Genomic DNA, 144,179 nt, shown 5'->3' with positions numbered 1-144,179 from the left:
GAGAGTCCCCAAAGAGTTTCTAATAGGCACACATATGTTGCTAGCTCCCGGCTCACTGACAAAAAGGTAATTGCTGGTCCTCAGCATCAGATAGCTTAGAAGGCATGACAATCCTATAATTCATAGGATCCAGTATCCTTGCATAGCAAATGGCCAAACTAGGTCCTGAATGAGCTTATACGTACTCAGAGTATTCCAGGATTTATGCTCCAGATCTACATGGACAGCTAATGGGTTATCTGGGCAAAGCCAATGGAGGGTGGACTCATAGAATCATAGAATCAAAGAGTTGGAAGAGACCTCATGGGCCATCCAGTCCAACCTCCCGCCAAGAAGCAGGAAAATTGCATTCAAATCACCGCTGACAGATGGCCATCCAGCCTCTGTTTAAAAGCTTCCAAAGAAGGAGCCTCCACCACACTCAAGGGCAGAGAGTTCCACTGCTGAACGGCTCTCACAGTCAGGAAGTTCTTCCTCATGTTCAGATGGAATCTCCTTTCTTGTAGTTTGAAGCCATTGTTTCACGTCCTAGTCTCCAGGGAAGCAGAAAACAAGCTTGCTCCCTCCTCCCTGTGGCTTCCTCTCACATATTTATACATGGCTATCATCTCTCCTCTCAGCCTTCTCTTCTTCAGGCTAAACATGCCCAGCTCCTTAAGCCGCTCCTCATAGGGCTTGTTCTCCAGACCCTTGATCATTTTAGTCGCCCTCCTCTGGACACATTCCAGCTTGTCAATATCTCTCTTGAATTGTGGTGCCCAGAATTGGACACAATATTCCAGGTGTGGTCTAACCGAAGCGGAATAGAGGGGTAGCATGACTTCCCTAGATCTAGACACTAGGCTCCTATTGATATAGGCCAAAATCCCATTGGCTTTTTTTGCCGCCACATCACATTGTTGACTCACGTTTAACTTGTTGTCCACGAGGACTCCAAGATCTTTTTCACACGTACTGCTCTCGAGCCAGGCATTGTCCCCCATTCTGTATCTTTGCATTTCATTTTTCCTGCCAAAGTGGAGAATCCTGAATATTATAGAGTGCAAAAGCAAATAAATGTATTGGGTGGCTGTGAGCTTTCCGGGCTATATTAACAGAACCCATCAACTATTCTAATAGCTATAATAATAATATGGAAAAAGAAAATTTTGTTCCACAGCCTAAGCTGGAACATTGGAAGTTAGATGAATTGTCTATTAAAACCAAATTAATAATATATGCCACTGGACATGTAATAATACTTGAACATGGTGGTGACATCTGTCTGAAGGAGATGCCATCTGAACACGAGGAAGAACTTCCTGACTGTAAGAGCCATTCAGCAGTGGAACTCTCTGCCCCGGAGTGTGGTGGAGGCTCCTTCTTTGGAAGCTTTTAAACAGAGGTTGGATGGCCATCTGTCAGGGGTGGTTTGAATGTGATATTCCTGTTTCTTGGCAGGGGGTTGGACTGGATGGCCCATGAGGTCTCTTCCAACTCTTTGATTCTATGATTCTAAGGCAGGGCCACATTCGCTAGACTTCTTGTGTCTTCTATGGCTTTCCTTTGGCTTGTCAACTCCCTTCTTGCCTTGGTTTTCAAACTGTTGTATCTTCCCTTGCTTCATGATGACTCATTAGACCTATTGATCATGTTTCTATGAAATTAGAATGTAAGGATGTGTTGGACTCACATTACCTTTCTTTTTATGAGATGGCATTTTCCTCTCCCCGACTTCCACACCTGTGCTCTTAAGTATTCACAGAAAGTATTACAGAGGTCCAGATTGCTATGGTCTTTGACGCAAGTCATGCATATGTCAGGAAGTTGTTTGCTTACTTGTTTGTTTTGGTGTGGATGTGCATACACATTGCAATATTCAGGAAAATGTGTAAATGTTTCTGTAAATGTATTTGTTCATTTCTGTAAAATGTGCAATATTGCAAAATCTATAATAACAGTTGTCTTGTAGCAAATCAGGACTATTCGATGAAGAGTTTGTTCTTGGTGGTTGATCAGCCTGATGTGCTTGCTATTGGATTTGTGTGTGTGTCTTTGTGTTCTGAACTCCACTGAGAGACAAAGTCACTAGTGCTGCACTAGAAGTCAGAGATATAAATGTATATACACTACAAAAAACCACAACAGTGGAGAAGTGTCACAATCTCACACTGGTGACAATAATTCTAGAGGGGTTTGGTATGACTGTATTTCTCTGACTCTAAGATGCACTTTTTCCTCCATATAATCTATATATATATAAAAGCTCTATGCGTAATGAGTACCTTAAAAACAAAAGAACCAATGAACGAAATCACACCAAATTTGGCAACAAAACATCTCACAACACAAGGGGTGACCATCACTCAAAAATTATGATTTTGTCATTTGGGAGTTGTAGTTGCTGGGATTTATAGTTCACCTACAATCAAAGAGCTCTCTGAACTCCACCAATGATGGAACTGAACCAATCTTGGGACACAGAACTCCCATGAACAGAAAACACTAGAAGGGTTTTATGGGCATTGACATTGGGTTTGGAAATTATAGTTCACCAACATCCAGAGAGCACTTTGGACTCAAACAATGATGGATCTGGACCACACTTGGCACAAATATTCCATATGACCAAATATGCACACAAGTGGAGTTTGGGGGAAATAGACCTTGACATTTGGGAGTTGTAGACACTGGGATTCACAGTTCACCTACAATCAAATAGCATTCTGAACCCCACGGACGAGAGAATTGGGAAAAACTTCTACACAGAACCCCCATGGCCAACAGAAATTACTTAAGGCCATCGAGTCCAACTCCCTTCACCAAGGCAAGGAAACGTAATCAGAGCCCTCCTGACAAAGAGCCATCCAGTCATAGATATAGATAGAGTCATAGATATATGATTCACACACACAGAGATCATAGATTTGAAAAGGACCCCTTAAGAAGGACAATTATATGTTGCATGTTCCAGAGTAGGCAAACCAGACACTCTCCACATCAACACTGACAAAGAAACAGCAAGAAATACTGTTTACCTGCAAGCATCAAGACATTACATATATTAGAAACCAACCTTTTCTAATTACTTTATTTTCCTGATCACTAGACTGGGCCACGGCAACGCGTGGCAGGGGACAGCTAGTGATATCTAAAAACAGAATTACAGGTGCCTTTTTATAAATACAGTAGAGTCTCACTTATCCAACCTTCACTCTTCCAGAGTTCTGCATTATCCAATGCAGTCTGCTTCCCGCCTGGATCCACAGCTGTTTCATTCTGATGTTATGGTGCTAAATTGGTAAATAGAGTAATTACTACATAACATTGCCGTGTATTGAACTGCCTTTTCTGTCGATTTGTTGTAAAACATGAGGTTTTGGTGCTTAATTTGTAAAATCATAATGTAATTTGGCACTTAATAGGTTTTTCCTTAATCCCTCCTTATTATCCAATATTTTCACTTATCCAATGTTCTCCCAGCCCATTTATGTTGGATAAACAAGACTCTACTGTATATATAAAAATTAAACATAAGGAAGAAAAGGAAAAATGCATAATTCTCCACTGGTAGCACACATATTCTTTTCCCTTTACCTTCTGGATGCTGAAAGAGTTAAAGCCTTTTGAGCAGCATATGTGGAAAAGAAAGTTTAGGCTAAGCTGAAAACAAGGCCAGTTGGACTGAGATTCACACTTGCCTGAACCACAAAGCAACTGCTTTATCAACGACGCACAGGTGTACAGCACTGAGGCAGATAAAAACATATAAGACCCGAGATGACAGTTCAGTGCCCAAAATACATTCATCACCCATGATACTCTTGTGCATCTGCTATAAGCCATAGGCATTTTCCTTGTTTTGCTTGAGAGATACTGAACTAGGTGGTCATAATTTTCTCTTTTCTCATTACACAGCGTGGTTGGCCGGGAAGAGTTGACTCCATAAGGCCATCCGCCTGCTGAGATGAATGGGGGTCCTGTCCAGACATTATCAGCTTGTGTATGAAATAGACAGACAGGGCTTCTAGCAGGAGAAATAAATTCAGTCCCAGCTTGGTGGGCATAATTGTATATATATATATTGAATTATAACTTTAAAGCTGCAATTTTAATGGATTGGTCAATGGAGACCATTGTGTTGTTGGTTTTCCTTTCTGTTTGTGGATGGGCTTGCTTGTTTTTCTCTGTAATACAGACTGGAAAATAAGGCCTAGCATTCTATTATGAGTCAGGAAGAACCACAGAATCCTTATGTTAGAAGACACCGCAAGGACCATCCAGTCCAACCCCATTTTGCCATGCAGGAGCACACATTCAAAGCACTCCTGGCTCTGCTTAAAAGCCTCCAAAGAAGGAGACTCCACCACACTCCAAGAGAGCATATTCTTATTTACCTATCAAACAGGTCTTACCATCAGGAAGTTCTTCCCAATATTCAGGTGGAATTTCCTTTTCTGCAGTTTGAATCCATTGTCATGTACCAGTCTCTAGAGCAGGGGTTCTCAACGTTCCTCATGCTGCGACCCCTTAATACAATTCCTCATGTTGTGGTGACCCCCAACTATAAAATTATTTTCCTTCCTACTTCATAACTGTCATTTTGCTACTGTTATCAATCATAATGTAAATATCTGTTACGCAGGATGTATTTTCATTCACTAGACCAAATTTGGCATAAATACCTGATATGCCCAAATTTGAATACTGGTGGGATTGGAGGGGGGGTGTTGTTAATTTTGTCATTTGGGAGTTGTGGTTGCTGGGATTTGTAGTTCACCTACAGTGAAAGAGCATTCTGAACTCTACCAACAATGGAATTGAACCAAACTTGGCACACAGAACTCCCATGGCAAACGGAAAATATTGGAAGGGTTTGGTGAGCATTGACCTTGAATTTTGGAGTTGTAGTTCACCTACATCCAGAGAGCACTGTGGACTCAAACAATGATGGATCTGGACCAAACTTGGCGCGAATATTCAACATGCCCAAATGTGAACACTGGTGGAGTTTGGGGAAAATAGTCCTTGACATTTTAGGAGTTGTAGTTGCTGGGATTTGTAGTTCACCTACAATCAAAGAGCATTCTGAACCCCACCAATGACAGAATTGGGCCAAACTTCCCACATAGAACCCCCATGACTAACAGAAAATGCTGTGTTTTCTGGTGATCTTTAGTGGCCCCTCTGACATTCCCTCATGACCCCTCCAGGGGTCCCGATCCCCAGGTTGGGAACCACTGCTCTAGAGCAACAAAAAACAAACCTTTTCCATCTTCAATAGAGCATCTTTTCAAATATTGGAACATTGCCTATCATGTTTCCTTTCAGCTTTCTCTTCTCTAGCTAAACATACCCTGCTCCCTCAGTTGCTCTTCATAGGGCTTGGCTCCCAAACTTTTGCTCATGTTGGTCGCTCTTCGCTGGAAGCATTGCATCAAGTCAATATCATTCGTGAATTGTGGTGAACAGACCTGGACACAAGAGAGCACTCCTACTACCGTCTCAGCCTTGTTTGTTGGAGAAAAGAGTCTTCTTGGTGGCTACTCCTGGGATTCCCACCATAGAAAAGCCAGGGTGGCTCTTCTTCCATGAGAAGGTGAAGACTTTTTCTATTCCATCCGAATTTTGGTGTGGTTGTGTTCTATTTCTAAGAATTCCAAGCATGTAAGTGCTTAAAGCACTGAGCTGCTGAGCTTGTTGACCAAAAGGTCGCAGGTTCGATTCCAGGGAGCGGCGTGAGCTTCCGCTGTCAGCCCTAGCTTCTGCCAACCTAGCAGTTCAAAAACATGCAAATGTGAGTAGATCAATAACTTCCAGCAGGAAGTTAACGGCGCTCCATGTGGTCATGCTGGCCACATGACCTTGGAGGTGTATATGGACAACGCTGGCTCTTCGGCTTAGAAATGGAGATGAGCACCACACCCCAGAGTCAGACATGACTGGACTTAATGTCAGGGGACTACCTTTACCTTTACCTTAAGTGCACACAAAAGAGCATAACTGACAAATAGTGGTTTCTATTCAATGTATCTCTGTTCTGGAATTTAATCTAAATTCTAAAGACACAATCCAAGGTGCTTGACCGCTGTGGGTGGTTAGGATTCAGCAACCTGGGATATCTCCTTTAAAGTCTGGACTAAAACCCAGAGAGGATTTAAGGAATTGAAATAACACCACTCCCTTTTCCTTATCTCCTAACTGCTCTCTCTTATGGGCTTCCTGTTATGGATTAGAAACCTGACACATGTGCAAAGCCCTTCCAAACGGTTGCATAAATCCCAAACATAATTATTAGTCTTGCATTCTGCCATACACAAGCAACCCCTGGGTGTCTTTTGATTTCTTTTCAGCAGTGCCAGTCTTTATCAGTACTGTACAAAGACACACAGCAGTACATTCTGATTCTTGGAAGACATCTCAGAAGGGTGTCAGAGCCCCGAAATGCTTCAGCTGACATGAAAGATTCATTTGCTCTCACACATCAGTACAGTCTGGAAATACAGTTCATAAGCTCTGAGTCTGATTGTAGTGAGTATGTGTGAGAGAGGATATCCAGCAGTAGCAGCAGCAATGAGATCTCATAGTTTCACCCCCTTTTCCTTTGTATTTCTCCAACTTCTATCTCATTTGCTTTCTCATTCTGCTCATACAATTGCCTCTCTATTGATATAGAATTGGACATATTTCTAACTGTATTCAAAATCAAAGCTAATCAAGTCCACTGCAATTTCAGGTAACATCTCAGTACAGAGCAAGAACAACAAAATCTCCATGCAAGCATTTCTTTTAAAAACCTGAAAAGTTCACTGACTACAGCTCTTTGCATTATAATATGAACTTTTAGTTATTTGTGTATTGTTCTTTTAGTTACAAAGTTATGGCCTCACTAGGAAAGTAAAGGATCCTCACAACATCTTTCCTGTATTCAACACATCAAAACATTTTTTTTAAATGAATGGTCAGCTGTCATGAGATTTTCTCCATTGGGAGTCTTATTTGATAAAACAGCTTCACTGACTATCAGTTTGTGTCAAAATGTTTGTCATGATTCATAAAGCGCTACATGGCTTAGGTCCAATACATCGGAAAGACTATATCTCCACATATGTATCTGTCAGAGTTTAAATATCTACAGGGGAAGACTTTCTTTTTGTCCTGGCACCATTATAAGCTTGCTTGGTGAGAACATGGGTACTTCTCAAGCCACTGCAGTTCACTAGCGATAGGAGAAAAGGAACACCATTTATCTTCTTCTCTATCCAGAGAAGGTAATTTTCAATGGTAAGCAAACAGTATTTTGCTCCCCCCCCCAAAAAAAAAAAACAAACAAACAAACAAACAAACAACCAATCACTGATATATATTTTCTGTTCGTCGTGGGAGTTCTGTGTGCCATATTTGGTTCAATTCCATCATTGGTGGAGTTCAGAAAGCTCTTTGATTGCAAGTGAACTATACATCCCAGTAACTACAACTCGCATATGTCAAGGTCTATTTTCCCCCAAGAGAGCCTCAAGAGCGCCTCTGGGCAAAATCAACTATACTGCAACTGCTTACTTTGTGTAATGGGTTGAGCCGCCCCTATCTCTATCCCGTGAACCATAGTGAGTTAGGAAGCTATCTGCCCTGCTATGTTACTTCCCTTCCTCCCCCTCCACATTCCTTTTACCAAAGCAGAAGTTACATGTGACTTGGATCCTTGGGTGGGGGAGAATTGAGGGGGTTGAAGGGGCTATAGCAGACATGGGCAAACATTTTTGCCCTGGGGTCACCTTCTGGACCCAGTTGCAAGAGTTAGGCTAGGAGGGAGCACAGATGGGGGTGGAAGGGATGAGACTGGAGCCAGAATGGGGTCAGTCTGGAGCCAGAAGGGGTGGGCTGGAGCCAGAATGGGGTCAGTCTGGAGCCAGAAGGGGTGGGCTGGAGCCAGAATGGGGTCAGTCTGGAGCCAGAAGGGGTGGGCTGGAGCCAGAATGGGGTCAGTCTGGAGCCAGAAGGGGTGGGCTGGAGCCAGAATGGGGTCAGTCTGGAGCCAGAAGGGGTGGGCTGGAGCCAGAATGGGGTCAGTCTAGAACCCAGATGTGGGTGGGGCTGGGGTCAGAAGGGGCTGTGCTGGAATGGCTGTGGGTGGGAAAGGGTGGGGTTCGGACAGGAGGGGGTGGGGTTGGAAGAGGAGAAGGAAACACACAGCAATTGGAAGAGTGTTCTCTCCAGCACTGGGTTTCTCTCCACTTCCCCTCTAAGTCTGGGAAAGGTGTGTTTCCTTCCCAAGCCTCAAAGGGGAAGGAGAAACACAGAGATGGACAGAATCCTTTCTCCAGTGCCCTGTTTCTTCCCCGCTTCTACTCTAAGCCTGGGAAAGGAACACGACCTTTCCAAATCTAAAGGAGAAGGAGAAACACGGAGCTAGAAAGAACCCTTTCTCCAGTACTCTGTTTCTCCCCCGCTTTTCCTCTGAGTCTGGGGAAGGTCCACCTTCCCCAGACTCATAGGGCAAGGAATAACATGTCACTGACAATAGCTGTCTCGCTAGTGTTGTGTTTCTCCCCCCACTTCTCCTCTGAGTACAGGGAAGGCGGGCCACCTCCCAAGACTCTGGGGAGGAGAAACACAGCACTAGTGAGAACTCTTGCCAGTGCCATGTTTTTTCCCCTGCTTCCCCTCTGGGAACAGGGAATGTGACCCAGCTTTCCAAGGATAAGAGGTGAAGGTGAATCATGGCGCTGGTGAGGGCACGCACCAGTGCTGTGTCTATGCCTCAGCCCTCCTCTTGGCTGGGGATCCAATGGGCTGCTCCGTCTGCATGCTCAGAGCAGGGCTGAGGCAGATTAGGGCCTAATAGAAGAATCCAAAGGACCCCATCCAGCCCATGGGCCTGGGTTTGCACATGCCTGGTGTATTGGGGACTCAGTACTATAGTGTAATGGGGACTCTGTTAAGAATAGCCAATCACATAGGTCTCATGTTTCATTTGTCTCATTGTACACCTGGCACTAATTCACATCTGTCACTTTTCCAGCTCTGCGGCATAATGTTATAGTAGCCTTCTACTGAATACAGATGCACACAACTTGGGAATTGTAAATCCTGCAGTTGCAGGAATTAAGAATATGCAATACCTCACCATTTATTTATTTATCATGTCAGGGGCAGACCAGACAGTTGCACTGCATTTTTTAACAAACAAACAAACAAACAAACAGAGAAACAAAACACAAAGTTTGCAAGCTTGGTAGCTAATTAAATGTCCTTTGACTAGTAACTGGCCACTTGGAGTGTCTCTGGTGTTGCTGCAAGAAGGTCCTCCATTGTGCATGTGGCAGGGCTCAGGGTGCATTGCAGTAGGTGGTCTGTGGTTTCCTCTTCTCCACATTCACATGTCGTGGAGTCCACCTTGTAGCCCCATATCTTAAGGTTGACTCTGCATCTCGTGGTGCCAGAGCGCAGTCTGTTCAGTGCCTTCCAAGTCTCCCAGTTTTCTGTGTGCCCAGGAAGGAGTCTCTCATTTGGTATCAACCATTGATTGAGGTTCTGGGTTTGAGCCTGACACTTTTGGACTCTCGCTTGCTGAGGTGTTCCACCTCACCACTTAAGAAGGTGCAATGCTTCATCAGGATTCCTGCTGTTGTTTTCTATTGAAAACATCCACATCTGAATTTTGTGCAGAATAAATCCCCAACTGCAGAATTTTCTGTGCAATTTTGTTAAAAATCATGTTTCTGAGAAGGAAGTATTATTTTCCTTCATAATAGAATATTGTTTAAATTAGTTTATTTGCAGATGATACGCTCTTGACAGTTAGAAATCCAGATAGGGCACTAGACCGGATAAACCTACATTTAAAACAGTTTGGCAAAATAACAGGCCTAATAATTAATTGGAAGAAAACGGAGGTAATGGCAATAAACCTGGAGAGAAAAGACAAAGAGAAAATAATTGATCAATTTAAGGTTAAGATTAGAAACAAAATTAAGTATTTGGGAGTTACAATACCAGTCAATTATTCAGAGTTAAAAATATTAAATTTTGACAGATTATTTAGGGAAATTCAAGAAAGACTACTAGAATACAAAAAACTTAATCTCTCATGGTTTGGTAGAATCACAATCTTTAAAATGAAAATATTATCCAAATTTAACTTCCTATGTAATATGTTACCTATTAAACTGCCAGAGGTTGATCTTAAAAAATGGCAGAAAATAGTAAATGAATTTTGTAATGGATCTAGAAGATCTAGGCTACCGAAAGGCCTATGGTATACTTCTCAGAAATTAGGGGGATTAGGAATACCAGACCTAAAAACCTACCATCAGACACATATAATAAAAGGAGTGTTTAGGCTGCTTTCGGAACCTAAATTAATTTGGCGGGAAGTGGAAGGAAAATGCTGGCACAGAGATTATGAGGAAATGTTTTTTAGGTCAAAAATAGGCAAGGAAATTAAGGGGTGTAAAAATAACCTGGCTAAAGATGTCATGGAGACATGGGTTAAATTAAAAAATAAGATATTCCCAGGAGTTTTCCTCCTAACTCCAATAGTTTTACTGGAAAATTTTCCAGAAGACCTGAGAATTAAACTTAAACATAAAAAATTAGTGGAGGGGGAAACTGCTCTCTCCTGGAAGGAGTGGACACAAAACTCGAAGGGCAAGTTTAGTAAGTTAGAAGAACAAGGTGCCCTGAATTGGTTTGAGAGACAACAGCTGTATAATTGGAGAAAGGATTGGTTAAGCAAAAATCCCAGATGTAGAGCACTGAATAAATATGAGGAATGGTTAAGTAAGCTCAAAAACCAAGAAATAATGGGGAAAGGATTAATTGGGAAAATATATAATGGACTAATTGGTGAAGAAATAGGGCTGAAGCTGTTAGAAAACGTATGGGAGGGAGACCTAGGGCCTCTAATAGATTTTGATTGGAAAAGGGTCCTGAAGTGGAGAGTGGCTAAGAACCTATCAATAAGATTAAAAGAAAATGTATACAAAGTTATATGGAGATGGTATACTACGCCAGTCAAACAACATCAGATGGATAGCAAGCAAAGTAACCTCTGCTGGAGATGTGGCAAACACAAAGGGACATATTTTCATTTATGGTGGGAATGCCCCCAAGTGAAGAATTTTTGGAAGGATATATTTACCGAAATAAACAACATTATGGGATCAAATATTACTCCGGATGCTAGGTTAGCATTATTAATGGACACCACAAAGTTGAATGTAGAAATAACTAAGAAAGAATTGGTGACTATTTTGCTCACAGTGGGAAGAATTATAATAGCAAAGAACTGGAAAATAATAACCAATCTAACACTGGATGCATGGTACAGGGAAGTTTGGAATGTAGCTTTAAACGATAAACTAACAATGGAAATGAGGGTATTCAGGGGGGAAATTAACAGGTCAGATTTTGAGACATACTGGTCGGTCTTTATTAAATATGTCTTAGAGAGCGAAAATGGAAAACAACAGAATTTGGTTGGTCAGGAATTTTGGAGATGACATTTGATTAATGGCTGATTTATAAATACTTGGTGAAGGAAATTATACTTGTTCAGGCCTTGGTGGTGGGGTTATGTGTTTGTAAAATGTTCACTGTTTTGGGTTTTGTCTATTTTGTAAGTTGTTATTGTATTTAAATAAAATCTTAAAAAAAAATGAAAAAAAAAAAACAAAAACAAAAAAAAAGAATATTGATTCCTATGCAGAAAATGTTCCTTTCTGTATAAAACAGCCACCTTAAAATATTGCACAACAGTCATCCCAACCTATATAGATTCCCACCAGTCTAGAATTCTTCTCATAAACTCCAAAACAGGTTTCCAACCATTTTAATTGTAAATTATATTGAAAAAATATTATTTTAATCTATAATATGTGATGCATGCACATTAGGTTATACATTCAGTTGCAAATATGGTGTCTCTATTCATTCAACACAAGCTGCCTGGAGTCCCTAAATCACATTTAAGGTAGGATACAAATAAAGTAAATTATAAATAATAATCACACAAGGGTTGAATTGTACAATCAGTGCATAATTCCACACGCAGCTGTTTCTGCTATATAATTTCTAGGGAAGTAATGCTACCCCTCTATTCTGCTTTGGTTAGACCACACCTGGAATATTGTGTCTAATTCTGGGAACCACAATTGAAGAGAGATATTGACAAGCTGGAATATGTCCAGAGGAGGGAGACTAAAATGATCTAGGGTCTGGAGAACAAGCCCTATGAGGAGTGGCTTAAGGAGCTGGGCATGTTTAGCCTGAAGAAGAGAAGGCTGAGAGGAGATATGATAGCCATGTATAAATATGTGAGAGGAAGCCACAGGGAGGAGGGAGCAAGCTTGTTTTCTGCTGCCCTGGAGACTAGGGCACGGAACAATGGATTCAAATTACAAGGAAGGAGATTCCATCTGAACATGAGGAAGAACTTCCTGACTGTGAGAGCCATTCAGCAGTGGAACTCTCTGCCCCGGAGTGAGGTGGAGGCTCCTTCTTTGGAAGCTTTTAAACAGAGGCTAGATGGCCATCTGTCAGGGGTGATTTGAATGCAATATTCCTGCTTCTTGGCAGAATGGGGTTGGACTGGATGGCCCATGAGGTCTCTTCCAACTCTTTGATTCTATGATTCTATGATTTCAATGTCATTTCAACCAACGTGTGCCACCAGTATAGGAGATTTTGGTATGTTCACCACATTGGACTAGGGCAGGCCTGCACAACCTCCATGTTTTTGAAACTCCAATTCCTATAAACTCTAGCTAGCTTGTCCAATGATCAGGAATTCTGGGAGCTAAAGTCCAAAACACCTGGAGGGCTACAGGTTGCACAGGCCTAGACTAGAAGATAGATATTAAGAAGATGCAATTTGATGAAGATAATTGGAAGGTATGTCTCATTAAGTGGGCAAGGTTCCTTCTATCACCAACATCTGCTAGTATATTGGTATAGTAGGAATATATCGTAGTGTGTAGTATATGCAGTAGTATAGTATATTGGCCACTACTTTGAGTCTATAAATAAGATCGCTTAACATTCACAAGGGCATAGAGAGAATGCCAAATGCAATGGTTCATTCATGACATCTAATATTCTTAAAGTTGCTTTCCTATATGGCTTTGGAAAGGATTTTAAATCTTACTGATCTCTTCCATTTTATCTTCTATAACCATATATTACTTTCCCAGTGGTGAGAAATGTTATGAATTCTTTTATGAGGAATTCATTCCTTTCTGTTCAGTGTATCTCTCTGTCTATTTCCCTCGCTCTCTATTTCCCTCTGCTTCTGCTCTCTCTCTTTCTATTTCCATTTCTCTCTTCATAGCCACACAACAATTTGGCTTGCAGACGCTTCATGTGTGGTACATGTTCAGAAAATCCTGCACTGTGCTTGTTTAGCCTAAATCTACAGTCATGCAATTATACAGTTGTTGCTTCATTCCTATCTATTGAATGCTGACACTGTGCAACCAATTTTGTTTCTTCCAGTGGACTTGCTTATGGTCCTATTGTTCAATGGGGAACACACAAATTGTTATTTCTGCAACCCCACTAAGAGTGCATTGACTCTGTAGCATTTAATGTGGTTTGACACCATATTAACTTACATGGCACAATGCTATGGAAGAACTGGAGATGTGGTTTTAAAAAATCTTTAGCCTCCTCTGCCAAAGAGTGCTGGTATCTCACCTAATTTCAACTCCCCTGATTCAATAGCATTGGGTATCAGCCAGCACGTCAATGACTTAAATCTAGAAATAGTTTTCTAAGATCCACAGAGACACTCGCTGGAACACCTCAGCAAGCGAGAGTCCAAAAGTGGCAGGCTCAAACCCAGAACCTCAACCAATGGCTGATACCAAATGAGAGACTCCCCTCTGGGCACACAGAGGACTGGGCGACTTGGAAGGTGCTGAACAGACTGCGCTCTGGCACCATGAGATGCAGAGCCAACCTTCAGAAATGGAGCTACAAAGTGGAATCCACGACATGCGAGTGTGGAGAGGAGCAAACCACTGACCACCTGCTGCAATGCACCCTGAGCCCTGCCACATGCACAATGGAGGACCTTCTTGCAGCAACACCAGAAGCACTCCAAGTGGCCAGAACCTGATCAAAGGACATTTAATCAACTACCAAACTCACAAATTTTGTATTTTGTCTGTTTGTTTGCTTTGTTCCGTTAGAAATGCAATATAATTGACTGGTTGCCCTGACAGGACAAATAAATCCTGTGATATGTCTCAGCCTGATGGGTTGCATGCTTGCTTACCTCCTTCTGCAGGCTCGCTGTGTTTGACAGAAAGCCCTATGTAAACTTTGCCCTGCTTGTTGTGGGTCTTGCCTTGAGGAATCAGCCAGGATGGAGTTCAGCTATTTCTTGGCAAGCCTTGGATTGGATATAAAACCCCACGTGCCCATGTATGGGGTGGGGTGGGAGGTGAGTACATGGGCATATCAGTATGCATGCACTTAAGTGAGTATTGCTGTTTACTTACATAGAAGCAAATTTGAAGGGCATCTTCCACCTTCTGCCAAGGTGTGCTTTTGTTTGCCTCTCTCCATCTCTTTAACGAGAAGGATTCTGTAATGATTTAATGATGGGTGTTGATGGTTAGAGGCTGCCTCTGCTTCCCTTAACAGTATAAATAAAGCAATAGGGCATCTGTGAAATACGGATGCGTAAATCTCGGAACAACTAGGGTAGTTTGTGTGTTTCCTATTGCCCAGAAACCATCATTTGTGTTGTCCGCATGTTTTATTTATTCATTGGAGTGTATTGCTTCAGAGTCTTCGGGAGATTTCTTAGGCTTTGCTGGTGCTTCTCTTGGTTTCGGAATACTGATGGCCAGATAAGACTCACATAAAGTGGAAACCTTCTCCAAAAACAAGTTCTCCTCTTAAAACACAGAGGGGCCTCTTGCAGTTTAAGCAGAAAGAATTGCATTACTTTCCTTATAATGCCTCTCTTCCACCATCTTGTCCATTATTGTATATATACTTCTTTTCTTAATACAACCTCCAAATCCCTGCATTTTTAATATGAAAGGAGTGACAGAATCTATGCTTCCTATTCTGCTGAGACAATCACATCCTGCAGGTATTTCCAATCTTGTGAGTTGTTTTGTTTTGTTATTTTTGCAGGCCCGAAAGGTTCAGAAAGCTCTCAGCAACATTCCAAATAAACATATTTTGTGTGTTTACTGCCTCCGTCCTCAAAGAAGCAAACACTCGCACAAAATGAATCTGAACTGGAAACCTACTGAGGTTCTCTCATCACTTGACTTATCACCTTGGCATATTAAATTAGCATTTCTTCAAAGATCGCAGTGGGATGTGAAATGTAATAGTTGTGTTTGCTTTATTTAATTTTACCATTGCAGACATATGAAATGAGATGTGTAAAAAAAGTGCAGAATGGGAGAGAACAAGGAAAGAGCGGATGTCAACAGACATAGAAAACCCTTGGGTGGGCATGGGGGAGGGGGCAGTAAATACATCATGCTGGTCTGTTTTCTGATGAATTTTAACCCAAAGCCTTTGGGTGAATTTGGAGAGTTGGAGACTGTACAAAACTGGCATGCATTTAGGGACATTTATGCCTGGATATTTTGAAGCAGGAACCTGCAACAGTGGTCCTTCAGACTGCAATGCCCATCATCCCTTACCACTAGGTATTAGAGCAGTGGTTCTCAACCTTCCTAATGGTGTGACCCCTTAATACAGTCCCCCATGTTGTGGTGACCCCCAACCATAATATTGTTTTCATTGCTACTTCATAACAGTCATTTTACTACTGTTATAAATCATAATGTAAATATCTGATATGCAGGATGCATTTTCATTCACTGGACCAAACTGGGCACAAATACCCAATACACCCAAATGTGAATGCTAGTGGGGTTGGGCGAGGATTGATTTTGTAATTTGGGAGTTGTAGTTGCTAGGATTTATAGTTCACTTATAATCAAAGAGCATTCTGAACTCCACCAGCGATGGATTTGAACCAAACTTGGCTCCCATGACCAATGGAAAACATTAGAAGGGTTTGATGGGCATTGACCTTGAGTTTGGGAGTTGTAGTTCACCTATATCCAGAGAGCACTGTGGACTCATGCAATGGTGGATCTGGACCAAACTTGGCATGAATACTCAATATGCCCAAATGTGAACACTGGTGGAGTCCAGGGAAAATAGATCTTGACATTTGGGAGTTGTAGTTGCTGGGATTTATAGTTCATTATAATCAAAGAACATTCTGAACTCTACCAACCATAGAATTGGCTCAAACTTCCCACATGGAATCCCCATGACCATCAGAAAATACTGTGTTTTCTTATGGTCTTTGGCGACCCCTCTGACACCTCCTCGCGACCCCCTCAGGGGTCCCAACCCCCAGGTTGAGAAACACTTTATTAGAGTCTCATGGGCCTAATATCTTTTTTCTAGTCCTCCAGAAAAGTGGTGAAATCTCAAAGTGAGGCCATTACTTGAAAATCATGTTGTTGTGTGCCTTTTCTGAGTTATGAAGACCATGCCATGCTGGTTTCTTGGCAAGGTTTGTTCAGAGGGTGTTTGGCTTTGCCTTCCTGTCCAGAGGAGGGTGACTAAAATGATCAAGGGTCTGGAGAACAAGCCCTATGAGGAGCGGCTTAAGGAGCTGGGCATGTTTAGCCTGAAGAAGAGAAGGCTGAGAGGCGATATGATTGTTGTTGTTGTTCATTCGTTCAGTCATCTCTAACTCTTTGTGACCTCATGGACCAGCCCACGCCAGAGCTCCCTGTTGGCTGTCACCACCCCCAGCTCCTTCAAGGTCAAGCCAGTCACCTCAAGGATGCCATCCATCCATCTTGCCCTTGGTTGGCCCCTCTTCCTTTTACCTTCCACCTTCCCCAGCATAATTGTCTTCTCTAGGCTTTGCTGTCTCATGATGTGGCCAAAGTACTTCAACTTTGTCTCTATTATCCTTCCCTCCAATGAGCAGTCGGGCTTTCTTTCCTGGAGGATGGACTGGTTGAATCTTCTCGCAGTCCAAGGCACTCTCAGAACTTTCCTCCAAAACCACAGCTCAAAAGCATCGATCTTCCTTTGCTCAGCCTTCCCTAAGGTCCAGCTCTCACATCCGTAGGTTACTACACGGAATACCATGGCTTTGACTAGGCGGATCTTTGTTGCCAGTGTGATGTCTCTGCTCTTTACTATTTTATGGAGACTGGACATTGCTCTCCTTCCAAGAAGTAAGCGTCTTCTGATTATGATAACCATGTATAAATATGTGAGAGGAAGCCACAGGGAGGAGGGAGCAAGCTTGTTTTCTGCTTCCCTGGAGACTAGGCCGCAAAACAATGGCTTCAAACTACAAGAAAGGAGATTCTATCTGAACATGAGGAAGAACTTCCTGACTGTGAGAGCTGTTCAGCAGTGGAACTCTCTGCCCCGGAGGGAGTGTGGAGGAGGCTCCTTCTTTAGAAGCTTTTAAACAGAGGCTGGATGGCCATCTGTCAGGGGTGATTTGAATGCAATATTCCTGCTTTTTGGCAGAATGGGGTTGGACTGGATGGCCCATGAGGTCTCTTCCAACTCTTTGATTCTATGATTCTATGATTCCTCTGAAGAAGAGAAAATGTCACCTGGTTGGTTTTCATGGAGATTTGAACCCTGGTCTCTGGAGTCATGGCCCATGTTCAAAGCAATAACTACATTTTTTAAAAGTACAGTGCTCAAATTGCATACCTCAGTGTTGTTTTGTTCCTAATTGCTTCTTTAAAATGCTTGCCTTATACTGATTTCTATAGGAAACAAAGCTACATAACATTATTTTGACTGGACTACGGCTTCTGTGTGTTCTTCAAAACAATGTTTACAATAGCAAGAAAAGGTTGTGTGTAATCCTACTCAGTGTAGAACTTGGAATACATTGTTGGCAACCAGGAAAATAGTTTATTATCTGAGGCCAACTCTAGAGACCTTGATATCTGAAACCTGAACTGGTTTATTTAATTATTTGTTTATTTATTTATTTATTTACAATATTTATAGCCCACCTTTCTCAGCTATACGGCGTCTCAAGGTGGGTTACAGATAGGCATAATTCAATGCCAGGCATTCATAAAAGTGCAATTAAAAATGATAAATATGACAATATAAAACAGATATAAAAACCATTAAAACATAATCATTGGTGTCATCCTGTTAAAAATCCAGTAACATCGTCTGGCCATTCCATGTTCATCATTCATAGTTCCGTGTTATCTATTCTGTTGCATTCTTAACAGCTTGCTCAAAGAGCCAGGTCTTTACTTTTTTCTGAAAAGTCAGGAGGGAGGGGGCCGATCTAATACCCCTGGAGAGGGAGTTCCATAGTCGGGGAGCCACTACTGAGAAAGCCCTGTCCTTCGTCTCCGCCAATTGCGCTTGTAAGGCAGGCGGCTTCGAGAGCAGGGCTCCCCCAGATGACCTTGAGCTCCTAGATGGTTCATAGGAGGAGATACGTTTGGATAGGTAAGCTGGGCTGGAATCATTTAGGGCTTTACAGGCTGAAGCCAGCACTTTGAATTATGGTCAGTTGAAGCCTCCACAAAACATTTGAGTTGGTGTCCTAAACCATCCAAAATGGAGGCACTGTACATTTTCTGTAAAATTGATATTACAACTATCCAACCACATACTACTGTCCTTAGGTAAAGTGCTACCTGGTACAGGAGGAAGTGGAGAATTTATGTATGAGGATCCTGTATTAGGCAGTAAGGTACCAAGGGCTCCTTTAAAACCATTCAAGCATTTGGTTCAAACTAAACCCTGAAAACTCCCAAAGCTCCCAAATTCAAAATATTTTGGTGTTTAGGACTGATTGGCACAGTGGGTTAAACCGCTAAGCTGCTGAACTTGCTGATTAAAAGGTCACTGATTTGAATCCAGGGAGCTGGGTGTGCTCCCGCTGATAGCCCCAGCTTCTGCCAACCTAGCAGTTCAAAAATATGAAAATGTGAGTAGATCAATAGGTACCACTCCAGTTGGGAGGTAGTGGCACCCCATGCAATCATCCTGGCTTGGAGGTGTCTATGGACAATGCTGGTTCTTTGCCTTAGAAATGGAGATGAGCACCAACCCCCAGAGTCAGACACAACTGGGGGAAAACCTTTACTTTTACCTTACTAGGACTGATTTTGAAGTGTTTTTTTCACCAAACACCTACAAAAAACTTCCCAATTCACATATAAATGTGGCAGTTTTCCTTTGCAAAAATATCCCCTGAACAACAGAAGAAAGCCAAACGATGGCTAAAATGGTGGTCAGATTTTTTTTTACTGAAATGTGCCTGTGTGAGTTTGTGGTTAAAATCTCCTCCCCTCTTTCCACAGTTGCCTACCTTTCCCAAATGTTACATTATTTTCCCAAACAGGCTCAGCAGTTTGGACACCTCTTTCAAAATTTGGACTAAAGCCTAAAATGAATTCACAACCCCTCCTGATATGGAAGTCATCAACGGTTACTGCTGAACCATAATATCACTCCTGAGTGCTTCTACATATCTGCTTCCATAGCAGTGACGCAACTGGAAAGCACAGACACGGCTCACAAATTGTCCAATGATTTTTGCATCCCAAGGTCCTCATCACTAGATCTCAGAGAGTTTGTGCCTCCTTGACACTTCTGAATGGAGTAGTCTTTTTCACGTTCAGCCTGGGTCATGTCTTTGTTTTTGCACAATACAAGCTGATGGCCAGCTTCAATATGATGGCAAATTAGAAACCACATCAGGTTTTCTTTTCATATAATAACAAGTGCAAAGGGGCCAGTTTTCATCAGAACTGCAGCATGCAGGGAAGAAAGTGCAATGCTTCTCTGGCAAAATATTGTTCCATTCTTGCTTGGATATTAGCCTCAGGAGACAGGAGGAAAGGCTACATATACACACACAACTAATTGGTGCCAAGTTACCCCATATTTTCTCCAGCATAATTGCTTTTGGGTTTCCTTGTGTTTCTGATTCTTCATTGCTGGTAACTAGTACTGTTCTGCCAGCTGGTAAGGTTGAAAGTTTCAAATGTTCCTCTTGCAAAAGTCGAACAGCCTGTCCTGCTTCCATTCCCCAGTGGCCCTTGGTAGCTGCTGTTGGCCATGTGGTAGCCCTCCCTGGGCTCCTGTCAGGAAACATTTCTCCATGTACAAGGTGTATGGGAAGACAGGTGCCCAAAGTTGCAGATGGTTTCAGAAGGGAAATATGGTGATGGAAGGTACAACAGACAACTGAGGTCAACTGAGCTGAGACCTTGACATGCAGACTGCCCAGACTGATGGGATGTTGGTTCAAGTCAAAATGATTACTCATGAGAACTAGAGAAAATGCTCGGCATCATTTGCAATGGCTGTATTTGCAGAAAACAGCCACTTTCTGGTAGAACAAGGCAGAATAGGAAAACACCAGTCAGGGAAACAGAACTTATGGAGATTCGTAATAGTTGAGTAGCACCATCTAATTAGTGAATTGTGATGTGGTGTAACAAAATGCTTATTGTCCACAAAGGCACAACTGTGCATGATGTGAGTCCACACCCATGTGTGCCATATGCAGACCTGTGCTTACGCAACATTGAACCGAATGCTGGCATCCCACATTGGACAAAAGTGTCCACTTGCTTCAGTCTATTCTGCAACTGTGGAATGTCTAACTATCAAAGAAATTCCTGCCCTTCTTGTAAATGCTTTGCAGGATATTCCATGTGCTCAGAACTGGAATAGTTGTTTGTGTGTGTGTGTGTGTGTGGGGGGGGGGGGGGGGTTGGTAACAAAACACATCCAGACCATCACCTAGGGAATACAGCAATGCCAGGTGTTGACTTCCATGTCAGAAATCTTTCCAAATTTTAGTCTGAACTTTAAAACAGTTAATCAAGATCCTGAATCAATTTGGGAAATAGGTTTCAGCATCTCATTTACAGTCTGGACTGAAGCAGACTCACTATCCCACTGTAATGGAAACTATTGCAGCAACACATAAAATCAACTTAGGATCATTTTAGAACTGGGGTAAGAAAAGTGTTCTCTATGTAGTTCGTGTGATCCCCAGAGCTATTTTGTGCTCCTAGGATCCCCGTTTTTTAAGTATTTTCAACTCCAAATGCTCCGTTAGTGGATTGGCTTAAATTGTTTCCTTTCTTCCTGCTATTTTAGGGCCAGAAGAAGCCATTTATTTTCACATAAGAAGAGATTTAGATGTTGACTTTTGAATAACTTCTTCTTTAAAAATTCCTATCCTCGCCCTAAAATTACCCAAGGAAAACAGAATTTGCCACCACCACCTCTGTGGGAAAGTTTGAGGCCTTTAGGCAACAGAAATAAAATCAAATATTTTTAGAGCTGTGGTAACGGGTGGCACAACCAGCCTAACTGGCAAGAATTGCCTAGTTTTCTGACTTGTGAACAAACAATGTGGATGTTCTATATTCTTTGATTTCAACCCACTCATTCCCAATATGTGACCACTGATAAACTGTTCCACTAACAAAGCAAAGTACAACCTGTGGGCCATGTGAGACTCCCAGAACAGTGTACTTTCTTTTCCCTAGAGAATGTGAGTAGAAGAGAGAAATGGGGTAACCTATTCCTGATGTAGAATATTATATCCATGGCAAGGAGGTAAACATTTCTGGGGTGCTGTCAGTCAGTGAACCCCTTCTAGGACCTGTTTTTTTTATCATCAGTGCTCTTTTTTGCTCATTCACTGAACCTATTGGTGGAAACCACAAGAGCTGTGAGGACTGGTACTGTGATTTGCAGGTCAATTGAGCAATAAATTCACTCTGGGATTTTGTCTGAAAATGTAAGTCACTAGCCACCACTGGTAGTAACATGGAGGAGAAGGAACCTTCATATGACTTGTCAAAGACATTTGTCTCTCCCAGTTTTGCCTTACCTCTTTGAGGAAGAAAGAAGAACAATTATAAGGAGGTGAACACACTGTCTTCTATAGCCCCAAGTGTTGTGAAACATTAATTGTTGTTAAGATTTCTGTAAGTTGATTGTGCAATGTCTCGATATTACTGTTACTGAAAAAAATGTGCAAGCAAATCTATGTTTCCAGACAGAACTGAGGCTACAGGACCAAAAAAACAAAACAAAACCTGAGGTAGGAAGGAAAGATCACACTCAACCCCAAATAATTACTTTCCATCCTCGTGTCATGTTTTAATTAAAGATAGCAGCACCACAAACTACGATATATCTAGAAATTATTAGAAACCTTTTCCAGAGGCGAAAAAGATCAATAGCTTTTTGTCTCAGTGGCATAAAACATTGTGGCATTCTTTATTTCCTGCTGGCCACTCTGAATGCCAAAAAAACCAAAGAAAGGAATAATAGCACCATGGAAGGCCAAAGCCACATGCTGGGTCAGATGGGCACATTATCTTTGTTCCCTTGACAAAAGCTGCCTACCTCGGATGCCACTTTTCCTGAAATAAGCACTGCACTTTGCTTTTTGCCCTGCTAGATCTCACTTTCTGGCAATGATGAAGTGTTTTAGCTAGGACCATGGATAAGAGGATCTGTGACCGGTGAGTATATGCTAAAACCAGAAGCGTCAGGACAGAGAAACAGCTCACCAAATTGAAGGCAAGCCAAAGATGTTTATTATGACTCGGCCAAAAAGTATGCAAGGATAAGCAATTTGCTTCAAAAAGTACAGGCATAAGGATACAGATAAACACAAGACATCTTATACAGTTCTGACAGTCATTCAAACCTCCCACACCCTCCCCTGATTGGCCAGAAACGTATTGACAAGTATCCGTGCCACTGACATCACAAAGGTTCCATTGACATCACAACTACCAGATGGGGATTCCCTTGGCAGGCAGAATGATGGCTGAGGATTGGTCTGTCAAGGGGCCAACCAGCTATTGATACCCTGTGTGAATCAGAACAAGACAATCCCCAAAAAAGTTGATGATCTTTTGATTAGCTCCAGTTCTGTGCTAGACAAATATATGGAGCTTGGAAATAAAGGTGTGAGGCTCAAGGGGCAAAGGTGCTGATCCTAATCTTTATATTCTAGATTATCTAGCAGAGTCATGGAGGGTATGCTTTTATAAAGCAGTTCATATACAGTGTATGTAGGAAATAGATACATTGCACAGTTAAAGATACAAGTTACACAATATCATAACTTCTGAGGATGCTTGCCATAGATACAGGTGAAACATCAGGAGAGAATGCCTCTAGAATTTGGCCATATAGCCTGAAACAACCTATAATAATCCAAAATCATAAAGCTGATATAGTTTACTGAAGGAATAGATACAATAGAGTTTAGGGGTTTACAGCTGCTGCTGGTTCAGTCTCAGTCTCAGACTTCTGATGCTTTGAACTTGAAGTCCAGAAAAGGTCAGAAGAAGAAGAAGAAGAAGAAGAAGAAGAAGAAGAAGAAGAAGAAGAAGAAGAAGAAGAAGAAGAAGAAGAAGAATTTTTTTATTTTGAAGCCCTTGATGAACTAAAAATCTTCCAAGGGAGATAACAAGGTCTGACAATAATAAGACAGCAAGTAGGATAGCCAGTCTGTTAACAATTAAGACCATAGGAAAGGGTGTGCTGGTACAGTTGTACCAGGACCTCCAACTTCTTTTCCTTTCTATTGAGTGTTTGCATGTATTCCAAAGTTCCATGCATTTTGCAATAATGTGGCTTCCCTTGGTTTGCAATCATAAGGCCAATGATCCACCAATAATCATTATGTTCTTTAGTTCCGCCCCTTTTTCTGGGTTAAAGAGGGAAAAAGGAGAGCTCTAGTTCACTTCACACAGAGAAGCCTTTTGTACAGGATGTGAATCAGTTCCACCTGTAGAAAGCTTCGTCTTTTATAGCCTTGCTGGGGGGATCCAGTCCCACAGCTCTACAGAGAACTACAGCATAGCCTTTGTTGGGGAATTTAGTTCCACAACTCTACAGTCAGCTCTTTGCTGGAGAAATACAGCTCCATGGTTTTTCAACCAGCCTTCGCTGGGAAATGAAGGACTTCTTTCCTCTTGGAAATCTGCACAGAAACTTTGGTCTGGTAAGGACCTCTCACGGCAGCCATAACACAAATTGGAACCGGGTGTAGGGGTCCCACACCAGCAAAGCCTAAATATAGATTGCCCAAGGAGGGATCAAGGATTTCCCTTATAGAAGGAAGAAACAGTTTATGAAGAACGTTGCCTATCTCTTGTGGACAAGATTTAAGCAATCCACCAGTTGATTCAAAGTTTTGAAGTATTTGTTTGATTTATTAAAGATTTAAGCAACAATAATAACTTTGTTGAACTTTCTAAGTCTTTAAAAGAACTTTGTGTGGGGAAATCCGAAAGGCCTCTCAGCCGAGGCACCCCCGGCGTCCTGTTCAGAAAACACATCCTGTCTACAGACTCTTTCACAGGCCCAGCGCGTGACAGCACAAAGGGACATCTGTATTTCAACCTGTACATGACCCAAATGCCCTCTATGCTGTATAGATGACATTTCCCTTACATATTGTTTAAATCCAGTAAAGGCCAAATTCCAAACAAAACAATAACTTAGAAATCATATTCTGTTGGGAAAATGCCTCTAGTGGGTCTAAAAGGGTCAAAAATGTGGCAAGTTCTCTCCACAACTCTGACTTGAAGAACGTTGCAGTGGGATGTGGTGAAAGGTAAATCCACAAGGCCCACTGTTGGATAATTGCAGCCCTGTAACAATCAAAAGTTGTTCATCTCAACTAAACCAAACTTCTTTAATGCCATACCTACCACACATTTAAGATTACAATTTCTTCTAGTCCTTGTTTACATGGGGATGCTGGGGGTGGGGGGTGTTATCCATAATATGCTATACATACAAGAGCATTCCACTCACCATTCAATATTTCTTCATTAGTAAAGGGCAGTTTTTACATCCCCATTGTCTGAGGAGATGGAGATGGCAATTCTGGAGAAAGTGACATGAAACGACCATTTTCAGTTTCCCACAATTCTCTGATATAACACTGTACCAATGATAGGGTTTTAAAAATACAATGACTATTCCAACCTGCCCAGGGCAACATCTGAAGATGAACCTTTCTTCAAGTATATGTGTTCTCATCCTCAGTTTTGCCTAATACACACAGTATTTGCAAGCAATTTCCCCGGTTTAATGTTTTTAAAATGTTATTTTCAACAATAGACATATTTTATTCACTGAAAAATACAGAAATGGTCTCATATTGGAATATAACTGTGTTTTTGTTTGCATATTGATTTAAGAAGTGTGGATGAGGGAAATTTGCAATGACATGAGAAGCAAACAGTTTTGTTCCTCATCCATCAATGTGTTTAGCCTAGAGATGAAAACACGAAAGCTGATATGATAGTCATGTTCATATAGTCTAACGGTTGGTACTCTGCTAATGTAGTATTTTTTTCTTGTTGCTTCATAGAGTTGTTCCTGAATGTAGTGCTGAAGCAAAAAAGAAAGGATTTAGACTGGGTTGAGAACTGTTTGTTGAATTTTTAATCCTAATAGCTCTAGTTAACACAACCAGTGATGGGAGTGAAAATCCAACACCTGCAATCTAACATGGCACTCATTCAGATTAAACATTTGTAAGAATGTGGTGCTCAATGATGGAATGCATGTCCTTGGAAAGTGATTCTTCATTAGCGGTATTTAAGCAAAGGGTGGACATTCATCAAGCATCATGGAATCATTGAGTTGGAAGAGACCTTGTGTGCCATTCAGTTCAACTCCCCTGACAAAAAGCAGGAAAAACATATTCAAAGCACCCCCAACAGATGGCCATCCAGCCTCTGTTTAAAAACCTCCAAAGAAGGAGCCTCCACCACTCTCAGGAAGTGAGAGTAGTTATAGTAGGGTCATAACGCTGTACATGGAGATGGGGCACATAGAATCACAGAGTTGGAAGAGGCCACATGGGCCATCTATTCTAAATCCCTGCCATGCAGGAAAAACACAATCAAAGTACACCCAACAAATGGCCATCCAGCCTCTGTTTAAAAACCTCCAGAGAAATAGGTTCCACCACACTCCAAGGCAATGAGTTCTACTTTTGAGCAGCTCTTGCAGTCAGAAAGTTCTTCCTAATGTTCAAGTGAAATCTCCTATCCAGTAATTTGAACCCAATGATCTAAGTCCTAGTTTCCATGGCAGCGTAAAACAAGCCTGCTCCCTCTTCCTTGACTGCCCCTCTTTGGATCTTCATTGCAGCCACCTTAATGCATCCAATGCAGTGTGAGCATTTTTGGTCACCTCAGGGTTGTGCCGGAATTTTCCCCCTTTAAATTATTTTATTTTATTGTTCTTACCCCATGCTGTGTTTGGGGGACTTTTACAGTTGAGTATGGTTAGTGCCTGAAAATAGGTTGGTAATGGGTCACAGAATTATAGAATCATAGACCTCAAAGTTCAACCAGTCCAACTCTCATCATGCAGAAACACTCTGAGTAATAATAAAGAAAAAGGTTTCTGGTTTCATTATTCCATGGCTCCCACTGGAGCATTGCAGCGCACCCAAATACCTGGGAGTCACTCTAGACCGTGCTCTTACCTACAAGAAGCACTGCCTGAACATCAAGCAAAAAGTGGGTGCTAGAAACAATATCATACAAACCTGGGGATCACAACCAGATACAGTGAAGACATCTGCCCTTGCGCTGTGCTACTCTGCTGCTGAGTATGCATGCCCAGTGTGGAACACATCTCACCACGCTAAAACAGTGGATGTGGCTCTTAATGAGACATGCCGCATTATCACAGGGTGTCTGCACCCTACACCACTGGAGAAATTACACTGCTTAGCCGGTATTGCACCACCTGACATCCGCCGGGAAGTAGCAGCCAATAGTGAAAGGACCAAGGCAGAGACATCTCCAGCTCATCCCCTGTTTGGGTATCAGCCAGCACGTCAACTACTTAAATCTAGACATAGTTTTCTAAGATCTACAGAGACACTTGCTGGAACACCTCAGCAAGTGAGAGTCCAAAAGTGGCAGGCTCAAACCCAGAACCTCAACCAATGGCTGATACCAAATGAGAGACTCCCCCTTGGGCACACAGAAGACTGGGCGACTTGGAAGGCCCTGAACAGACTGCACTCTGGCACCACAAGATGCAGAGCCAACCTTCAGAAACGGGCTACAAAGTGGAATCCTCGACATGCGAATGTGGAGAGGAGCAAACCACTGACCACCTGCTGCAATGCAACCTGAGCCCTGCCACATGCACAATGGAGGACCTTCTTGCAGCAACATCAGAAGCACTCCAAGTGACCAGATACTGGACAAAGGACATTTAATCAACTACCAAACTCACAAATTTTGTATTTGTCTGTTTGTTTGCTTTGTTCTGTTAGAAATGTAATATAATTGACTGGTTGCCCTGACACGACAAAAAAATAAATTCCATGGTTGGTCATCCATAGGATTTCAGCACCTTGTTTGGCTGGCCAAAGTTCTACATCATCTACTAAGTCCAGTATACTAAACTAAATATTATATCCTGACCCAGAATCTATTTAACTGGACAGTAACTGCTTCAATAGATGGTGTTCTGTTCTGCTGGTGATTGGATTGAAGATGAATGATGTCTCCAACACTCTCCTGTTGGAAAGTAAGCTTCCAACAAGTATGCTCACTTGCTGATGGTGAAGAAGGTAGAAATTTCACCCACACATTTTTCAGCCACCAACAGAATTGACTCCATGTCTTGGAGTAGCTGGTGTTCTAAAATGTAAGCTCTGGGCAGGAGGTATTTGCACTGTGGCAATAGTACACAAACATAAATGTGAGTGCTAAATAGTTTAAAATGTTCAAGTTTATCCTATGCATTCATATCTTTCTTGGTAGGAGCCAGATGGAAATCACTAGCCACCAACCACTAGGAGACAATGGTCACCCCTGGATTTGAGTGGGAGAGGAGTCCAAGCATTTCGTAAAAGCAGATGAAATTGCACGGTGCTTTGTTGTTGTTTTGCTTTATCAGACCTTGGGAAATAAATAATGCTGAGGTGAGAAGACCATCCCTGAAAGTCACCTTCACGGATTGTTCACTCAGATTATTCTTGTACCCTAGAGTGGTTGTGTTCCCCCTCCCCCACATTATCTCCCCCTGCCCCCATTGCTCTCTTATGAGCATTTTCCTCCTTTTCCTACTTGTCGAGATCCTTGGATGAATGCAGCCGTGTAAGTGCAAATGGTTATTATTATTGGGAGGAAATAATAATGGCCATAAAAATAAAACGAATCTGAGCTTTTGTCTTCAGATGGCTGTTTTTAGCAATCCAAAAAGCTAAAGCCCATGAAATAGACAATAAGAAGGGTGAGGTGCTTAATATCAGTCAGCATGTTTGGGTGGATTTTTTTTAAAACCACGCAGCTGCTATCATCATAATAAGGATTTTTATTATTCCACATAGAAAGAAAGGAGAGAAAAAAACACATTTTGGGAGGAGATGCCTCCAAGTCTCAGTGAAGACTGTTTGTCTGCAAGAAGAGAAAGGGAAAAGAAGAGCACTATGGTCTCTTTCTTCTTTTGCAACAGCTCCATCTTTAGGAAAAGGAAAGCATTTGTTCCACTAACCAGTTTTTAAAAATCAGAGTTTTTGAACAGCATAACGTTCTCCTGAACCTGCTTCAATGGAAAGGTCAGGGAGACACTCAAGAACTGTGATGAGAAATGCAGAGTGTTGGCTTCCATATCATTGAGAGACCAAATGATTTCTGATTTTAGTTAAAACTTTTAAAGAAGTGTCCAAGTGGTGGAATTCTGACTCTTGAATAGATTTGGCACTGGAGATGGCTAAGGCTGCCAAAGTGAAAACTGGTAGGTACCTTTAATGTCTATGTAGAAGAGGGCATTTCAGCTTCTTTACCAACACGTCGTAAAGTGTTGGGCACCACAATTCAAGAGAGATATTGATAAGCTGGAATGTGTCCAGAGGAAGGCGACTAAAATGATCAAGGGTCTGGAGAACAAGCCCTATGAGGAGTGGCTTAAAGAGCTTTGCTCTTTAAGAAGAAGAGAAGGATGAGAGGAGACATGATAGCCATGTATAAATATGTTAAAGGAAGCCACAGGGAGGAGGGAGCAAGCTTGTTTTCTGCTTCCCTGGAGAAGCAGGGAAGCAAGCTTGTTTTCTGTTTCCCTGGAAGGCGACTAAAATGATCAAGGGTCTGGAGAACAAGCCTTATGAGGAGTGGCTTAAGGAGCTGGGCATGTTTAGCCTGAAGAAGAGAAAGCTGAGAGGAGATATGATAGCCATTTATAAATATGTTAAAGGAAGCCACAGGGAGGAGGGAGCAAGCTTGTTTTCTGCTTCCCTGGAGACTAGGACGCGGAACAATGGCTTCGAACTACAAAAAAGGAGATTCCATCTGAACATGAGGAAGAACTTCCTGACTGTGAGAGCTGTTCAGCAGTGGAACTCTCTGCCCCAGAGTGTGGTGGAGTCTCCTTCTTTGGAGGCTTTTAAACAGAGGCTGGATGGCCATCTCTCAAGGATGCTTTGAATGCAATATTCCTTCTTCTTGGCAGAGGGTTGGACTGGATGGCCCATGAGATCTCTTCCAACTCTTTGATTCTTTGATTCTACTTGGTGAAATTCTCTCTTCTATGCTGCAGTTAAAGGTGCATGAGCCCTCTCCCATTTTAATCTGGCAATTCTTGGTGTAGATTCTCAAAAATTTGAGTGAGAACCTAGAACAAACCAACCAATCTACTAATCTGGGAGTTAAGAGCCACCCTGACAACTGAGAACAATAATGGTGAGAAGGGTGTTCTTTAGATCTTACCAGAATTTTCATTGCTCTTCAATTATGTATTTATATAGTTGGTATAGTTAATGGAGCAGGGGGTTCTATCTCTCATCCCCCCCCCCCAAAAAATGGACTTAAAGCAGGGATCTAAATTGAATAGAATAATAGAATCCTTGACTCATTTAATTGGAAGAGATTTCGTGGGCCATCCAGTCCAATCCCCTGCCAAGAAGCAGGAAAATCGTATTCAAAGCACCCTGAAAATAGGACAAATGCAGTTAAAAGTACACACATTTTAATGTAAAAGATTAAAAAAATGAGAATTATATTAAGCTACATTGGTTAACCCCCCCCCCCAAAAAAAACCCCCAAAAACAAGTCACAGCACCCACATAACTCTCCAAATATGTCATAATGAAAGAATGAAGAAGCAAGCCTGATCTTCCTTGTTTGTTCTAGGAAGAAATTTATCACATACTTTCCCAATTTTCTGTTCCCATCCCTGGTGACCTGAGTCATGATCCTGCTAGTGACAGAGGTGCAGGAAGATATTCTGCAGACCTTTGTATACCATCATACACCTCTTCCTCTAAATTTCGATTTTGTTTGGGCTGGAAGCATACCATATAACCATACAAATTTCCTACAAATACATCTGGGAAATTATACTTTTTTGGATGAAGTAAAACCATGGATATTAAATCCATGGAAAGGAGGTTGTATAGTGCTGCTATTCTGACCTTTCAGAGGAAGGATAAAGAGTGTGCATGCTGTTCATTATCTCATTCTTTCCATTCCCCTGGAAACCAGGAGGGTATCAATATGAAAGCTGAGAGGGAGGGATGAGATACAGAACTATATGTGTGTGGTCTTGTGTCCCACCTGGTTGATGTAAATCTTTTCCACAGAATCCAGGTTTTTCCGCAATTGAGAGCAGGTGATGTTGGAGATGGCTCTCCTAATTTTATTTAAAAGCTGTCTTTTTTTTCTTGAATCTCCAGGATGGGGTGGCAGCACCCACTTTTAGAACTGTATGGTGGCTAGGATCCAATAGTAGTAGGTGCTTTCATTTTTGTGAAATGTACATACATATGTGCAGGCCCGTAGCCAGGATTTCGTTTTGGGGGGGGGGGGGGGCTAAAAAATTTTCAGGGGGGGTTTCGGGGGGGCTGAGTTTCGAGGGGGGGCTTAGTCTGAGTGAAAGAGGGTCTAGCCTAGCAAACCTTTTGTATCATTACCCCAATACCCCCATGAATAAACATAACAGTTTAAATAATGCACCAGTAAGGCCTTTTTGCGAACCACCATGAGAATTTCGGGGGGGGGGGGGCTGAAGCCCCACGAGCCCCCCCCCCCCGGCTACATGCCTGCATATGTGGCATTCAGGACAAATTGTTGTTGCTGGCAGAAGGTCCAGGGAATTGCAATAAAAAGTAACTTTTCTCAGAAGTGGAGCTTTGAAATAGGAAGTCCTTTCCCCCTTTCTTTGTTGAAATGTTTAACATTCCAAAGCCAAGTATAGTGGGCTTTTGGTATCTACTGCGGTTTGGTCCTAGGACCCCCCCCCCCCCCCCCCCCCCATGGATGGCAAAATACGTGGATGCTAAAGTGTGTGTGTATACACTTACAAAAACACACAGAGTGGTGCAATAAAATGACATCCCTTATATAAATTCCAGGTTTGTCTTGTGCAGTATTTTTCTTCTGAATTTTTACAGGCCATAGACCATAGATCAGTGGTTCTCAACTTGTGGGTCCTCAGGTGTTTTGGCTTACAACTCCCATAAAACCCAGGCAGTGTACCAGCTCTTAGGATTTTTGAGAGTTGAATGCCAAAACATCTGGGGACCCACAGGTTGAGAACCATTACCATAGATGGTTGAATCTGTGGATGCAGAATCCATGGATCCTTATAGGGCTTATTCTCCAGACCCTTGATCATTTTAGTCGCCCTCCTCTGGACACATTCCAGCTTGTCAATATCTCCACAATTCAAGAGAGATATTGACAAGCTGGAATATGTCCAGAGGAGGGCGACTAAAATGATCAAGGGTCTGGAGAACAAGCTCTATGAGGAGCGGCTTAAGGAGCTGGGCATGTTTAGCCTGAAGAAGAGAAGGCTGAGAGGAGATATGATAGCCATGTATAAATATGTGAGAGGAAGCCACAGGGAGGAGGGAGCAAGCTTGTTTTCTGCTTCCTTGGAGACTAGGATCCAGAACAATGGCTTCAAACTACAAGAGAGGAGATTCCATCTGAACATGAGGAAGAACTTCCAGACTGTGAGAGCCGTTCAGCAGTGGAACTCTCTGCCCCGGAGTGTGGTGGCCCATGAGGTCTCTTCCAACTCTTTGATTCTATGATTCTATATGGAGATCCAGTTGTAGTCTGGCAACATTGAAAAAAAGTGATGTGGTCACTAAACCATTCCCAACAGGGATCCTACAAGCATTCTTCCTTTCCCATTTCTTTTTCTCCTGTTAACAAAACTGTCCCAACATGGAGAAGTTCTGCCTTCTTTCCCTGCATTATATCCACCAAGAAAACTTTTTTCTGTTGCCGAGGACTGAAGAGGGAAGGTTTGAGTCTGTTTTGACTGAACATCGGATGGGTGAAAATGCATTTGACCTTCACTGGGTTCCTCAGTCATTCTTCAGCCTGAGTGGCTGAGTGAAAGAAGTGTCATTTTGTCATATTTCTTTTAAAAAAATACCTGAAGGAAAAAAATTAAAAATCGATTCTGTCTGCCCCCGGAAAGCTTTCTGTTTCATTGGCATCCAACTGACACACACACTCATGCACACACATATATCGTGATTGGTTATATTTAAATGCACCAAAGGCTGCTGGTTAACAGGCAAAGATAGCTGGGGCACATTCTCTCAAAGTATTTCCCTTGTATTTTTATGTTCCAAAGAATGACTCCAGCTATCAGTAAAAACATTCTAATTACAGGAAGAAATCAAAAGTTCCTGCAAAGCGTCACTGCTGGCAAACTTTGTAACCCTTGCCTGGACGTCTATTTATAACTACTAATTATAGAAATCTATACGAGGAGATTGGAAAGGGATAAACAAAACCTTTGGTTCAAGGAGAAGAGCAGAAAATACTAAACGTAAGGAAAGAGGAAACATGGGAAAGTTGTGTGCAGAATGATTGCTTGGAAAAGTTTGCTAATACAATTGTCAGATTGGCACACCAAGTGTCTATGTTAGTGGGTAGAAAGGGACAGTGAATGTTAGGAGGAACTTCCTCTCTGTGAGAACTCTCTGCCCTGGAGTGTGCTGGAGGCAGGCCTGTAGCGAAGGGGGGGGGGGGGTTAGGGGTTCAACCCCCCCCCCCCCGAAATGTTTCAGATTTTTTTAAAAACCTGGTTTACTCATGAATTGTAACTGGTTAACCAAATCCCCATGCTAAGTCTATGAGATGCAAAAAATTAAGAGTCCCTCCAGAACTGCAAGCACTATCTCAGGCAAATATTGACAATTTATTCACACTGTTTGGGACCCATCTACCTGCGTGACCACATCTCTGTGTATGAACCCACATGATCTCTTCGTTCATCTGGAGAGGCCCTACTCATGATCCCACCTGCATCGCAAGTGCGATTGGCGGGGACGAGGGATAGGGCTTTCTCGGTGGTGGCCCCTGGACTCTGGAACTCTCTCCCTAAGGACATCAGGCAAGCCCCATCACTCTCAATTTTTAGGAGGAGCTTGAAAACGTGGTTGTTCCAGTGTGCCTTCCCAGAATAAGGAAACTCCAAGCATTATATCCCCAAACGCACTTTATCAGAGAGCCAGGATATCTGCATGCCCACCCCTCTCCAAACACCTACCTTTTTCACCAGGTCATGCCCAGCATTTTTTAATTTTAATTATTACATTTGGCCCTGCCACAGATTTTAATTGTGTCATAGTGTGTTGTTAATGTTATTGCCTTGTTTTTGAGTTATTTTGCTGTATTGTTGTTGTTGTTTTTACTGTTGTAAAAACCACACCGAGTCCTCCGGGAGATGGTAGCGGGGTACAAATAAAGATTATTATTATTATTATTATTATTATTATTATTATTATTATTATCATTATCATTGTGGGGTGTGTGTGTTGAATGTTCTCATTAAGGAGGCCAGACTTGGTGGAGGTGGTTGACAGGGACAGAGCTGCTTTGCCCCCCTGCTGTGCTCTTTGCTTCAGCGTGAGCTAGGAGGCAGGTTTCACCCTCCCGCAAAATTTTCACACCCCCCCCCCCGAAAATTTCAACCCGTACCGAAAGTTTTTTTTGGCTACAGCCCTGGCTGGAGGCACCATCTTTGGAGGCTTTTAAACAGAGGCTGGATGGCCATCTGTCAGGGGTGCTTTGAATGCAATTTTCCTGCTTCTTGGAAGGGGTTGGACTGGATGACTTACAAGGTTTTTTTCCAACTCTATGATTCTATGATTTTTGGAATGACAGTCCCATAACACAGACTCTACATGACATTTCACATGAAGGGAATCTTCTAAATTCTACGGATTTGATACATTCTCTAGAGTGTTGCAACCCTGAATCTCATACCATCGTCTCTTGGTCCTCATTACTGGCTGAGCTGCTTGGCAGTGCCTCTCTTTAGAGTCTGACCTGAATTCTACCATTCCAGAAATGCCAGGGATCAATCTTAGGAACTTCTGCAAGCAAAGTATGTGCTCTGCCACTAAGGCAGATTCCTCCCATAGAAAAAAAAATCTTATGTCAGATCAAGCTGTTGGGCCATTAAACTCATAGTTATTCATCCTGACTACCAATGTTTTCATTGGTCCAGATAGAATCATAGAATCAAAGAGTTGGAAGAGACCTTATGGGCCATCCAGTCCAACCCCCTGCCAAGAAGCAGGAATATTGCATTCCATTCTAATCTCTTAAGATCGTTTTGAATTCTGTGATGATTGCTCTATAAACCCCAACTACTACAGTGCCCAGAATTCCTTGGGAAGAGCCCTGAGAGCAGAATCTGTGAAAACCCCATCGTGATTTGCAAGGAAGGCATCGTTCCTTTATCTAGTGATACAGGTGCCTCGGGAGAATTCTCATTCAAGTAAAAAGGATCCAACTTTATGAAGACTGATGGGAACAGAGCTTGAGGTGGAATAGCTGAAAGATATTGCCGGCTTTATGAGAGGCAAGATCAGTAAATGACATGACCCACTCTTTTCTGGTGGGCTATAGGTCAGCGCTGTAATGGTTTAAAAGTTTCTTTAAATGCATTTTGGACATTGCTCCATCTCTGACATTTATGATGAAGGGTTATGCTCCTTCTCCCTCACATTTCTGGTTAGAGCATGATGTTGCTGGGAATGCATGCTCTAAGGGTATCCTTTTATATCCAGCTTTATGGCGCATTATAGCTTTAAAGTGAATAGAACTCCATGATCGCCAAAGAGATTGTGTTGCCTTTATAATCGCGCCTCTTCGCTTCAGCACAAAGCAAACGGATGGGCAATCGTTGGGGTCTCCTATTTTAAACTCATACTTTAATGATTTTTTTAAGGGCAGTCAGACAGAAAATATGGCCATTTCCTTTAAAATATACAGATTTTTTTTCCTCTCCCCACCCACCACCACCATTGGGTTCAAAACGTGTGTGCACAAAACACACTCTCTGATAATGACCCAACAAAATAAATGGCTGAATAAAACCAGTATTGCTCATACTGTGCTTCAAATCACCTTTAGACATTTCTTTTGCCTTTTTATTGGATGCAATTTTGTTGCAAAGTGTGTTAGAGGGAGAGCGTGAGAAAGGGAAGGAGCGAAAGAGAGAGAGCGCGGGGAGAGAAAGAGTATTTTAAAACCCACTAGGAGAAATCAGGAGTTAATAACGATATAGATTGGAGAGGGAACAATGGAGGGGTTAGAGCGCAGGGCCATGTATTCAACTAATTAAAAATGAAGTTATTAGTTTTTAGTTACACAGCAGTTGCAGATGCTACAGTCGGGAGGAGAGGAAAAAAACACACATGCAGGAGCAGAAGTTATATTGGATGACCCATGTGGGTTTTAAATGGCTTTCTAATTAGAGCAATGCAAACGGATCTGGGTTTCAAACTAAATAAAATGATTAACTATATCATAATACACAAAAGGGGTTTACGGCTATAATAAATCCGACTGCCATTGGTTGAGCTGCCTGAAATGTTATTTATTTCTTCATCTGTGTATGATTTGTCATTTGGGTCCCAAAGGAACGGCCAAGAAAGCTAACAAGATGGTAGTGAATGGGGAAAATATATATCTATATATTTTCTATGGCAAGCATCCTCACTACCTCTGAGAATACTTGCCATAGATGCAGGCGAAACGTCAGGAGAAATGCCTCTAGAACATGGCTCTATAGCCCGAAAAAAACCCACAAGAACGTAGTGATTCCAGCCATGAAAGCCTTCGACAATATATCTATATAAATAAAAATGTAATGTTCGTTTGTGGGATTAACAGAACTCAAAAACCACTGGACGAATTGACACCAAATTTGGACACAAGACACCTAACAACCCAATGTATGTCCTTCACTCAAAAAATTGATTTTGTCATTTGGGAGTTGTAATTGCTGGGATTTATAGTTCACCTACCATCAAAGAGCATTCTGAACCCCACCAATGATGGAATTGAACCAAAGTTGGCACACAGTTCTCCCATGACCAATGGAAAATACTGGAAGGGTTTGGTGGGCAGTGTCCTTTGGTTTTGGAGTTGTAGTTCACCTACATCCAAAGATCACTGTGAACTCAAACAATGATGGATCTGGACCTAAATCTACAAGAATACTCAATATGCCCAAATGTGAAACTGGTGGAGTTTGGGGAAAATAGAATCTTGAAATTTGGGAGTTGCAGTTGCTGAGATTTATAGTTCACCTACAATCACAGAGCATTCTGAATCCCACCAACGATAGAATTGGGCCAAACTTCCCACACAGAACCCCCATGTGGGCCACAGCAATGTGGCAGGGGACAGCTAGTGTGTGTGTGTGTGTGTATCTCTATCTCTATCTCTATCTCTATCTCTGTCTCTGTCTCTGTCTCTATCTATATCTATATCTATATCTATATCTATATCTATATCTATCTTTTTCAACAATTGCCACAATTTTGTGAGAGTGCAAAATTTACTTAACAGATATTGGAAGAATCCTACCAAGAGTTGGCCTAAAATCATTGTGACCTGGGTTGCAGGATGATGTATCCATCAGGCAATTAAACCAGAGTTCTGCAAGGCTACCCTTTTGGCTGGCTGTGGGATTCTGAGAGTTATAATTCAAAAGGAAAGTTTACAAGCTCTAGATTTAATTAAACCTGCCTAGATGTCAAGGTAACAAGGAGCAGGGTAGGTTTAGCCTGGAGAAGAGAAGGTTAAGAGGTGACATGAAAGCCATGTTTAAATATTTGAAGATGGAGCAAGCTTGTTTATTTCTGCTCCAGAGATTAGGGCATGGAGCAATGGATTCAAACTAGAGGAAAATGTATTCCACCAGAATATTAGGAAGAACTTCATGATGGCACCTGACAGAGAAATATGCATTGAGGAAAAACAACAGGAAAAACTCAGCCATTATCAGGACCTCAAAATCAAACTGCAAAGGCTCTGGCATCAACCAGTACAGGTGGTCCCAGTGGTCATTGGTACACTGGGCGCCATGCCAAAAGATCTCAGCCAGCATTTGGAAACAATAAACATTGACAAAATCACGATCTGTCAACTGCAAAAGGCCACCTTACTTGGATCTGTGCACATCATTCGAAAATACATCAAACAGTCCTAGATGCTTGGGAAGTGTTTGACTTGTGATTTTGTAATACGAAATCCAGCGTATAGATCTCGTTTGCTGTGACATACTGTGTTTTTGTGTCAGAATAATAATAATAATAATCATCATCATCATCATCATCATCTCAAACTCCTTCCATGGACTTCAGGAAGATGTTTGTGGATTTTGTGTAATTCCATGAATCATATAAACAAAATTCTCACCAAATTGCCTCCCCTCTAATTTCAGATTACACTTCAGCTTACACTAAAATGTATTTCTACTATGTAGGACTGGCTGTTGCCCACCTTTTCCATTACCAAGTTGATCATTTTGATAGACACATATTCTTCTTTTTTCTCACATTTCACATCATAAACAACATAGAAGCAATGAACAATGAATGCACCTATTGATATGATTGTGTCAATTTTCTTTTCTTTTCTTTCTTTTTTAGGGTTTTGTCAATTGATCTACACGCATTGGCTGCTTGAGAGAAGGACATGTCTGCAACTGAAAAGAAGGCATTGAAGAACGAATGAAAGAAAGAAAGAAAGAAAGAAAGAAAGAAAGAAAGAAATTGAAGGATGTTCTCATCCATAAATCCCCAGCATGGTGTCCATGACTCAGTCTCTCACCTTTTGGAAAAGCTAGAAAACTGTCAGAAAATCCTGCAGCTCAGATCCCACCCACAAGACAAAGTACACGCTGCCATGAAATGGAAGCCAACACCTGATGGTAGTCTAATCCGAAGCCTTGAGACAAGCTAACAAAACCTCTCTCGCCTTGCTCATCCCCCCCCCCCCCCCAGCTCACCCCTCATGTACACACAGAGTTCTCCAAATCAAAATAAACAATACCCAATATTTTGAAAAGGTCACTCAGCTTTCCTGGCAGAGACATTAGGTTCCCATTGTGAGCCGTTGCACAAAGAGAAGTCTTTCTAAACTTCAACGGCTTAAAAAGCTAACCTTTATGCATTAGATTCCCTCTCATCTCTATTGACACTATTTCTCTGCAAGGGCTTTATGCACCAGGAAAACATGCCCCGCTTCCATCTCTCCTGGCTCCCTCCCACCTGTATTTACTTTGACACAAACATCAGATCTTGGCTCCTCTGATCATGTTTCAAGATAAGAAGTAGAAGTGGGAAAGAGTGTGAAAGTGGGATACCGTGATACCTAAATGAAAGAGGCACAGTAGAGCCACAGAAGGAGGATTTCAGGATACTCACGTTGTTGCTTCTACCAACAATGGCCACCAATGTGGTATAGGCAGGTCAGGATTAGGGTTATATTGCAAGTAAATCTGAAGAGGGAAGGTTGGGGTAAATCATTTAAGGGTTTAAAATCCATTCATGAACTTATAGGGAAGGATGATCTTCCCAGTTTGTTTCTCAGAATTGGAAAGAAATTGGCCAAATTGCTCCTTGCTTCCTTTGAGAAGAAACTCAGTGAACCATTACATCACTCATTTTCATGCACAGATTTTAACATATTTGCACATTCTATTTCATGCATTTATTTTCCTGCACCCTATTGCAAGAGTAGAAATTATTCAGCCTCCATAAGAGATTGAACAGCAACTCCCAGCAACCTTGTTTATTGTTGTTCATTCATTCCGACTCTTCGTGACTTCATGGACCAGCCCACGACAGAGCTCCCTGTCCGTCGTCACCACCCCCAGTTCCTTCAAGGTCAATCCAGTCACTTCAAGGATACCATCCATTTATCTTGCCCTTGGTTAGCCCCTCTTCCTTTTTCCTTCCATTTTCCCCCACATCATTGTCTTCTCTAAGCTTTCCTTTCTTCTCATGATGTGGCCAAAGTACTTCATCTTGGCCTCTTGGCCAAGCAACCTTAGCCAGTATGATAAGTGGTGAGGAATACTGGGAGTTGCTACCACCCAACATTTGTAGGGATATATGATTCCTGTATTGACACTTTTGATCAATTCCAATTACTAAAGATCCATGGAATCAGTCATTTAATAGTGAGGAATCATTTAGGTTAGCCTCTTTTATTCAGTGGATCTACTCTAGTTAGAACCCAAAATAAGAATCAATATTTGTTGTCATGTGTTTTTTTTCAACTTTTAGTGACTCTAAGTTGAACCTGTCAAAAGAGTTCCTGGACCTGAGAGTATGTGACTCTTCCAAGGCCCACCAGTGGGTTTCCATGGCTAAACAGAAACCCTGGTCTCCAGAGTTATAGTCCAATGCTCTGAAGATTACTATATTACTCTTCTGCTTTCTATCACAGATCAAGGCATTGTTATGTTTTGTTTCTAAATACATGACATTTTGATGAGCATGTTTTGAAAACATATGTGCCATGTTTTCTGCTCTTGTTTTGCATATCTTAAAAACAGATGGATTCCTGAAGTAGAGTGCATTCATCTCTGCTCTTGGTCTGACTACACCTAAAAACACGCCATAAATACCCAAAAAAACAATTAAACCAGTCCTGTTTAATCATGTAGCACCCTCTAGTCTTTCATTTAAAACCTTCTGTTTTAAAAACCTGTCTAAATAAAGCAAAATGGCTTTAGTCTACTGATGGAAAGGCAACATGTAAGCCACTACTCTTGCCTTCCTGGTAAGGGAATTCTAGTGTCTAGAGGCAGCCACTGAGAAGACCCCCTCTCATGTCTCCACCAACTATACTTGTCATGATGGCGGGACTGTGGAAAGGAGGTCTCTTGAGGATCTCATAGCCTGAATTGACTCATGCAGAGTGATATTGTCTACCTAATAGCCCAAAAAAACCTACAACCACCCAGTCTACCTAATAGTTGGGACTTGGACCTTAGAGTGTTGTATAGGTCACAACCAGAACTTCAAATTGTGCCCAGAAACAAACTGGCAGCCAGTAGCATGATCTTGACTATAACAATTTTCTTGTCCATCCCTAGTTAATATGCATGTACACAATAGCAACAATGCTGTTGTCACCACTAACACGCATGGCTCAATGCTATGGAAACATGGAATTTGTATTTTTTCCAAAGCTTTTAGCCTTCTCTGCCAAAGAGTGCTGGTGTTTTACCAAACTTAAATTCCCAAAATTCCATATAATTGAACCATGGCAGTTAAAACACTCTAAAACTGTATCAATTCTACCATGAGGGTCACCTTCTGCTACTCTGCATTCTGTTACTTACAAAGATACACTTCCAGGACTGGAGATGGTTGCCTTTAACATTCTCCCTGAGCTTAGGAACAAGACAAAAAAGGTTGTTAGATTAGGAAAAAAAGAACAAACTTTTCTGAGTGTCACAGATCATTGCTGCAATGCTGTTATTTTCTTATAGCATTTGGGCCTTTTGACATGTATGCGTCTATGCACAAATCAGAAAGCGTTGCTAACTTCCACTCTACTGGCCCCCATCTTAGGTCCCCTGTATCTTGGTGTTGCTATGAAGTTTCATATTCAGGCAGTTCTTCATTCAAGCCTTTCCTAGCTGATGAACTCTGACAGGATCACAGCTTGCGGTGACCCAGGAGATCTTATTGGATCACAGCTTGTGGAGATATAGCTTCAGGCATGATCTTAAAAAGCAAAACAAACAACTGACCCAAAAATAACCTAGAAATTCTCCATCCAAACTTTGCTTCTCAAGCTACCCAGATTTCACACAGAGTGAGACTGAAGCAGTCTTTAAAAGAATATTGTTTCTACCCAAACTCCGTGGTGGCACAGCTTTTCATTTCCTGCTGCGGGCAAGTAACAAGTCATGTCAAGCTGTGCTGGAGAGCCCAAAATTCACATGGTTTATAAAAGAACGAAAAATGGATGCTGGAAAAAATTATGAAATATATAGCAAAGGTGATGGGTGGGGTGTGGGTGGAGATTTTATATGTTACTTTTTTGCCCTAAGGAATATATCTGACAAAGTGGTACTTCAACTTTGCTTCTTCTGACTTCCAAACTCTGAGATACTGTTGTTCTGCACTTTCAAATCCCTCCTCCCCCACCCACAATCTCCTGACACGTCATTTTAATGCACCAGGAGCTTTCCATGGAAGGGCCTGAGCATGCGGCCAAGCCCCTCATGTAGATTTTTGGGGAAAATGCCTCACTGGTTCAACCTCTGGTTGACCTGGGAGGGCATTCAGCCACTCACCCCCCAGGAAAAGGCTGGGGTTTGGGGTGAGGGACTAATTCCTGGGAGGAACTGGATATTCCAGTTCCTCCCAGGATTTAGTCATGTGTGGAAGTACCCTAAAGTGAACCAATGATAAGGCTTTTCTATCAAAATTTATTCAGAGTGGAATTTGCTTTTGCCTTCATTTGAGATTGAGAATATATGTCATGCAGTGGATTATATGTTATACAGTGAGAATATGTCATGCATTGAGAATATATGTCATGCAGTAGGTTGCCAAGTAGGCCTGGGTAACAACGGAAAAATTTGTTTCTAAAATCGATTTGTATTTGGGTTTTTTTTTTTGTTTTGATATTTAAAATAATTACAAAATTTTCCTTTTAAAAAGTTTGATATTTACGAAATTTCGTAAATGGTAAAAAATTAACAAATCGATTTCCGAAACAATAACGAATTGATTCGTTAATGGCGGCCGCGACCGCGAAATACGCTAAAAAACCTCCAAAACCTTCTGAAGCTTCCCTCTCCCTCTGTTGTTGACTGTTGGTGTGATATTATAATTTTTTTTTCACTAATTAAACCATAAAACTGGCCCAGACATGCGGAAATAATAACGAAACGACCTCAAAACAATAACGAAACGAATACAATATCGAAATACGAAGCATTTACAAAACGTTTTTGAAAATTCGTTTTTTTTAATAATTGCTCCAGAATGGTTCGTTATCGTTTTGTAATTGAAAAAATTAACGAATTATTAACGAATTACGAATTAACGAAACGAAACCGCCCAGCCCTATTGCCAAGGCTGAGTATGGTTTCAAACTCAAACTGCTGCACCACACAATACCACAATGGATTTGTGATACATTATGTACATAATAATTGCCTCCTTCTCAGATGTAAAGTGGCATGTGGTCTACTTGTAGTGATTTCAGCTAGGACTGTGGTTTAAGGGTCAGTGCCTGGCAAGCATGCACTAAACCAGATCAGTCAGGACCAAGAAACAAACTCAATTGGAAATGGCTGGAGGAAATGACTGGAGGGACCCTGACCATGGTCCGCTTTCCCAAGGGATTATGCAAACCTGATCAAGGAGAGGTGGTTGCCTTCAAGCTACATTTTGATACATATATTAGAAACATTTTATACTTTTCATATAGGGTATTGACACAGTACACAGTATACAAAAGATACAAGTTATCCAAAATCATAAAACTGATACATTTTATTAAAAGGTTTAGATCTGATAGAGTTTGTAGGGTATCTAGCTGCTGCTAAGTCTATTCCAGAACATCAAATGCTTTGGAATTTTGCAGCTCCAGACATCTAGAAAAGATTTTTAATAAAAAGGGGAAAAATAATATATTTGCTTGTAGGCTCTTAATGAACTATGCATATTTTGGGGGCAGGGTATTGTGACTTGATAGCATACTTGTTTTTTTTAATTGTATACATATGTGGGGATTTTTTGAACTACAACATCCCTCATTCATCATCATTGACTGTTGGATAGTGCTAATAGGTTTTACAATCTCACAACATCCAGAAGTTCACATGTTCCTTACATCTGTTCAAAATGGCATTGAAGCAATGCATGGGGATGTAGTTATAGTATTTGAGGGTCCCCATATCTCAGGACATGAGCCTTCTTCTCCAATGAAGACAAGGAATCTCTGTTATCCTGTGTGTAAGTCCTCATTATTGACTTGGTGTTTTTTTTAAAAAAAATACCATTGTTATTGATAAGTTCTTGGTTTTCAAGATCTGGTGTGATGGACTAAGATTTTGATAGAGTCTAGTAGACCAAGGATCACATTCCTGGTCAACGATGCAAATCTACTGGATGGCTTTTACCAAGACAAAACATCCCCTCTTAGTCTCAGCAGAAGAAAATGGGAAAAAATCTGGATGAGAAACCCTTAGGATAAGGTTACCACAATTCAGAAATGAAGAACAGTAACTTCATGTTTTCCTCATTTTAGTTCAATCACCTCTTTCATTACTGAAGTCTTAATTCAATTTGCACAATTTTTCAGTACAAATGGTTGAAATATTTCAACTAGTTGGTTGTTGAAGGGCAACTTTTGAGGTTCATATGGTTCTTTAAGGATACTTTTGTAGCCCTTGGGATAACTATCATTTTTCGTAAAAATGTTCCAAAATGTCCCTAAATATTGTCCCATGCCTTTGTATTCCCTGCCATTTTATAAACCGCTTTGTATACAGATAGTTGTGAGCTCTCCTTGTTGTTGTTCATTCGTGCATTCGTTTCTGACTCTTCGTGACCTCATGGACCAGCCCACGCCAGACCTCCCTGTCAGCCATCACCACCCCCAGCTCCTTCAAGGTCAATCCAGTCACTTCAAGGATACCATCCATCCATCTTGCCCTTGGTGGGCCCCTCTTCCTTTTTTCCTTCCATTTTCCACAGCATCATTGTCTTCTCTAAGATTTCTTTTCTTCTCATGATGTGGCCAACATACTTCATCTTGGCCTCTACTATTCTTCCCTCCAATGAGCAGTCGGGTTTTATTTCCTGAAATATGGACTGGTTGGATCTTCTGTCAGTCCAGGGCACTCTCAGCACTTTCCTCCAGCACCACAGTTCAAAAGCATCTATCTTCCTTCACTCAGCCTTCCCTATAGTCCAGCTCTCACTTCCATAGGTGACTATAGGGAATACCATTGCTTTAACTATGCAGATCTTCATTGTCAGTGTGATGTCTCTACTCTTCACTATTTTATCGAGATTGGACATTGCTCTCCTCTCAAGAAGTAAGCGTCTCCTGATTTCCTGGCTGCAGTCTGTGTCTGCAGTGATATTTGCACCTAGAAATACAAAGTCTGTCATGGCCTCCATGTTTTCTCCCTCTATTTCCCAGTTGTCAATCATTCTTGTTGCCATCATCTTGGGTTTTTTTTTTTATGTTTAACTGCAAGCCAACTCTCCTTAGTCCATTTTAAAAACCACAGCTTTTTCTAGTTTGCCCTCAAGATCCTGTAGTGACACAGCAGTGGAGGGTGAACATCTGGAGGTTCTCCCACCTCATATCTTCATCCATCCGGGGAACATCAAGACACCATGTCCTTTCTGGTCTTCTGTCTTCAAAAATGGAGATCCTCTGTGGTCAAAAATGGGGTTTTGTTTACAAGCTTTGTTTGTCTCCACATGACATCTTTCCAAACAATTGTCTTGTTTTGATCCCTTGAATTTTGTGTGTTATTATAGAGGTTGAAAGTGTCCAGAAGTGCTGATGCCTTTGCATTGCCAACACCCTGAGCTGTGTGAATTCAAGTGTATTGTTTGAAAAATGAAGGTGCATACGTTAGCAGAGCTCCAGGGCAGGAGCTTAGCTGGTGTTAGCATAGCTGCCACGTTGACAGTTTATATCGAATTTATGTGCCTATTTATTCTGTCTTTTTTATGGGAAAACAGGTTGTTACCCTACAGCTGCCATATCACATGCTACTTACCCTGCCTCCAAGCAGCGTAGCACCTTCCTCAAGGAAACACACATACATCAAGGGGTTATAGAGATTTTAACAACTCGGTAAAGGGGAGGGGAGGGGCTGTCATAAAATATGCATTATAGGCCTTGGATTTGCAGCTTTTAATTTTTTTATTTATTACCACATTTTTACCTGCTGTATAACTGGTTTATGGGCGGTTGCCACCATTTGGATGGCATTAGCATAGAGAAGGTGGAAGGAAAGAAGGAACAAAGGGACAAAATAAGGGATGGGAAAGAGGAGTATTATCAAGCAAGACAAAGGACATATATATAATTCACACATCTGGATTTGTCTGCTTTTAGAAAAGAAGGGAACCATGCAATTTACTCATGCAGTTTTCTGTTGGGGGATATTCAAGGGGGTCTTGTTCCATGGCCTTCAATATTCAACAGATTAATATTTGGGATTGATGTAGCTGGATAATAGTTAAAATGGCAGTTATTAAAATAAACCTTGACATTTATTTATTTCTCGTGTCAGGGCAGCCAGTCAATTATATTACATTTCTAACAGAACAAAGCAAACAAACAGAGAAAATACAAAATGTGTGAGTTTGGTAGTTGATTAAATGTCCTTTGACCAGTATCTGGCCACTTGGAGTGCTTCTGGTGTTGCTGCAAGAAGGTCCTCCATTGTGCCTGTGGCAGGGCTCAGGGTGCATTGCAGCAGGTGGTTTGTGGTTTGCTCCTCTCCACACTCACATGTTGTGGACTCCACTTTGTAGCCCCATTTCTGAAGGTTGGCTCTGCATCTCGTGGTGCCAGAGCACAGTCTGTTCAGCGCCTTCCAAGTTGCCCAGTCCTCTGTGTGCCCAGGTGGAGTCTTTCATTTGGTATCAGCCATTGGTTGAGGTTCTGGGTTTGAGCCTGCCACTTTTGGACTCTCACTTGCTGAGGTGTTCCAGCGAGTGTCTCTGTAGATCTTAGAAAACTATGTCTGGATTTAAGTCATTGACGTGCTGGCTGTTACCCAAACAGGGGATGAGCTGGAGATGTCTCTGCCTTGGTCCTTTCACTATTGGCTGCCACTTCCCGGCGGATGTCGGGTGGTGCAATACCGGCTAGACAGTGTAATTTCTCCAGTGGTGTAGGGCGCAGACACCCCGTGATAATGCGGCATGTCTCATTAAGAGCCACATCCACTGTTTTAGTGTGGTGAGATGTGTTCCACACTGGGCGTGCATACCCAGCAGCAGAGTAGTACAGCGCAAGGGCAGATGTCTTCACTGTATCTGGTTGTGATCCCCAAGTTGTGCCAGTCAGCTTTCGTATGGTATTGTTTCTAGCACCCACTTTTTGCTTGATGTTCAGGCAGTGCTTCTTGTAGGTAAGAGCACGGTCCAGAGTGACCCCAGGTATATGGGTGCTCTGCAATGCTCCAGTGGGATTCCTTCCCAGGTGATCTTCAGAGCTCGGGATGCTTCTCTGTTCTTGAGATGAAAGGCACATGTCTGTGTTTTAGATGGGTTGGGGACATGATTCCCATGTAAATGAACAAAATCTGGTTACCAGTATTTTAAAAAACTCTAAAATTATAAAATTATAATTTATTTATTTATTTATTTATTTATTTATTTATTTATTTATTTGCTGTGCTTATATACCGCTGTTCTCAGCCCGGGGGCGACTCACAGCAGTGTTATAACAGTAAATAAAGAACAACTCTCAAAAACAGGGGAATAGCAGACAAGAAATAATCAGAGCCAGCTAATCACCTTCCAACAAAGGATTTCCCCTGGCAGTAAGAAGCCAGACCTTGAAACTGCTGGGCCATTAAATGCTAATCAAGGTGGTGAATTGAAACATTCACACTTGCCTCCGACAGACAAGAGTTCTTTCTCCCACCCTAGACATTCTAGACATATAAACTCAATTTTCCTAGTTTCCAACAGACCTCACAACCTCTGAGGATGCCTGTCATAGATGCAGGTGAAATGTCAGAAGAGAATGCTTCTGGAACATGGCCAAACAGCTCAGAAAACTCACAACAACCCAGTGATTCTGGCCATGAAAGCTTTCAACAACACATAGATCGTAAGCATTTCATGCACTCTTTGGGAGATGATGCTAAATGCTCACAAGGGGCAGACATAGGACAGAGGGTGTGAATGGATAGTGTTCCTCTCTCTTCTGTGAGCAATCAGACTTCCACCTTAACAGAACTTAAATTGCTGGCATAAAATCCACAAAACAGGGGCCTAAAATGGCATCTGTATAGGGACATCTGTTACTGCGACTGTTCTATAAGCTTAAGGTCAGTGAGAACAATGCTAAAAGTTTTGAGCATCCTCCAGCATTTTGGGAAATTTAAAGCACAACCCATGTCTTGTCCCCAAACATTAATACCCATTTTGTGATTTGCTGAAGACATCCGTTCGATACCATTGCACAAGACAATCAATACACGGGCACTCCATAATCTGAGACACTGGACATTCCCTGGGGAGTTTGGCTCTTTCTCAGCTGGGCTGTCACACCGTTGCGCTTGGTGCCCCTCCTCCCTTTCGAGGCTGCAACAGCATCATTTAATTGAACATGACACTTCCTTCGCTCATCTGTCGTCAAGGCATTTGCCAAGTCAGAGGCAGAAAGCACGATGTGGGATAAAAGTGAGAGACTTGAAATGAAGAAAGATTTTTGAAAGAAAAAGAATAAAAGTAATAACATCCAGCAATAGAACAGATCCCAAGAAGTAAAACAAGCCAAGATTTATGGAGCTAATTAAAGAAAGAGATAATGGGATGATAGCATAAGAGAAGCATAATGGAACAAAGATGTTAGAGCTACCATCCTCGTCGAAATACCTGCTGGGAATCATGAGTCTGTTTCCCTTAACTGAAGAGCATGGTTCATGCTACGTTTTCTTATAAGCAATTGTTTATGAACTAAAAGTATATGATGAGGTTGAGGATGATTAGCCATCAAGAAGGCCTTGATGAGCCAACAATGTGATGTGGTGGCAAAAAAAGCCAATGGGATTTTGGCCTGCATCAATAGGAGCATGTCTAGATCTAGGGAAGTAACACTACCCCTCTATTCCGCTTTGGTTAGACCACACCTGGAATATTGTGTCCAATTCTGGGCACCACACTTGAAGAGAGATATTGACAAGCTGGAATGTGTCCAGAGGAGGGCGACTAAAATGATCAAGGGTCTGAAGAACAAGCCCTATGAGGAGTGGCTTAAGGAGCTGGGCATGTTTAGCCTGAAGAAGAGAAGGCTGAGAGGAGATATGATAGCCATGTATAAATATGTGAGAGGAAGTCATAGTGAGGAGGGAGCAAGCTTGTTTTCTGCTTCCCAGGAGACTAGGATGTGGAACAATGGCTTCAAACTACAAGAGAGGAGATTCCATCTGAATGAGGAAGAACTTTCTGACTGTGAGAGCCATTTAGCAGGGGAACTCTCTGCCCCAGAGCATGGTGGAGGCTCCTCCTTTGGAAGCTTTTAAACAGAGGCTGGATGGCCATCTGTCAGGGGTGATTTGAATGCAATATTCCTGCTTCTTGGCAAGGGGTTGGACTGGATGGCCCATGAGGTCTCTTCCAACTCTTTGATTCTATGCTTATAGTGATCTTTTGAATAAGAAACGTCAAAGAGTCATTAACTTCCCTAATACAAACTAGCAAACCCTACACTATGGTCTGAATCAATTTCACCCCCAGTATGTTCTCGTTTTGTTCCCAATGGTTCCCACTAGGCTTGGGCGGTTTCATTCGTTAATTTCGTAATTCGTTAATAATTTGTATTTAAATTAGCTTACGATCCAATATTGAACCACTCAGGAATAGTGTGAGGAGTAATTAAGATTCGAAACAATTTTTTCAATTTATTTCATAATTATTTCGTAATTATTTCATAATTATTTCATAATTATTTTCGCATGTTTTATAGTTGTTTGTTTTATCACACCAACAGTCAACAACAGAGGAAGAGGGAAGCTTCAGAAGTTCCCCCTGTCCCATTTGGAGGTTTTTTTAGCATATTGCGCAATCTCGTCCGCCATTAACGAATCGATTCGTAATTTTACGAAATTTCGTAAATTTCGAATTTTTTTAAAGGAAAATTTCGGAATTATTAAAAAAAAATGAAACGCAAGGGCCCCCTAAAAACAAAACGAGTTTAGAACCATTTTTTTCCGTGGTTACCCAAGCCTAGTTCCCACATTACAAAGCATCTTCCTCTTTTTCCAACTTTTTAAATCTTATTTCTTCAGGACAGCATCAATTTGTCATTTTCACTTCTATTGAGAGTTTATGCTCTACTTTCACTAACAGCTATTTGTTTCCCTTTTTAGTTGTCCATGGTATCCATAGAAGTCTTCTCCATCATCATAGCCTCACATTTCCAGGGATGAGCACCCAGTGGCGCAATGGGTTAAACCCTTTTGCCAGCAGGACCACTGACTGACAGGTCAGCTGTTCAAATCTGGGGAGAGCAGGTTGAGCTCCCTCTGCCAGCTCCAGCTCCCCATGCAGGGACATGAGAAACGCCTCCCACAAGGATGGTAAAACATCAAACATCCTGGTGTCCCTGGGCAACGTCCCTGCAGATGGCCAATGCTCTCACACCAGAGGTGACTTGCATGATTTTTTTCCCCAGAGAAAAACTTTTTATCCTGTTTGCTTCTTCATTATCCTTCTTTCAAAACCATAGATGCTAGTATGGTATTTATTTAATGATGGTGTATTGGCTTAAGCTTTGGATTACAATTCTGGAGACCCAAGTCTAATTCCTTGTTCAATCATGAAAACCCACTGGGTGACCATGGACAAGCCACAGAAAAAGTTAGGGTCCCCATAGGTTGAAAAGGATTTGAACAACATTTAGTGATATGTCTTCGCACTGGTGGATCTTATCTAGTTTCTTCATGTCTGTCTTTCCATGCCTTAATCATCTTATTTCTTAATTAAAGTCTCTGTTTTGGTTAATGGGTGAGCCAAGGTGTAGGAAATCTTTAACTATTTCACTTAGATTTATGTATCTCTCTCTACATCACAAAATCTCATGATAGGGTGTTGATAAAGTCAGTTCAAAACAATTTATGGTTATAATCAAATACTGCCATTATTGCCTCCTATGCAATCCTAGAGGCTGGAGTTTGGTGAGACACTAAAGCAGTGGTTTTCAACCTGGGGTTCCCAGATGTTTTTGGCCTTCAACTCCCAGAGATCCTAACAGCTGGTAAACTGACTGGGATTTCTGGGAGTTGTAGGCCAAAACAACTGGGGACCCATAGGTTGAGAACCACTGCACTAGAGCTCTCTGGCTAAGAATTCAAAATAACACTCTCTTCAGTTAAATTCCCAGGGTTCCTTAGACTTGGAACATTGATGTTCAATTGGAATCATAGTGCTATCATAATATAGCATGACATTACGTCTTGCTGAGTGGCATATGAAGTCCTTTGGCCACTTAATGAGAAGAAAGGAAAGTTTGGAGAAGATAATGATACTGGGGAAAATGGAAAGGGAAAAGGGGTTGACCAAGGGCAAGATGGATGGATGGTATCCCTGAAGTGACTGACTTTACCTTGAAGGAGCTGGAGGTGGTGACGGCCGACAGGGAGCTCTGGCATGAGCTGGTCCAGGAGGTCACAAAGAGTTGGAAGTGACTGATCAAATAAACAACAACAGCAACAACAAGAAGTCAATAGGTAGGTAAATAGCACTGATTCAGACTAACTTAGTCTGATTACAGAATTAAAGCCAATGGACTCTGTGATATTTGCCACTGATCACACTTATCTCCATGTTGAAATAGGACAACAATTAACGTTATACTAACATAGAACCTTTTAATTTTTGTAGGCAGTTAATATATGATAAAAGACCTACGTGCAGAAATTTGAAGAGCACTTTGAGACAGAATGGGCAGGGGTTCATTTAGTCTCCATTTCAATATGTTTGTGTCTATTACACATATCCTGAGATTGACCAGGTGTAAGAAACAACCATATGTTTAATGTATTGTCGAAGGCTCTCATGGCCGGAATCACTGGGTTGTTGTAGGCTTTTCTGGGCTATATGGCCATGTTCTAGAGGCATTTTCTCCTGACATTTCGCCTGCATCTATGGCAAGCATCCTCAGAGGTAGTGAGGTCTGTTGGAAGTAGGAAAATGGGTTTATATATCTGTGGAATGACCAGGGTTGTCTGCTGCAGCTAGGTGTGAATGTTTCAACTGACCACCTTGATTAGCATTTAATGGCTTGGAAGTTCCTGGGATGAATATTTAGTTGAGAGTGCTTTGATGTGCCTGATTGTTTACTCTCTGTTGTTTTGCTGTTGTAAGTTTTGAGTTTTTTAATACTGGTAGCCAGATTTTGTTCATTTTCATGGTTTTCTCCTTTCTGTTGAAATTGTCCACATTCTTGTGGATTTCAATGGCTTCTCTGTGTAGTCTGACATGGTAGTTGTGAGAGTGGTCGAGCATTTCTGTGTTCTCAAATAATATGCTGTGTCCAGGTTGGTTCATCAGGTGCTCTGCTATGGCTGACTTCTCTGGTTGAAGTAGTCTGCAGTGTACTTCCAACAGACCTCACTACCTCTGAGGATGCTTGCCATAGATGCAGGCGAAACATCAGGAGAAAATGCCTCTAGAACATGGCCATATAGCCTGGAAAAGCCTACAACAACCCAACCATATGTTTGCAAAATTCATACACCTGTTTGTGCTTACATCTCAGTTATATGGCCAAATATGTTTCTATGAGTGGAAGAATGTACATAAAAAATGTTTGTCTTTAAAAAATGCAGGCTAAGAATACATACGTGAAAACATACACAAATTTCTATATGGAGAAAAATGAATTCAACATGAACATGGAACAAGAATGCAAGTGGGAGAGCAAATATAAGAGTAGGAAATTTCATACCCCCAGTTTAAAAGGTAATTTTCTGAGATAGTAACAACTAACAGTCTTAAATGACCACTGCATTTAACCTAATGAATAAATTTTGATGCAAGTAAGGAAGGGAAAAAAAACATCAGTACAAAATGAGAAGCAAAACATATTTTGGTAAGATAATTTTTGGGTAATAATAAAGGAATGTAATGTATATGTCTGTTCTTTTCCAACAGTATATTTATTTTTGACTGTGCAGAATAGAACAGACTTGATCCAGCAGTAAGCACAGCAAGACAATTACCACCGATACTACAGAAAAATATGCTAACATTACATGTCTCAGATGGAGATGTGCAGAGTGGGTAGTAGATGAAAAAGCTGAAGAACTGCCGAGAGTTGGTTGTCATGATTGTGTCAAAATCTCCTCATGATAAGCTCAGCAACCCCATCACGAGTCTCAGGGAAAGTCATTTTGTATGCTAATTACCTCCCTCAACCGGCACATCCAATTTAATGTGTCATTTGAGATTCAGAAACTTGGCTCATGCACAAGATTTGAATAACTGATTGTGAATGTACACTGAAAGCCATGTCGGTTTACTACTTAAAAGATGATCACGCAGGCCATTTTCTTTCATGAAGAGTCTTCACCAGAACTTGGTATGAACATGAGACTTCTTGTAGAAGACTCTGTAGTCAAGAAATCAGAATATAAAAGGCTAGCACTTGAAAGAAGAACTGCAAGGAAACTAGATGAGATCTTCAAGTGTAGAAATATACCATTAAATGCCAAAGTCAGGATTATCCATGTCTTAGTATTTCCAATTTCTATGTGACAGTTGGAGAGTGAAGAAATCTGACAGGAAGAGCATCAACTTATTTGAAATATGGTGTTGGAGGAGAGTTTTGCTGATCCCATCGACTGCTAAAAAGACCAATCAATGGGTTGTAGAGCAAATCAAGCCTGGACTATTTATAGCACTAGTTATAACATATAAAGCTCTATACAGCATAGATTTGGACGATCTGACAGATAGTCTGAATCTGTTTTGGGACCATTTGAAGGGGCCTTTCTTTCTGACCCACCACCTTTCCAGCTACATTTGGTGGCGGCTTATATAAAAAATAGTAAATTATGAGCAAAACCCAGCATATTTTATGCAGAAAGCATTTTCTTCAAAGGAATCAATAGCTCAGCATTGAGACATTAGTTGACATACAAAAATGGTGTTACATTATGTACAATTTTCTGCACAAAATCATCGTGTGAAAATTTTAAGCAGAATAAGTCCAGAACTGCAAATAACTTTTGAAAATGGTGTGGTGTTCAAATACTTTCCTGCAGTGGGATACAAATTACTGAAATTACTCATTGCTTTATTTAAGAAGAAATGTAGGCCCTATCTGCATGGACTATTTAATGCAGTTCAAAGCTAGCTTCAAACTGCAGGGACCAGACAACAATCACACACAAAAATGCCTGAGAAAAAGGCCTTAGTGTGAATTAATCATAGAATCATAGAATCATAGAGTTGGAAGAGACCTCATGGGCCGTCCTGTCCAACCCCATTCTGCCAAGAAGCAGGAATATTGCATTCAAATCACCCCTGACAGATGGCCATCCAGCCTCTGTTTAAAAGCCTCCATAGAAGGAGCCTCCACCACACTTCGGAGCAGGCAGTTCCACTGCTGAACAGCCCTCACAGTCAAGAAGTTCTTCCTAATATTTAGTTGGGAGAGACCTGGTGGGCCATCATCCAGTCCAACCCAATTCTGCCAAAAAGGAGGAAAAATGCATTCAAAGCACCCCCAACAGATGTATTGGGTTTCATCTCTGACTGCACAAGTCTCCAGCTCTCAATGAGTAGATAGCCTAGATAGACTTAGGGAATCCTCCCCAATTTCCTGTAGTTAAGTTGGTTAAGAAGGAGTTAAAAGGGGGAATTGTCTCACTTATCTTTGCATGGTACTATCCCCTCCCCATTTGAATACCTATAGGGATCCTACAGGGAAACGTAACTTCCTCTTTTAAAGGTATTTTTATTGCCCTGGGCTGGCCATGTGGCCTGTCTCCATTTTTCAGGCCTTCTTCCCTTTTGTCTTCTCTAGAGTGAGGAAGCATCTTGCCATTCTCCAGGCAAAGATGTAGTAGATATAGTTACTTTTATTATTTTTCCTTTTCCTTTTACCTTAGATGATAGCTCAGTGAAGCTAGTTAGCTCCAAGAACCTTTCCTATCCAGAATGGATTTCTTTTATCTTTAATAAACATATTATTTTGGATCCTATGAGTTGTGGATCTGCAATCCTGTTCCATGCTGCTGAATGGAAGTCAATCCTTGCTCACTACATGTGAGTTTCTGCTGCTTATTTACTCTGCATCCTGCACTCTGCTATATTTTTGGTGGAATCACCCCCAGAGAGGGTTATTTTTGAGCCTAACAGCTCTTGATTCCCAACAAGATGGGCATCTAGCCTCTGTTTAAAAGCTTCCAAAGAAGGAGCCTCCACCACACTCCAAGGCAGAGAGTTCCACTGCTGAATGGCTCTCACAGCCAGGAAGTTCTTCCTAATGTTCAGATGGAATACTCTGTGGTTTGTGTAGTCACCATCAGGGCCACACATTGGTTCTGGGATTTCTTATGTAATCTGCATAGCAAAAACCCCTTTGTGCAATATTGGTGGTCAGTGTAGATGACCCCATAGTGAAGAATTATATCCTTACCTCATAATCAGAAATGAATATTTTCCCCAATATTTCCCTAGCTGTGAAATTTTTATACAATTTTCATGCTTAAGTACTCTAAAGGTACCAAATCACATCTTCACTTGGAAGCCAAGCAGGGTCATTTCTGGTTAGAACTTGGATGGGAGACTGCCAACAAATACCATGTGCTGTAGCTACATTTCAAAAGAAGTAATTAGCAAAACCACTTATTTGTATTCCTTGACTCATAAAATTCTATGAAATGCACTGGGTTACCATAAGTCGGCAGAAACCCATTCTTCAGCAACTATTTTAGTTAAGTATTTTGTGCAGAAATTCCTTTTCGGTGTAAACACACCTTTCCTTGCCTTAATGTCACCGCTATTCTATATGGCAGGGTTTCTTGGAGATCAAGAACTCATCCCTTGACTGGAGCACAGATTAAAAAATGCATTTTCCAAGGGTCAAAAAATTATTGCTCAACAAGAAAACAAATAAAAATCACTGGCTCACACATACACTTAGGTTAATTTAAGGAGGGGAGGAAACTGCAGGAGGTGAATACGGTTGTTTGAATGAAGCGTGTATTTATCAATCTTTCCCTACAGCTCAGGGAGAGAGAAAAATCAAGACTTAACAGGTACAAGTGCTGTTATTTCCACTCAATTTAGAATTTAAAATAAATGAAGCGAGTGACATGAACAAAGTTCAAGTGGTGTTAATTTGATTCTAAATTTGACGCTTAGATTGTCAATTTGGTCCTTTCACCTATTTGAAAAGCAAAGAAGTGAACTTATGACAAACTTAAATCCATTTAAAATAGTGAAAGTTTCCTATAAATACTTATATATTGAATGGAATCAGAGATTAGCAAGGCAAAGAATCATATAGTTGGAAAAGACCACAAGGGTCAACCAGTCCAACCCACTTCCATACAGGAACACAGAATCAAAGCACCCATGAGAGATAACCATCCAGACCCTGCTTTAAAACTTTGCCATCTTGGACAACATTTGACCATTAAGAGACAGAAGACATATTCACACATATGCCATTGCATTCCATTGCACCACCAGGCATGGGAATTGTATTATCTCTCCATTGCAACTTTCTGCCCTATATATACCGAAGTTTTCTTACCTTCATAGGAAAGAGTGACAGACATTCACTTATATCAAAAAAAAAAAAAAACATGAAGGGACACTTGTGGAGAACATGATGACTGGAAAGTGAAACTCTTCACTTCTTGTGGTGATTCCAATGAGTGAGAAATACAAGAACATAAGAATGGACACGTTGAATAAACAATGCCCTATCTAGTCTAGCATTTTGCTATAAGCATCTAGACTAGCATCTAGTCTAGCATTTTGCTATGAGCATGGGCCAAAAAGTTCTGAGAGTGCCTTGGACTGCGAGAAGATCCAACCAGTCCATACTTCAGGAAACAAAGCCCGACTGCTCATTGGAGGGAAGGGTACTAGAGACAAAGTTGAAGTACTTTGGCCACATTATGAGGAGACAGCAAAGCCTAGAGAAGACAATGATGCTGGGGAAAGTGGAAGGTAAAAGGAAGATGGGCCGACCAAGGGCAAGATGGATGGATGGCATCCTTGAAGTGACTGGACTGACCTTGAAGGAACTGGGGGTGGTGACGGCCGACAGGGAGTTCTGGCGTGGGCTCGTCCATGAGGTCACGAAGAGTCGGAGACAACTGAATGAATGAACAACAATGGGCCAAAATGTTGTTCAATGGGATACCAGCATAAAATGAGTGCAGCTACACCTTCTAGTCTCTTATCCATGGGGTCATCATAAATAAACCTTGATGGCAGTAAACAACAGCACCTCCTGTACAATGTTCTCCAGCAAATCTTTCTTCAATACTGGAGGCAATAGTGAGGAGCCATCCAGAGCAGTTGACATTGAAGAAACTTGCATCTTTGGAGATTATCCAGATCCATATTTTATTTCCCTTTAGGTGACATGAAATTATGACAAACTCTGAACAACGGAAACCCTCTGGAGATATTTTGCATCATCTCTTCAGTTTCTTTGCTTCTTCCAAATTCTTAGATATTTTGGGTACCAATTCCATTTCCAGATTCAAATGTCTGGTAACAAAACACATATTCTCAGAAACATCCCTCAACCACTCAAATAAACTTCCATTGGCTTCCCATCAGAATCAATTTTTGAAGTAATACTATTGGTTCCTTCAGATGGGAAACCAAGAGAGGTTTCTTCAGATAGTAGAGCCGTCGTTCTCAACCTCGGGTCCCCAGATGCTTTTGGCCTTCAACTCCCAGAAATCCTAACATCTGGTAAAATGGCTGGGATTTCTGGGAGTTGTAGGTCAAAAACATCTGGGGACCCACAGGTTGAGAACCACTGTCATAGAGAAATGTTTCCAAGAACATGCATGGGCCTTTGGACCTTTGGTCAGGAAACAGTGTTCATCTCTAGAACATGGCCATATAGCCTGAAAAAACCTACAACAACCCAGTGTATTTATTTTATTTATTTATTTATTTGGTATGCTTGTATACCGCTAATATCTCAGCCTGTGCGGCGACTCATTGCGGTTTGCAACATGTTAAAATGTACAATTCACTTAAGCATATAAAATTAAAATTAGGAATACATACACAAAACATACACAGTATTGGGCCACCAATACAGATCGGGACATCTCATAGTTAAAATCATTATCCAATTCGTTATCTTGATTGCTAATCCATGGTCAGGTAAAACAACACATCAAAGATCAATTGAAGACTTGCTCAAATATCCAAGTTTTTAGTTTTTTCCTAAATGCCATTAGCGAGGTGGCTGATCTTAATTCAGTAGGGAGGGCATTCCAAAGCCGGGGGGCCACCACAGAAAAGGCCCTATCCCTCGTTCCCACGAGCCGCACCTGTGAAGCAGGTGGGATAGAGAGAAGGGCTTCTCCTGAAGATCTAAGGGTCCTGGTGGGCTGATAGGCCGAGATACGTTCGGATAGGTATGTAGGGCCAGAACCGTTTAGGGCTTTAAAGGTCAAAACCAGCACTTTGAATTGGGCTCGGTAGCTAATCGGTAGCCAGTGAAGCTGGTACAGCAGAGGAGTTGTATGCTCCCTGCGCCCAGCCCCTGTTAGTACCATGGCTGCCGCCCGTTGGACAAGTTGGAGCTTCCGGGCCGTCTTCAAAGGCAACCCCACGTAGAGAGCGTTGCAGTAGTCAAGACGGGATGTAACCAGAGCGTGGACTACCGTGGCCAAGTCAGACTTCCCAAGGTACGGTCGCAGTTGGCGCACGAGTCTTAACTGTGCGAATGCTCCCCTGGTCACCGCCGAAACCTGGGGCTCCAGGCTCAGCGATGAGTCCAGGATCACACCCAAACTGCGAACCTGTGTCTTCAGGGGGAGTGCGACCCCGTCTAACACAGGCTGTAACCCTATACCCTGTTCGGCCTTGCGACTGACCAGGAGCACCTCTGTCTTGTCTGGATTCAATTTCAATTTGTTCGCCCCCATCCAGACCGTCACAGCGGCCAAGCACCGGTTCAGGACTTCGACAGCCTCCTTAGTAGCGGGTGGGAAGGAGTGACAGAGTTGGACATCATCTGCGTACAGATGACACCGCACCCCGAAACTCCGGATGATCTCGCCCAGCGGCTTCATGTAGATGTTAAACAGCATGGGGGACAGTATTGAACCCTGAGGGACCCCACAAGACAAAGGTTGTGGGGTAGAGCAGGAGTCCCCCAGTGACACCTTCTGAGACCGTCCCTCGAGGAATGACCGGAGCCACTGCAGAGCAGTACCTCCGAGACCCATTCCCGCGAGGCGTCCCAAAAGGATACCGTGGTCGACGGTATCGAAGGCCGCTGAGAGGTCGAGTAGCACCAACAGGGACACACTCCCCCTGTCGAGCTCCCGACGGAGATCATCCACTAAGGCGACCAAGGCTGTCTCGGTACCATGTCCCGGCCTAAAGCCAGACTGTGCCGGATCTAGATAATCCGTGTCTACCAAGAATGCCTGGAGTTGTGAGGCCACCACACGTTCCATGACTTTGCCCAAAAAGGGAAGATTGGAAACAGGCCGATAGTTTACCAATTGAGTGGGGTCCAGTGATGGCTTCTTCAACAGCGGTTTTATCACAGCTTGCTTTAAGCTGGCTGGAAAAATGCCTTCCCGGAGGGAGGCATTGACCACCACCTTAACCCACTCGGCCAATCCCCCTCTGGCCTCCTTTAGAAGCCAGGATGGGCAGGGGTCTAGGATGCATGTGGTAGCTCTCATTCCTCCAAGCACCTTGTCCACATCCTCAGTTTGAACCAATTGAAATGAATCCATCAAAATCGGACAAGCAGATGCTCGTGTTACATCCTCAGAGACTGCCGTTAATGCGGCGTCCAGTCCAGAGCGGATCAAAGCGACTTTGTCTGCGAAGAACCGAGCAAAAGCTTCACAGCGAGCAGCCGAGTCATCAGGGCACCCATCCTGAGTGGTGGGTTTTAAAAGGCCTCTGACAACTCGGAACAGTTCAGCCGGACGGTTCTTCGCAGACGCAATAGTGGCCGCGAAGAAGGTTTTCTTGGCGGCTCTTATTGCCGCGGCATATGACCTTAAAAAGGCCACAAACCGTGTTCGGTTTGGCTCGCTCGGATCCGAACGCCACACGCTCTCTAGTTCCCTCTTCTTTCGCTTCAACACCGCCAGCTCCTCAGTAAACCAAGGGGCCGGTTTAGATCGGCTACTTGAGAGGGGACGTTCTGGAGCGATCGTGTCTATTGCCCTGGTCATCTCCCCATTCCAGAGAGCGACCAGGGCATCAACAGGATCGCCAACCGCGGTGGCGGGAAAATCCCCAAGAGCCATCAGGAATCCTTCCGGATCCATAAGCCTCCTGGGGCGGACCAATTTAATAGGTCCTCCACCTCTGCGGAGGTTAGGGGGCGCAGTGAGTCTAAAGCTGACCAGGAAGTGGTCGGTCCATGGCAACGGAGAGATGGACAACTCCTCAACACCGCCACCTTCCTCCCATCCCTGACAGAAAACCAAGTCCAATGTATGTCCAGCACTGTGGGTGGGGCCAGATACTTGTTGGGACAGACCCATGGTCGCCATGGTAGACATGAAGTCCTGAGCCGCTCCCGTTAGGGTAGCCTCAGCATGGACATTGAAGTCCCCCAGCACAAGCAGCCGCTGGGACTCCAATGCCAGGTCCGAGACTACCCCCGCTAGCTCAGGTAGGGAGACTGTAGTGCAGCGAGGTGGACGGTACACTAACAGAATCCCTAATCTGTCCCGGTCACCCACCCTCAGGTGGACGCATTCAAAATTTGTTGACTGCGGGATGGGGGTCCTGGTCAGAAGAATGGAATCTCTATAGACTACTGCAACCCCGCCTCCCCGCCCTCCGGATCTCGGTTGATGCTGCACAGAGAACCCGGGTGGGCAAAGCTGGGTCAGATTTACACCTCCAGCTTCGTCCAGCCAGGTCTCTGTGATGCACGCCAGATCTGCCCGCTCATCCAGGATTAAATCCTGGATGACAGTTGTTTTGCCGTTGACAGATCTGGCGTTCAACAGCACCACTTTCAATCCCGAGGGACCGCCATCCTGGTTACACCTACTTACCATATCAGGAGACCGATTTGGGATTACTAAGGTTGTTCCCCCTTCCCTAGGCCGAATTAAAGGTCTCCTTTTCCCGTATCTCCCCTTCCCCACCACGACTTCTATGGGGGCTCCTCGGTTAACGGAAGCCTCTCCCTCCTCCATGACGCAATTAGTGCTTATACTAATAAACCAGGGATCGTTATGGTTTACATACCATGTTATAATTGCATTTTGCCATAGCTTATCCTTCCAAGTGTTCTTCAGTGTAGGCAATTCTTCTTCTCTGCCCTTTCTACTATTCTTCAAGAATGAATTCTCTTCATCCCTCCTTATCCTTCCAGATAACTTGACCCTGTCCTCTCCTTTTTCTCAGGCTTTCCTTCTCCCTTTCCTCTGAAATAAACAGAGCAGTGATGATGAAAAACAAGTTGATATGAGTTACTGATGTCAATCCATCACCCAAATTATTTCCCCTCAGGTAAACGTTAAAGCTCAAGGAAGCATTTCTTTTCTGATGAAGTGCGAGTTTCTTTGGTGCCCGACTTTCAGAGTAATTATGGCTGATAAGCTGAAGTGGAGTTTTAAACATTTGAGTCGGATCAAGTTATTCAGGAATATTTAAGGCTCAAGTGAGTTTACTATTGGTGTGGTTGGTAGAGATGTTTTATGATTTATCATAATGTTTGATCAGGTGCTATGGGATATGGATAGTAGCAGTTGGGAGATTATTTTGTTTAAGAGAGAACCTGTTGGCTCTTCTTCTATGGGGGGATTTTTTAAAAAGTTTTTTAGATCTGCAGTTATCAGACTGTTTTTATGGTTAACCAGAGAATAGAAAAGCAGAGTCCCTAATTCAGACTTAACAGTTGCATATGTTTCAGGAAGTCTCTTGTGGGTTAAACATTATGAAGATTTTGAATCTTTCTCTCTGGTTTTGAATTATCTTCATTTCACTTCCGCTCTCCCTCACTCTATCTTCTTTTTCTCCCCCTCTCATGCCCATCTCTAAAGAAAGCAATAAGCCTGTCAAAGGAGGAATTAATTAACCAAATCAATCAGTCAGTTTTATTAAGGAATTACAAAGCCCAAGTGCAACATCAATTATTTAGATAATGGGACATCTCAAAGCCTTTTCTTCTCCATTATTGATAAGCCCCTACCTATCATCCTGACTGTTTTAGGACTTATTTAGCTGTGAATGAAACCCAAGTCCTTCAGCCATAATGCACGTCAATCACTAACGCATTCACCACTTCTCACTAAGCGAGCAAACCTGGGAGCTATTCAACTCTTCCCAGACAGCCCTTGCCCATGATGGGGCCAAACTTTGCCCATTAGCTACATTCCAAATGAGGCATTATATATTTGTTGTTGTCCATGATTTAGGTCTTGTTTTCAAAGTGTTGTGTGGGGAGGGGGGACTCTTAGCCTAGAATAGGATGGCTTTGTGGAAAGACAGAGCCTAAACATCATCCTTTAGCTTACGCATCCAGAAAAATATCAAAGATTGTAAGAGCCAATGGCTTTTTCTCCAAAACTTCTTAAATGAGTGGGTTTATGGCACGTACACAGGTATCTCTGGTGGCTCCAGGTTTGGGAGGTATGGATGATCCATTTACATTTGAGAGATTGTGATATTAACAGTGAAGGTAGAGTCAGTGTGTCATAATGACTTTTCAATGATTTTAAAGCATAGGTTCTTTTTATTGCAATTTCTAGTGTGAGAAGGTATATTAGATTAGAGAAAAACATTTAGACAAAGAATGACATTGGACATACAGACATACAGATTCTATGCAACTATATTGCATTCACAATTACAGTGGTTAACAAACAAACAAAGGGGAATTACATTTGCAGTCAACATTCACACACATGTACATGCATTCATCCACATGCATCCAAATATTACCATATCATTTTCTCCCTCCTTGGAGAAACACCTGTTAGGCCAGACCCTGATTTCCTGCAACCTGCCAACGCATAGTTCCATAACTTCCATAACGCCAAAACTTCAAAACGCTGAGATGCCAAAACTTCTTTCCCTAAGAACAGTCCCAAGGACCAGATCTCTGTTTTCCATACAGCAGAACTGACTCCTTGCACAAAATCCAAGACTCCAAAAGTGCACTTCTTCCTCTTCCTTTGAGAAAGAAGCCCCAAAGTGTCCAGAATCATGCTTTCCCATAGCATATCTGACACTTTCCGAATACACCACCTCTGTCCTTTCCATGGAGCAGAGCATGGCGGGTGGATCAGACTCCTCTAATAATTTGAGCATTATTAGCCTGAGTCTTTTATAGGAAAATTCTGTTGATGTAGTCCCAAAGTTGTAAATTAATGATAGACGTCTTCCATCCTGGATCCATCCCAGTTTCCTGGCCAGATGTTTACTCTTCTTGATTGGTGTTAACAATACACAAGGCTTATGTTGACTTCCTTCTTAACATAAGGAAGGTTGCAAACATTTCCTTTATCACTGTCCCATTCTTATCAGAGTTTTTCATTAGCAAGTCCAGCAAGCAGGTAGTTAGTCATTGCAGGCCTTAATATTATACTGGTGTTTCCAAAATTATTAGCTGCTTCCATACATCCTTCCATTCTTCAATTCACTCCCACACATCATTTTAAATTCACATTTATCAAGTTTTCACATTGAATTTCTTATTACAAGTGCACCACAAATCTGTAGCCACATCTGATCAGATCCATCCTACTGCTGGGAACCAATGTGGTGGAAGAGAGAAATGAAATGTCAAGCAGCTAGGAAAGGGCTGAAAGAGGCTGCAGATTCTTTTTCACAATATATTTTTATATTTTATATAAAGTAATATATAATATTATTTTAAAAACAAAACCAAATAATCACATTAAACCATTAAATTAAAGTCATTAAAAACACATCCAAGGCATCACTGAAAAAAAACGCACAGCTCACACTAATTAAAAAAATGCATTTTAGATTTTTTCAGTGAAATGAGTATTAAGCTCCAAAAAATCAGTTAGGACCCAAAGGCCATTTTAATGGTCTTTGTTCCCAAGAAAAACTATTCACTGATAAACTGTAAATATTCACCTAGCAGTTCAAAAACATGCAAATGTGTGTAGATCAATAGGTACTGCTCCAGCAGGAAGGTAACAGTGCTCCATGCAGTATGTTTTGCACAATTAAGAGCTCTTATGAGAATTTTCTGGAGTTCTCTACAGATAGATGGACTCTTTCAAATTTTAAGGTTATCTTGGAATTAACTCTGGGCTCATCAATGTGGGCAATTTTGGTTTAATTGTGACGTCCCCTTTTACCTGCACTCATCAATACAAAGAGAAAGGAATGGATTGTGCCAGTACCGTGGTCACTGCTGTTGCCAGCTCTTGATTGGTTGAAAAACCATCCAACTAGGATCTTCATCCTGAGTGGCTTAGGGCTCTGTTGAACATTGTTGCTGGTTGTCTCTTTATCTTTTTGGTAAATTCAATAAACTGGAATATTTGAAGTGGCAGTCTGCTTAATGGTTCACCTCCAAGAGGGGCACAACTGTAAAGGAATGTGGTGTGATATCAGGCTATTAACCCACAATGACCTTAGAAATCTGGCTCTGGTGAACACAATCGGGTTAATCCAATGCACACAATGGATACTTGAAGATGGTGACCATTTCAACAGGTGAAGCTGGCTTTGGGCATGGATACTGGATCTTTCCCACAGGTAACCCCAATCTTATCATTGGGAGCAGGACAGTGACCTTGGAAGTAGGGCTGTCCAACCACGGAAAAATTTGTTTCTAAACTCGATTCATTTTTAGGGGGTTTTGCGTTTCGTTATTTAAAAGAATTCCGAAATTTTTCTTTTAAAAAGTTCAATATTTACAAAATTTCGGAAATTACGAAACAATTTCGAAACAATAACGAATCGATTCGTTAATGGCGGACGTGATTGCGCAATACGCTAAAAAACCCTCCAAATGGGACAGGGGGAACTTCTGAAGCTTCCCTCTCCCTCTGTTGTTGACTGTTGGTGTGATAATTTTTTTTATCACTGATAAAACAAACAACGACTATAAAACTTGCACCAGACATACGGAAATAATAACGAAATAATAACGAAACAATTTCAAAACAATTACGAAACAATTTCGAAACAATTACAAAACGAATTGGAAAAATTGGTTTCGTTTTTTAGTTGCTCCTGAATGGTTCAATATCGCTTCGTTATATAAAAAAATAACGAATTAATAACGAATTACGAAATTAACGAACGAAACCGCCCAGCCCTACTTGGAAGCTCTGACATACATTCATTGAGTAATTTCCCCCCACCTTCCAGTTCATTCTGAGGGCATTATGGAAATTTAAAGGAAGGAGTTTTGGGTGCAACCAGACAACATTCCAAGGGCAATTCATAATAAAGTCTTAGGTGAGGCATGGGCATGCACTTGCTGGGTCTGGTGGAGTAGTGGTTTCAATTTTATACTTTTGAATACATTTTATATTTTGGGGGTCCAATTTCTCAATTTCAAAATGACAGTGACATACTTGATCAGGTGATAGTCGAAAGCAGATTATGTGACCTTGGTCCAGTAAGATTATGTGGACTCCAACCTACCACCGCTATGGGTTTGGGGAAGTTTGATGGCTATTTCTGGGCCCAATCCAGAGCATTCTGCTTCAGACCATCCCTTGAATATGCCTCATTTTATCACATCTGGGCACACAACACCAGAGATCACAGAAGAGGACTGCTGAAAAGAATTGAATTTACACAGACTATGTTCAAACACGTAACTGACCACTTAGTCTACTATGAAAAAACTACCCCCAGTTATGACCTGTCATATTGTCTATATAAACAACCAGTAATTTTGACATCTGTTCTACTCCAACATACATGAAAGAGACAGTTTATTTCTTTGCTTTGTTTGTGACTGGATGTTAAAATTCTGTGCCTCCTTGATGATGGATTCCAGGTTAGAACAAAATGTTATACTTAACCCACGGTCACCATGGAAAATGACAACCCTGCATCTAGTTCTTCTTTTCATCCTATGCAGCTACGTTTATGTAAAGCATATCATCAAGTTGCCATGCAGTTCACCACCATCTCCATTTTGGCTCCATCTCATTCCACTATCCTTTGGGAGAATCGGTATCACACTTCCCATGTGATGTTTTTCTTCAAACAGAGTTGTATATAGGGCATGGGGCAGAGTCTGAAAAAAGCCAGAAATACTTTGCTATTCTGTCCTTCCTCTAAAGTTTATCTCCTTACCCTTGAAATAAAAAACCAATAGAGATTGATGACATCTGAAACTCACATAATATTATGTGAATGAGTCAGGAGACTGGCCTCATAAAAGCTTTGCTCTAATCTGCTTTTAATACACAGCATAACAGTTGTTGTTGTTTGCGGTATTTGTTGTTGCTGTTGTTGTTTTTTGTTTTGTGTCCCTTCAATGCATTTTGTTGTTCTTCATTCGTTCAGTCGTCTTCGACTCTTCGTGACCTCATGGACCAGCCCACGCCAGAGCTCCCTGTCACCACCCCCAGCTCCTTCAAGGTCAGTCCAGTCACTTCAAGGATGCCATCCATCCATCTTGCCCTTGGTCGGCCCCTCTTCCTTTTGCCTTCCACTTTCCCCAGCATAATTGTCTTCTCTAGGCTTTGCTGTCTCCTCATGATGTGGCCAAAGTACTTCAACTTTGTCTCTAGTATCCTTCCCTCCAATGAGCAGTAGGGCTTTATTTCCTGGAGGATGGACTGGTTGGATCTTCTCACCGTCCAAGGCACTCTCTGTTGTAATAATTTACAAGAATCCTAAAGTGAACATATCATAGGGTTTTCTGTGCTAAGTGTGTGACCTGCCCAAGGTCTCCCCATGGGTTTTCATGGACAAGTGGACATTCGAATTCAGGTCTCTAGAGTCATAGTCCAATACTCAAACCACTTATCAATGAGTAAATGGTTTCCTTGAAGCTAGTGGAGATCTCACCAAACCTAAGAGTTTTCTCTGAGTCCTGATCTCTCTGAACAAACCTGGTTTCATCTGATTTGAGAAGTTAAATATGGCCAGAACTGGTTAACACTTAGATAGGTGATGAAAGGGACCTCCAAGTAGGATTTTCTGAAACACATGAGAACCTTTGCTGCTGGTCAGAGTTGCTAATAATGGGCCAGATGAACCAAGGACTTGACTTCTTTTAAACCAGGGATGTGGCTGCCTTTTGGAACAACACAAAGATCATCAGTTTGTTCACGTATCGCAATCAGTAGTTGGGGCCTCTGAGTTTACCTAGGACAGATTTGAATAGCTGGAAGACAAAAGGGTTCTGTCATCAGCCAGCCTCCCATAGGTGTTTTAATTCCTCAATCGTTGCCTGTTCATTAGAAGAAACTAAACACAAGAGACACATTAGTAAGTGGGAGCTCTTTTATTCTCATTTTTCTCAATTTGTCTCCCACTGTATTATTTCTCCTGCCAACCTCTTTTCCAGACATGTCTGATTTCTCATTGTTGCTTCCTCCTCTCATTTATTTTTTAGTGTTTGCACACAACACTTTCTCCAGACGATCTCATTAAGGACTGGACTAATGAACCTCCTGTTTCTTAGCAGAGGAGTAGGTTATAAAACGCAGGAGCCTCCATCAGCATTAAAAGGGACGCGGCTCTGTTTACAGCGATGGAATGAGGTTGATCTGCATCAGCTGATGATATGAGGAATAGTTACAACACAGTGGGAAATAATCACATCTTGGCTGCCATTGTACACCTCCAAGAGTGGTTGTTTGTCTCTTTCTCTGAAGAGTATTTTATTTTAATATGTATAATTAAGAGAAGTCGTTCAACTTCTGCTAGGTTATTTCAAAACATGGAGAAGGACATTAAGAAGATCCAAGTAACACAGTTCTAAACTTCAAAGATCGAAGAGGAAGCCATTTTGGTATCCAGCCCATTGTGACAAAGTAAGCCTCATTTTCATATAATCATAACTTCTTAGACTTGGAAGGGACTACAAAGACCATCTTATCAAAATGCTGCAATAACTGGACTTCCCCGTCCCGGCGAAGCTGGGACAGGGGAGGAAATTTGCCTCCTCACCCGAAGAAGAGGCTTGGAAAGTAGATCCAGCCGGAGCTACTCAGACAGCTTCCGCCCCCTCTGCTTCAGTCTTTCAGAAGACTTCGACCCACCCTCCCGCCGCTAACAGTATAATTTAGGTCGCCAATAGGGGCCGGGTAGGAATTTTTTACCCTCTATGTTCTAGGGGGTTTTTTCGCCTACCCTATACTGTTAAAAGGCAAATTGGGAGTGCCGGGTTTTAAATAGGCAACGACGGAATTAGATAAATAGGCAACGACAGATTTTGGTGTTCACCAAGGCAATCTTTGTTTGGGTCATAAACGAAAACCCTCACTTGTGGTTCTTACAACCAAGGGGGGAATATGACCTAGGAACGAGAGATTATGACCTCAATTCCTTGGGGCAGAATGTTCTTCATTGTTGCTATAAAAGGTCACCCAGGATTACTTCACTCGGAGACCTGGTGTTTCGCCCAATTCCAGCCGAGGGGTAGGACAGGAAGGAACACTACCTCGGCTTTATTCCTCACCAAATTCTTAGGTCAATTCAGGTTAGTGGAAATACAAGTTTCCAGGTTAATTAGGTAACATTCAATAAAGTTGCCCTAGTTTACTCCATATCGTTGCCTGTGTCTCTTATTTCGGAGATTGGCTGGCAAAGGAATACGCAACTAAAACACTCCTGAAAGTGACCATTCAGCTTCTGTTTAAAGATCTCCAAAGGTAGAGACTCTACTACCCTCTGAAGCAATCTATTCTGGCAGTTAAAAATGTTATTTCTAATCAATTGAGTCTTTTTTTCTTGTAATTTGAATAAATAGTTTCATCTTCTACTTTCTGAAATAGTAGAGGACAAGCTGGCTATAAGTTCTACATGATATCCTTTAAGATATTTAAAGATGACCATCATGTCACCTCTCAGTCTTCTCTTATCCAAGCTAAGACTGAGAAGTGACATAACAGCTATTTTAAAATATTTCAATATCAAAAGGGGCGGGTTGACCATATGAATTAGATGTCCCCTTCCTGCATGTATTCCCCATGAGCCCAGTGCTTTTCCTCCTGTTCAGTTCAATTGTAGGATGAGAGGAGACTTAAATCTAGGACTGCTCTTGAAGAAAAAAAGCGACCTGCCATCAGCCAGCCTCCCATGGATATACAGATGTAGTGTACAACCATATATCCACATTGCCCATCTATACCTTCTCCAGTATGTGTATTCTTGAATGGTAGGGGAATTAACTCCTTGTGGTTCCTTCCAAAAATGGAATGTAATAACAACAAGATAATATGTGAAGAGATCCTTGAGCTTTAAATTCCTCTGTTTTTAGTCAATTTCAGCAATAAGCAATGAGGCATGATATAGGACCAATAAATAGACTTTTAAAAACGTTTGTCAGTAATAGCAAAAAAGGCTGATAGGTAAATAAAAATCAGCTCATTTGAAATGTAGAATGGATTAAAATGGACTTCTAAAAACAGAAAAAAGTGAGTCAAAGAGTAAATCAAGCCCAAGCTCTCCTTAGAAGCCAAAATGATCAATTTTTAGCTAATGTGGGCCATATAGTGAGACAACATAACTCACTGGATAATTACCACAGGTTATCACTCATGGCTGACCATGATTGGGAGATCCATAAGTGACTGTAGAAACCTATTCTACGTATGTTCTTTCACAGTGATGACATCAGCTTCCAGGTGGAAAGTGGTCCTGACAAGAGTTGGCTTGATTTGCCTTCCTCTGGGCACATTTCTCTTTTTCTCTATTTGTGCTCTTCAAAATCCACAGCTGATCTCGTTAGAAGCTTGAGATCCAGGGCTTCCCAGTTCTCAGGGTTTATTCTACTTTTAAATCTCTTTTGCTGTCCATCAACATCCCATCCCGTTTTCCATTCTTGAGTTCAGAGTAGAGCAACTGCTTTGGGAGATGGTGGTTGGGCATTCGGACGACATGGCCAGTCCAGCAGAGTTGATGATGGAGGACCATCGCTTCAATGCTGGTGGTCTTTGCTTCTTCCAGCATGCTGACATTTGTCCTCCTATCTTCCCAGGAGATTTGCAAGTATAGATGTACTCTAGAAACAGTTAACTTGATTTTTACCCTCCCTAAGTAATTGTCATGGAATGCTCTGGTGCAACTCCACACTTTAGCGTGGAGCTGGGCCAGTTCTAATTCACTTTAGCATGGAGCTGGCCAGTTCTAATTCAGAACCAGGTCCACTGTTCTCATGGGCCAGTGGCATCATCCCAGGAATGGCAATTACCTTTGTTGTTGGTTGTCATTCACCAGCAGCCACAGAGCTATAAAGGGCTCCTGGTCATCACTGGGGACTTTTACTCATGTCAGCACAGGGGCTTGGACAGGTGAGAAAGATTCCCCAATCCTCCCCCTCTCATTTTAAGAAGGCTGGTCAAAGTTTGGGGAAGGGGTTGCAAGCCAAGTATATATCTCCCAAGGCCTCCTGAGGGCTGATGTGACTTCTTAGGTCCATGTAGCTGCCTATCCCTATGTAGTGTGTGGGTTGTTATATGAATCCTCTATCTTCTCCAAGATGTTTGGGAGTCATTCCAAACAACGCACACACTACATCTATTTTCAGAGTTATAACTGAAATCTGTCGTGTATTTCATTGTTTTCAGTACTATCATTTGAACATCTTCTGTTAAAGAAGTCCCATGGAGTCCAACTGGTGGAATCAACTGGGCTCAACTGCTGGTGGTTGGATTGGACCCTTGAAGCTTCAATGATCCTACCAAGATCAAGACCTTTGCAGTCTTATCTAATATATATACCTTTTATGTGACTGGCTCAGACGAGGTTAAATTTCCTGGATCGTGCCCTTAGGTTTATTACATTGCTAGCTACTGCATTGTGCAGCCAAGGTTTTTTTTTAGAAAAAGATAAATTGAAAAGCTGTTGCATAGATGAGAAACGTAGGAAGGGAAGCAATTGTGGAAGCTAACCTCTCTCCATGCCTCTGACAACAAAACTGCCATTGAAACAAATGTAGATGAGGGGGGCACTGAGCCATACAGAAACCAAATAATTATCTATAGTTACTGGCCTTATTATCTCTCCAAATGTTTGCTAAAAATTCTATTGGGCAACCATCTGGACTGGGAGATTTATCCATGGGTTGCTGCTTCTAACTTTTCCCTCTAATTCTTCCCTGCCATCTTCTCTTTAATAATTTAACTGACTTTTTTCATATTGAGCATTCCAGGTCGATCAAGTGAGTATATTCGCAGTGATGTACAGATCTCAGCTATTTCTTGAAAGTTTCTTTTTGCTTTCCATGAGAGGATCTAAGGGACGTTGTGCCATCTGTTTTAAAGGCTTTTGTAAATTACTTTTTCTCCCTCCTCCTGTCTCTTCTCCCCCAAACTCCTTTCTCCTCTCCCTGCTCTTTCTTTCTCTCCCCCCCCCCCCCCAATTCCTAAATTACTCGGTCTAATAGGATCTCTAATTGGTTGTTTTGCTCCTGCATCTACTTATGTGTAATACGCATTGCCTCAGCCTCTCCAACGCATTTGCAATTGAGTTGCCCCCCTTCCAAGACACTCTGTTGAAGTTTTATTACCACCGCTCAGAACAGCAAATATCCCTTTTCCCATTCAAGCAGCAATAAATAATTCAATAAGGTGGCATCAATAACTACAGCCCAGTTGCTTAGCTCAGATCCCATCTGTGGCTTGCCGTGAAGGTCATTACTACACCAAATTGCTAATTTTCCTCTTGCTTGGTATTGGACTTTGCCTGACTGCAACTAGGATTCAAGACCTGGATTAACTGGGCACAGCTGGACAGAGATGCCATTGACTTCAAATCTTCTATCTGTCTTCTCCTTCTCCTTAAAGGGAATATGTATGACTGATGCTCCAGCAATTTTTAGACTGGGCTGGAAAGTGTAGACCACTGACTTTATATAGGTCTCAAATTCCACTTTTCTGCATCTCAAAGCCCCCTACTAGGACATCGAATACCAATGAACTCTCCCATTTTTTAAGTGGCCATGATTTAGGGGCGAAAATGTCACTCCCTAGCCAATGTCGTTTCATACTTTATTTTTTTATAGAGCATTGGATTCCACCAATCTATATAAATAAAGATGTAATGTTCATTTGTGGGATTAACATAACTCAAAAACCACTGGACGAATTGACAGCAAATTTGGATGTAATACACCAATCAGGCCAACAAGTGACCACTATTCATAAAAACACTGAAAAACACAGCAGAAGAGACTAACCCCCCCCCGCCCCAAAAAACCCCCAAAATACATTACAAAGCATGTGCAAAACCACATATGTACATATATACACAAATATATTTACACACAAAACACATATACACATACTGGGCCACAGCAACACATGGCAGGGGGTGGCTAGTGTTTATTTATTTATTTATTTAAAAGTTTTATATACCGACCTTCTCACCTCTCTTGAGGGACTCAGACCATAATATCACATACAGTTAAAAAAACATAATAATTCATTTTACACTAAAACATTAAAACAGTAATAACATTCAAAAACTACAATGGTCAGTCGTCACACTAACTCATTGTTCATCATCCTTCATCCATATCTGGCTCACTCGTTGAATGCCTGTCTCCATAACCACGTCTTCAGCTGTTTCCTGAATGTCAGGATAGAAGGGGCTGTTCTGATCTCCAGTGGGAGAGAGTTCCAGAGTTGAGGGGTCACCACCGAGAAGGCCCTGTCCCTCGCCCCCACCAGACGCGCTTGTGAGGTCGGTGGGACCGAGAGCAGGGCCTCTCCAGATGATCTTAATAATCTTGATGGTTCATAGAGGAGAATATAAGGTGTTAAATAGTGTTAAATAAGATCTCAACTGTAGTTCATGTTGGGACTCAGACTGTGTGTGAACCTGAGCCTGAATCTCTGATTGTATTGCCTAATGTTGATGCAAATGTTGATGGGCCTAGTTTGGATAGTGAGGCTCAAGATGGAGACACTTTTGGCAATGAAAATCCTACAGGCTTTGATTTAGAGGCTTCAGGGGAAAAGCCAAGTTCTCATGAGAAAGTTGCTGTCAGACCAAGAGAAGAAAATTCACTCCCTTTTTCTCCTGACCCGAGCTGGCAAGATAACTTGACACCTAATCGGGTCAACGATAATAGCCGCAGTTTGGAGATAAGCCAGAACTGCAGGGAAGCTCAATGTTTAAGTAGGTCCGAGAGAATCCGACAACTGAAACCAAAGATTAGAGTTAGCCAGAATCAGTTTTTGGGATTTAGGAATGCCTGTGACGGGGATTTTCTCAGACCAAGCATTGTTTAGTATCAAGTACAAACCTCCTGGGTTTTCCAGTTTCCAGTGGTCTGGTATTTAAGGGAACTTCTGGCTTCAACTGAGAATTAGCTGGGGCCAATCCATTCATGGATTTCTATTGAGAATTGTTTGGGCATTACTGCTTTGGATTTTCTGCCAGCTTTCTGGACATTGCTGTTTGCTGTTTCATTTTGGCTTTTTTACCTTTGGACTTCAATCTATTTTCTATTCATCATTAAATTAAAAAAGTATTGTATTTTTCCTAAACCAAAGTGTGGTGTATTAATGACAAGAGGGCCCTGTTTCCAGCTCTGGAGTGCAACAGTTCAACCAAGTAAGAAAAAAAAAAACCTGAGAAAATACCTAACGTAGGTTGAAACCAAGGATTATATGTGAAGGATAAAAAACAAAAGACATTTTGAAATTGTATTTTTCAACATGTGGTTTGGTTTGGTTGAAAGATTGTATTGTGTAGAGTAATAAGAGATTATTGGAATTAGAAGGGCATGACTCTTAGGCTTGGGTGGCATGGATGTTTATGGTACGATAAAGCTAACGTGAATGTAGATTTCCATCTTCATTTTATGAGACTTGCCTTCTTAAGAATATCAAATGGATAGAAATTGAGGTTCTGCCCTAAAATGTTTCAACACAAAAAGCCTTAAAGCTTTTTATAAAAATTAAACAAATGAAAAGGAAAGATGGATACCTTCTTTGTGGTTATTGTCAGGGAATATTGTCATGTGAGAGAAATTACTGGATAACTCCTCAAATGAAGAGCAGCCCCCAAATTCAAGAATGGCTGGGAAACAGGTAGAGTTAGAGTCCAAACTATATGTTTTCCATGCTCTTGTGGGAGCTGTGCAGCTAAGGACTGGCAGAGTTCTGTACTGAGTAAGTGATAACATTAATTTTAAATCTCTCAATCATCTGACAATGTATGTGAGCTTACATTGGGGCTATGCAATATAAATATCAATTGTGTTACATAACCCTTGTGTTGAGTAACTGAACCAAAATGCCAAACATGCAGATAAATACACAACCAAATGTAGAATTCAGAGTATCCATCCATATGCAATGCACCTCAACATGCAGTGTCACGTACAACGGTATTGCATGCAAAGTTTCAGTCGTGCAATTTTGAACTGAATACATCAGGTTCAAGAGTCACATCTATATGATTCTGTTAGAGAACTTATATATGCTTAAGAGACAACAGGATTATGGGACAACAGTTTCTTCCTATCCTATATGTTTTCTTTTTATGTTCAGGACATTGTGATCCATACAGTTGTGTCTCTGCACAGAGTTCTGTGAACTAGTAAGCACCCCCTATACAATTGAAATACCTCATTATGTTGGAATTTTTATTGTTGTGCTATGAAGTGTATTCAAATATGCAAGAGCAAAGGCCTTACAGGATGCTGTTACTGGAGGATGATGGGAAATGGGTCGTGGAGGAGATAACAGCACTGAATACTTGAGAATTGTCCCTGGCATTAAAGAAATGAATTAAAGCCCATTGGAAGGGCTGGCATTGTTTCCATTGTCTCTGGGTCATGCCCTGTATAATGTTCTTAGCTTCCGTTTGTGCCAAAGATAATCAGTATGCATTCAGTATTCATGGAGCTCTGCTTAATCACTCAGCTGAGGTTCAAGAGTCACATTTCTAAGTAGTACTCAAAGACCAGAAAAAGAAAAAGAAAGAAAAAAGTTGTTGTCTCTCATGTGTGAAACAGTTAGGATAGTTTGGCTGTAGTTGGGTGCCAGGCCTTCATACAAGAATATCCGAAGTAGGTAGGATGTCACTCCTCTTAGGAAGGTTGTCCATAACATTCCACCAGCCTGGGACTGTGCATGAGAAAATGGAAAGAAAAAATGGGAACTCATTTGAAATGTGATGGAGATAAATTCTAAGAATACCATGGGCTACTAAAAAGATAAACAAATGGGTCCTAGAGTTAATCAGGACTAAAATCTCCCTAGAAGTCAAGATTACTAAACTGAAGCTGACATACTCTGGCCATATCATGAGGAAAAATGACTTCCTAGCAAAGACAATAATTCTTAATAAAGTAGAGGACAGTAGGATAGACAGAATCAAGGAAGCAACAGCTCTGGTTCTGCAAGACCAGAGCAGGAGTAATTTGGAGGTCTCTCATTTGTGGGGTCACTATAAGTTGATCACACGAATTAGAGATCTCCAAGCTTATTGAAAGGCAGTTAACAACTATGGCAAATCGATTGTTATAGGATACTTTTACTTTTTTCCCTTTTAATATATACTTCCTGGTCACAACCAGCACCAATCTGAATAATCAACCAAACTATGTGGCATATCTCTGTCTAGGTTGAACTTCTATAGATGAAATGATCACATCTTTCAATTTCTCCCCTATAAAGCCCTCCCAGGCTTCAATTTCCAGATAGTACAATTGTCTACTAAGAGAGTTGTGGAGGACACACCTTCTTTTGAATGTCCTACTGTCAGCAAAGATCTTTTCATTCAGTAGATCATTTGAGAATTGACTAGCTGTTAGTGAAGAGACTTTCTATCAAGTGAAAGGTCTTACTTGCTTCTTAATATTAAACATTGGCTGGGATAATGTTAGTAAATTATGGAAGTATAAACTGGAGCCAGCAAAGTGTAGTGGTTTGAGTCATGGACTATAGCTTTTGAGACCAGGATTTGAGCTCTTACTCAGTCATGGAAACTCACTGGATGGCCTTGGCCAAGGAAGACTCGTGTTCTCAGTCCCAGGAAACCCCATAATATGTCCACCTTATGTTCACCATTAAGTTAGAAACAACTTGAAGACATACAACAACAACAGCAACAACAAATTGAATTTACTCCATCACATTGTTCATTGCAGAGGTCACCTTCTTTGCTGAACATAGAGTGACCAACCCCACCTCAAATCCACCTTCTGAATGTTGCAGCCCTCATATTTCTGTGTTGTTGAAAAGTAGGAGATGCATCCAGCTATTTTTCTGTAGCTGTGTGTGCTGCAAACTTGTCATCTGGAGGAGTATCCTGAGGATTCCCTGATGTATCTGGAGATGCCTGTTCCAGCATATATTATATTTGCTTATGAGTTATTTATTGTTTTGTATTATTGTTGTTATTGTTTATTGTTGTATTGTGGGCTCGGCCTCATGTAAGTCGCACCGAGTCCCTTGGAGAGATGGTAGCGGGGTACAAATAAAGTATTATTATTGTTGTTGTTGTTATTATTATTATTATTATTATTATTATTATTATTATTATTTTCAAAGGGTTTTATTCACAAGATTTGTTCTAAACAGGTTTGCCATTGTCTTCCTCAGACACTTATTTATTTATCGTATCGTAAAAACTTGACATTCTATTAAATGTCCTTGGACCAGTAGCTGGCCACTAGGGCTGGGCAGTTTCGTTTGTTAATTTCGTAATTCATTATTAATTCGTTATTTTTTTTTATAACGAAGCGATATTGAACCATTCAGGAGCAACTAAAAATCGAAACGAATTTTTCAATTTGTTTCGTAATTGTTTAGAAATTGTTTCGAAATCGTTTCATTATTATTTCCGCATGTCTGGTGCAAGTTTTATAGTTGTTGTTTGTTTTATCAGTGAAAAAATATATAATTATCACACCAACAGTCAACAACAGAGGGAGAGGGAAGCTTCAGAAGTTCCCCCTGTCCCATTTGGAGGTTTTTTTAGCGTATTGCGCGGTCGTGTCCGCCATTAACGAATCGATTCGTAATTGTTTCGTTATTGTTTCGTAATTTCCGAAATTTTGTAAATTTTGAACTTTTTTAAAGAAACATTTTGGAATTCTTTTAAAAATTGAAATGCAAAAACCCCCTAAAAACGAATCGAGTTTAGAAACAAATTTTTCCGTGGTTGCCCAGCCCTACTGGCCACTTGTGGTGCCTCTGGTGTTGCTATAAGAAGATCCTCCATTGTGCATGTGGTAGGGCTCAGACTACTTTGTAGTAGGTGGTCAGTGGTTTGCTCTTCTCCACACTCACATGTCATGGAATCCACTTTGTGGCCCCATTTCCGAAGATTGGCTGTGCATCTCATTTTGCCAAAGCACAGTCTGTTCAGCACCTTCCAAGTTGCCCAGTCTTCTGTGTGCCCAGGAGGGAGTCTCTCATCTGGTATCAGCCATGGATTGAGGTGCCGTGTTTTAGCCTGCCACTTTTGGACTCTCACTTGCTGAGGTGTTCCTGCGAGTGTCTCTGTAGATCTTAGAAAACTATTTCTTGATTTAAGGCATTGACGTGCTGGCTGATATCCGAACAGGGGATGGGCCGGAGATGTCCTCAAACATTAAGAGAGCATGATTTCTCCAGTGAGTTTTATGTCCGAGCAAAAACTTGAACCTTAGCCTTTGAGTCATAGTCAAACCACTAAACCACAGTGGCTCCCTACAGAAGTTGTCCTCACAGATAAATTTAATTAGATAAAATGCCTGTTTTATGTTTTCAAATCAACAGGCCACTCAAACCATATATATCATAGATCTTGTGTAGCAAGGTCCATGATATATAAACCAGAATCCTTATGGTATGTTTTTTTTTATCGTGTCAGGCAACCGAATAGTTGTATTACATTTTTGACAGAACAAACAAACAAATATACAAAAGACACAGAGTTTGCAAGCTTGTTAGTTGATTAAATGTCCTTTGACCAGTAGCTGGCCACTTGGAGTGGAGTGCTTCTGGTGTTGCCGCAAGAAGGTCCTCCATTGTGTATGTAGCAGGGCTCAGGTTGCATTGCAGCAAATGGTCTGTAGTTTGCTCTATGGTATGTTATGCATTAGTAAATCCCTGTATGGAAGCATGTAGATCCTTTTGCCTCTTGTGGAACATCTGCATTTGGCTCACAGTTGAATTTTGCATGTACATAATTGCACAAGCCCTTGTACTTTTTTGATTATGTAAAATTATTTCTCAATATCAAAAGCAAGATGCCATGGTATATCCATTGTTGTGAAAGGAAAGGTGCATGTGTATGAACCTTTATTTGTGAATTTGGAATACATTCAGTTGTGCAACACCACTAAGACCTACATTGTCAAATCCATGTCAAATTCCACCAGTAGAAACTAGCGACACAACCCAAACAAAGGTTCTCAGCCACTCACTAAAATGGCTAAGATTAGGGAGCTGCTCATGAATTTAATAAGAGCAAGCAGGATGTCTCCCGGTTGAGAGATTCTGCTCTCAACCACCTTGGTTGACCATTCTCATAAAAAAACAACCAAACAACCCCATTTCCAAATATTATCCCAAGCCAGGTCATTTGCATATCAGAGGTTCTTCTTCAGCAGCATTCGTTATGCTAATAAAGCGGTGTGACTTTTGCTGGCAGGGCTTAAGGCAGCTGCCGGCCTGCAACTGAAGGTTCTGTCTAGGGAAATAACTCAGCAAGTGACGTTCAGAAGGCCGGCAACCTGCCCGCTTTTGCATCCAAGGATGAGAGAGAAAGAAAAGCAAGAGAGAGAGCTCAAAGAGAGCTATTGTTGAGGACATAATGATGGCTTCCCAGCTTGAATGCTGCAGGACCTTCCCTGCTGGCACTTCAGGACATCAGAATACCTCAAGTGCTTGGTTAGTTTATTTCTTGGCATCTCTGTGGCTCGCAGCGGTTTGCTGGGTAGGCAGCAATGACAGTGAAACAAAAGTGAAAAGAGGAAGCGAGGAGGGTGAGGGGAGAAAAAGAAGACTTTTTCTTTACAATATTAGCACAAAACCGGACAGGAACACAAGGGAGCAAGGACAAACCCATGGTAAGAGAACAGCAGACTTGCTGTCCAATTAACACACTCTTTATTCTGCAGCATGCCAACTGACAGTGGAGAGAAATTAACTTCCAAAACAGTGGCAGAGGAATGACAATTGGGTAACTATAGTAAGGCAATAGGAGAGGGTAGAGAATTTTTTGCCCTTCCACACAGCCATATAACCCAGAATATGAAGTCGGATCTGGCTACGGTGGTCCATGCTCTTGTCACATCCTGAATAGATTACTGCAACGCACTCTACGTGGGGTTGCCATTGAAGACTGTTCAGAAATTGCAATTAGTCCAATGGGCGGAAGCTAGATTACTCACTGAAGTGTCATACAGGAAGCATACCACCCCCTGCTGTGCCAGCTCCACTGGCTGCCAATCCAATTCCGAGCACAATTCAAAGTGCTGGTCTTGACCTATAAAACTGTATGTGGCTCCGGTCCAACATACCTGTTCGAAAGTATCTCCTTCTATGTCCCACCTCGGAGCTTAAGATCGTCTGGGGAGGCCCTGCTCTCGGCCCCGCCTTTGTCTCAAACACGCTTGGTGGGGACGAGGGACAGGGCCTTCTCGGTGGTGGCCCCCCGCCCGTGGAATTTGCTCCGCGGGGAAATTAGGTCATCGTCATCCCTCCTCACCTTTAGAAAAAAGGTTAAAATGTGACTGTGGGACCAGGTCTTCAGGCAATCAGGTTAAAGGACAATTGATAATGTTTGACTATGGCATGGAAGAGGATTTGGATAAGTTAAGCGGAGTAATCATTAGTAGATAGCTAGCTAAACAGCCACCAGACGGGCAATAGCTAATCAGAGTGTAAGTATACTGTTTTAATCTTTATTCATTAGTGTTCAAGTTAATTGTTATATTTGTTATTATGTATTCTGTATTTTATGATGCAGCATTGAATTATTGCCAATTGTAAGCCGCCCTGAGTCCCCTCAGGGGTTGAGAAGGGCGGGGTAGAAATGTTCGAAATAAATAAATATATAAATGAAAGCAAAAAAATCCACAATATCTGCTTTGAACTGAGTTATTTGAGTCCACACTGCCATATATTCCAGTTCAAGGCAGATAATGTGGGGTTTTATTTAGCAGTGTGGAAGGGGCCTATGGACTATGATATTCACTTTTCCAACTTCTGAAGCTCCCCAGTAATCCCCCGATATTTTGTCTCTTATTGGGAAAAAAAAAATTACTAGGTTCAGGTTTGAGCACTTCTAAACCCTCAAACCACTTCTAATCACTGCAAACCCTCTGGACCAGGCCTGCAAAACTCCCCCCCCCCCCCGGTGTTTGGGCCCACAGCTTCCAGAAGCTCTAGCCAACTGTTCCAATTATCAAGAATTCTGGGAGCTGAAGTCAAAAACACCAGGAGAGCCACTGGCTTTGGAGTCATGCTCTGGACTATTCTCCCAAAATGTTTGTTAGAAAGTCTATAGAACCTAGAAGTGATAAACAGGAGCTTATAGATCCAGAACTAGGACCGTGAATCTGAAAAATTGAGTGACAGTCACATGAAGGTGGCTGAAATGGAACCAGAGACCACAGATTATTATAAAGCATCCAGCCACCTTATCACTTTGCAAAATTTCCAGTTGTTGAACACTTCAGACTCCATGCAAACATGGAGAGGTACTAAGCTCATCACAAGAGTTAAACTACTTCTGGCAGTCATCCATGGTTGAAAAGTGGCAGAAGTGTCCTAAAAGGGGAAAACTCCAACAATTGACTTCATCACATTGATATATTTTCCCCTGGCAGGACACTTATTTTGAAGCATGGAGAGTCATGGGTGGAAAAGAGGGTGAAATGTCCTGAAAGGAGGGAACTCTGAACATGGGCTGGCAATCCTGTTCAGAGCTGCTACATCTTATTACACTTTACTCACATCTTTACAACAGAAAAACAGGTGTGATGGGAACCATCAAAGTTTCCCATTTTATTTCATTACCCAACCATCAGCACACTCTTGTTTTCTATAGGTTTTGATGCAGAATAATAGGATCTCATGGAAAGCAATGGTTTTAACCTCGATCACGGCCTCTTTGATCCTCTGAGGTTAGAGACAGAACAATTTTCCCATGGGAAGATGAGGTGCCATTCTCCTTTAATATAAGGGGCTTTGGGAAGGGCTAGGGAATCTCTTGATTTTTGGATATTGTTGTTTCTCCCGATTAAAAGCACAAAAGTAATATGGACCTTGTGATGAATGTAAGAGGAATGTATTGCCAGCTCTCAAGTTTCCACGTGTGAGTGTGAATGCAAAAAGGGACTGATGGCGATGTAAGAGGAGAGATGCTCTATCTTAAAGGGATGGTCACCCATGCTTTCCCATCTCAATGGGATGAGGTCACTTGTCCATACTACAAGAATGTCACTTTAAGAAACTGCCTTCTGCAAGAAATGATAAACTGGAGATACATAAAATCACAGTTGGACCAATTTGCTTGTGAATGGAATGGCATGGAATAAATAAAGATCCAAAATATTTTACCATGACAGGTAAATCATTTCCAAATTTTCTTCATACAAACTTTCCTTGGACTTCCAAATCACTCCTGCCCCCCCCCCCCTTTTCCTGGCACATCATTTCTAGATGCTGGGAGGTGCTGCAAGACTGTACTGGAGGTCGGGTGAGTTTTCTTTACTTTTAAAAGGGGTTTGGGGGCTTTGGGGGAGGGGGTATGTATGTAGGAATGGTGTCTGGACTGCAGTATTCTGCAGTATAGAACCAGAAATAGTGCATTTATCCCACACCTTCCAAGAAGGCACAGAATAAAACCACTATCTAATTAATTTGCCACAAACCAGGGTTTTCCTGGTTTGTTGTGGATTAATTCGGGATTGTCCAGAACATTATCTGGACAGCTCCCTTTTTATTGTGGAAGTTTCCGCAATAAACAGGCTGTCTAGATCCATCCTCAGTATCGTTTCATAATTCAGTTTGTTGTCTCCTTCTTCCTTCATATTACCTGTTGTCTTAGCCCATCAAGTTGGTTTGAATTCTTGGTACCCCTGTGAACAAAAGATATCCAAAAAACTCAATAGCATCAATGTTTAGCTCTTGCATCTACAAGGCTGTGGCTTCTTGTATTAGGGTAAACCAGACAACCTCAAACTCATCCATTTGAGCCTCCAAGTTCCAGAATTCCCAACTATTGAACAAGCTGGCTGGAGTTTCTAGGAATTGGAGAACCAAATGACAGAAGGGCCATAGCTTGAGAATGCATGGGTTAAACTTGTAAAAGTGACCATACTCGTTTACTAATGTTTCCACTTTCATGATATCATTAATTTAATGGTTTTAGCTTCTAGTGATAGTTCACCCTATATTTTCTCTAGACCAATGTATTTGTCTTTTTGGCAGTTGAGAGAACTCCAGCATCACATTACAAATGAATTTGTTTTGCCTCGGTACTTTGATATGGTATCACCTATACATGCCTTGATTTAATGTTACCTCTCTCCCTCCTAAAGCAAAAGTGATATTGATGCAATCATATATGACTGCATCAGTATCATTTATAAGCAATGCACATAACTGTTGTTGTACACTGGGGAAAGACTATACAGAAAGAAAACTCGTGAAGTCCACATAGTCAACAAAATGTTATTTTTCAGAGTGTTGTATCAATGTTCACATGTGCATTGTTGTTGCAGGGAAGGAAAATAATGCAGACTGCTCTGAAACTATGATAATGGTGAAATTCAGAAATTTGCAATCTTCTCATTCTCTTTATGCATGCACAGTCAGCATCCAGTTTCATGGACAGGTTTAGAAAATAAGCCAAGTTACTAGGCAAACTATGCCCACCTGTAGTGGCTTGACTAAATGCCACATCTCCTTTGATTTAATTTCAGTCCTGGCTTATTTTTCTTCAGCTTCTTCTGCCTGTGAATGTGCAAAGCTGCTTAGAAAATACAGAATCAAAGAAACATAGAATCATAGAATCAAAGAGTTGGAAGAGACCTCATGGGCCATCCAGTCCAACCCCATTCTGCCAAGAAGCAGGAATATTGCATTCAAATCACCCCTGACAGATGGCCATCCAGACTCTGTTTAAAGATTTGGTAGAGTCTGAAAGGGCCATCCAGTCCATTCCCATTTTGACACGCAGGAATACCCAATCCAAGCACTTTGACAGATGGTCATCCAGTCACTGCTTAAAGATCGCCAGAGAAGAAGACCCCACAATCTAACTCTTACAATCAGGAAGTTCATCCAAATGTTTTGATGAAATCATATCATGAATATCAGAAAAATGATCAGTTTTCCAAAAATCGGTTGAGATCCTACTTTGTGCTTCCATACCAATTTGTACTCACACAGTTATGTCATGGTTGTGAACAGCAAAACTGTGAACCAGATATGTATGTAATAATGTACTTGCTTATTTTCCCATTCACCAATAGAAGATTACTAATGACTACCTTCAGAATTCCAATGAATTGGGTGGAATATTCATGGTATTAACAAATAGTTACTGTGCCGTCATGCCTGGGGGCTATAACTCTTAGTGAAAGAGGCATGGACATGACATCTTTCCCCCAGGGGATTGCTTCTTGCCCCCGTTTAGGAAAACTGGAACTCCCAAGGACCAAAACACTGTAGATAACTCAAAATAGGTTTAATTGTTCACAACGAGTTATCCCTTTAAGGCAATAAGCTGGAAGTTTCAAAGGGGTAAAGGAAAATATACATTACAGTTTCTGGTTGTCTTGAGTCCAAAGAGTTTTGTAGCTGAGAAGCTTTTCCAGGTCCCTCTTTCTCAATGGCTGTGAATATCGGGATAATCACAACCCCAATTCCAATGGCCTATATTTTGAAGGCACAAAGCCTTCCTCTGGTGCCAAAGAACTGGTTTGAAAGCGCTTGAGACTTCTCAACGTCATCCAGGTTGATCTGAACATGAAGCATAAGTCTCAAGGGTAAGAACCTCAGAATTGGTGCTGAGAAGTAACTTAATCAAGGGCTGCAGAGCCAAGTCTCTCTCTCAAATCCATCTGATAGAAAGTTTGATGGTGGAATGGAAAAGGAAACACTGCCCTGCTCTCTAGGAAGAGGTGGGGACAAACAATTGAGCAGGAGGAGCAATTCAACTGGTGCAAACAACATTGATTGACAGCTATAAATAACCAATCAATCCAACTATACATTTACAGGGCAAAAAGGCAAAATCAGGCATGATACAACAGTTCAAATCCTGCAACTTACAGTTCTACACATAGGTGGCGCCACTCGCGCCATCGCAGTTACAAAACATCTGAGAATGCATAACTGCATATTCAATGGTTACTGCGTATTCAATAGTTTTCATTTGCCTCATAGTTCTGATCAAATTCTTTAAATTGTATACTTACGAGGTGACATCTCACACATGGGCATGGCCCACACCAAAAATGTAAGAATCTAACCTTACCCCATACATTTTCATTTTAGTTTTGTAAATCTCTGAAGGCTCTCAAAGTCAGTTTTCTTTTCTGCACAAGGAAACAAAGCAAAGCCAAAAAGGCTGCCTTAGTGCCTTGCCTTTTCTCTAAATTAATGGAGTCTCAGCATTAGGAGTGGGAAAAAGAGGTAGTAGTGTTTGCCGGGAAAAGCACAGAATTCTGGGAAATGTAGTTTGGGAAGGCAAGGGGCCCTATGCCAGATAATTCAAAAAGTCCTGACCTATACTACATTTCCCAGAATTCTGCTCAGCATCAGAATGCCCAGGACAGGTGAGAGATATGTGCCCCCATTGCAGCAGAGTTCCAATGACTGGTTGAATCTGCAAAGAGGAGAACTGACTTTACTTCTAGTAAGTAAATCTCTATGCTGGACCGGGAAGAAATCCCTAAATTGATGATCCCCATATTATAGGGGAAGCATATTAATTGGCTTAGACTTAGTTACTTTACTTACTTAGGCGATCCCTTGTAGCCTGAGGATGATGGTCCTCCAAGTGTAGTGTCTTGGCAGTGGGTCCGACACTACTACTGTGGAGCCGTATTCTTGATTTGCATGTTCTCTCGCAGTGAGGACATTGGTTTCCACGTGGAAGGCGGTCCCGGTCCTCTTGGTATATTTCTCCCTTTCACCCTCCATTTGTGCCTCTTTGAATTCTGCAGCATTGCTGGTCACAGCTGTCCTCCAGTTAGAGCACTCAAGGACAGGGTTTCCCAGTTCTCGTAATCTATGCCACAGTTTTTAAGGTTGGCTTTAAGTCCATCTTTAAATCTCTTTTCCTATCCACTAATATTATGTTTCCTGTTCTTGAGTTGGGAGTTTAGTAACTGCTTTGAGAGACTGTGATCTATGGGCATTCAAACAATGTGGCTAGTCCAATGGAGTTGATGGCATAGGAGCATTGCTTCAATGCTGGTGGTCTTTGCTTCTTCCAGTATGCTGACATTTGTCTGCCTGTCTTCCCAAGAGATTGACAGGATTTTTAGGAGACAACGCTGATGATGAGGTCCTAAGACCATGATGGTGAACCTATGACACGTGTGTCAGCACTGACACGCATGGCTATTTTCGATGACACACAGACATATGCGGCCACATACTGAGAAATACGCCTTATAAGAGCCAATCTAATTCCATCCTTAAATTTGTAAAAGGCTCTGCAAATTTAACATCTGCATGTTTGAGCACTGTTCACTGCATAACTCAGCATGGATTATACATTTTTTCTTATTTAAACTATAAATATTGCAAAATTATTTATAGGGCGTAAACCTCTCCCAGCTCTGTCCTCCAGGTTTCTCCGTGCAACACCAACCAAGAGCCGGAGGACGGGGAGGCGGTGTCGCAGTAGTCTATAGAGATTCCATCCATCTAACTAGGAGCCCCATCCCGCAGACCACAAATTTTGAATGCGTCCACCTGAGGGTGGGTGACCGGGACAGAATAGGGATTCTGCTAGTGTACCGTCCACCTCGCTGCACTACAGTCTCCCTACCTGAGCTAGCGGGGGTGGTCTCGAGCCTGGCGGTGGAGTCCCAACGGCTTCTTGTGCTGGGGGACTTCAACATCCACGCCGAGGCAACCCTCACAGGTGCGGCTCAGGACTTCATGTCCGCCATGGCAACCATGGGGCTGTCCCAACGAATAACTGGCCCCACCCACTGTGCTGGACACACATTGGACTTGGTTTTCTGCCAGGGATGGGAGCAGGGTGGCGGTGTGGAGGAGTTGTCTATCTCTCCGTTGCCATGGTCCGACCACTTCCTGATTAGATTTAGGCTCACTGCGCCCCCTAACCTCCGCAAGGGTGGAGGACCCATTAGGATGGTCCGCCCCAGGAGGCTAATGGATCCGAGTGGATTCCTGACGGCTCTTGGGGAGTTTCCCGCCGCCGCGGTAGGTGATCATGTTGAGGCCTTGGTCACTCTCTGGAATGGGGAGATGACCAGGGCTATTGACAAGATCGCTCCGGAACGTCCCCTCTCGAGTAACCGAGCTAAACCAGCCCCTTGGTTCACTGAGGAGCTGGCAGCGATGAAGCGAAAGAAGAGGGTTCTAGAGAGCGTGTGGCGCTCAGACCCAAGCGAGTCAAACCGAACATGGTTTGTGTCCTTTTTAAGGGCATATGCCGCGGCAATAAAAGCCGCAAAGAAAACTTTCTTTGCGGCCACTATTGCGTCTGCAAAAAACCGTCCGGCGGAGTTGTTTCGGGTTGTCAGAGGTCTTTTAACTCCCCCTACTTCAGGTGGGAGCCCTGACAACTCGGCAGCGCGCTGTGAAGCATTTGCTCGGTTCTTTGCAGACAAAGTCGCTTTGATCCGCTCTGGGCTGGACGCCACATTAGATGCAGTCTCTGTGGATGTGACACAAGCACCTGCTTGTCCGATTTTGTTGGATTCTTTTCAGTTTGTGAAACCCGAGGATGTGGACAAGATACTTGGAGGAATGAGACCCACCACGTCCATCCTAGACCCCTGCCCATCCTGGCTTCTGAAGGAGGCCAGAGGGGGATTGGCCGAGTGGGTAACGGTGGTGGTTAATGCCTCCCTTCGGGAAGGCAAGATTCCAGCGAGCCTAAAACAGGCTGTTGTAAAGCCGCTGTTGAAGAAACCATCACTTGACCCCACTAAATTGGACAACTTTCGGCCTGTTTCCAATCTTCCCTTCTTGGGCAAAGTCATGGAAAGCGTGGTGGCCTCACAACTCCAGGTATTCTTGAGAGACACGGATATTCTGGATCCGGCACAGTCTGGTTTCAGACCGGGACATGGTACCGAGACGGTCTTGGTCGCCTTAGTGGATGATCTGCGCCGGGAGCTAGACAGGGGGAGTGTGTCCCTGTTGGTGCTCCTGGACCTCTCAGCGGCCTTCGATACCGTCGACCACGGTATTCTTCTGGGGCGCCTTGCAGAGATGGGTCTTGGGGGCACTGCTTTGCAGTGGCTCCGGTCATTTCTGGAGGGTCGTACTCAGAAGGTGTTGCTGGGGGACTCCTGTTCAGCGCCACAGCCGTTGATCTGTGGCGTTCCTCAGGGTTCCATCTTGTCCCCCTTGCTGTTTAACATCTACATGAAGCCGCTGGGTGAGATCATCCGGAGTTTCGGGGTGCGGTGTCACCTGTACGCAGATGATGTCCAACTCTGTCACTCCTTCCCACCTGCTACTAAGGAGGCCGTCGAAGTCCTGAACCGGTGCCTGGCCGCTGTAATGGTCTGGATGAGGGCGAACAAACTGAAACTAAATCCAGACAAGACAGAGGTACTCCTGGTCAGTCGCAAGGCCGAACAGGGTATAGGGTTACAGCCTGTGCTGGACAGGGTCGCACTCCCCTTGAAGGCACAGGTTCGCAGCTTGGGTGTGACCCTGGACTCATCGCTGAGCCTGGAGCCTCAGGTTTCAGCGGTGACCAGGGGAGCATTTGCACAGCTTAGGCTCGTGCGCCAGCTGCGCCCGTATCTTGGGAAGTCTGACTTGGCCACGGTGGTACACGCTTTGGTCACATCCCGCCTCGACTACTGCAACGCTCTCTACGTGGGGCTGCCCTTGAAGACGGCCCGGAAGCTTCAGCTAGTCCAACGCGCGGCAGCCATGTTGTTAACGGGAGCAGGACGCAGAGAGCATACAACGCCCCTGCTGTCCCAGCTCCACTGGCTGCCGATTCGCTACCGGGCCCAATTTAAGGTGCTGGTGTTATCCTACAAAGCCCTAAACGGTTCCGGCCCAAAATACCTTGCAGACCGCATCTCGGCCTATGAGCCCACGAGGGCCTTGAGATCATCCGGGGAGGCCCTTCTCTCGGTCCCGCCTGCCTCACAGGCACATCTGGCGGGGACGAGAGAGCGGGCCTTCTCGGTGGTGGCCCCCCGGCTGTGGAACACCCTCCCTGCTGAAGTTAGACAGGCGCCCTCCTTGATGGCCTTTCGTAGGGGCCTGAAAACATGGCTCTTCGAGCAGGCCTTCAACTGAGTGTATCTTGAAACGACACTGGAATGAACTAGGACTATGAATTTTGGCTATGACCCCAGGACTTGACGAAGCGGATTTTTAGTATAAGTATATGTTATGTTTGTATTGTCCGGTTTGTATTGTCGTGATTTATTGTACACTGTCCTTTTTGTTGCTGTTCACCGCCCCGAGTCGCCCTCGGGCTGAGAGGGGCGGTCAATAAATGCATAAAATAAATAAATAAATAAATAAATAAAATTAGGTTTTTTTCTCAAAGTGACACTCTACCCAAGTTATGCTCAGGTTTTTGGCAAATTTTGGCACACCAAGCTCAAAAGATTGCCCATCACTGTCCTAAGTCATAGTTTAAGAGAGCAAAACTTCAGTTTGACTCCATTTAACTTTGATAATTGTTATGTAATGAATATTTCCATTTGTATGTTGCTCTGAGGCCGCTGCAAGGGTGAGAAGAGAGGGATGGAAATAGAGTAAATAAATAAATAAAAATAGAGCCTTTGTTGACAAAATTAAAAAAAAACTTCTATAAGATCAACTTCCTGATCTGAATGCTTTGAAGTGACAAAACCCACATTTCAGCAAACTACTGTTTGGTGGAAGTCAGGTGTTTTTGGTCCATTCTAACTTAGGGATGAGTGGATCTGTCAATGCCAATCTCATCCAAGTCCTCATTGTTTCCACTATCAATCTCATTCCACTCTGGTTCCCTGTAGCTCTGTCCCCACACCATAATTGGAACACACATGCCTCACCAGTTGGACAATTTTGTCTCATGTGGAATGGTCATAGTTCCCATATACTCAACACCAAATATCCCCAATTTCAGGCAGTTGGAAAGATATACAATACATCATGATGCAATGTGCACATGCACAATGGAGGACCTCCTTGCAGCAACACCAGAGGCACTCCAAGTGGCCAGCTACTGGTCAAAGGACATTTAATCAACTACCAAGCTTCCAAACTCTGTTTTGTTTGTTTGTTAAAAAATTGTTTAAAATGTAATACAATTGTCTGGTTGATACTGACACGATAAATAAAATGATGCAATGTGTCAAATTTAACCTGACCAACAGTGGTTGGAATCCTGCTGGTGTTTTATGGCAGCAGTTGGACATTTTTAACCAGTGTGGAATGGTCATATTCACCTTAAAGCTGTGGAAGCTGGGTTGCATTGCAGCACTGATGTTCATGTGTTGCATTGTGCTTTTTACTGCACAATGATATGGACATTTGAGATGAATAGCATCACAGTTCATTAATGAAGTACCACAGGGCAATTGCTGTGTACAGTTATGAGCACAACATTACTTTCCTTCCCGCTATAGGATCTCAGTGGCACAGTGGGTTAAAGTGCTGAGCTGCTGAACTTGTTGACTGAAAGGTTGCAGGTTCAAATTCAGAAGGCTACATGAGCTCCCGCTGTTAGCCCCAGCTTTTGCCATCCTAGTAGTTTGAAAACATGCAAATGTGAGTAGATCAATAGATACTGCTCTGGCGGGAAGGTAACGGCACTCCATGCAGTCATGCCAGCCACATGACCTTGGAGGTGCCTACGGACAAAACTGGATCTCCAGCTTAGAAATAGAGACAAGTACCAACCCCCAGAGTCGGACACGACTGGACTTAATGTCAGGAGAAAATCTTTACCTTTATAGGATCTCAGCCATTGTGCATTACCTATGATTACTGTTGTACCAATCAAAGCTTTTTGCAATCCTTCATATATGGGTTGATAATAATAATAATGATGATGATGATAATAATAATAATAATAATAATAATAATAATAATAATAATAATAATAATAAAAACTTTATTTGTACCCCGCTACCATCTTCCCAAGGGACTCGGTGCGGCTTACATGAGGCCAAGCCCACAATATATCAATAAACAAAAGCAATAACAATAATCAATACAAAACAGTTAAAATAACTCAAAAACAGAAAATACACAATAAGCAATAGACAATAACAAGATCAAACATACAGCTTTTAAAAACCTATGGCCAGGCCAAATGTAATAATTCAAATTTAAAATCAAAAAAGTGCTGGGCATGAATAAGGTAAGGCAAATTAGAATAGGGTTTTCAGAGAAAGATAAGGGCGCACAGACAATCCTAAGTCAGTATTAAAGTGCATTTGAGGGCATATTGATAAGAGTTTTCCTTATTCTGGGAAGGCACACTGGAACAACCACGTTTTCAGGCTCCTCCTAAAGACTGCCAGCGTTGGAGCAAGTCTGATGTCCTTAGGGAGTGAATTCCAGAGTCGAGGGGCCACCACCAAGAAGACCCTCTCCCTCATACCCACCAATCGTGCCTGCGATGGAGGTGGGAGCGTGAGCAGGGCCTCTCCAGATGATCAAAGGGAACATGTGGGTCCGTACACAGAAATGCGGTCATGCGGTTGAGGAGTGATTTTTAATTGCTACCTCTCTCAAGGAAGAGCAAGCATGGTTTAACAGTACTGCACTCTTACAAAATGATTTATGTAGTCATAGTTTATGTAGAATTTTAATTGTGTGTTTTGTATTGTATTTAATAATCTGGCTTTATGTATTTATTTGTTTGTCCTGTATGTGAAAGACCTATGGTCGAACCATTAAAAAACCTACAAAATGATGGCTCCAACTTAATTTTGTCATTGAAATGAAGTACAAGGAGTTATGTTTCCACAATACATTTAGACGTTACAATATCCAGCTAATTAATTTCAAAAGTAATGCATTTCTCTACGCAAAGAGAGGGAGTTATGTTCTGACTTCTCTTAATCCCTCTTTACAGTATACAATGATTTTACAGTTTGGAAATGGAGTAAGACCCACTTGGAAATTACCCATCGCTTGTTTTTGTATCAGTCAAAGTAGAAAGACTAAACACACACAACTAAAATTTTAAAGGAGAAAACTGAAAAGGTTAGTAGAAGAAGCTACTGATAAAGTTATGGGCATCACATGTTAGTGTTAGATTTAGTATCCTTGGTGTATTTAGGGTAATCAGAACTAAAACTGATGGATATCTGATTAGGTCCAAAACAGACAGGTGTGCGAGCCTTTGAAATATGCACCACAGCTTTCCGAACAGGCTTTCTTTTGCCTTTAGACAAGCCTTGGAGTCAGCGCAGCAGGGGTTCAACCCGGGCATCCCTGAACACCACAGACAGGCTTGCTCAGGCGAGCACAAAACAGACATTGTGTTGAGGCATCTTTGACAGGCAAAGAAAGCAGGAGTTGGCAGATCAGGCTGGGAGGGGGAGAGAGAACAGGGAAACAGCATGTGAAAGGGAGAGGGAGGCCAAAGAGTTGGAGAAGCAAGGCAGACTTTGGAAGAACTTAAGCTCCGTCAGTTCTACTGGATGGGAGGGAAATGCAGGGTTTATTTATTTATTTATTTGTCATGTCAGGGCAACCAGTCAATTGCATTACATTTCTAACAGAACAAAACAAACAAACAGACAAAACACAACATTTGCAAGCTTGGTAGTTGATTAAATGTCCTTTGACCAGTAGCTGGCCATTTGGAGTGCTTCTGGTGTTGCTGCAAGAGGGTCCTCCATCGTGCATGTGGCAGGGCTCAGGGTGCATTGCAGCAGGTGGTCAGTGGTTTGCTCTTCTCCACACTCGTATGTCGTGGATTCCACTTCGTAGCCCCCTTTCTTGAGGTTTGCTCTGCATATCGTGGTGCCAGAGCGCTTTCCAAGTCGCCCAGTCTTCTGTGTGCCCTGGGGGGAGTCTCTCATTTGGTATCAGCCATTGGTTGAGGTTTTGGGTTTGAGCCTGCCACTTTTGGACTCTCGCTTGCTGGGGTGTTCCAGCAAGTGTCTCTGTATATCTTAGAAAACTATTTCTAGATTAAAGTCATTGACGTGCTGGCTGATACCCAAACAGAGGATGAGCTGGAGATGTCTCTGCCTTGGTCCTTTCACTATTGGCTGCTACTTCCCGGCGGATGTCAAGTGGTGCAAGCAGTGTAATTTCTCCAGTGGTGGGATACCATCAAAGCACATTATGTGGTAGACGCTTTCATTTATTCTCTTCTCCATCAGGTTGTGCATGGCACAGTTTGTGTACATTTTGGTAGCGTATTCAGATGAACAGCATAACAGTTCATGCATGAGATGCCCATGGGTATCAGTACTGTGTACCCCCATGCATCCCCAAAAAGAGTGGAAAGTCCTAAACACGGGTTTCTCATATACTAAATGTAATTATCAATGTTTGCAACAGAGAAGCAAGCAGAGAGAGAAAAAATAACATTTATCCTGGAATGCCCTGCATAAAATGTCATTTCAAGACACCACACAGTGTAAGAAGTGGAACGTGAACAGACTCCCTTAAAGGAGAAAAATCAATTCAAATAACAGTTTTGAAAGGCAGGAAAAACAAGAAAGGACATCGAAGTAAGTGCCAGGCATACCACCTTGGGGACAGCAACCATTACGAAAAGCAACAACATGCTGTAGTATTTGCAGAGACCTGATCCACCCAAGTCCTTTCCCAAACTACGTTCAAGGATACATTGGAATGAAACAAAGCAGTCATTGACAACCACCAAGCTTTTTTATTACAATCTTATAGGAGAAGGGATGCAGGAAAGCAATAAAGGCAAAGGAAGTGTTTTCACTTTCTTTGAATACAAAATGGGGATATTATTCTTTGCTAACGTGATTCTGAAAGGAAGCAATTTTAGTAATATAGTTTTCTAAGCAGAAAACGCTGCCCTCTGTGCAACACCCTCAAAAAAGAATACTTATCATAGTATCATAAATTTGGAGAGACCACAAGGATGATTCAGTATAAACGCCTATTTAATGATCTGCTCTAGAGACTGACTTGGTATCGGTGTCAGGGTGACTGGATGGTAATAGTCAAGGTCCTCTTTTTCCCCTTTTTGAAGATGGGGGCATCATTTGCCTTCTTTCAGTCAATTTGTACTTTTACTGCTTTCTAGGAATTCTCCTTTAGTTGTCGTGTCAGGACAACCAGTCAAATTATATTACATTTCTAACAGAACAAAGCAAGCAAACAGACAAAATACAAAACTTGTGAGTTTGGTCGTTGATTAAATGTCCTTTGACCAGTATCTGGCCACTTGGAGTGCTTCTGGTGTTGCTGCAAGAAGGTCCTCCCTTGTGCATGTGGCAGGGCTCAGGGTGCATTGCAGCAGGTGGTCAGTGGTTTGCTCTTCTCCACACTTGCATGTCGAGGATTCCACTTTGTAGCCCCATTTCCGAAGGTTGGATCTGCATCTCGTGGTGCCAGAGCGCAGTCTGTTCAGTGCCTTCCAAGTCGCCCAGTCCTCTGTGTGCCCAGGGGGGAGTCTCTCATTTGGTATCAGCCATTGGTTGAGGTTCTGGGTTTGAGCCTGCCACTTTTGGACTCTCGCTTGCTGAGGGGTTCCAGCGAGTGTAGATCTTAGAAAACTATTTCTAGATTTAAGTCGTTGACATGCTGGCTGATACCCAAAAAGGGGATGAGCTGGAGATGTCTCTGCCTTGGTCCTTTCATTATTGGCTGCTACCTCCCGACGGATATCAGGTGGTGCAATACCGGCTAAGCAGTGTAATTTCTCCAGTGATGTAGGGTGCAGACACCCCGTGATAATGCGGCATGTCTCACTAAGAGCCACATCCACTGTTTTAGTGTGGTGAGATGTGTTCCACCCTGGGCATGCGTACTCAGCAGCGGAGTAGCACAGAATTATCCTAACTTTTTGCCAATGTTTCTGAGATTACTTCTGGCAGCTATTTTAATACTCATTGAATAAAGTTCATTTCCTCTTGAAGACTTGTATTATTTTAGGATACTACTACTGCTTTGTTTTGCTCTGTTAGAATTGTGATGCAATGGTTGCTGATGACACGATAAATAAATAAATAAATACTGCTTAACCTATTTTGTGATGTATTTTTCCTAGTGCTTCATCTGCTCATCTCCCCCCCCCCCCCCCCAGATTTATCACTGTTTTCCTTTTGGAAAAAGACTAATTGAAAGAAAATATTGAGTAGTTCTACCTTTTCTCTCTCCGCTGTTAGCATTTCACTATATTTTCCATGCAGGGGTCCTACCATATCCTTCTTCCCTTGGGTACAAATATTTACTTACTTACTTACTTACTTACTTACTTACTGTATTTATATACCACTTTTCTCACCCCTGGGGGGACTCAAAGCGATTTACAACATATTAATGACAAAAATTCAATGTCAACATACAGTAACACCAAGAAATCATAATAACTAATTACTACATATAACTTTGACTTATCTTTAAAACCATTAAACATAAAGACATAAACAAAATTGAAACATTCAGACAAAGCATTAATATCATCCTAGTATAAATATTAAAATCACATAATCCCAAAAAAGGTACACTACAGCCATATTGATTGCTGTTGCACATGTTCCTTAATTATTGTTTGTACTGCTTTATTTTACTAGCCTAAGGCTGGATCCCACAATGACCTCTTTGTTCTCTTTCTAAAGGTCAGGAGGGAGGGCACTGATCTAATCTCAATGAGGAGGGAGTTCCAGAGCCAAGGAGCCACTACTGAGTTGGCCCTGTCTCGTGTTCCTGCCAACCACACTTGCAACGGAGAGCCTCCCCATGAGATCTTAACCTTCATGATGGTTCATAGAGGGAGATACATTCCGACATGTAAGTTGGGGCCAGAACCACTTAGAGCAGTGTTTCTCAACCTGGGGTCAGGACCCCTGGGGGGGGGGTTGCGAGGGGATGTCAAAGGGGTCGCCAAAGACAATCAGAAAAACACAGTATTTTCTGTTGGTAATGGGGGTTCTGTGTGGGAAGTTTGGCCTAATTCTATCTTTGATGCGGTTCAGAATGCTCTTTGATTGTATGTGAACTATAAATCCCAACAAATGCAACTCCCAAATGTCAAGGTCTATTTTCCCTAAACTCCACCAGTGTCCACATTTGGGCATATTGAGTATTCGTGCCCAGTTTGGTCCAGATCCATTCTACCTTGACTCTCTGGATGTAGGTGAACTCCAACTCCCAAACTCAAGGTCAATGCCCACCAAACCCTTCCAGTATTTTCTGTTGGTCATGGGAGTTCTGTGTGCCAAGTTTGGTTCAATTCCATCACTGGTGGAGTTCAGAATGCTCTTTGATTGTAGGCGAACTATAAATCCAAGCAGCTACAACTCCCAAATGACAAACTCAACCCCCCCCCCCCCAAAGAAAAAAACCTCACCACTATTCAAATGTAGGCATATCGGGTATTTGTGCCAAATTTGGTCCAGTGAATTGAAATACATCCTGCATGTCAGATATTTACTAGGCCTGTGCGGTTTCGTTCGTTAATTCGTTATTTCGTTATTAATTCGTTATTTTTACCACATCCGACGTGATTTCAAAACACATTTTCAAACCCGGAAGGGTTTAAAAATATCGAAACAGCAGCCCCATATATTTTACGAGCTTCAGCTCGTGTCGTTAATGGGATGGCGGCTGCTGAGTGCTGCTGGTGCCTGGGAGCCAATCCGGCGCTCCCAAGCACCCCAGCAGTGCACCGTGGCAGGAGCCGGAGCCGATTGGATGGCGCGCGCGCGCTCACCCTTACAACCGGCCTCCGCGCGCCATCCAATCGGCTCCGGCTCCTGTGCCCTCCTCCTCCTCCTCCTCCTCCCAGCTGTGTTGCAGGAAGTGCCAGGAGGAGGAGGAGGAGGAGGGCGCAGGAGCCGGAGCCGATTGGATGGCGCGCGCGCGCGCTCACCCTTACAACCGGCCTCCGCGCGCCATCCAATCGGCTCCGGCTCCTGCGCCCTCCTCCTCCTCCTCCTCCTCCTCCTCCTGGCACTTCCTGAAACAGCTGGGAGGAGGAGGAGGAGGAGGAGGGCGCAGGAGCCGGAGCCGATTGGATGGCGCGCGGAGGCCGGTTGTAAGGGTGAGCGCGCGCGCGCCATCCAATCGGCTCCGGCTCCTGCGCCCTCCTCCTCCTCCTCCTCCTCCTGGCACTTCCTGCAACACAGCTGGGAGGAGGAGGAGGAGGAGGGCGCAGGAGCCGGAGCCGATTGGATGGCGCGCGGAGGCCGGTTGTGTGAGTTTTCAGGGCTGTATGTATGACCATGTTCCAGAAGCATTCTCTCCTGACATTTTGCCCACATCTATGGCAGGCATCCTCAGAGGTCTGTTGGAAACTAGGCAAATGGAGTTTAAAAAATGTTTTGTAAATATTTACGAAATTTCGTAAATAACAAAACATTTTTTTGGAAAGTTTTGTAAATATTTTAAATATCGAAACAAAAAAACACCCCAATTACAAATCGATTTTAGAAACAAATTTTTTCTTGATCAAACAGGCCTAATTTACATTACGATTTATAACAGTAGAAAATGTACAGTTATGAAAGTAGTAACGGAAATAATGTTATGGTTGGGGGTCACCACAACATGAGGAATGGTATATAGGGGTTGCGGCATTAGGAAGCTTGAGAACCACTGACTTAGAGCTTTATAGGCTAAACTCAGCACTTTGAATTGTGCTCAGTAGCAGACAGGCAGCCAGTGGAGCTGACATAACAGGGGGGTTGTGTGCTCCCTGTACCCCACTCCGGTGAAAAATCTGGCTGCCGCCTGTTGGACTGCTTGAAGCTTCTGAACAGTCTTCAAAGATAACCCCACATTGACTACATTGCAGTAATCTAAATATTTCCTCAAAGGCCCCCTTATTATTATTATTATTATTTTTCCTCACTGGTAAGTTTGAGTTTGTTCTGTGCTTTATCTTTACTTACTTTCTTCTTATGTAAGTTGGCTGCTCTCCTGAGCTTCTCTGTGATGACCCCCCCCCCCTTTCTATTCCTTATACATGTCCCTTTCAAATCTTAGCTCAGTTGAAGGTTCTTTAGAAATCCATTCGTGTTTAGTTAGACAACTTCCACATTTCTTTTTCACTGGAACATTTCAAAAGCCAAATCATTCCCGTTGTCACCATCCAATTGTTCACCTCCACTATTCTTTTCTCTCTTCCTAGGCTGTGTCCTTCAACTGGATGGAGAGATGAAATGAAAACTTGTGTCAAGGTCCTTCAGCTTCCTTCCCTTGTCATGTCATAAAAACTATGCTTTGCCTTGAACCAATTTTTTATCGGGTTGTTGTAGGCTTTCCGAGCTGTATGGCCATGTTCTAGAAGCATTCTCACCTGATGTTTCACCTGCATCTGTGGCAGGCATCCTCAGAGAGAAAGAACATGTTTTGAGACACCTTGTAATTTCAACAAATGGCAGTTTTGTCCACCTCAGAATGTAACCTCCTGCCATCATCCCACGTCTTTTCTCAGGATTGAGGGAGACATTTCATGTGGTTCATCTTTCAAGATCATCTATATCAGTGTTTCTCAACCTTCCTAATGCCGAGACCTCTTAATACAGTTCCTCATGTTGTGGTGACCCTCAACCATAACATCAATTTCGTTGCTACTTCATAACTGTAATTTTACTCCTGTTATGAATCAGAATGTAAATATCCAGTATGCAGGATGTGTTTTCATTCACTGGACCAAATTTGGCACAAATACCTAATATGCCCAAATTTGAATACTGATGGGGTTGATTTTGTCATTTGGGAGTTATAGTTGCTGGGATTTATAGTTCACCTACAATCAAAAGCATTCTTAACTCCACCAACTATGGAATTGAACCAAACCTGGCACACAGAACTCTCATGACCAATTGAAAATACTGGAAGGGTTTGATGGGCATTGACCTTGAGTTTGGGAGTTGTAGTTCACCTACATCTAGAGAGCACTGTGGACTCAAACAATGATGGATATGGACCAAACTTGGCACAGATGTGAACACTGGTGGAGTTTGGGGAAATGAGACGACATTTGGAAGTTGTAGCTGCTGAGATTTATAGTTCACTTACAATCAAAGAGTATTATGAACCCCACCAATGATAGGGCCAAACTTTCCACACAGAACCCCCATGAGCAACAGAAAATACTGTGTTTTCTGATGATCTTTGGTGACTCCTCTGACGCCCACTTGTGACCCCCCCAGGGGTCCCAACCCCCAGGTTGAGAAACACTGATCTATATGTTCTCTGAGGACCAACAGTGCTGCTCTTGTTGCTGTTCCTCATCATCACTGTTAAAGAAAAGACTTTCAAACCGATTCTGTTATTGTGAAGTCATGAAATGATTCTATGTGACACATTCCTCCAAATGGCCTGTGTTTGGGAACTAACCTCCTCCTAAGAGACATCCCCAATGTGTTCCTCATCCAGGACAGTCTGTTATGCTCTATCCAAGGAAAAACCTCATGCTCCCTAATATGCTGAAGAGTAAATATACAGTCCTCAAGTTGATGGACCTTCTCTTCTAACAGGGTCACCAAGTTGCAATTGCAGCAGGTGTAGCTGTCCACATCCTCTGGCAAGAACACAAACGCATAGCAGCTGTTGCAGGTGACTCCAAGACTTCCCTGAGCATCCATATTTATTTATTCATTTTAAGTAGGCACTGAAACATAAAGTTGGGCCTTCTTCCTCAAAACTCTCCCACTAAACACCCACACAAAACACCTTTGTTGGCCTTCTCTGTTAGCTGAGGACTGGGGCTACAGCTACATAGATTGTTAATGCTCTTTCTCCGACCAAATAATTGTCAACTTTGTGTACAGAATAAGTCTTAAACTGTAAGAATTCTCATCACTCCAAGATTCTGTTTGTCATTGTTTCCTAACACTCAAGAAATATATTTTCCATCATTTTTCAAATGTGTTATAATAGTTCTTCAGTACCTAATAAAAAGAGACAACTTAATGGGCCATTGGTTTCCAAATGTTCACACAGGACATCACTTTTATCCTTCAGGCCACAGTGTTTCCCAGACAAGGCACAGACTTTTATTTTCTGAGCCTAAGAAAAATAATTATCCAAATAGGTCGGTTTATATAGCGCAAAAGGAATAGCATTGATACTGAAACAGATGCAGGGAAATATATTCCACCAAAACATTAGAAACAACTTCCTAATGGTAAGAGCTGTTTGACAGTAAAATTCTCTGCCTCGGAGTTTGGTGGAAGCTCCTTCCTTTGAAACTTTTAAACAGAGGCTGGATGGCCATGTCTCAGGAGTGCTTAAATGTATATTCCTGTATGGAAGAGTGTTGGACTGGATGACTCTTGGGATTCATTCAACTCTATAATGCTATTACTCTGGAATGGTTGAGATGCAACTTCCTCCTTCATCCTGGAGCTAAGAAAGGACTGGATGACTCTTGGGTTTCATTCAACTCTATAATGCTATTATTCTGGAATGGTTGGGATGCCACTTCCTCCTTCAGCCTGGAGCTAAGAAAGGCAAAAGATTCTTATTTCCAGATAGACTTCTCAGGCCCAAAGCTGGCATGGTCTAACATGAAGAGTTTTAGGTTATCCTTTCCTCCTTCTTTATGCTGTTATTCTGGAGGCCCTTTAATAATAATATTATTATTATAAACTTTATTTATACCCCGCCACCATCTCCACAAAGGGGACTCGGGGTGGCTTACATGAGGCCAAGCCCAACAGTACATTACAACAAAATAAAACCAAAATAACAAAACAAACATCACAATTAAGTAAGTAAAAACATAAGAATACAATGAAACAGTACAGAATAGTACAGTGCAGAATCAATCCCAATGGGCGGGCCACATGTATGAGATAAAATGATAAAATTCAGGATGAGATAGGGATGAACGAAAAATATTTGTATGGGAAAAGCTCATAGGAGACAGAGTAGTGGGGAAAGACCTACAAACAAGAAGAGGGAATTGTGGTATGGGGACTAAAACAGTATGGGGAAAGCAACAAAAGGAATTATCTGATCACTCCCCAAAAGTGCAATGGAAAAGCCAGGTTTTGAGATCCTTCTTGAAGGCCGCTAAGGTGGGGGCTTGCCTAATCATACCTGGCAATGAGTTCCAGAGTTGGGGGACCACAGAAGAGAAGGCTCTCTCCCTCGTTCCCCCAAATCTAAGTGTCTATTCCACAGTTTTTTAAGGTTGGCTTTAAGCTCATCTTTAAATTTCTTTTCCTGTTCACCAATATTACATTTCCCATTCTTGAGTTGGGAGTAGAGCAACTGCTTTGGGAGATGGTGATCGGGCATTCGGATAATGTGGCCAGTCCAGCAGAGTTGATAGCATAGGAGCATTGCTTCAATGCTGGTGGTCTTTGCTTCTTACAGCACACTCACGTTTGTCTACCTGTCTTCCCAAGAGATTTGCAGGATTTTTCAAAGGCAATGTTGATGGAATCATTCCAGGAGTTGAGTGTGACGTCTGTAGACAATTCACATCTCACAGGCATATAACAGTGTTGGGAGGACAATAGCTTTATAAACTGTTGCAACCCAGAGCAGGAAACTGGACTCTCAGACAACAATCCACCATGCTTGGCTTCAGGAAAACAATCATTTTTTATTGATGATAGATGAATACAAAATAAGAAAAATGCAAAGGTAAAACGGCAAAGTAAAAATCAGCAACAAGAAATGTCCATAAACAAGATCATGAAACCCACAGCTAAACTGCTGAATCCTGGAACCTGTTAGCAAATCACTAACTGTACTGAGGGCAACTAGAAAACCTCTGAGGAACAAGGCTACTTGGATCAGGAGACCTGCAAACGCTGGCACATGAATCTGGAACGATGCCTGGTCTGAAGCTGTATTCAGGGCAATCATATTTAAGACCAGGAAATCTATTGCGAGATACGCCTGAAGGTTTTGTTTGGATTTCCTTCAATCTGGCTGACCTGCGTAAACATTGGACTTCTCCTTGACTCTGCCAAATCTGCCCCCGCCTATCCTCATTAGGCAGGCCAGGTGCCTGATTCTCTGGAGAGCTAAAACTGGGAGGAAAAGGGAGTGAACTGTCTCTGCTTGGCCCAGAATGTATGTTCTCATGGGAATCTTGACTTTCGCTTTCCAAGGCTGTAGGATTTTCACTACTCAACTCATCATCATTTAAACTGGCCTCAGAATTCACATGAGCATCAGGAAATACATGAGCATCAGGAAATACAATCAGAGAGTCAGGTTCAAGTTCACACACAGGCTGAACCCCAACATAAACAAGCACATTGGTTGTTCCAATATTCAAACATTCTCTGTTTCGTTTGGAAAAAGGCTGCACTCGCAGAGCTCAGGCATTGTTGTATTTTGGTGTCAATGTTGATTTTTGTGGAGAGGTGGCTTCCAAGGGAGTGGAAATGGGCAACATTTTCCAATGTTACACCATTAAGCTGTATTTCTGGCATTGAAGATGGATTGGCTGGCACCTGCTGGAAGAGCATTTTGGTTTTCTCAATGTTCAATGAGAGGCCGAGCTTCTTGCATGTGTGGAAGTGGCCTCAGTAACTACAGTGGTTTCCTACCAGTGGCATACAATTCAACGATGTATATTCCCCACAATGTCTGACTTTCTGCAGTGCGAAAATGGATGAGACAAAGAAAATTTCATTAGGGGAGGAGGAATTCTTCTCAGTGGGATAATGCATTTATATTTCTCCTCCTCTAAGTGGACCTTTCTGGAAGACACAGTCCATGTAATTCTTGAATCTGCAAGAGATTGACTAGATGATTCTTATGATCTCCTCCAATGCTATAATTCCATGCTTCCTATAATCTCAAAAGGAAGAAAAAGCGTAATATTTCTATCATTTGCAGGTCTATTATGCTGAAATTTGCATGCCTACATGTTTCCTTTAAAGCAGGCAGTTTCTAAATTCAGACTTTATTTTTAGCACCCGTATCCCTTTCAGTTCAAGATGGAAGAAGCTGAAACTCCAGCCCGCCTGATATAAGCATGAACAGAAATCCTAATTGCGTTTTTCAAAAGTATCAAGCTCAGGTTTATCCCCACCCCCAGCTTCTTAATCTTCGTACAGCCAGATTTTTTTTAGAAAAAGACAGAGAGTAGCATTAAAACTATCTATATACCACTTCTGCTATTTCATGCATAAAATTATCACATTATTGTTAGAAGAGATTCCGGAGAGATATCTAAGCAGGGTGCAATCGCTTTGTGTTCTATCAAATTGCATTCCTGAAAAGTATCATAAATTTTATTAGAAGGCAAAAGGCTAATAGAAGCCAATCAGTGTTAATGCTGATAAAATTGCTTGTATTTTACCTTATAAAGCAGGGATATGAGAGGGGGTTTTATTTTCAAAAACGAAAAGAGATGCTATGGAAACACAGAGGGAAGTGTACAGGTTCCTCTTGCTGTTTATAAAAAGTTGGTATTCTTGCAGCATCACGCAGAAGGCAGCTCACAATAAATCCTTGGCCCAGGTAGGGTTTTTTACTGTGTCAGAAATGACTTGAGAAACTGCAAGTGGCTTCTGGTGTGTGAAAATTGGCTGTCTGCAGAGACATTGCCCAGGGGATGCCTGGATGTATTACTATCCTGTGGGAGGCTTCTTTCATGTCGCCACATGGGAAGCTGGAGCTGACAGACAGAAGCTCACGCCATCTCGCGGATTCGAACCACCGACCTTCAGGTCAGCCGTTCAGTCAACACAAGTTTAATCCATTGTGCCATAACAGCACAGCTAGGTTTTTGTTTTTGTTTTTTTTTCATGTGAGGAGCGACTTGAGAAACTGCAAGTCACTTCCGGTGTGAGAAAATTGACCATCCACAGAGACCTTGCCCAGGAGATGCCTGGATGTGTTATCATCCTGTGGGAGGCTTCTTTCATGTTGCCATATGCCATATGGATGGCCCATGAGGTCTCTTCCAACTCTTTGATTCTATGATTCTATGATTCTATGATTCTATATGCGAAACTGGAGCTGACAGACAGGAGCTCACCCCATCTCGCGGATTCGAATCACCGACCTCCAGGTCAACCGTTCAGTCAACACAAGTTTAACCCATTGTGTCACAACAGCACAGCTAGAGTTTTTTTTTTTTTTCATGTCAGGAGCGACTTGAGGAACTGCAAGTGACTTCTGGTATGAGAAAATTGGCAGTGTGCAGAGACGTTGCCCAGGGATGCCTGGATGTGATACCATCCTGTGGGAGGCTTCTTTCATGTCGCCACATGGGAAGCTGGAGCTAACAGGCAGGAGCTCACCCCATCTCGCGGATTCGACCCACCGACCTTCAGGTCTGCAGTTCAGTCAGCACAAGTTTAACCCATTGTGCCACAACAGCATAGCTAGGGGTTTTTTTTATGTCAGGAGCAACTTGAGAAACTGCAAGTGGCTTCTGGCATGAGAGAATTGGTCACCTGCAAGGATGCTGCCCAGGGGATGCCCAGATGTTTTGATGTTTCACCATCCTTGTGGGAGGCTTCTCTCATGTCCCTGCATGGGGAGCTGACAGAGGGAGCTCATCCGTGCTCTCCCCAGATTCTGACTTGTTGGTCTTCAGTCCTGCTGGCACAAAGGTTTAACCCATTGCACCACCAGGGGCTCCTTATAGCTAGATTACAGCATCAGTATTGACAACAAAACACAAATGACCAGCCACCATTTCCTATTTCTGGGTCAGAACTTTAACCAGTAAAGTCCAATATTGTCTGTGTTGGTACGGATGTACCAGGAGCTTCAGCTTCATTTTCTTTCTATTGAGTGTTTGCATATATTCCAAGGTTCCATGCATTTGCAACAAGGTGGCTTCCCTTGGTTTGCAATCGTAGGGCTAGCCACCTGTCTATCATTGTTAAGTCTTGGTTCCGCCCCTTTTCCCAGGACCATGGGAAGAGAGGGAGCCATTTTTAGTTCAGTCTTATAGTGGAAAGCTAAGCTACAGGATGTGGATTAGCTCAATCTGTAGAAAAGCTTCATTTCCTATAGCATCCAGGGCATATATTCCGGGGAAAAACAGCCTCTCAGCTTTACAGCATCTGAGGGAAACAGTCCTAAAGTTTTGGAAGAAAACAGTTTTACAGACCCAAAGAACTTCAGCTGGAGAATCTACATAGCCTTGACTGGTAGGTCTACTCAGGACCCAAGACGCAGATTGGAACCAGTAGTAGAACCCACATCAGCAAAGCTTAGACAGTAGATTGCCTGGGAGGAGTTAAAAAAGGGTTTTCCTTGTTAAAGAAAGAAATAGTTCTCCAAGCAAGGTGCCTGTCCATTTTGGGGCGAGTTAAGAAGCATTTGTTTAATCTGTTGAAGATCCAAGAAGTGTTTGTTGTTTTATTGAAGACCTAAGCAATAATAAATAACTTTGTTAAACATTTCAAGCCCTTTAAAGACTGTGTATGGAAAAATCCTTGAAGGCCTCTCACTTGTGGCACCCCGGCTCCCCGCTGGGCACAAAGAGCACGTCCTGTTTAAAAAATCAATTATTACAGGCCCAGCGCGTGGCAGCACATTGTCTCTTCTTCCAGGAGGCTGAAGACCATGAATCCTGGTTTGAGACCCAGAATGGTGGTGGTCAGCATCCATATCACAATCACCTCCATTTGGGAAGCAGAGAACAAAAGGGATGCCATAGCAGAACAGGAGCAAATTTATGATTACAAGGGTTGAGCATTACCATGCTGGCTTTTTACATGAAATGTTTTTCACACTTTCTACATCTTATTCCTATGGCAAGGACATAGTTCATTAGCAGGTACATGTAGAATATGCAAAAATGTCGTAGGTGACAGAATGGTTGGATAGTAGTAATAAAGACTCTTTGAAACTGCAGAGAATTATTTCCAGTCAAGCACAAATTGTACTGAAAGAGATGGATCAATGGTCTTCCTAAGTATTCACATTCAAGTGTTCCTTTGATTTGTTCAACATGCGAGCAGATAAGCACCGAGCCCCATGCTCCTCCATAGTTACTTTCTGCATGTATAAATCTCCAAGTCTGATTTATAAAAAGGTGGGGCATGAAGAAACTTCTTCTCCTTCTCCTTTTTCTCCTTCCCCTCCCTCCTTTTCCTTCTTCACATAGACTGAAGGTAATTTTACACACAATATTGTTACTTATTTTGTGAATTAATCAAAATGTGTGCAATGTTGCATTATCAGAAAACAAAGATCAGATATCTACAGCGATAATTTTTGATTTTGCAGTATTTTAGTTTTTGGAATTCTGAATAAAGGCCAATCAGTTTGTATTTATAGCCTTTAATGTGAGGAAAGCATGTAAACTGGGTTAATACAAAGTTACAATGGGTTGTAGGTTTTTCAGGCTGTATGGCCATGTTCCAGAAGTATTCTCTCCTGATGTTTTGCCTGCATTTATGACAGGCATCATCAGAGGTTGTGAGGTCTGTTAGGAACTAGGAAAATTGGCTTTATATATCTGTGGAAGGTCCAGGGTGGGAGAAAGAACTCTTGTCTGCTGGAGCTAGGTGTGAATGTTTCAATTGGCCACCTTGATTAGTATTTGATGACCTGACAGTTTTTAGGTTTGGTTTGTTCCTGCCTGGAGGAATCCTTTGTTGAGAGGTGATTACTGTCCCTAATTAGCAGAGCATCTGACGTACCGACCTGAACATAGCATATTATTTCAGAACACATAAATGCTTGACCACTTTAACAACCACCATGTCAGACTACACAGAGAAGACATTGAAACCCACAAGCATGTGGACAATTACAACAGAAAGGAAGAAACCATGGAAATGAACAAAATCTAGCTACCAGTATTACAAAACTCTGCAATTATAACAGTAAACAAAAAAAACAACAACACTCAAACACATGGGAACTCCAGACAGCAAACAATCAGGAACAGCTAATAACCTCTCAACAAAGGATTCCCCCAGGCAGTAACAAGACACACAAAGAAACTGCCAGGCCATCAAATGCTAATCAAGGTGGCCTATTCACACTTAGCTCCAACAGATGAGTTATTTCTCCCATCCTGGACTTTCCACAGATAAATAAACCCTGCCATAGATGCAGGTGAAACGTCAGGAGAGAATGCTCCATGGCCATACAGTCCAAAAAACCTACAACAACCCAGTGATTCTGGCCATGAAATTTATTTATTGATTTATTTATTTATTACGGTCGCTTATATCCCGCCCTTCTCACCCCGAGGGGGACTCAGGGCGGCTTACACAACAAGGCACAATTCGATGACCGCATTACATGACAGAGCAGGAAAGCCTTCAACAACACATCAAAGTTACAATGGAATATATGTCTGTGTTCATCTGACTCCTTGTTATTTGCATTGCAAAATATGTGCATTGTTTGATGGACTCGTTAGTTCTGAGAAATAAGAAACTGTGTCTTGTAAATGTGAGATTGTTGGGTTGAGGTGCATCTTTTCCCAGATCAAATCTTCAGAGGTGCAAAAAACGTTCTTAACACTGAGAAGGTTAAGTCTTTCTTTTCCACTCCTCTTTCAGTAATGCATAATTGTTGAGATTAATTTCAGAATTCAGCAGCAAATCAGTTGCACAACTTCAGTGCTTTCCAGTAGCTTCTTCCTGCACAGTATTTTCAGTCAACTGCTCCCACAGACTGCAGTCACTCTGGAACTCTTTTACAGACACTTGAGCACATGCCCGGCCATTGTCAGTTTTACTATTGTTTTCCCCTCCAATCTAGATGACATTACAAACTTACCACAGCACACGGTTATATCTTGCCTTAGCAGACAGGTTCTTTTAATCAATTACATAGAGCCTTCGACGAACAGCATCACAGCGCAAGGAGAGAATATACACTCTACATGACTTCCTTATATACAATTCTATACAATTACACATAGCAATCTCTGATTGGTTCCCAACTCATTAACTTAACTCAGACCCAGGATTACATCATTCGCAATCACCTGGACTAGGCCAGAACACATTCCCCAAATGAAGTTCTATATACTTCATTTATAGTTAATGCATGACTCAGCATTTCCAATAGAAGCCGTGCATGACTCAGCTATATTACATTACAATACATTGTAAAACCCGACAATAATTTTTATTACATTACAATACATTGTAAAACCCGACAATAATTTTTATAAACAGTGAAAATGAGGTCAACTTCTACCTATATAAAGAACATTAACATGGGATTCCTATAAACAAAGTGAAGATCCAAGTGATGTAATGACTGTAGGAATAAGTCTTTAGCCTCCTGTCCTAACTGCTTGAACTATCTGATGTGGGAAAACAGGAATTCTCTTCCTCACCCCAACCTGCCCCAGTATTTTAGGGTGGGGTTCATACTTGTGCTACTTGACAACTCAATTTCTTTATTTTCTGGAAGCCTTCAATAGACTATCAGCCGATGGTCTGTGGACCACTGCTCCAAAGGTCATGAATGGCTGACCTGGTCTTTGAAATAACCAAAGATTGTTGTCTAAGGGAGGACTTCCATAATTTTGATAAGCAAGAAGTAACAAAAGGAAAGATACTTGCAACAGATCTACTTCGCTTCACCTGGTTTTCACAATTACCAGATGCATTCTTTTGATACAAATATTAATGTCCCAGTCTTATTGGATCTTTCCTTTTTTATTGTTCCAGATAATTGTTTCCTATTAGGCTGACTATTGAATCAGTAGAGGAGGATAGTTTTATTACTCCCTGGCTTATTTTTTAAAGCTTCACAGTAAAGGGGAGTCAATTAGATTATGGAGCTATTACAGACCACAAAGAAAAGGAAGACAAAACACAGAGGCCCATAGATGGAGAAGTTGAATGCTTAATGGGGAGAGGGGAAATGTCAGAATTAAAAGAAAGAAAAAATAGTTCCTACCTGATTCATAGTTTCTATTACAAAGAATCCTCATTCATTGGGTTGTTGTAAAAAAGAAAACCTACAACAACCCAGTGATTCCAGCCATGAAAGCCTTAGACAATCCTCATTCATATCCATGACATGGTCAGTATCTAAAGCTCAACCGCTGGCCCAAACCTCGTGATAGGTAATGGGTTTATCTGAGGCATCCAAATGACACTTCAGGAAAACCTGAAGTAATCCAAAGTAAACTGGGTTTTCCCAGTAAAACACCTCAACAGATCCAGACAGATCCAGACCTTACCAAAAGATCTGGGTCTGTTGAGGTGCTGGGCTTGTGCGGATTGACTTCCAGGACCGCTTTCTGTGATCCAGGGAGTTAATCTCCATTGCCATCCTGGTTCTTCCGGTTCTTAGAGCCCGAAGGAGTTGGAGGGTGCACATACCCTCCCCACTTGCTCCCTATTCCTCCCTCAGAACTTACCAGAGAGGCCTCCAAGAAATGTAGTCTCCTTCAGAGAGTCCTCCTGATACTTGGAAATAATGTGTCAAGAGCTGGGGGCGGGGGCAGGACCCCTCAGGTAAATTGGAGGGAATAGGGGTCTGGGGGATGCCTGAATGCCATCCACCGAGGGAATTCCTGGAGCTGTGGGAGAGAGTGGGGACTCAAACCCAGGTGGAAGCCACTTCCTCCTGGATTTTATATAAGTGTAGAAGGACCTTGAGTATAGTAATTAGGGCTATGGAAAGGCAAGGAAGAAAAGCAAACAGGAGTGTCAATACAAATTGGAAGTGCTGGGGGAAGGTGGGGAGGTCAAGGTGACAAGGTGTTGAAAGCCCTTGAGAGTGCGTCTGTGGTTCATAGAATCAAAGAGTTGGAAGAGACCTCATGTGCCATCCAGTCCAACCCCCTGCCAAGAAGCAAGAATATTGCATTCAAATCACCCCTGACAGATGGCCATCCAGCCTCTGTTTAAAAGCTTCCAAAGAAGGAGCCTCCACCACACTCTGGGACAGAGAGTTCCACTGCTGAATGGCTCTCACAGTCAGGAAGTTCTTCCTCATGTTCACATGGAATCTCCTTCCTTGTAGTTTGAAGCCATTGTTCCATTGCATCCTAGTCTCCAGGGAAGCAGAAAACAAGCTTGCTCCCTTCTCCCTGTGGCTTCCTCTCACATATTTATACATGGCTATCATGTCTCCTCTCAGCCTTCTCTTCTTCAGGCTAAACATGCCCAGCTTCTTAAGCCACTCCTCATAGGGCGTGTTCTCCAGACCCTTAATTTAAGCAATGGAGAAACAAAGACAAAAGAGCATGGGTCTCCAAACTAAGGGCTGTGAGCCATATGTAACTCTCCAAGGTCCTTTACCAAGCTACCATCCTAACCTTTAGTCTGAGGGTTGCCGTAAGTCTAAAACAACTCAAAGGCACACAACAACAACAATCCTAATTAATTTGACTTATCAGCCAAGAGCAGGCCTACACTTACCATTGAAATACTGTTAAGTTTATGTTCGTTAACATTGTTCTTGATTTTAAATATTGTATTGTTCTTTCCTTTTATGTAGTACAAACAAGGAATTTGTTCACTTTTTTTTTTCAAACTATAGTCCAGGCATCCAAAAGTCTGAGGGACCATGAAATGGCCCTCTGCTTAAAAGGTTTGAGGACTCTTACAAAAGAGAGTCAAATGCAGATACTCCATTTAGAGCAGTGGTTCTCAACCTTCCTAATGCCGCAACCCCTTAATACAGTTCCTCATGTTGTGGTGACCCCCAAACATAACATTATTTTTGTTGCTACTTCATAACTGTAATTTTGCTACTGTTATGAATTGTAATGTAAATATCTGAGATGCAGGATGTATTTTCATTCACTGGATCAAATTTGGCACAAATACCCAATACACCCAAATTTGGATACTTGTGGGGTTGTGGGGGATTGAGTGTGTCATTTGGGAGTTGTAGCTGCTAGGATATATTATAGTGAACTTACAAGGAAACAGCATTCTGAACTCTGCCAACGATGGAATTGAACCAATCTTGGCACACAGAACTCCCCTGACGAACAGAAAATACTGGAAGGATTTGGTAGGTATTGACCTTGAGTTTGGGAGTTGTAGTTCACCTACGTCCAAGGAGCACTGTGGACTCAAACAATGAAGGATCTGGACCAAACTTAGCATGAATACTTAATATGCCCAAATGTGAACACTGGTGGAGTTTGAGGAAAATAGACCTTGACATTTGGGAGTTGTAGTTGGTAGGATTTATAGTTCACCTACAATCAAAGAGCACTGTGAACCCCACCAACGATATTGGCCCAAACTTCCCACACAGAACCCCCATGACCAACAGAAAATACTGTGTTTTCTGATTGTCTTTGGCGACCCCTATGACAGCCCCTCGTGAACCCTCCAGGGGTCCCGACCTGGGGTCTCCCCAGGTTGAGAACCACTGATTTAGAGCATGGTCCATGCAGTGTAAACTTGAAAATTAGCCAGGGAGGAACCAAAGTCAAGCAAGGGGTCACTGAAGATAGTGTTCAAAGAATAAGTCAAGGTCAGGAAAAGATTGACTAGGAAATATAACCAACATTTTTTCTATTTATAAATCAACATATTGTTTATTAGTCTAGCAGGAGCCTCCAGTGGCACCCTTGTGCCTTCAGAACTGCTGACCAATAGGTCAGCAATTCGAATCTGGGGAGAGTGGGTTGAGCTCCCTCTGTCAGCTCCAGCTCCCATGTGGGGACATGAAGGAAGCCTCCCACAGGAATGGTAAAACATTCTTGTGGGACATCCCACAGACATCCCGGTGTCCCCTGGGTAATGTCCTTGCAGATAGCAAATTCCCCAGAAATATCCAGGAGATATGATTCTCCCATTCAGAACTTGTTCACATAATCCGACTCCTCCATGTGATGCTATTTCTCATGGGTGCCCATTGTTCATTGCAGACAGTTGTGCGCTGGTGTGAATTCATTTGCAAACCATTGCAGTTCCCTAATGAGTCAACATTGCAAAATTGTTTGCAATGGGCAATGCATATCCAGGAACAATAACATCACATGAGGGATTCCACTTCTACAGCCTTGATTTGCATAGCGCTATTCCTTATCTAACAAAAAAACAACTTCTCCATGAGAAGTAATACTTGCTTGTGGTGCCAATGGAATTCCAACAAATATTTCAGGAGATACACCTTTGGGATCTTAGAATAACATTTCAAACCAGAAATGGTGCTGTTTCTACCACAACTCAGAACAGGTTTGAAAAATAAGGCAAATATAAACCCCAAACTTCCCAGAGTGGTCCACGTCAGCCCAGCAGGGGGGAAATGAACACCATAAAGAGAGAAAATATTAAAAGACATTACACTTATCTATCCCTAAAGTCATTGAGATTTCCCCTTTCTTTTCTTCTTTTTAAGTGTTTTTTAAAAGCACCATTCTCTTTCAATTTAATCTCTGGGCTTATTTTTAAAGACCTTTGTCCTCATATCCTGTCAATGGCTGCATGGATGGTTTTACTTAATGAAAGCAGGGCAATGAAAGTGCAAAAGGGAGTTTGCTCAGCATACAGTATGTCTTTTTAAATATATATATTGCATTAATGGATTTCCTAACGCTATGTGAATGTCTAGAAGAAGGCAGGCCACAGGGAGTTCTTAAAAGTTTATGCAGGTAGGGCTCTTTGGTTTAACTGCTGGGACTTTCGTTGGGCAATTCGGCTGGCAATGACCTAGACTCCGTGTCAAGGGGACTGAGGTCAACTTTATGCTCAGGGGCCATGCAGTGGCTGTGCAAAGCTGCTGCATTACTGCATCGTGTCATTGTACAACTAAACTCATGAGCAATGCTATGGCACACACAGCTGTGTTTTCACAACCTTAAATTGAATGTGATGGTTTTACATTAGGCGAAAAACAAAAGTGCAACCATATTGTTGAAGGCTTTCATGGCCAGAATCACTGGGTTGTTGTAGGGGTTTTTTTGGGCTATGTGGCCATGTTCTAGAGGCATTTTCTCCTGATGTTTCGCCAGCATCTATGGCAAGCATCCTCAGAGGTAGTGAGGTCTGTTGGAACTAGGAAAAAGGGTTTATATATCTGTGGAATGACCAGGGTGGGACAAAAGACTCTTGTCTGTTGGAGCTAGGTGTGAATGTTTCAACCGACCAACTTGATTAGCATATAATGGCCTGTCAGTGCCTGGAGCAAACTTTTGTTGAGAGGTGATTAGATGTCCTTGTTTGTTTCCTCTCTGTTGTTGTGCTGTTGTAATTTTAGAGGTTTTTTTTTTAATACTAGTAGCCAGATTTTGTTCATTTTTGTTCAGGAGGAAACCATGAAAGTGAACAAAATCAGGCTACCAGTATTAAAAAAAACTCTAAAATATATAAACCCTCCAGGCAGGAACAAACCAAACCCAAAAACTGTGAGGCCATCAAATGCTAATCAAGGTGGCTAATTGAAATATTCACACCTAGCTGAAGCAGACAAGAGTCCTTTGTCCCACCCTGGTCATTCCACAGATATATAAACCCTTTTTCCTAGTTCCAACAGACCTCACTACCTCTGAGGATGCTTGCCATAGATGCAGGCGAAATGTCAGGAGAAATGCCTCTAGAACATGGCCATACATCCCCCCAAAAAACCTACAACAACCCAAAAGTGCAACCATTTTTGATAAGGTTCTTGGAGCCCATCAATTCATTTTCATCACAAAAATTATGTGTTTGCACATTTTGTAAGATGCCAGCAGGATTCTGACAAGTAGGATAACCACCAATGTTATGATTTTTCCAAAACATCTTAATAATGAACAATCACCTTTACAGATATGGTTCTCTTCCCATTTCAGGATTATAGAAATCTCATCCCATCAGTCCTTGTTCTCTTACTTAATACCACCATACCATCCTGAAAACATTGATATCATCTGATTCCAGCAACTACAAGATCCACTGTGGTTAGTATTTGGATGGAAGTCTTACGCTAGGGCTAGAAAATTGTGCCTGAAATCCTGAATAGCCATATCTTCCAGTTTGAGTCAGAAATCATGGACTAGATAGAAAAATGTGCTGATCTTTCCAAGGTCTGTCTGATCCATGTAATTGGGGATTCCAAAAATGAGCTGTTATTTTCTACACTCAGACTAAGTGCTCTATCACCAAAGCTATGGTCCATTTGAAATATATGGAGATAGATGCAAGGGTGTCAGGATTACAGCCAGAAACTAACTTTGTAAATGAATTCTGGAGGAGGCAAGATACGGGATCTAGTAGGATTGGGCCTGTGTTTTTCACCAGATAAAATTGTCCAACTAAAATTAATGTGTCACCTGTGCCTTTTGCCTGAGACATTGGATCTTGTTATAGTGACACATATCTTGATGACATCCCATTTGAACCACTGTTGCACACTCTGTGTGGGTCTGGCTTTGAAAACAGTTTGGATACTACAGTGAGTTCAGAATACTGAAGCCAAAAATGCTGAATGAGGCAATTTACAGGGACCATCTATCCCACTTGCTAAAAGAGTTGCACTGGTTATGTGGTGGTACAGCTGTACCAGGAGCTCCAAACACTCTTTCGTTCTTTGAGCGTTTGCATGTGCTTGTTCTGGCCATGCATTTTGCAGTTGGATGGTTCCTGCTAGGCTGAAGTCATGGGGCTAGCCACCTGTCTATCATCGTTAAGTTTTAGTTCCACCCTTTTTCCAGGTTCAGGAGGGAAAGGGAACCATTTTAGTTCAGTCTTACAGTTGGAAGCTCAGCTACAGGACGTGAAAGTTTTCTACCTGTAGAGAAGCTTCATTTCTTCCAAAGTCTGGGGGAAAACAGTCCCAAAAGCTCTGGCTGGGGAATTTACAGCCTCACAGCTTTAAGAACAGTCTCTAAAGAAAGGCTTTTAAGAGAAACAGCTTTACAGCACAACCCTTGTTGGGGTTGGAGAAACGGGCCTACAACTTTCGTGGGAAAAATCCTAAGGACTCCAGCTGGAAATTCTTCAGAACCTTGGCTGGTAGGTCTACTCGGGTACCTAAGAAGCAATTTGGAGCTGGGAGTAGGGCCCACACCAGCAAAGCCTAGAAAGCAGATTGCCCAAGGAGGGGTCAAAAAGGGATTTCCTCGTAAAGGAAAGAAATAGTTCTCCAAGCAAGCTGCCTGTCCCTTGTGGACAAGATTTAAGCAAGCCACCAGTTGATTCAAAGTATTTGTTTGATTTGCTGAAGATCTAAGATTGTTTGTTGAAGACCTAAGCAATAATAAAGAACTTCGTTAAACTTTTAAGCTTCTAAAGACTTTGTATAGGAAAACCCATAGGGACTCTCATCCGAGGCACCCGGGATTCCCACTGGGCACAAAAAGCACGACTTGTTCAAAAGCCAATTGCTATAGGCCCAGTGCGTGACAGCACAGGTTACCAGTTTTTTTCCAAGCACAATCCAAAATTCTGGTCATCACATATCAAGCTCTATATAGTTTATGTGCATTCTATCTGAAAGATTGTACCACCCTATATGAACCTGCCAACCCTTGTGATCTATAACAGCAGAAGACTTTGTTTTGGTTCCACCGCCATCATAAGCTCTCTTGCTGAGAGCACAAGAGAGAGCCTTCTTAGGACCTCATCAGGGGTGTCTTCTCCCTGCTTCTCTCAACTGCCAAGTCAGAGTCCCACAGATCCCATCACATGATTCAGACCTATTTCCAGCGGGACTCCGTGGGCAGAGGCGGCCCTAGGTAATTTTCAACAGTAAGCAAACAGTATTTTGACGCCCCCCCCCCCCAACCAATCATTGATATATATTTTCTGTTCATCGTGGGAGTTCTGTGTGCCATATTTGGTTCAATTCCTTCATTGGTGGAGTTCAGAACACTCTTTGATTGTAGGTGAACTATACATCCCAGTAACTACACTTGTCGCACTTGCTCCCTTGCCTGGCCCGCTTTGGGTCCGGAGGCATGCCTGAAGACCTCGGTGTGTGCACCAAAAGTCACCTCTTCTCCTGACTTTCTCTTCAGCCATTGGGACCAAGAGAGAGAGAGAGACAGAGGTGGAGATGCCCACCTTTCCTGAAGGTAGGCACAAAAACAAAGGAGGGAGTGGAGGTGGGAGATACCTCCAGCTGGAGGGGCTGGCTCTCTCTCACTCTCTCTCTCTCTTTTGGTCCCAATGGCTGAAGAGGCAACTTTTGGCACGCATACTGGGGTCTTCAGACACGCTTCCGGACCCGAAGTGGGCCAGGCGCGGCGGCTCCGCCTCTTGGCCCACCCGCAAATTGGGGAGAGGAGAGGAGGTGGGTGGAGCACCGGAGAATCAGAAAAGGGAGGCGGTCATGGGTAAGGGATAGAACGCGGAGAACGATTGAGCGCCAGCTCTGCTCGCGCACCCAGTGGCCAGGTGGAGCAAGAACAAGAGGGGCTAGGGGAGGCTCAAGGGCCCGGCCCCTTTGGAAAGAGGATCGCCCCCGGACTGCTAGGGCTGTTGTGAGCTGAGGGGGCGCTCCTCAAGTGGTGGTCGAGGGGCATTTACAGAGGCGCCTCTGCACCCCTGGCAAAAAAAGTGTTCTGCGACCGCTTACTTCGCGTAATGGACGAGCCGCCCCTGTCCGTGGGACTCTCTGTTGGCAGTGTTGAGACACCAGAGCTCTGGGGAATTGGGTGTACACTTAAATGAATAACAGAAGAGTAGCCAAAGAAGAAGCAGGAACAGATGGGGAAAATATGTGGGAAGGCAGAGGATGGATCCTGAAGGGAGGGAACATAGCCTTACTGTTCCCCCTGCTTCCTCACAATTTCCCCCGCTGTCCCCCACTTTACCTCTGCCTGTATGATAATGTCCTTAACGATTTACATCATCTGGAAAACATTACTATGAGAAGCTAGGCTAGGTTGGCCCCTCCCTGTTCTCCTTTAACTAGCAATTGAAAACATTCGTATTGAAACAGCCAGTCACTTTCCCCATGCTCTGATCTGGGTCTTTGAGATTGCTGTTCTTTTGCATTTCTATTCTTTCTTTTTTTAAGATTTGTGTTTTCTCAACTGTCATGCAAAGTATCCAGTCATCTAGTTATGGATCAGGGGACATTGTCCTTTAAAGTTGAGGTAGATCCAAAGAGTGAATGGTTTTTTGTTCTAGGCAGTCAGTTAGCTTGGCTCAATTCATTTCGCAAAAATGAATAAAATAGATTATGTTCTGTTCCATATTACATCTCTGATTCCATATTCATCACAAATATTGCTTCTGGGCCCTGACTTGCCCTTGGATTCATTTTCCCCCTTACTCTTTTTCTCTTATGACATGTGTCATATTACCATTGAACTGCCTGAAATCCATTTTTTAATCCTACAGCCATTATTTAGGGTCAAAATCAGGGACGGTATTTAATGGACAAATGATAAAAATTCCTGCCTTTTAAGTTACTGGCCAGTTTGAAGAGATAAATAATTCATCTGCACCGCAAGGGTAGACCTCACATTAAATTACCCGAGTGCCGTCTATTATGTCATTCGGCCATCACAAATATTCTCCGAATATGTCCAGCTGGGAGATGAAAGCATGGCATAGAGGGAGGGAAGGGGGGCTGGCCAACGTGTACTAAAATTCTTTGCACAGAATAATATGCAGTCGTACATTTGACATTTGCCTTTATCCTTCTTCTTCTTCTTCTTCTTTTTTTTTTTTTTTTGATACATTAACCAGACTGTTTCAAGGTTGGGTCCAGCAGAGATTGAGCATTCAAGGGCAGGATCAGTCCCATTTCTTCCTCTTCTGAGTTTTATTACTAAACACTTCATATATTTGCTTACAATAGTTGCTGTATGGCAGCGTTTTTCAACCTGGGGGTCGGGACCCTTGGGTGGGTTGCGAGGGGGTGTCAGAGGGGTCACCAAAGACCACCAGGAAAACAGTATTTTCTGTTGGTCATGAGGGTTCTCTGTGGGAAGTTTGGCCCAATTCTGTAGTTGGTGAGGTTCAGAACGCTCTTTGATTATAGGTGAACCATAAATCCCAGCAACAACAACTCCCAAATGTCAAGATCTATTTTCCCCAAACTCCACCATGGTTCACATTTGAGCATATTGAGTATTTGTGCCAAGTTTGGTCCAGATCCATCATTGTTTGAGTCTACAGTGCTCTCTGGATGTAGTTGAAACAACTCCAAAACTCAAAGTCAACGCCCACCAAACCCTTCCAGTATTTTCTGTTGGTCATGGGAGTTCTGCTTCTTGGCAGGGGGTTGGACTGGATGGCCCATGAGGTCTCTTCCAACTCTTTGATTCTATGATTCTATGATTCTATGATTCTGTGTGCCAAGTTTGGTTCAATGCCATCATTGGTGAAGTTCAGAATGCTCCTTGATTCTAGGTAAGCTATAAATCCCAGCAACTACTATTCCCAAATGACAAAATCAACCCCCACCCCACCAGTATTCAAATTTCGGTGTTTCGGGTGTTATTGTTGTTGTTATTATTATTATTATTATTATTATTATTATTATTATTATTACTACTACTACTCTGCTGAATGAACCCTTACCCATAGGTCATATCAAAATCCATACTTTTTTTTGCTCAAAAGCTTCCATCAACTTATAGGTGAAGTTGTACATATGCAAGACATATGCAAGAGTACAGTACATACAATATGCTATCAGCCAAAAGCTTCATCCAAACAATACTTTAATCAGGCTTGTGCAACTTGTGACCCACTCACCTCATTTCAACACTCAATCAAGTTTCTGCTGTGATCAAGTTCCCCAGGGTTCTCAGAGATGAAACTACTGCACAGGGGAAGGGAGCCAACTAATATTTGGCTTGAGCTGTAACTTGCTGTTCTGTCAAGGACTTCCTTTGCCAATTGGTGGAAAATGGATTGCCTTCACATTTTTTTTCCAAGGGAGTGCGCATCACTTCCCATTGATTGGCATGCCAAATCCTTCACAAAGTAATGAGTCAGGGTGGATGCAAATCACCACTGAACTGTCACTTTGATTGCATAGCCTTCATCGACATGATTAAACTGGCATGGCAGCTGAAAAGGTAATGAATGACTTCAAAGGTTGGAAGCTGAATTGTAGCACTGTGCGGAAGAAGATGCAACGGACGGTGTGCCAATATGTGACACCTTACGGTTCTGCATTTCCGCAATGGTGAACCGTGTCAAAAAAGAAAACACAATACACCTGGCATTTCCTGGTCCTATTGATGGACACAACAGAGAGTGCTTATCGGGCCATGAAACGAACCAATGAGTTCATTGTACATATTTAATTTCTGTTATTCTTGGGTTGTTTTTTTTTTTTCAGTTCAACTAATTTTGCTGAGATCTTGGGCCAGGACTCAATGAGCCAAGCAGCTAATTCCATGAATCTAAGAGGCTTGGAGACTTGTGACCCTCAAAGAGCAGACTGCCTCTAACCCAGCTTCTTCCCAATATGGTCTGTTTGTCTCTGGCACATCACAACTGGCTCTGCACTACACAGCTTAGCAGGCTGAATGTATTTCAGAAATCATGACTGTAGCACCTGAGCACTGTATTTAGCCTGGTGTGGCTTTTAAATAGCAAGGCAAAGCAGTGGCTATTTTCATATAGAAACAGACTCTTGTATTTAATAATAATAATAAACTTTATTTGTACCCCACCGCCATCTCCCCAATGGGGACTCGGAGCGGCTTACATGGGGCCAAGCCTGAACAAGAATTACAATATAATAATTCAAATTACAATAAAATAAACAACATAACATTAAAATAAAACATCAAAGCATATAAGCATAGGGTTACAGCCTGTGTTGGACGGGGTCGCACTCCCCCTGAAGACGCAGGTTCGCAGTTTGGGTGTGATCCTGGACTCATCGCTGAGCCTGGAACCCCAGGTTTTGATGGTGACCAGGGGAGCATTCGCACAGTTAAAACTCGTGCGCCAACTGCGACCATACCTTGGGAAGTCTGACTTGGCCATGGTAGTCCACGCTCTGGTTACATCCCGTCTTGATTACTGCAATGCTCTCTACGTGGGGTTGCCTTTGAAGACGGCCCGGAAGCTCCAATTAGTCCAATGGGCGGCAGCCATGATACTAACAGGAGCGGAGCGCAGGGAGCACACAACTCCTCTGCTGCACCAGCTCCACTGGCTGCCGATCGGCTACCGGGCTCAATTCAAAGTGCTGGCATTGGCCTTTAAAGCCCTAAACGGTTCTGGCCCAACCTACCTATCCGAACGTATCTCGGCCTATCAGCCCACCAGGACCCTAAGATCTTCTGGGGAGGCCCTGCTCTCTATCCCGCCTGTTTCACAGGTGCGGCTGGCGGGGACGAGAGAAAGGGCCTTTTCTGTGGTGGCCCCTCGGCTTTGGAACGCCCTTCCCATGGAGGTAAGATCAGCCCCCTCGCTGATGGTGTTTCGAAAAAGACTGAAGACCTGGATGTTCAAACAGGCATTTGGCTAATTCGGTACAATGAATTACAATGACGACTAAAGGATTGGTAATACGGACGATGAAATTGGATTATGATTTTAGTTAAGAGATGCACTGGATTATTATCGACGGGCCAATACTGTCTATTGTGTATGTTGTCTTTTATGGTTTTAAATTGAATATTGCTGTTGTTGTACTGTTGTAAACCGCGTTGAGTCGCCAATTTAGGCTGAGAAACGGCGGTATACAAGCACAGTAATAAATAAATAATAAATATAAAACAATATATAAAATAGTAGAAAAGGTTGTGAAAAAAGCACTGTGGACAGTAAAAGTAAGATGAGAACAAATGATTCCTCGGGGCCATGAAGCCTTCATTCTCATCAGACTTTTCTGACTATGGATGTACCAAGTAATATTTCTTATAATGCCTGAAGATTTCCATATTTCTTCTTCAGATGGACTCCCTGTTTACTGGTCCTGTTCCAACTTCTGCTTGTGGACATATTTTGCAATTCACTCAAAAGTCCCTTACTTAAGCTAAAAAGAGCTGAGACAGCATGAGGTGCCATGTATTTTTCAGCCAAGTCCAAGCGGTTATAAGACACCACTAAAACCTGGCAAAACAAGGTTGATTTTTGCCCTAAGAGTTGATGTCATCCAAGCAAACAGAAGGAGATGAAGCAAAGGGCACATCAACATAATGTACATAGTAGGAGGATGCTTGAAGGTCAGGCCATGATCTTTCGCGTCTCAGTGACACATAATGCCAATATTCATCAGGCTGTGATGAAGACCAAAGCTTGGTTGGAAAACAACGTAGTTCATGACATTTGTTCTTATACCTCTACCTTTCAGGAAAAGTGCTGTTGTAGACAAATGACCACAGGGACAATCTGCAACAAGCAATGAAGGATGATGCGAAACCCAAAGCTTTATGAATCTATGAAGTCACCTTACACAGAATCAAACTGATCCCCTCTTATTTTTTCTGAATCATAGAATCAAAGAGTTGGAAGAGACCTCATGGGCCATCCAGTCCAACCCCCTGCCAAGAAGCAGAAATGTTGCATTCAAATCACCCCTGACAGATGGCCATCCAGCCTCTGTTTAAAAGCTTCCAAAGAAGGAGCCTCCACCACAATCCCTCCGGGGCAGAGAGTTCCACGGCTGAACGGCTCTCACAGTCAGGAAGTTCTTCCTCGTGTTCAGATGGAATCTCCTCTCTTGTAGTTTGAAGCCATTGTTCTGTGTCCTAGTCTCCAAGGAAGCAGAAAACAAGCTTGCTCCCTCCTCCCTGTGGCTTCCTTTCACATATTTATACATGGCTATCATATCTCCTCTCAGCCTTCTCTTCTTTAGGCTAAACATGCCCAGCTCCTTAAGCCGCTCCTCATAGGGCTTGTTCTCCAGACCCTTTATCATTTTAGTCGCCCTCCTCTGGACACATTCCAGCTTGTCAATATCTCTCCTGAAAAGAAGCAGTTCACCAAAAAATGTCTCAGTTCTGCTGTTTATGCCCAATTGTTGCTTATACACCAGGTATTCATTTTAGCTGGTGGGTCCCATGTCATTGAATTCACTCTGAGTTTATTCTGTATTTTTTTAAAGTTATCCAAGGTGTTGAACCTATTTTAGATGCCTCTTTTAACTACAACTCAGGGCCCATCTACACAGAACCTAAAAATGGGATTTCCCATGTTAAATAAAGGGGATGGCTACACGCTAAATGCGTTCACCGCAGTGGCAGAAAAATACACAGGATAAAAAGTTCCCCTTTTATCCTGATTCTGGCCAAAAATATGCATATTCACATCAGTGTATAGTAGGCATGGTTAGGTCGAGTCAGAATCTTCGTAATTTGGAATACATTCAGAAAAATTACCTTTTTGAAGCAATTTTGAACTTTTTAAAGAACTTTTTAAAGTACCTTTGCCCTTCCGAAGCTAGTCTCACCATTTTTCTTCCTACTCAGGAAGTGAGTTGGAAATTATTCTGATCCCTGGCCTCGGCTCAAGTCAAAGAAGCCAGTTTTAAACCGGGGAAGGCTGAATTTCATCCCTTTGCTTTCCTTGCTTCTGCTCAAGCCAGAGAAGCCAATTTTAAACTGGGGAGGGAAGGAATTTCCTCCGCTTGCTTTTCCCCGCTCCTGGAGTAAAACAACTACTTTCAAAGTAAAGGCCACCCAATGAAACAGGAAATAACACTTTCAAACCATTAACGAAATGATTTGGAAGTCTTGGAAGTTTCAAAAAGTTTTGAACATTTTTTTCTGTGAACATTGGAATTGACTTTAGAATCAAACCACATCCGAAACGCATTTTGAACCATTTTTTTTGTATCAAACAAGTCTACTGGATACGCCAGCATTCATCAGAAATTCATTATTTCCTTACCCCCTCCCTGTGATGACTGCTTCAGTACATGTTTGTTTATACATGGCTATCATATCTCCTCTCAGCCCAAAAAAGCACAAAAGAGCTGATCAGCTGATTGGTCTGTCAAACTAACACACAGTGGATTTAAAGGAAGCACAAATGGAGAACAATTAGAAGTCTCTGAAACTCTTTATTTGGGTTGTTGTAGGATTTTCAGGCTGTATGGCCATGTTCTAGAAGCATTCTCTCCTGACATTTCACCTGCACCTGTGGCAAGTATCCTCAGAAGTTGTGAGGTTTGTTGGAAACTAGGAAATTTGGGTTTATATATCTGTGGAATGTCCAGGGTGGGAGAAAGAACTCTTATCTGTTGGAGCTAGGTGTGACTGTTTACATTGGCCACCTTGATTAGCATTTGATGGCATGACAGTTTTTTGGTGTAGCTTGTTACTGACTAGGAAAATCCTTTGCTGAGAGGTGATTAAGTGTTCCTGGTTGTTTCTTGTCTGGAGTTCCCTGTGTTTATTTTAAACTGTATAATATAATGCAGAGCTTGAATAAACAATTAAGGGAAAGGAGGAATCCGACAGATTTAAAAAAAAATCACTTTATTATGTGCTGAACCTCATATGCACACATGCGAATCTGCTTGCAGTGTTCCCTTACTTAATGCTGGGGTTCTGTCTCAGGATCACCCGCAATAAGTGAAAATCCGCAAAGTAGGGATGCCATATTAATTTTAATATTTATACATTATTTTACAAATATTATTTTATATATTATATATATAATTTTCTTAACTGTGCTTCCTTACCTGCCTCCCGGCCAATCCCAACAGCACCTTCCTGCCTCCCTGGCCTCCACGGAGCCTCTGGAGCCATGCAGCAGGCAGCAGCAGGCCAGGGAGGCAGGCATTCCCTGCTGCGCCTCAGGCCATCGCACTTCCGGGGTCCCTGGCCGCACCGGATCACTTTTAAAGTGATGGTACTTACCTTTAAGGCCTTATATGGTCTGGGGCCGATGTACCTCACCCCCTACCAACCCCAGAGATCTCTCCTTTCTGAGGACCAAGATTTATTGGAAGTTCCCAATTTTAAACCTTGCGTCTAACAGCAACTAGATGCAGAGCCTTTACAGTAGTGGCACCATTGCTCTGGAACACTCTGCCACCAGAAGTTCGTGCCTTGCAGGACTTATCAGCCTTCCGCAGGGCTTGTAATACATATTTGTTTCAACAGGCTTTTGACCTTTGATCTGTTGTTTTAATTTGTGTTAGATTCAATTTTGTTTTGTAAGCTGCTCCGAGCCCTAGGGGAGTGGTGGCATATAAGTTTGAATAATAAATAAATAAACAAACAAACAAATAAATAAATCCCTCATTTTTGTGCTGTCTGGAAGCACCTTCAGATTGGATCTATCCCCCTATTAACAAGAGAGCCAATGGTGACTCATTAACAATCACCTGAGGTTAGAGAAGCAGGACACTAAAAAAATGGTGGGGTACAAATTAAAAATATGTCTTCCCTGAAAGAACACCTCTCTAGGACTGTAGATATGACTATGTAATTGTATATCAACCATTGACACAACTCCCTCAAACTTACTTTAACATCCAGAAATTGAAGAAAGCAATGAAAGCCTCTTCCATTGGTGACAAAACAGGCAAGTTGATATTTCTAGCCCCCTCCTGGCAGGGTTATGTGGTTTCGGGAGCAGATTCGGGAGTTCTGTTGCAACTTCTCCTTACACTGCAGAATGGACTGAATAGTTATGAGTATTTAGTTTCACATACATATTTGTAACTGCTCAATAGGATGTCAGTCAAGATTTGTTATACAGTGACAATAGAAGAAGACTTTGTGCCTCAATACCATGCCTGTATTCAAAAGCATCTAGTTGCTACAGTTGTCTGTTAGGGATGTGAAACTGCCTTGAAACTTCATTGCATTTCCGTGTTTTCCAACTTCATTTCCTTACTATACTTTTCTTTCATTCCAGTTGAGACACTTAAGTGTTATATATGTGTATATCGTATATAGAGAGAGATAAATTGTAGCTGATTTTAAACACATTTTCTCCAAATGTGATCATTTATTAACTAAGTATCTTCCCCATAGGCTAGAATGTGTATTTTTCAATTGCATGCACATTCAGCCATTCTCATTTTTATATATGCACATTATTTTATGCACATTTTATTTCTCCAAAATAACCCACAAGATTTGCAAATCTTCTAGTTCTCAAGGCAAGGTATGTTTTAGCTTACAGTGAGTTTTGGGAGGTACAAATACACCTCTTGCATTGAAAATGAGCTTCCTTCCACTTGGATGGCTACACTGGGAAGCAGGATGTTGGACTAGACAGCCTGTTTGGTCCAGCAGTACCAACTTCTATATATATATTCATGTTTCCATATATTCATATATTCAGTTATATATTCATACAACAGTGTTTTTTCACATGCTCTTGTGGCGCCGAATATGCAACTTTCTGCATACAAATTGTGTCTTTCAAATCTTAATTTTGCCCATTCTCTGAGTAAAGCAGATCATTTTAAAAGAACCATCTTAACTTGCTGGTGGAATAGTGGCAGAATTTTAGGGCTCTTCTACACTGCCATATAATCCAGATCATTAAAGCAAATAATCCATGTTATTTACTTTGAAATGGATTGTATGAGTCTTCACTTATATAATCCAGTACAAAGCAGATAATCTGGGTTTTGTATTAAATCAAGAAATAGTTTTCTAAGATCTACAGAGACACTCGCTGGAACACCCCAGCAAGCAAGAGTCCAAAAGTGGCAGGCTCAAACCCAGAACCTCAATCAATGGCTGATACCAAATGAGAGACTCCCTCCTGGGCACACAGAAGACTGGGCAACTTGGAAGGCGCTGAACAGACTGCGCTCTGGCACCACGAGATGCAGAGCCAATCTTAAGAAATGGTAAGCCATAACACAAATGCTCCAAATACAGCTGTGATTTTGGTCAATATTATACAGTCGAATCTCTAAATTGGTTATTTAGGTTTGCATCACAGCACAATCAACTTGTTGTTGTTCATTCATTAAGTCATTTCTGACTCTTTGTAATCTCGTGGACCAGCCCACGCTGGAGCTCCCTGTTGGTTGTCACCAAACCCAGCTCCTTCAAGGTCAAGCCAGTCACTTCAAGGATATTATCTACCCATCTTGCCCTTGGTCGGCCCCTCTTCCTTTGTCCTTCCATTTTCCCCAGCACAATTGTCTTCTCTAAGCTTTCCTTTCTTCTCATGATGTGGCCAAAGTACTTCATCTTTGCACAATCAACTTACACAATAGTTCTTGTGGGTTTTTTCGGGTTATATGGCCATGTTCTAGAGGCATTTCTCCTGATGTTTCGCCTGCATCTATGGCAAGCATCCTCAGAGGTGAGGTCTTACACAATACTTTTAAAATTCTAAAAAGGTTTATAATCAAAGATGAATTTTGGACGTAATAGCAGAAAGCTTACATTGAGGAACTGGAGCATAATTCTGTGGTCATGGAGTTAAGCAGCATTTAAACAATGCTGCCTTGTTTTGGATTATGATGTTGCATAATCAAATGTGTAGCCAAATGTATATTCACATCTACATGAACAAAGTGCAATGATCAACTGGAATCCTGTTGGGGACTTCCATCTTCACAATGAATTTGTGCTGTCACACGCTGGGCCTGTAGCAATTGTCTATTAACAGGACGTGGTCTCTATATGCCCAGCGGGACGCCCGGGATGCCTCGGCTGAGAAGCCCTATGGATTTCTCTATATAAAGTCTTTAGAAGCTTAGAAAGTTTAACAAGGTTCAGGTTGCTGTCCCTATAACTGCAATCTGGAAGAAGCTACCAAACTTCTTGCCTACCTGCATGACCGCATCGCCACTTACGAACCCGGACGCTCCCTCCGATCATCTGGAAAGGCCCTGCTCTCGATCCCACCTGCGTCGCAGGCGTGTTTGGTGGGGACGAGGGACAGTGCCTTCTCTGTGGTAGCCCCCCGACTCTGGAACTCTCTCCCCAAGGACATCAGACAAGCCCCAACATTGGCTGTCTTTAGGAAGAGCCTGAAGACCTGGCTGTTCCAGTGTGCCTTTCCAGAATAGGAAACTCCTGGCTTCAAGTCCCAAATGCACCTTGTTAGAGATTCAGGATCATCTGCACATTGCACCTACCTCCAAATACCTCTACATATTACCTGTCAAGTTCAGCACTTTTTAAATTTGTCCATTACATTTGGCCCGGCCTTTGGTTTTAATTGCGTCACGGTGTCATTGTTTTACTGTTTTATTGTTTTGCTTGATGTTTTATTATTTGCTTATGAGTTTATTGTGTATTGTATGTTGTTATTGTCGGCGGCCTTGGTCTTTGTAAGCCGCATCGAGTCCTTCGGGAGATTTTGTGGGGTATAAATAAAGTTAATAATGATAATAAAATAATAATAACTGCAAAGTGCATAGCCTTCAGGAATTCATGCAAACAAGCAAAGAAAGAAAAAGCGAATTCAAACCCCTGGCACAGCCGTGCCAGAACAGGATTTATGAATGGGAATGATAGTAAGAGCTGTTTGACAGTGAAATATGCTATCTCAGAATGTGTTAAACAACCATTTATTATGAGTACTTTGATTCTGTGTTCCTTTATAGCAGATGCTTGGACTTTCAGCTCTATGATTGGAATTACACAGTAACCTAACATCCGTAATCAGTAGAGTGGTTCCGTTACATTACAAAGTCAGCAACGTATCCATTGTGCATTGGCTCCTGAGGCACAAGGAGACCAATGTGCATTGGCCTTAATGAGTGTTGCATGGGTCCAGATGTGCATCTGAATGGTGCCCCATGATGTATCTTCACAATGTAGCTAGTTGTAAACTTATGTAGCCAATAGGACGTTCATATAGGACCTTGGCAATTACTGACATGAACAATGTTTTGTATGCATGAAGTACATGTACATATGCAATTTCAGAGTGGCACTGCATATCCTACTCCTACAAACGTTAAGCGAATACAGATGTTCCACATCAATCTGTTTCTGTATGGGAACTTCTTAGGCATGAATAAGCCACCAACAGGATTCCAGAGAAGATCCACATGTTCATCTGGGAACCATGGTTTCTATAAAACTTCTCAGTAGTATCTGTACATGCAAGATCCTTCCCATGCTTAGGAGGAGCAGTGGGGGGGGGGGCATCAAAATTTGATGCTTTCTCCTTTCCACTCATTTTCAACCTGCATCACAAAAGTAACAGTTTTACACCAAAAGTGAGATCATTAAATGCAACACATTTTGGAAGGTGGGGGGAAGGAGCAGCGAGGGCATGGCAAAGGCGACTTTTATGACAAGTTATTTCTTTGTTTTATTTATAGCTTCAGGGACATTGCAGCGAGCCAGGAATAAATCTGTAGAGGGATAACAGATTTTTTATGAGTGGTTTTAGAAAGAAACTTTTAAGGTGTAAAACATCCATTGTGCAGATACATTTTTCAAACCTGCTTTTGGATCAAGAACTGTTCGACATGATGAAAATGTGAACTTTGGATTTTGTTTTATAAAAGTTTTTAAAAAATCTTCTAAGGTGAAAAAAGGAGTTTTTCAGCTGGTCAAGAAAATGAAGAATCATTGTCTGAGTTTCCCCATTCATCTGTTCTGTTGACATGTTTACAATAGTATTATAACTAAAGCAAAGGACTAACAGTACCTACATTTAGCACAATCCATAGTGAGCATCAAAAACCATGCAATCTAGAAATGTTGGCTAACACTGGATTTTGCTATTGAACGAGACATTGAATTTTGCTATTGGTTGTTGGTTTTGATACTTGTTTTATGTGTTGTTATAATGTTGTTTTTATTTTGTTTTATATTGTTGTTATGGGTTTTAATGTGTTTTCTTTTAATTGTGGTGATTGAGCTTGTAAGCTCCCCTGAGTCCCTTTGGGGAGATGGAGGCAGAGTACAAAAATAAAGTTATTATTAATATTATGAAATGGCAGTCCATGCAGTCATGGTGCCCACATGACTTTGGAGGCAGGGGTGGCTCGTCCATTATGCAAAGTAAGCGGTCGCAGAACACCTTTTTTTTGCCAGGGGTGCAGAGGCGCCTCTGTAAATGCCCCTCAACTGCCACTTGAGGAGCGCCCCCTCAGCTCACAACAGCCCTAGCAGTCCGGGGGGGGGGGGGGGGCTCAGCTTTCTTGCCTCGCTGCTGGGTGATCCTCTTCCCAAAGGGGCTGGGCCCTTGAGCCTCGCCTAGCCCCTCTCATTCCTGCTCCACCCGGCCACCAGGTGCGCGAGCATAGCCGGTGCTCAATCATTCTTCGCGTTTGATCCCTTCCCCATGACTGACTCCCTTTCCCGATCCCCCAGTGCTCCACCCGCCTCCTCTCCTCTCCCCAATCCGTGGGTGGACCAAGGGGCGGAGCCTCCACGCCTGACCCACTTCGGGTCCAGAGGTGTATCTGAAGACCCCAGCATGTGCACCAAAAGTCACCTCTTCTCCTGACTTTCTCTTCAGCCATTGGGACCAAGAGAGAGAGAGAGAGAGAGAGAGAAACCCTCCAGTTGGAGGTATCTCCCACCTCTGCTCCCTCCTTTGTTTTTGCGCCTACCTTCAGGAAAGGTGGGCATCTCCACCTCTCTCTCTCTCTCTCTCTCTCTCTCTTTCTCTCTCTCTCGGTCCCAATGGCTGAGGAGAAAGTCAGGAGAAGAGGTGACTTTTGGTGCACACGCCAGGGTCTTCAGGCACGCCTCCGGACCCAAAGCAGGCCAGGCAAGGGAGCAAATGCGGCAAGTGTAGTTACTGGGATGTATAGTTCACCTACAATCAAAGAGCATTCTGAACTCCACCAATGATGGAATTGAACCAAATATGGCACACAGAACTCCCACGACAAACAGAAAATATATATCAATGATTGGTTGGGGGGGAGGGTGCGCCAAAATACTGTTTGCTTATCATTGAAAATTACCTAGAGCCGCCTCTGCTTGGAGGTGTCTACTAAAGTTGGTTAGTGTGCTGTCGCATGCTCGGCCTGTGCATAAGACTGTAGACAGGACATAAATTCTATGTGCCCAACGGGACACTGGGACTGCCTCAGATTAAAGGCCTTTGGAATTTCTTAAAACACAGTTTTTAGATTGCTTAAAGGTTCAACAAATTTCTTTATTAATAAAAACAAACAGGTACTTTAAGGCTTTCTTAACAATCTATTGGCTCTCTCTCAATCTTGTCCACAGGGAAGAGGCACTATCTTCATAACTGTAACTAATGGGGTAATCCTTAACCTTTAATCTGGGCAATCTGTCTTTGCCTCTGTTGGTGTGGAGCCCCTGCACCCGGTACCAACTGCTTCTGGCATCCGCGAGTGACCCTTACCAAGCAGAGCTTTGTAAACGTCCAGGGGAAAAAGAACTCAGGTTTGCATGATGGCTGACAGAAGTCCTTCAGCGAAGGAGCTGTAGGGCTGTATAACCCCAGCCAAGCTGTGGGCTGTATATCTCCCCAGCCAAGCCGTAGAAGACAAAGCTTTCTACAGGAGCTCTTGGTATTATGTCCTGCATGAAAGGTTTCTCTGTGTGATCTAACCCAAAATGGCTCCTATTCCCTCCAAAACCCAAAAAGGGGGCAGGACCAGGAAACCTAACGATAATTGACAGGTGGCTTGCCCTAAGATTGCAGCCAAAAGAAGCCACCTATCTGCAGAGTCCCTGAAACTCAGGACTACAACAAACATTCAATGCAAAGCAAACAAAATTGGAGCTCCTGGTACAGCTGTACCTGCACAGTTAGGTTTGCTTCATTAAAACCTTAAATTTGTTAAGACCTATTGAATTTGGTCTTTTGAATCAATTTTGTACCATGCAGGAAAAGTAAGAGGTGTAATTACGATTTGAACCACTTACCCTTTTTATTCATAAATATTTCGTAATGTTCGGAACTCTCCCAAGGTTATTTTAACTTTCACAAGCATTAAGTAATTTTTGTAAAGTTTTGCTTCCCCTCCCAGGCAATGCAAAGGAGGGATGAGGTGGGTGTGCCTAAGCACAGCCGCTGTTGTAGTTTGTGAAGGGAAGGCCCCCATTGGTAGAAATTGCAAAAGGCCCTGTTGTTAAACTACATTTCCCACCCTACCTTGCTGCGCATTCACCAAAATGGCTCCTCCTCCTCCTCCTTTTCTGCATTACCATGCATTCTGCATTACTGGAGCTCCGGAGTTTGCATTCAAACCGAGTTTTCCTCCCCCCCCCCCCCCTCCGATACATTTGCCGATACATAATAATAACGATAATAATAATAATAATAATAATTTTTAAAACTTTATTTATACCTCACCATCATTTCCCCAAGGGGACTCGAGATGGCTTACATGAGGCCAAGCCCAACAAAATGCATCAGTAAAAAACAACAAAGGAAGCAAACAAATAAAACACAATATAATATCATAAATAACATAACATAAGCAATAACACACAAAAGATTTAAAAAACTGTAGGCAGGGCCGGATACATCACACAGTCCTAGACACTTTGGAAGTGTCCAATATGTGATCCAATACAACATCCAGCAGAGTGTCTGCTGTGGACTCATCTTGTGTTACACATAATAATAATAATAATAATAATAATAATAATAATAATAATAATCTTTATTTCTAACCCACCACCATCTCCTCGAAGGAACTCGGGGCGGCTAACATGAGGCCAAGCCTAAATGAATTACAATAGAGCAAAAATACATATAAACAAAACTATAACAACAAATAAAATACTTAATAATAACAAAATCATAATAAAAACAAATGATAAAATGGTAACAAAATTAGACAAAAAGAGCGAGGTCCATGACTAAAAGTGGATAGAAATTGATAAAACCCATAGGTGAAATAGGTTGAAGTGCTATGATTTGTGGGGTATTTTGTGTAGTTTCCATCATGAAATTTGTATAGTTTCCAGTATAATATGTATACTGGTGCTCCTTATAGGGAGCGGTCAACCCTCCTGTTCAAGGAGCTCCACTGGCCGGACCCAATTCATTAACCGGACCCAATTCAAGGTGCAGGTTCTTACATACAAAGCCCTGAACGGTTTGGGACCCGCCTACCTGCGTGACCGCATCTCTGTATACAAACCCACACGATCCCTTTGATCATCCGGGGAGGCCCTGCTCTCAATCCCACCAGCATTGCAGGCGCGATTGGTGGGGACAAGAGAGAGGGCCTTTTCGGTGGTGGCCCCTCAACTCTGGAACTCACTCCCTAAAGACATCAGATAGGCCCCAACTCTGGCAGTCTTTAGGAGGATCTTGAAGACGTGGTTGTTCCAGTGTGCCTTCCCGGAATAATAGCACTTTGTCCTCCAAAGCACTTTACATTTTTTAGGTCTGCTCGTATGCCCTTCCACAAACCTTTTCGTCCATGTCCCAGCATTACTTCCAATTTTAACTTTACATTTGGCCTTCCCACTGCTTTTAATTGCGTGTTGTCTTATTGATAATGTTGTATATTTTATTGTCTATGTTTTTATTTTAATTGCTTGTATTGTATTTGGACTCGGCCTCATATAAGCCGCACTTAGTCCCCTGGGGAGATGGTAGCGGGGTACAAATAAAGTGTTGTTGTTATTATTATTATTATTATTATTATTATTATTATTATTATTCCATCATGAAAACTACTATTTGAAATGGCCAATGCAGTTAACATAGACAATATGAGCCTTCCTTGTGTGTGTGTGTGTTGTGACATCTATGTTCTGGTTCCTTGAATATATCATCTGTTGCTTCAAAGTTTTTTGTCTTTCTAACCCTGGGTCTCTGAACACTCAGTGTTTACCTGCGTGGCCTTTCCTTTTCTGTTTTCTCCTCCTCCTCAGGGTATAATATCCCCTTGCTTTCTACTTTGCCAGTTTCAAAAGCCCTCGCCTTCTAGGACTCTATGTGTCTTGGGGGACGTGTCCCACTTCACACAGCCTTTAATGGATTCAACTCTCTCTGCTCCCATTCCTGTCTCCATAGACCCTCTCTCTCTCTCTCATCTGTCTCAGGATGCCTTTTCCAACCCAAGCTCTTTCTTCTGCGAGTCACATCAAAACCCTAAGCTCTCTCAAGATACCGTTTCATCCGCCATTGATGTCTCTCTGTGGAACGGTGGGGTGGGATGTGAGGAGGGGGAGGAAGAAGAGAAAGAGAGAAAAGGAGAGATACGGCACTCTTAGAAACACCACCTTGAGGCTCCTATGTCTTTATTAGTGTCCTTTAAAGTCATTTCTGCACATGGATCATCCGGAATCTTTCAAAACAATTGGCAAAGTAGAACAAGGGAGTCAACACATGAAATGTTGCGTTGGTGCACTAGTTCATTTTCTCTTTCTCTGCATCCCTTGCCCCACGTTTGTTTTATACGAAATGGAGGGAACCAAACTCCTTTTGAAAAGATGCAAATGCCACTGTGGGAAAAAAATAAAATAAAAGCCACACACGCTCACAATAAACACACACACACACAAAGCTTTCAAGAAACAAGCTGAGATAAAGCACATCTCCCAACTGTCGTTTGATTCCCTAGTCGGCTTTCAGCCCTCATCTTGAAGGTGAAATTCAGCAATGAGCTCCTCGGAGCGTTTTGTCCCCTCGGACCGCCTCGCGGTGCCTGGAAAGATTTCTGATTTTAACCTTTTGCATGTATATCCATAGCTCAGGCCCACGGCTCATGACTATTTGATGTGTAATATAAAAACACTTTGCTTTTGAAAGGAAGAAAAGCGAGGGGAAAAGAGAGGAAAAAAAAGTCCCCAGGTTCTCATCAAAAAACGGAGCCACACATGAATTGCCTTTTTTAAATGCCAGCCTTAGTTAATATTGACACAAAATTAGAGGCTCTCATCTCTAAATATTTCGGTCCCATGCCAGCGGCTGAGAAGGAACACTGAAAAAACTTGCCGGTTATTAGAAACAAGAGCCCAAAATAATGAAACGAAATGAAATAAAGCCAAAGAAATGAAACGGAATTGACTCACTGTCCTATTGGGAAAATGTGTCAAAAGACTTTGGAGAAGAGGAAGGAAAAAAAGAAGAAGGGGGGAATAGAAGTGAGGGTGATTTCTTTTTGGAATTTGGACAGCATCCAAATAAGAAGAAAAAAAACACAGAGAGAAAAGTCTCTTCTAGACAGCCTCTTGATTTGCTTTCTTCACTTTGCTATGAGTTGGAAATATTTCCTCCAGAGAGGTGTGTGTCTCTCTCTCTATGTGTGTGTGTCTGTATGAGATTTTAAAGTAAAAAGAAGCACTGGTAGAGCTCAGACATTTCAAACATAGCTGGACCTGACAAGATTCGGTGGGTTTCTTTTTAAAAACGATAGTCGTCTTTGCACAGCGCTGTCAAAAAGAAGGCAATTTCCAGCAGCTTCTCTTTGAAATTCCTCAACTGCCAGCTTGATCCGCGTTATCATCCCAATATTTCATCTCCCTGCTCCTGCCCCTGTGACATGTGGACAGGATAAGATGTTGAAGGAGCATGTAAATGTCTTCTTGTTGGCTCATTCTGGCTGAGGTGGTCAGCCTGTAGCTGTGCTCTAACATATCATAGAATCATAGAATTCTAGAGTTGGAAGAGACCTTGTGGGCCATCCAGTCCAACCCCATTTCTCCAAGAAGCAGGAAAATTGCATTCAAAGCACCCCTAGGAGATGGCCATCCAGCCTTTGTTTAAAAGCCTCCAAAGAAGGAGCCTCCACCACTCTCTGGGGCAGAGAGTTCCACTAGTACGTGTGAAAAAGATCTTGGAGTCCTTGTGGACAACAAGTTAAACATGAGCCAACAATGTGATGTGGCGGCAAAAAAAGCCAATGGGATTTTGGCCTGCATCAATAGGAGCATAGTGTCTAGATCTAGGGAAGTCATGCTACCCCTCTATTCCACTTTGGTGGGACCACTCCTGGAATATTGTGTCCAATTCTGGGCACCACAATTCAAGAGAGATATTGACAACCTGGAATGTGTCCAGGGGAGGGCGACTAAAATGATCAAGGATCTGGAGAACAAGCCCTATGAGGAGCGGCTTAAGGAGCTGGGCATGTTTAGCTTGAAGAAGAGAAGGCTGAGAGGAGATATGATAGCCATGTATAAATATGTGAGAGGAAGCCACAGGGAGGAGGGAGCAAGCTTGTTTTCTGCTTCCCTGGAGACTAGGACGTGGAGCAATGGCTTCAAACTACAAGAGAGGAGATTCCATCTGAACATGAGGAAGAACTTCCTGACTGTGAGAGCCGTTCAGCAGTGGAACTCTCTGCCCCGGAGTGTGGTGGAGGCTCCTTCTTTGGAAGCTTTTAAAGAGAGGCTGGATGGCCATCTGTCAGGGGTGATTTGAATGCAATATTGCTGCTTCTTGGCAGGGGGTTGGACTGGATGGCCCATGAGGTCTCTTCCAACTCTTTGATTCTATGATTCTTTGATTCTATGATAGTGAACAGCTCTCACAGTTCAGAAGTTCTTCCAATTGTTCAGGTGGAACCTCCTTTCCTGTAGTTTGAAGCCATTGCTCTGCTTTGCAATCTCCTGGGGAGCAGAAAACAAGTTTGCTCCCTCCTCTCTATGACTTCTCCTCACATATTTATACATGGCCCTCATCATGTCTCCTCTCAGTCTTCTCTTCCGCAGGCTAAACATGCCGCTCCTCATAGGGCTTGTTCTCAGACCTTGACCACCTTCCTCTGGACACATTCCAGCTTGTCAATGTCTCTCTTCAATTGTAGTGTCCAGAATTGGACATAGTATTCCAGGTGTGATCTAACCAAGGCAGAATAGAGCATGGGTAGCATGACTTCCCTGAATCTAGACACTATACTCCTATCTATGCAGGCCAAAATCCCATTGTTTTTTTTGAGCTGCCGCATGACATTGTTGGCTCATGTTTAACTTGTTGTCCACAAGCACTCCAAGATCTTTTTCACATGTACTGCTGTCGAGCCAGGCATCCCCATTCTGTATATTTGACATGAAGGCCAAAACATCTGGGGACCCACAGGCTGAGAATCACTGGTCTAGGGATTGACTGATGTAGTAAATTCCTCATTCTGCAACAACTGAAAAGTTTCAGTTATACCTGTATGTCACTAACTGAATGAGAGCACAGGATTTGAAATGATGGTGGAATTTATCACATGAGGCATTGAAGCTGTGAGAACTTGCCTTCTGCAAAGACCCATTGAATCTCCTCATCTGGTTCTTAGAATCATTGAATCAAAGAGTTGGAAGAGACCTCATGGGCCATCCAGTTCAACCCCCTGCCAAGAAGCAGGAATATTGCATTCAAATCACCCCTGACAGATGGCCATCCAGCCTCTTTTTAAAAGCTTCCAAAGAAGAAACCTCCACCACACTCTGGGGCAGAGAGTTCCACTGTTGAACGGCTCTCACAGTCAGAAAGTTCTTCCTCGTGGTCAGATGGAATCTCCTTTCTTGTAGTTTGAAGCCATTGTTTCGTGTCCTAGTCTCCAGGGAAGCAGAAAACAAGCTTGCTCCCTCCTCCCTGTGGCTTCCTCTTGTTCTTGAGTAGCCTGCTTAACTCCCCTGCTTTCCTCTCCTTCCCCATTGCACAATCTGAGAAACCCTCAAAGGACTTGGAATCAGTTGGAGCCATGAATATGTCTCTAATCCACTTTCACTGCTGCTCCTCCTCCAACTCCTGCGCAGCCCTCTTCTCCCTTCTACCAGTAGTAGTAACATTACTATCAGGCTGTACTACAACACACCCACCTCAGGAGACTGGAGGAGCTCCCCAACAACTCAGAACAATTCCGAATATCTATTTGCTGCAGACACTATGTGAGCAATCGAGTATAAACACTAATAGCGGCTTTAGCCTGCGCTTGGTCAGACACATCGCGAGATTTCCTCTGGATGCACTCTAGACCCCTCCTCCAACGTTACATCACAGCCAACTCCTCGGTGAACCAAGGAGTCAGTATGACTCTGCTCAACAAGAGGGGACATTCGGGAGCAATCATGCCAATCGCCCTGGCCATCTCGCTGTTATAGCGATCAACAAGGGTGTCAACAGGATCATCATTCTCCAAGACAGGAAGATCCCCAAGAGTCTTTCTGGGTCCATCAGCCTCCTGGGACAGACCATCTTAATGGGTCCACCACCCCTGTGGAGGTTGGAGAGCACAGCTAATCTTAAAAAGATCATATGATGGTCAGACCATGACAATGGAAGAATATTTTGCTCTTTCACTCTGACTGTCCCACCATCCGCAATGTTTTTGTCATTGGAGTATATGTCCCCCCCTCTCGTGGGAAAGCTCGATTCCATAATCCTCGTTTTAATGAGCCCCCCTCTGCAAATAACCTGCTTCCCCTTTTATCTCACTCGTGTTTTTAATCAGTTTTTAAAATCATTTTCTCATATATGTAGCCACGCATTGTTACTGTGACTGTGTTTATTGTAATCTTATATTGTTAATGTATTCATGTGTTTTATGTAATTATGATGTTGTTTGTTGTATGTATTTTTGGTTTTATTTTGCTGTAATTTGTTAATTGGGCTTGGCCTCATGTAAGCCGCCCCGAGTCCCCGTTGGGGAGATGGTTGTGGAGTATAAATAAAGATGATGATGATGATGATGATGATGATGATGATGATTATGGATTGAAGTTCCTGGTTTTAGCCTGCCACTTTTGGACTCTCACTTGCTGAAGTGTTCTTGCGAGTATATTTCTTGATTTAAGGGGGACATGAGAGAAGCCTTCCCACAGGATTGCAACACATCTGGGCATCCCCTGGGCAACATCTTTGTAGATGGCTGATTCTCCCACAACAGAAGCAAATAGAAGCGACTTCTTAAAGCTGAAATTGCAGAATTGCTCTGAAAGGAAGGAGGGAATGCAAGCATATGCAGAAGTACAATTACATGAATTGCCAAATGATGATGGAAGAGAAGTGCAATATCGAAGGTGCTCAGCTCAGTATCTCTATGAATGATAGTGGGATTTTGGGTTATTTCCCTCTAATATTTTTTAGATGCATGTTCACCATCCTTCCCCCAATGTATAACTCCAAATAACCTGACAAAATATAATCAAAGCACAACTAAAAGGATGTCAGTATATCAGAACAATTATAAAATGGAATTGATGGAAACTATGCAGCCAGTGCCCAAATTACAGTATAGGAGAGTATAAACTAACAATAAGCTCAGGGAAACTTCTGTGAACTTCTTTGCTGAGCAGCAGGAAGCTTGTCTTTAAGCCCCCAAACAGAGAACGACAAAAGAAGACACAAGAAGGAAAACTGAGTGGGAAAGGCTGCATTGAAATGAGGTGAGCATTCTGACACAAATCCAGGGATGCAAAGAAAATCCACATTGTGAAGGACGGTGCTCCATTCTTCCCCTTTCTTCTTCTTAGAGCTAAAGTAAGTACAACCTCACCGATATTAATGGGGGCTTATTCTATGAAATGTTCAGTGCTAAGACTCAAAGCTTCAGTTCAGAAATATCAAGATTTCCAGCCCTGTGGAGCTTTGAGTCCAGCATGGGTCAGAATGAATCTGAAATGTATGTGCTCTGAAAGAAGAAACATGGGTTGTTGCAGGTTTTTTCGGGCTATATGGCCATGGTCTAGAGGCATTCTCTCCTGACATTTCGCCTGCATCTATAGCAAGCATCCTCAGAGGTAGTGAGGTCTGTTGGAACTAGGAAAAAGGGTTTATATATCTGTGGAATGACCAGGATGAAACAAAGGACTCTTGTCTGCTGGAGATAGGTGTGAATGTTTCAACTGACCACCTTGATTAGCATACAATGGCCTGACTGTGCCTGGGGCAAACTTTTGTTGAGAGGTGATTAGATGTCCCTGCCCGCTTCTTCTCTGTTGTTGTGCTGTTGCAATTTTAGAGTTTTTAAATACTGGTAGCCAGATTTTGTTCATTTCATGCATGCTTGAAGTACTCTGTAGTCATTTTTTTAATTAGCCGTAGCCTGGGTCATTTTTGCAAGTATATATTGGCTTTTCTCACCCCTGGGGGTGAGAAAAGCGGTATATAAATACTGTAAATAAATTTTACCCCTTTTTAAGAAGGAAAAGCCCAGCTTTCTATATCAGCTACTTAGGGCAAATCTAAACATGTAACTTATGCAGGATCTGATCCAAAGTGGAGCACTCCAGTTCAGTGATGGGAGAGTCTGCACAACTAGTCTCCAAGCTGGCTTGGCAATAGGAAGGTATCCACACAGTTTCAGTGAGCCATCTCCATGGTGGGAAGCAGTGCTGAATCATCTTTAACACCACTATCCTGTTCCCATCATAGCAGCAACTATGGGACACCAAATTTCTTGTGGCAATGCAGTGCACTTTAATCTGGGGTATCCAAATGATGTACACAGGCTAATGCAGAGTAACCAAGGGTAACACCTGCAAAAAAAGGGTAAAAACCTGCAAAGATCCAGATACTCCTTGAAGATCTGAATCTTTGCAGACATCTATGCTGCGCTGACAAACACCTGAGATCACAATTTGTGATTCCAGGTGGAATCCCTGCAGAGTTGGGGGGGGGTTAATTTTGTCATTTGGGGTTGTAGTTGCTGGGATTTATAGTTCACCTACAATCAAAGAGCATTCTGAACTCCACCAGCAAGAGAATTCAACCAAACTTGGCACACAGAACTCCCATGACCAATAGCAAATACTGGAAGGGTTTGGTGGGCATTGACCTTGAGTTTTGGAGTTGTAGTTCACCTACATCCAGAGAGCACTGTGGATTCAAACAAAGATGGATCTGGACCAAACGTGGCACTAATACTTAATATGCCCATATGTGAACACTGGTGGGGTTTGGGGAAAATAGACCTTGGCATTTGCAAGTTGTAGTTGCTGGGATTTCTAGTTCACCTACAATCAAAGAGCCCCTTGAACCCCACCAATGATAGAATTGGGCCAAACTTCCCACACAGAACTCCCATGACCAACAGAAAATACTGGAAGGAATCAGGAGGAACTGACAGTGATTTAGAGGAGAGCACACCTGCTCTCTTCTCCCTGCTTGTAATCTTAGAAACAATCACAGCAGGAGGACAGCTTTTGGTGGGAGCATTCACCCTCTGTTTCCAAAAAGAAAAAGAAGAATAGGCAGAGATATCTTCAGCCTTTTCTGCCAAAAAAAATATGTTTTCTGATGGTCTTTGGCAACCCCTCTGAAACTCCTCACAACCCCTCATGAGTCCCAAACTTCAGGTTGAGAAACACTGTTCTAAGGTGTACCCATCATGGGGTTTTCTTGAGACTCCTTGGTTTTAGCCAAATAATTAATGTCATCTGGGGGCTTTCATATCAGTGTAGTAGCAATGCACTCCAGGTTTTAATATATGTTGAATGTCTCCCATCTAAAATGCTTTGGAACATAAGTGTTTTGGATTTCAGTTTGATTTTGATTTTGGAATTCTTGTATTTTCATTAGTGTACATAAATGAGATACCTTAGAGATGGAATCCATGTCTACCCACAAAACTGCATATACATCTTAAACACATAGCCTCAGTGTAATTTTATGCCATATTTTACATAATTTTGTGCATGAAAAAAAGATTGTGCATACTAAACCATGAAAACAACAAAGGTGTCAGTATCTCAGTCATCCAGGTAATAGTTTTGTATTTTGGGTTTCAGAGTTTTGGATAATGAATTATCAGTTTTAAAGGTGCTAGCCAAAATGCTAAAATCTAGCCACCAAACAGGATTGCTACTTTAAATTTCAGACAAAAAAACCCTGGATTTTATCTTCTGAGGATTTGGGAATTACCAGAACTATGCCACAAAACTGGAAAAATTAGTGCCCTTATCCAAAAAAGTTGTGAAGCAAATTCAAACAAACATTCAGACCTGACAAATCTCTCCTAAAGTTCTCCTGTTATTCCTGCAACTTTTGATTGCAGATTACTCTGGTTAACTATTCCAGTTGTCTAGGCATTAAAGTTAAGATGAAGTGCATATGTGTATGTGTGTTTCTTCAGTGTGAAAGCTCTTCTGAAAACTTTTTTTTAATGTGGACTACATTTTTTTTCTCTCTTAAAGATGAGATTGCTTCACTGGAGAGCAGGCACTTCCAGAGGAAGAAAGGGAATAAGTTCAGAGAGGAGAGTGCAGTTGATGGGGAGGGGATAGAGAAAGTAGCTAAGTCTGAGAAAGCGAAGAGGTACAAAATTGCCCTTCCAGCTGATAAAAGCTGATCTGCCTGCTTTTGACAGTGGGCTGTCATTCTTTCCAGCCTCAGATCCTGGAGACATGGAGAAGGCCATAATTTCTAGCTGAATTTCCTTTCTTTCTTTTCTCCCCTCCCTTCCCCGTTTCTCTTGAGAAATGGCACCATGCTGGGACTAAGTTAAAGATGGGGCTGAACCAATTCATCTTGTGACCTTTCTGGGCCTTCAGAACAAAGTGATTTAATAGCACTTAATCTGTCAGAAATCAGAGGCGTTGTAATAACTGTATATTAAGCCCTGTTTTTACGGAGCATTAGCTGAACTCTTTCCGGTTTACACAGTGGGATGGGGGTTTGTTTCTTTGGTGTGTTCCCTCTTTTCCTTATTCTCTGGTCCTGTTGCCCAAACCCTTGGTGCTCAGATCAAAGAATTATTTCAACATTCAGATTGGAGATTCCTTTTATTCACTTTGGCAAGAAAAGTAGAGAGTAGTTGTCTTGTCAAAAAAAAGAATGATCAGTGCCTTTTTGATACTTGTCAAGAATGATTAGTACCTGTCAAAATGATTGATGCCTGTCAAATGATCAATAAACTTACTTCACCTTGACATTTTAGGGCAGGATATTGGGAATGAGCCATGTGGCCCCTCCCAGAACTCACCACACAGCCACTGACCAATAGGAAGCCATTTCAGAGCCTTCAGACCCATGTGGTTTACATGGGGATAGATTTCCAATTTGCATTGTTGCCCTGAGGCACCTCTTCACCCAGCACCATGTCAGAAGCCAATAGTCCAATAATAAAGAGTTTATTGAATAAAGAATAATAAAAGGGCAAAAAGGCTCCCCCTTTTGCCCTTTATCCACTTGTGACAATGAGTCCTTGATGGAGTACTTACTCATTCTTATGCATGATGCTGGAGGGTTTCATGATGTCATAAATTAGTTAAATTAGCCTCCCTGCAAAGTGGTACCTAAATTTCCTACTTGACAGATACAACTGTCTTTTGGGCTGCTTAGTTCAATAGCAAGCTAGACTATTCATAGTCGAGAGCTTACTCCAACCCGGGCTGGCTTCGAACTCATGACCTCTCAGTCAGTAGTGATTTAATGCAACTGGCTACTAATGTTGCAATCCAGAGCAGGTAACGAGGCCCAAAGATAACTATCCTCCACACTTGACTGTGAAAAAACAATCCTTTTTATTGAAGAAAAATGGTTACAAAATAAAGGAAAAATGCGAAGTCAAAAGCCACAGCAAAATCAGCAAACATGAATGTCCATGAATAAGATCAAAACCCAAAGTCACACTGTAAAATACTGGAACCAGTTAGCAATCCACTAACCGTACTTGGTGTCCTAGAAATCTTTCAAGACGATGGCCAGGGAAACCGGGAGAACTGCCAAGGTCTTCATCAATCTAAAACGATGCCTGAACTGAGAAAGTCAGCCCGGCAGAAGGCACTTAAAGCCGAGGAATTGGTTTCGTGAAACGCCTCCCTGCTTTGAAGCCGTTGTTTGTATTTCTTTTAATCTGGAAGACCTTCGCAAGCTGAGTGATTTACTCCTGTCTTGCCAGATCTGGCCCCTTCTATTCTCATTAAGGTTCATTGCTTCCCTCTGAAACATTCTCATGAACACTGGTACTTTCATTTTTCAAATCTACAGAAGTTTCTTCCTCACTAATTTCAGGAGCATTGTCATCAAGAAGTACATTTTCATTAGCATCAGGAAGTACATTTTCATTAGCATCAGTAAATATATTTTCATTAACATCAGGAGGTACAAACAGAGAATCAGGTTCAACCTCAGGCTGGACCCCAACAACTAACTAGCTGCACTACAGCCCTTTGATCTCTTTCCATAAACAGGTGAAGACTTTTCTCTTTTGAGAGACATCTGAGGACTGTTTTTTTTTTTCCAGCAGGATGACAAGTATACTGAATTTTCTATCTGCCATTTGTTGTGCTGTGATTAGGTTTATTTTATTTTCTTATAGTTCGCATTCCAAATGGTTTTAAATTTTGCATATATAATTTAAACACTTTTGAATTTTGTGCTTGTCTATTTTTTAATGATCATCACCATCATCACCACCACAATAGGCACATGTGTATGGCATCAGCAATGGGGTAAATGTAACAATAGTGCCATCTAGCACACAATGACTTACTTCCCTTTGATCTTCTTCCACAGTAAGGAGATGCCAGCGTTGTGTGTGGCTATTTAAATTGTTTCCCAAAATAATGTGTTGACTGCAATCCTTTATTTTCTTTAATCAATAAAGTTGTTTCCATTTGTTTCTCCGTGGTCTGGAGGCTCATTCTTTTATTCCCCCGGCCATGCTCAGTCTAGTTTCCAATGCCATTTGGTTCTCCGTGATTTCCTCCTTGTCAAACCTTCTGCGCTTTGTGTCTCGTTCCTTCTGCCACTCTGCCCCCTGCTTGGCATGAATTCAGTTTTTCTCTTTCATGGAACAAACAAACTTAGCCAGTCAAGGAAAAGACCCAGTGGAGTGTCAAATGCAACTTGAAAATGCTACAATGCTAGCTTTAAATTTACATGGGGCTAGCTTTGCCCGAACAAGATAAAAAATCATCTTTTATTTATATTGTTATTTTTTCCTGATTTAACCTTTATTTTACAAGGAAGCCTAGTGAAATATTAATCGCCTTCCTTCCAAACTACCCCCTCCCCGCTTTCTGGTCCTTTCGGAAGCCGAAAGAGAGGTAAGCAAGACAGAAATAAGTGCAGACAATATTCTGGGATTGGGGTGGAAGTGGGGATAAAGGACATGCTTTGCAACATACAGCAACCCAATCATATGAACTATTTTGCATTCAGTTATGCCTGGTGATATCTACCAATACAGCCAAGAGATGTCAATATTTCATTTATTCATTTCATTTGGGCTTATTTTCCCAAACCTCTCCAGCCCCAATATTTATTGACGGATTTTTAAAACATGTATTGATTAATTTAAACCCCTACTTTTCTTCTCAAGCTGGAATTCCTGCCCCAGTACTTTATTATATCATTTGGGTTAGCTCTGATTTATAGTGAAGCCATTTCTTTTTGGTTGCTGTTGTTTGATAAATCTCATGAAGTAGGGAACGTGCTTTGGGATCTGTTAATAAGGTCCCATTTCTGGGTATGTTTAGAAGGGGCAGAGTAGCTATATTTCAGTCTTTTAGGGTTGGAGCCAGCTTGTTTCCTACTGCTCCAGAAACAAGGACACAGAGCAATTGACTCAAACTACAGGAAAGAAGACATTAGGAATAAGTTTCTGACAATAAATTCAGTTTTGGAAGAGTGTTGTGCTGCCTCACAGTGTGGTGGAGTCTCCCCTGGAGGAGGAGGTTGGATGACAATCTGTCAGGGGTGCTTTAATTGTGTGTTCCTGAATGGCAGAGGTTGGACTGGATGGCCCTGAGGACTGTTTCTACTCTACAAGTCTTTCATAGAATCATAGAATCAAAGAGTTGGAAGAGACCTCATGGGCCATCCAGTCCAACCCCCTGCCAAGAAGCAGGAATATTGCATTCAAATCACCCCTGACAGATGGCCATCCAGCCTCTGTTTAAAAGCTTCCAAAGAAGGAGCCTCCACCACACTCCGGGGCAGAGAGTTCCACTGCTGAATAGCTCTCACAGTCAGGAAGTTCTTCCTCATGTTCAGATGGAATCTCCTCCCTTGTAGTTTGAAGCCATTGTTCCGCGTCCTAGTCTCCAAGGAAGCATAAAACAAGCTTGCTTCCTCCTCCCTGTGGCTTCCTCTCACATATTTATACATGGCTATCATATCTCCTCTCAGCCTTCTCTTCTTCAGGCTAAACATACCCAGCTCCTTAAGCCACTCCTCATAGGGCTTGTTCTCCAGACCCTTGATCATTTTAGTCACTCTCCTCTGGACATATTCCAGCTTGTCAATATCTCTCTTGAATTGTGGTGCTCAGAATTGGACACAATATTCCAGGTGTGGTCTAACCAACGCAGAATAGAGGGGTAGCATTACTTCCCTAGATCTAGACACTAGGCTCTTATTGATGCAGGCCAAAATCCCACAAGGACTCCAAGATCTTTTTTACACGTACTGCTCTCAAGCCAGGCATTGTCCCCCATTCTGTATCTTTGCATTTCGTTTTTCCTGCCTAAGTGGAGTATCTTGCATTTGTCCCCATCGAACTTCATTTTGTTAGATTTTGCCCATCTCCCTAATCTGTCAAGATTATTTTGAATCCTGCTCCTTTGATACTGCTTTTTTGGTCAAAGAAAGTAAAGCTAACCCTTTACTTGAAATCCAGAAGGGTTAGGAAAAGGTTGGTGGGTCTATCTCCTTGACCTTTTTGATGGTGGAAGTAGTCTTCCACTGAATGACAATCCACAACATTGGACTTATGTCACAGATGTACTATGAGATCTAACCAGTCACTAACCATATACCTTAGTGCAGTGTTTCTCAACCTTCCTAATGCCGTGACCCCTTAATACAGTTCCTCATGTTGTGTTGACCCCCAACCATAACATTATTTTCGTTGCTACTTCATAACTGTAATTTTGCTACTGTTATGAATCGTAATGTAAATATCTGATT

This window comes from Anolis sagrei, chromosome 2 (genome assembly GCF_037176765.1).
Source record: "Anolis sagrei isolate rAnoSag1 chromosome 2, rAnoSag1.mat, whole genome shotgun sequence".
In the NCBI taxonomy this organism is placed as follows: domain Eukaryota; kingdom Metazoa; phylum Chordata; class Lepidosauria; order Squamata; family Dactyloidae; genus Anolis; species Anolis sagrei.
The sequence above is the reverse complement of the archived record's forward strand: the minus strand, read 5'-3'. Positions refer to the sequence as shown.